Source organism: Streptopelia decaocto (assembly GCF_964273445.1).
Source record: "Streptopelia decaocto genome assembly, chromosome: 8".
Taxonomy (NCBI): domain Eukaryota; kingdom Metazoa; phylum Chordata; class Aves; order Columbiformes; family Columbidae; genus Streptopelia; species Streptopelia decaocto.
This window is the reverse complement of record NC_138662.1, coordinates 9,519,296-9,663,474: the sequence shown is the minus strand read 5'-3', so window position 1 is coordinate 9,663,474 and position 144,179 is coordinate 9,519,296. Positions and strand designations below refer to the sequence as shown.

At 42.5% G+C, this 144,179-nt stretch overlaps 1 protein-coding gene and 1 long non-coding RNA gene across 4 annotated transcripts; one reads left to right on the top strand and one right to left on the bottom strand.

Moving 5' to 3' along the window:
- Nucleotides 1-44,016: 44,016 nt before the first annotated feature.
- On the bottom strand, nt 44,017-138,373 carry LOC309443258. The gene is made up of 5 exons (XR_014184772.1): nt 138,166-138,373; nt 131,886-131,941; nt 130,530-130,600; nt 102,569-102,716; nt 44,017-44,144 (listed from the first exon to the last, which is right to left on the bottom strand). It is a non-coding gene; the product is annotated as an uncharacterized lncRNA (long non-coding RNA).
- Nucleotides 62,972-87,299, top strand: LRRN1 (leucine rich repeat neuronal 1). 3 transcript variants are annotated; one of them, XR_014184795.1, is made up of 3 exons: nt 62,972-63,178; nt 78,856-85,820; nt 87,164-87,299. XR_014184795.1 is itself a non-coding variant. In XM_082060399.1 (3 exons), the coding sequence occupies exon 3, from the start codon at nt 79,074-79,076 to the stop codon at nt 81,222-81,224; it is 2,151 nt and encodes a 716-aa protein (XP_081916525.1). In that variant the 5' UTR covers nt 62,972-63,178; nt 77,057-77,210; nt 78,856-79,073; the 3' UTR covers nt 81,225-86,721. The 3 variants fall into 3 exon arrangements, 2 of the variants coding, with proteins under 2 accessions (XP_081916525.1, XP_081916524.1); XM_082060399.1 differs by lacking the exon at nt 87,164-87,299 and adding an exon at nt 77,057-77,210 and having other exon boundaries at nt 78,856-86,721; XM_082060398.1 differs by lacking the exon at nt 87,164-87,299 and having other exon boundaries at nt 78,856-86,721.
- Nucleotides 138,374-144,179: the final 5,806 nt, after the last annotated feature.

Here is a 144,179-nt window from a genome sequence, read left to right as displayed (position 1 = left end):
ATATGCAGGAAACAAGTTTTTTCATCTCTTTTACAGCATTACTTGGTTTCTACCTACAAAATTGCTTTCTCATTAAACCAACTGCTGTTTATTTAAAAAAAAAGTAATACAGAATTTTACCTGCTACAAGAGATTTTTAAAAAAAGAGAGAAATTGCAGAGAAGAGGAAGCTTTAACCCAGCTCTTTCCTTGGCACCTGCAGCCTGTTTTGTGTACCCCTGTACTGCATATCTTTGTAATTATTTTTCCCACAATCCCCATTAGCATCATTTTTATTCCCACACTATTGTTATTATATATTATATCTATTATTACTATTACTCACAACATCCCCATTTCTCACAGTAATTTCCCTTCCCAGCTGAGGTACAGTCAAAAAGGTCTTCCTTTCCATAAGAGAGTGCCAGGAAAGCTTTTCAACATAACCCTCATATGGAACTTGCTGCCTCTCATAAGCTCTTACCACTCTCGGTTTTTAAGGACAATTCCAAGGTTCACAGCCTCTTGCTCTGAAAGCCAGGCAGACAAACAAGGATCTCCCTGCGATCATCCCAGGCACAGTTCACTCAGGGGATGCAAAACTAAATGTGGGTGAGAGTCAGAACGGTGGTAGCTATAATTGTAACCTAAAGTGATATGCAGAGACTGCAAAATGTAATGCAGGATATAAACCAGCACTGATTCCCTGACAATCTGAGGAAATAAAGGAAAGCTAAAATACATGAGGTAATTAATTTTAAAGCTGAGGGCTTTTTTTTTTTTGACACCCACTGAATTTGGTGGTAAACTCCTTGCAAAATTATTGCTTAAAAATATCTTTTCAGCCAAAGGCAAGTTTTTTATAGCCTCTTATGGATATTACTTGTGTGTCACACACGGTAGTAAAATAAAGCTGCACTCCACAGCATCAGTAGTTACTTGATTATTCACTATTTTTCCCTAAAATGTCTTAAGTAGCACTTTCTCAAAAATCTTCCTCTGACTAATAATATCATAGATTTGCCTTCTGCTTTCCAGAGAAATGAAATGCTGCACTACATCTCACTGGGTACCAGCAGAAAGTGCTGCTTCTCTGTGAGCCAGTTTTCTGGCTTTTCTCTGGCACTTCAGCATCAATTTCAGCAGGCCCAGAGGACAGCAGGTTTCTCAGACCAACGGATCGCCCTCAAACCCACACTCAGAAAAAACACCAGAACCCCAGACACAACCCTGTGTGGAACCAAACTCAATCACCTACTGGGCAAGAAGAAAAGAACATTGAATGATGGAACTGCCTTTTCTAGCAGATAAATGCTGGTCCCAGCGTGTTGGGTGATGCCTGGCTCCAGCTACGGTCCCAGCAGATGCAGGGGTGGGGAAAAGCCCCAACACACACCCTGAGCACATTAAACTCAGATTCCAGCACAAACAGGACATCAAAGTCCTTAATTTCCAGTGCATTTTAAGATTAGGTATTTCCAGCCACTGGAGCTTATTCCTCAGTCTTACTCCTTCATATCAACACTCCCAAGGATATAGTTAAAACACTAAAATGTAATTTTGAACAAGTCGATATTACACTGGAATCCTAAATGACCTTGGCCTGGCTGCCTGAACCCAACCAGCTAAAAAGCTCTTCTGGCACGATTTTCAGGCTATTCATCTTTTATCCAGGTGTATGCAAGTAGCACTGAGTCATGCACCACAAACAGATGGAAAGTATCTTATATTTATGACCTGCCATTTTTTTTCTAGAAATTAATTATTCATCAAATCACTTTAAAAATCTTTGAATTAACTTAGTAACTTCATCCAGGGCGGCAAAATAACCTAGAAGGGGCAGTTTCTAAGAAAACTACAACAGGGTTGACTACCTGTGCTCAACCAATTAGCAAATTTACCCTTCCAGATAATAAACACCACATGATAGCCAAAGAGTGTAAAAACCACCCAGGGCAGATGTGGCATTACCACTTTTTGTCAACTTAGTTCTCCTTGTCTCCGCTTCTTTCCGTGGCAAGCATTGCCCCCCTGCCTCATTTCATGTGATGAATTGCTACGGAGAGTTTAAAAGCACAAATGTTAAGAAAAAAAACAGACACTGGCTGTCACAGGGAAGGCACGTCAGCATAAAGGTGAATACCCCGTGGAATGTGACCCCCTGAGGTATATTGCCAAGAAATTGGTTGTTCTTGCCTTGGCTGGAGGAAGCAAACCCTGCTCGTGCTCACAGAGCCCAGGGAAGCTCCTGACCCCAGGAGAGGGGTCTGTTCCAGCCGTGACACCAGTGCTGCTGCACCCCAAGAGATCTTGCAAGTTACAGATGAACATATAATACTGCAGAGCACAAAATCCAAGTTTGTGGTGGGTGTTTTGTTAAAAGGTTTATAGGGTTTGAGTGTTTCAGGTGTTTAAGTGCACGCAAGTGCACTTGATGTGAACTTCAATTGCCTCAGAGTAGCTGGGAGCGCAGCACAAGCCCTAATTGTTTGCGAGGGACTGCTGGGAGAAATCCTGTTGTACAGTTATATTAAAAACATAAAACATCCATTAAAAAGAACTAAGATAGTTCAAAGGAGATTGCTGAGTCCCACGCACACAACACCCGGCCCGCAGAGCGGTGCCGTCCCTGGGCTCGCTCGGGTGCAGCAGAATCACGGCAGCAGCACCGGCCCCTGCGCGGGGTACAAAACACCCGGGAGATAAACCAAGCACATTCCTGCCATTGCACACGGGAAACTGTTCTTGTCCGAGCCTTCAGGAAAGAAATTGTGCACACAAAAGGCACGGCTAAAAGTACATTATTTACACAGCAAAGTTGGTAACCTCATAAATGAAAACATACCAGAAATAAAATAACTTCTGCTCGGTCTCAAAGGCATTTTAATTGCATGGCCACATGTGAGATTTTCTTCTTTATTATTTCTCATTCAGTGAGTAAGATGAAAGGGTAAAATTAAGGCTGTTCAGGCAACCTGGATTCTCACATTTAGAGGTAAACTTTTCAGATCAGAAAACACTTACTGTGTGATCTTTGTGGGTAATATACGCACAAATTATGCATGAGGATAAGCATATGAATACCTGACGGTACATCTACATATACTGTATATAAAGGCCAAATCTGGCATTTAACAAAACAGATCAGGTCTCTTAGCTCCACTGAGATGGGTAGAAAGGGGCCAGAGGAAACAACTTAGTCCTAAATATTTTCCCTGTTGGTTTTACACACTTGCTGGAGCCCTGCTATTTATGTGCATGAATGATTTATTTCTCTATTACCAGTTACCTCCTTTGATTAAATATATTAGCGCCTTTTAAGTTATTTCCAGGCTACAATCATTTTAAAATTAAATGATCCTTCGAATACCCTTCAGGAACTGTACACTAAACTGACATTTCCATAATGCAAAAAAACTGCAGTTGTGCTCATTTTATTTAATTAAACTGTATACTTTATCAAGTAATCCAAATGGGGGAATATTAACCATATTTTTTACTTCTAGAAAACTAATAAAATAGAATACTGGAGGCCCTTCATTGTCATGGTCAAATTTTGTCTGCATTCAAACAGCTGACAGCTTAAACTGTTGCATTACACCAGCTGTAATGTCATTTGGCTGCAGCAAAGGTCTCCAAAAGAACATTTCCATGGTTTACCCTGCTAATGATCGATCACATCCAAGAAGGAAACTTTTAAAATACTTTTCTCCCTTTAAGCTTTAGAAAAGATCTGAATTTAAATGGCACATTTAAGGCATTCAGTTTTCTGTCTCTTTGGAGCCTGAGTAACAACAGCAGCCCCGCTTTTGAAGAGCACACAAAAATACTTCTGGCCAGAAAGAAAGGAATGAAGTTACAAAAAAGAGGAAGACAAAAGCAATTTCAAGTCCCAAACCTACAGAATCCCCTTCGTCTTGGGCTATTCTTTAGAACTAAACCTCATTTTGCAAATCAAAGGACCAGCTGCTAAACTTGCCTTAAAAAGAAGAGGTAGGTGGTGAATGCGAGGCTAAGAAACTCCAAGGGACGCTGGCCCCGCTATCAATCAGCCCCTCGTGTCCTCGCTCAGACCAAGAGTCGCCCCGTCTCTGGATGGACCCGGAACTCTGACACCCCCAGACAGTCTCCCATCACTGGGAGGAGATGGATGACCCAGTGATCGAAACCTAAATGTCCCCAGGAGGCACAAGCGCTGCTGCTGGCCCTCCTGCTCCGCTCACAAACCTGCTCTTCGCCCTTGAGGAGACGCTTCAGCCTTCCCAGAGGATTCTCTGGAGGAAGCTCACGGCAGCTTGCAACTCCGCGGAGCTGCCATGCAGCGCTACTGATGTCTGATAGACACAGGAGAGCTTTTAAAAACCCAAAATTTCACATGCAGCTCTCAAAAGTGGATTAAAAATAATTCTCAAAGCATTTTTATTTTTCACTAGTTCTTAACAACATGTTTTCCTATGTGAAAAGACAACTTTAAATTGTATTTGTAACTGTATCTGTATGTTTTACTTCCCTTTGTGATATAAATGATTTCTGCTTTGTAAAATTTATCCTGGGCAATTAACATATCAAGCAGAGAATCACATGAGTTGTTTCCCCAAAAGAGCTTCTGGCAGCTCTGGGTTGCAGAGGGAGCTGCTGCCACAGCCTGAGCCAGGAGGTCTCAGCCCTCTGAAAGTTATCAAATAGCCCTCCCCAAGGATGCCACAATACTAAAGTAAAAGTAATTTAGTTGAAATGAACATGTCACTTTATCTACCCAAAACCAACATACATTACACCTGATAAAAATCCCAGAATAACAGGTGTTTTGGTGATAAAAGTCAAGACAAAAGTGCTAAAGCCTTTCACATACTTTCTCCAATTTCTACAGCAACAGAGCTTTGACAGAGGGCTTCTGACTGCTCAATTTGATGGCCAGGCAAACTTATAAAAGCTGAAGCACTGAGTTTCCCAGGGGAAGACATAATGAAATAAATGCACTCATGAATATGTATGGCAGGAGGCGGCCATCTGTTCTCCACCAACATCTTTTCTTGAAACACGTTTCAAATATTTCAGCAGAGAAGTTGTATCTCTATTTCCATGTATAAAATTAGACCTTGAATTTTCAGCATCTCTGGTTGTTGAGTGCTATTGTTATGGAAATGCATTTTCCCCCCCAATAGTAATCAAAAGATTGAATGATAATATAGTTTTACAAAGTTCAGGTGGAGATTTCAGCACATCTGTGTAGAAGCTTCAAAATATTGATAGTCAGGGCACATGTCACATAATGTAAACATAACTTGCTCTGTCCTCCTTCAGAGAAAAGAGCCTATGATGTGCTGCACTCATTTGTATCCTACATCCATCTGATTTCCCTTTCATTTCAAGAGGAAAACATCATAAGGCATTTTTATTCAGTATCCATGAAGCTGGTGACAGCCTGGACCCTGATTTACATGGGGGGGGTGGCATGACAGGAGAGGAGGAGCCACTTCCCAGAAGCCCTGGGCAGAGGTGGGAGGGATCCAGGAGCTCACCTGCCCCCCAGGATGCTCCTGAGCTCTGCCAGGAAAGCCAAGCCGATCCCAGGCTGTGTTTATCTGGGCTCAGGTGTCCTCCTCAGTACTGCACTGTGGGGAAGCCAAGTCAAGGACAAAGCCTGTTTTCCCTTAACATCAAACATTCCCCTTCATTATATTTATTCTTGTGGACAATGCAACAAACCTCCCTCATGTACGAACTTCCACAAGTGCAGAGCCCATGTGTGTGTTTTATACCAACTGCTTGTCTCAGAGCCCAGCACCAGGTCTTGGGCAGTGGTTGGTCCACGGGCTGCCAGAGTCCCCGCACACCACAGCAGGGAGCGAGGGGGACACGGGGTCACCTTGGCCAACCAGTGACCAAGCTGGGCCCAGCAATTCATCCCTCCTTGGGACATTTCAGCCAGACATCTGATTTTGGGAGATATCACAGGTTTCCCTGGCTATTTCAGACACGGCCCTTGTGAGAGCTGAAAATTCTCCTTCCAGCCCAGCCACGCCACTCTTGGTGCTCTGCTTTGAGTACAGAGACCCAGACAAACCCAAGACAGTCCCCAAAATCAGGGCAGCACAGCATGAGAGCCCCCATGATCTTTTAGCCCCTCAGAGTAGGGCCACTAATTAGCTAAGCTGCCCAGAATGAGCATGCCCTGCAAGTCGCTACCACAGCCCATGGTAGGTATGATCCATTCATTGCCCCATCCATGCTCTTAAATTAAAAAGTGGGAGTCAAGCTCTGCGGCAGAGCCTGCAGCTGTTAAAGCTGTGCAGTACAGCTCATTAGAGCTGGTCTCTAATTACACAGAACATTAACCCTGATAGTGTCAGCATCTCCCCCAGCAGTGGGGGCTGCTCAGTGGTCCCTGCGCAATGGCCATGGCCGGGCTCGCCCGCCCCCCAGCCCCTTGACCCCACACACAGCAACACCTGGAGATGAGGAACAGGTTGGGCTGACGTCTGGGCTTGATTTCCTAAATTTATCCCTGCAGCTGATCTTAAGCATGGGCAACCTAGGCAGGTTACACCGTAACAGCATTTGCATCCAAAATTTGGGCGTTATGCTCAACCTGCTCATCCACTTCCATTCAAAGGTGCAGATTACTAGATTTGCATAATAACTATCTGCAACTAATTATCCACATTTGTTCACGGAAACAGACACTTTCTGTAGGGCTTAAAATTACCATAAACCGTGCATAAGAATCAAGAAAACACCAATGTATCTGATTAATGGTGGCAAGGAGTTTACACATTAATTAGCAGTGTATTACTTTGAAAATGCATTAAAGTGCTCCAAGGACCCGTTCACTTGACAACCCCTGAGTATTTTTCAGGATGCCGCTGGGCAGCACCCATGCAGAAGGAAATCAGAGCGTCTGAGAGCAACCGGTGACATGAAGGACACGCGTGGGCAATGGCCATCTGGGAAATTTCTGTTTGGCCCAAAAAGCACATAATGTATGGACACTGCAAAGCCGCATAAACCCATGTAAAAGTTAATTAAATGGACAGCTGAAGACAAGCAAAAGTAACTGCTTACAAAAAAACACCACCAAAAAAACCCCAAACCTACCAAACAACACAACAGCAGCAGTGTGTATGTGTTCATACAAAATTGGCAGCAAGACCTTTTTCTGCATTTTTAACATACTTTTGGACATATTTCCATCAAGGTGCAAAACTAAGGTCCTGCCTCCTAGGGATCTTATATTGCTTGATGTTATTCTCAGTACTCCGATTGCTCAGTAAGCCGCTGCTGAAAAGCCTTCCCCCACTAGAAGCTGTCACAGAGCAACTCCCATAATTCTCATAGATGCTTCATTTTTTTCAGCAGCAGGTGGTAAAATTTCTGTATCTGCAAACAATAAACATTCAAATCAAGATGTTTCTGGTTAATAGCTATTACACAAATGCAAAGTGTTATGACTCCTACACATTTTTAATATCATCAGTAAAACATGAAGTAAGAACTTGTGTTTGAGAAAAAGATGTTCCCGTGAACCTTTAAGTAAGGTTTTTGACTCTGGGAAAAGATGATAATAACACAGCCTCTAAAATATAGAGCTGTTTATTCTCAGTGTTTCCCCTACGCTCCAGATACATCCTCCTTAATTTTTACTAATATGATTGCTGAAGGCACATAGGCTACATGGATGCTCAGAGTTGGACAAACTCCTTTTGAAGCTTAGAAACTTCCAGCTAAAAATAGGAATTTGAGCGAGACTTGGTTGCCCCTCGTGCCACTGGCAGTGCCTGGCACTTTAGTACCAAACTGCTGAGCTCAGGGGCTGCTGGAGTGGGTTGGAGGGATGTGACAGGAGCCAAGGGCTGCAGAGGGGGACACGGGAATGTCCCACTCTCTGCTGGTTTGTGCCAGTGCAGATGGGACCACAACCAGCTTCGCTTTCAGAAAGGCAAGAATCAGGCTCCGCGGCTCCGCATCAGGAGGCAGAAAGGGAAAGTCAGTGATCTACACATATCACGGACTCATCTGGTGTCTGTTCCTCATTCTCACACAGCAAATATTCCCTATTTCCAAGAACAACTGCAAGAATACAAAGAACAAATGAGAAATAGATTGCACTAAACAGTCATTTCCATTTAAAAGACCCCAAACCCTTTACTTTGTACTGATACAAAGAACAGAAATGTGAAACCCAAACTAAATTAATTATTTGCTTTTTTTGCAATAAAGCAGACAATAACATTTCATTGAAACAGTCTTCTTTCAAACACACACTCATGTACTACACCTAATTTTCACAGAAAATAGGGCCACTATATATCCCCTTCTGCTACGGATTTTGAACACAATGCTTTCTCTAGTAAAGCCATGAAAGCATGGGAATCTGGTTCACATCGCATCAAATGCATGACTATAAATCTTTATTTCATGGTGGAGTGACGGATTTCACAAGAGGATGGATTTTAGAATTCCTTTTTGTCAACCATTTAATTAATTTCCTAGTAAAGAAATTTCTGTGTTTGAAGCATGTTTTAAGGAACTAATTTCGCCTTAGCAATCCTGAAGAGAGCTATAGTATTATTGCCAGGTAGTTGTTCTAGTCATTGTGCATATTTTTGTTCTTCATTATCCCAAGCACACTTTGAATCTTCCAGAAAGAGACCAACAAAACAAAAAAAGGAATAATAAAGGCATCTCTTAAGAGCCCAACAGGTGAGACTCGCACCACACACCCACCCCATGCAGCTAAAAATTAAATCATGAAACCTGTATCGGCTGCTCTCCAAAACCATTTTCCATGTCAATAAAGTCGCAAGTTGCAAATAATTCATAATGCACAATGGCCAGAAGTGTCCCTGCTTTTCTGCAATCTGCTGGAACTGTTGCCCTGGCTGAATGTGAGGCCATAACCCTCACATTCCATTCTATTGCCTCCCTCTCCTTCCATCACCTGCTTTCTGAAAATGACATCCTCCAATTTGTCCCATGCAGCACCCCTGCCCAGGCACACACTCTGCCATCATCATCATTTACAACCTCATTTTCTCCTGAGGGCTCCTAAAACACAGGCAGGTTGCACACACAGCTGATGGCAACACACTCGTGTACAGGCTCCCTTATCTTCGCTACGGAGCTACCTAAATGCCTGCACGCCAATGAGAAAAATGGAGCAACAGCTGCTTGGTCTTCATGCAAAAAAGGGATATTTAAAATGCAAGCCAGGTATCCATCGCATCCTTGTTTGGGCAGTGTTTTTAACAGGGAGAGGTGGTGACACAGGATGCCTGGTTTGGGGGTGGCTGAGCACCCGCGATGCAAGTTAGAGAAATCCAACTATTTTTCACAGATGGCCAAGTACTTTTGCAAAGAATGTTTTCAGCCACAAGGTTGATTTTGATCTTGAAGACTAAAGAAAGATCAAAGGGAAATACCTGTGGGTATATGCTAGCGCTCTTAGACCAAGCACGGGCTCACGAATACCACTTTATAAATATTCAGTACAAATATTGTACCGTCTCCATGCAAGGTGATGCTAATAGTTCACCTTCCCCCTGCTCATCCCACCTCACAGCCCCACAGACACTTGCTGCCAGAGCTGGGGCTCCAGCACCCCCAGATGAAGCCAGCATTCAATGAGCTGCTCCAGGTCGCGTCTCAGCTCGTGGCTCCTTTCCCTGTGTACCTGTAATTTTGCTGCTGAGTTAAAACTCGGCTGTGAAATCACATTTATATGTGATTTTAGAATGTGCGAGGCAGAGGGAGACTGAGGCTGTGAGCAAGAGCAAGATACCTGCAGCAGGAATCATCAAGTAAGACAGGACAAAGCCAAAAGGACAGTTATTGAAAATGGCTATTATCACTTAATTTCTCAACAAAATGTGAAAAAAAAAACCAACAACAACCTGGAAGACCGAATCTTGAATGCACAGGGCTTTATACAAGCTTCCCATTAAGAAGTTCCCAGGGTGCAGAAAATTTCTTTTTATTTATCTTCTACATTGTTGTTTTTAGAACCAGCTGAAGAACTGAGGGGGGGTGTATAATTTCATTTTAAAATGCACTGTTCCAGGCTAGCATTCACCAACTTTGAAAAGCTGTTTACAGTCATGTTCTCCAAGCTCACCTTTAAAGACCAGCATTATTTCTAATCTCACCCTGAGAAAGTGTTTGCAAATCTGCTCAAATGACTCAAATATGAATTTGCAGACTTCTCACTCTCAGCTTGCAGAATCACTACATAAAACAGTTTCTCTGCCCAGTTAGATTTTAAAAGCAAGTTTATAAAATGAGAGCCCACTGACCATCTAGTTAGTCTATAAAGAAAACATTTAGAAGTTTTGAGATATTTCCAGCATTGTGAGGAAAAAAGAAACAAGTAAAAGACGTGACAGCAGCAGGTGGTCTCTTAACAGCTGAATACAAAGGAAGGAACACATTAGTAGAAAAACTGTATCCGTGCATATATAATATAGTTTTTGTAGTCAGTAGCTTTCATGAGATGCAGAAGTTTGACTCACTGTTGTAATTAAAATGTTCTGTAACAGTAGTAATTACCACATCAGGTAAGGTACAATGGATTGCAGCGCATACCTACAATATGACTGTTATTTAAAAGTTTCATTTCAATTTTTGTAGCTTTTGCAGATTTTAAGCAACTTCCTACTGCCCGCGGGGCATGAATTTTTAAAGCGGTACGAGACGCACAGCCCAAGTACCAAGCAGGATATATTGGAATTTTTGTTACCTTTTCTGCTCCTACACTCCAGAGCACTTAACAATGAACCACAAAGAATAAACAAACAGTACTTTAATGAAATCATTACTTTGAAGAGAACTAGCTGTAATAAACAGAGTAACACCTGTCTGGGCACACCATGATGCCGGCAGCACCTACGGATGTTTCAGCCAGGGTGAAGAGAGAGGTGCTGGGCAGGGGGCCCCGAGAGACCCCGGCGCTGAGCAGCACCGCCTGCAGACACACCGACCTCCAGACACTTCTGGAAACCAACCCAGAACATCCCAACCGCTACTGAAACAACAAAACCCCGTCCCTTTGCAAATGGTTTTGAGGCACCATGACCTTAGGGGTGCTAAAATTAACATTTTTGGGGAGGAGTGGGTTCTTAAAACCTGTATTAAACCAAAGTAATAAAGATTATTCCTGCAATTTGAAGAATTCTGTGTTTTGGAAACTTGGCAGAGCATTTTCAGTACTACAGGAACATGAATTCTCTCTCATTTCTTGTATCAAACCCTGACATCATGTTTGGGAAAACATTAAACCCTGTCAATTCTCTCCATCTTCTCCAGTTTCAATCAATTGTTTCGAAAAATCTTCCAGCAACAAAATAAACCCTTTCACTTTGGAGAGGTGCAATAAGGATGATGGATGCTTTTTGGAGTTTATTTTCGATGTGTCCATAAACATTCCCCTAACAGCTTATCACAGCTGATGAGGAGTTTTGCAAAGCCAACTGCTGTTGACTGAAAATATCAAGTATGCTGTACAGAAGGAAGTATTTATATTTGAATAGCACTTTCCCATGATCACGAAATACACATATTTATCATAGTTAACGCCTAGACCAGTGGTGCAGGCACCCTTAATGAGCTTTTATTAAGAAATCCTAATTTAGTCCCTCTCGGTTCTAGCCCGTTCCTCCAGGGAGGCAATGTGCAGCTCTAGATGCTTATCTGGAACAGTTTATTTTCCCCTCCACACAAAGATAATCAAATCACTGTACCAAATTCAAGGCAAGAGCTGAAGTATCACTCAACTCACTCAATTTTCTCTCTCTAGACCCAAGGACCACACTGTGACCAGGATGTTCCTAAAGGCAAAACAATTCAGCCCTGAATTCCTCCAAGAGACCACAGAATAAAATGGCACATTGTTTTAAACAAGGCCTGATTTGAAATCTGCCTTTGGATTTATTATTATTACTTTTTTATTTTTAATTGTTTGCTCCTATCTTTCTAAACTATACTAGAGAAATAAAATAAACACACCTAGATGTTGATGTTCAAGAGGCACGTGAGAGGGAGAAATAGGTGCATCATGTAGAAATACCCTCGTTTATAGCGATATCTGGTTTTCTGGGAAAGAAGAAAAAGTGAAAAACAGCAACAGGACATTGAAGAAAAAAAAAAATGAGCAACTTCCAGCACAGGCTGTTTATTTTCCAAAGGAAAAGACAAGTGCACAGCCTGTCACTAGTGTGATTAGCCCAGCTCTCCCCTCCGGAGCATCCCCTCGCCACAAGGGACATGATCGACACAGCAGCTTTGAAGGGTGATGGAGCTCTGGCCTTTCTGTGAGCTGAAATGTGTCTTTCTTTCCTCTGAGTAACAAGAATGTATTTAGTACCTGGCACTCTTAATTTTATCATGCCCTTAACTATTCGTTTCCTTGCTTTTAGGAGTTGGGTTTAGTAAGCAGTGTGAAAGCCAAGCACGCCGCTGTCACTTAGCAACCTAAAATGGGTTTTGGAACAAAGATCTTTATTTCTGGAACCATTTAACGGCGGTGGCTGACAAGGGCTGAGGTGTCTGGGGATGGCACAAGCCCCGACCCCTCTTGCTGCTGATCCCCTCTGAGGCCACGTGCAGAGCTGCCTCCTGTCTGTGGCTCTTAGTTCTCACTTAAATCTCCTCAACCTTGTGGTGAAGAGCAGGAAGGACCAAAAGAAAATTTTAATTAAAAAACCCCAGCCACTTGGCATTATTTGATGACTGTGTTTTAGCTAATTTGCTATATATTTTGCTTAAAACCAGGAGACTGGTAAACCACAAAACAGCTCACTTCATGCCTCTACATGTGAATCCTTTAAGTTCTTTTTACTCTTACAGAACATCCTCAAATCTCCTGTTTCTACTTTTGCAGCAGTGCCCAAGTACAGAGTGGAAAACCCCGCAGAGTGTTTGCAGGTGGAGGAGCCCAAAGCACGGTGTGAAGGCTGCTGCGGGCTGCCCTGGCTCAGGGCTTTGCTGTTCTGTCAGGCTTCCCCATCTATAATCCAAATTTATGTACGAAAACTTAAAATACCCAAGAATAAAAACCAGCAGAAAGGTACAACTGCTGTGTGCCTCAAACAGAGCCCAGCTTTGCTTCAGCCTCTTCCTCCACTAGAAGAAGGGAGATCTTGCATCTACACATGAACACCGTCTCCCTCCGGGTCCCATCCTGCATTACCCACCAGGTGGGAGAGCCAAGTGCCTCTGCTGATTGCAGTGGATCTTCCTCTTGCCTGAGCTAGGACATGCTTAATTACTGCCACCTTTAATTACTGTACCAGTTTCCCAATGGGCTTTCAACCTATTTCAGTTTTCATGTCTCATCCCTAGTAGTTCATCGCTGCTCTGTCGTGAGCCGTGACGGCTGCAGAAGCTCCCTGACACCTCCGGGCTGGAGCAGAGAGAACAGAGAAGTCACATAAAAGTGAATGAAGTTGAACCTTGTTAAACTGGAAATTTGTGTGTGCTGTCTGCTCATCACTGTGGACAAATACCTCTTTAATGGGCATCATAAAACCAAGCATCCTCCATAAATTTCTTGTTGATCACATGCTGGAAACAAACGCTGCTGCACACTACTTGTCCTTTCTCTGCTTCTGTCCTCTTGTCACTATATACATGAGGTCAACTTGTTGAACCACATCCCTGGTAAATCAAGATACCATAGTTAAAAAAAAATTAACCCAGGCAGGAGTGCATGAAATACAAAGAAAAAAAAAATAATGAAAAAGGGAACTAAAGAATCTGCAGCGTTTATAACAGCTAAAAAGACAAATTTACCTTCTGAATATTCTTCAAGGAAACAGATTGAAGATGCCTTTTATCTCTTAAGGCCCTTTTACCAAACTGAACTGTTTGAAAAGCAATGAGAAAACAAAATAAATGCCATAATGTGATAGAGCAAAACACTGAATCCTAACCACAAGGCACTGCCTCTAATCAAAGCCTACTATTCCAATTCAAAGTATTATTATTACAGCCAAGTTTCTCCCACCGTTTTCGAAAAATAATTTTTGCTTATGCATCTTTAACAATTTAAGGACAATCAAAGATATGCCATATATTATCAATGATATTTATAAAAAATAAGCCTATGTTTAAGAGTTTGTATTTAAAATCATTTCAACAGTAAGCATTAGTTCACTGCATTTTGTAGAGTCATTATAAAGGCAAATTTTAAGATAAAGTTTTCCTACACATATCTAGATGCATTTCATTTGGAACCCAATATTTAATGTTGGACTCATTTTATAATGAAACAGTGTCAGATATACACCACTGCCCAGAACACCGAGAGCTCTAACATCAATTTATACGCTTTATAAGCAAGTCTAGTTAATTCTTCAAGACAACTTCTGATTTCCTGCAGCAGACAGGATACAGGTAGCACTTGACTTCATATGAGAAATTTGGAATTGTCTGGTTTCACTATGAACAAGAGTAGAAAGCTTAGGGTGAGGTACCCGAGGTGCGTTAAGTGCCTCACTGCTGAATCTGACTGTGACATCAAGTCCAGCAGCTTTTATGGTGGCTAAATCATGTCAACACCATATTCATCAGCCAACAGAGCGCTACAACCTACCTGTATTTCATCTCCACAACACAAGTTCATAGCCAAATGGCTAATGTTCATCAGTGATCCACCTTTCTCTAGCAGTCAAGACAGAGCACTATGGAGAATGAAGATTTCTACCAGTTCATCTGAACCAATGCCCTTTCAAGGTTTTAGCTTTGTCTACAGTGTGACAGGAAAACAGATTTGTTAGATTTTGGATTCAGACCACTTCAATTCAAGAATCAAATAGGAAAAAGGTTACAAGTCAAGTGCTTAGACCAGAACCTGGAAAGAGGCACCAAAGCAGGACAATGCAACCAAAACCCAATCTGGAGCACAACACGAGAGTGAGCAAACTCGTTAGAAACGTTAAGAAGTCCATTCTCAAATGTTATTTTATTTTTCCAATCATATACTTTTATTAGTGGTGCTTTGCATGTCAATTAATTCCTGTAATTGACAGACAATCTGGCAACCCTTTGAGATGAAGCACCCTGCCTGCGCATAGAGATGACCCAGCACAAGGACAGCTTTCCTGGGCATCAGCATTAATCATGAAAGTGACCCATTTTTAAATGCACAGCAGGAAGCAGTTTCCCTTACAACAACATTAGTCAGGACAATGTGCAAGTTGTCTTCAGTGAAGTTTGCATTAAATAAGATTCAAGCCTCTCTGAAATCAATAGGAGTCTTGCTATTGACTTTGCTGGGCGTTGGATGAGGCTCATGCTGCTGCTGCCACACCAAAGGAGGGTGAAAATGTAGTTGCAAACCAATTTATATTGCTTAAATTAATATGCCACACCATAACTACGAAGATCTGCAGAGAACTCCACTCATTGCTGTCCCCTTTAAGCCTCATACACCTTTTCCTTGGTTAAAATGTGTAAATGCTACAGCATTCCACAGGCTGAGCCAAAACACAGGCTGGCACACCTTACAGGTTTGACCAATGGTCTCCTGATGCCACTGTTTGAAAACTCCCAAAATATAATGTCTGAAAGAAATCACAGGTCAAAAATTAGACAGCTTACAATTTATTCTTACCTCCCATTCACTTCTGCCCTTCAAAAGAACTCAGCCCTGGGGAGCTGACAAATAAAGATAAATTACCCTTCTGCAGCGTTCTCTCTAACTAAGCCATTGTAATGATTAAATGAACCTTAGAAGCCAAATTCAGCTTTGATAGCTAAAATTAGGAGGAATTTTTTGCCTTTTTACAAATAAAAAGCTCATAACTTCCTGGTACAAAGGGCTGAATTCAAGAAATGTCCCTGTTTTAGCATTTTTCCCTCGAGGACAGGCAGCACAGGGAGCAGAGAGGGATCCATACATACCACTAAGGACATCAATACCACAACAGCATAGCATTCATTCATTTTCCTCATTGTTTAAGAAAAACCTGAAGAAGAACAATTGCAAACACCAAAAAAGGTATACAGGGTTGGCAGAAAGAAATTGGAAAAAAAAAAGTTCAACCTAATTTAGCAAGAAGATGACTGAGATATAGCTTGATTACAGCATATTACCCTGACTATTTTCAGGAAAACAGCACTAGAATGTTCTTCACTCTTGCACTGAAAGGTGCAACAGGAATAAGTGACTGAATGCTGAAAAATTAAAATGAAAATGTCCAAACAAACTTAATCAGTGAAGATAGGACCAAGCTGGAAGCAGTGAGTCCACCATCACTACATGTTTCAGAATCAAGAATGGATGCCTCTCAGGAAAAAATGTATTTGTATGTACAGGTATTTAAATATACAGGTAAATGAGGAAAGAAAGCACCAATAGTTCCTGCATTTGCTGGCAAGAACAGGACGAAGCCGAGCGGTGTCTCCAAATGCTTGTTCCACCTCCAACAGCCACAACAGGAGATGCTCTTCTGGGGGAGCTCACACTCCTCTTTTCTAGCGGGCAGTTCAGCCCTGGGGAAAACTGTCAGTAAAAAGAATAAAACTGCTTCAGCCCAAACTCTGATTTTTCCATCCTTTGCCCTCAGATAACCAACTGGCTACTGGAGTAGACGACTGCATCAGCCAGCAAATGACAAATAAGCTGCCAATAGCCAGATATTTATCGTACCTGGATCTGACCACGAAGACAAAATACGCACAAACTTGTGTTTGCTGTTCTCCTCAAATACATGACTTAAATATACTGAAGAATGCTAGAACAGACAACACAGCCATAAGTAAAATATCTCTAAAAAGAAATAAAACCACCTAATGTTCACGAAACAGTTATCAGAATGTGAACTACCAGATATATTCAAGTTAGAGCATCCTTCTGTCCTGAGAACATACACACCTGCCCAAAATGTCCCAAGAGGGCAGATCATTCACCCTGAGGATCCAGACGGGGCCATTCTTACTTCTGACACTTGATGTGGATGGATGTTAAACCTGATCCAAAGCCCACAGCAGGCAATGGATTTCAAGGTTTCCATAGAATGGGACACAGGAAGTTTTAATTCTGAAATTTGCAGATTCCAGCAGCACAAATTCACTTTAATGGAAAAAAAAATTACACAGACAGAACCATCTGAAGGAGTTAAAATATATATAGAGAGAGTAAATCTGCATACTTCATTGAGCATGAAATGCAGCAAGGGTTAGGAGCCAAGCTAGTAGAACAAGGGGGCTTCTTGTATTCCAGAAAATCAGAATTTCATCCAAGCAGTGAAAAACAGATGCTGTGCTTGCAGTCTGAGGTTTGATAAAAGACAAGTCTCATTACCCTCCTTTTTTGCCTGAATTATGTTGCACTCAAGAGATCAGGGTATATAGAGAAAAATATATTTAAAAAAAAAGAATATTAACCCCAAACACTTTTGCCTATTCCAATAATTCTTATAGCTCATTAGGGAAGCTCTACTGTGCTGTTGCTGTTAATTAGGTTCAGAGTTTGTGTCCTATTGTAATGGGTTATTGATCACTGAAGTTCACAAAGAACTTCACAGTTCTGGGTGTGTGGAAAAAAACCTAAACCCCACGTAATGAGTATTAGTCTTGATAAATTTGATTTTAATTACATATTCAAGTCTTGTTACACTTCTCAACGCTAAGCTTTCATTTCGTCCCAGCAACAGTTTTATTTTAAGCTTTCCTTCAGCAGACATCTTTGTTGGCCACCATTTGGTGTGAGGATTATATTTTTCACCTGTCCCAGGATTCTTGGGAAGAGCTCTCTTTTTTTTCCCCTCCCAAGAGACAGAACACATGCCTGAGGATGCAAAAATAGGCTGTACAACGCTGTCAGCTGCCAGAGCCACAGGGGTGGTCTGCAGATGCAGGAGACCACCCCGTTTCTGCTGTCTCATCTTCACTAAACTTGTCTGCTCCTTTCTTCTGTCCGTGGTTTAGTTATACTAATTTTAGACCGGAGCAGCTCCTTGGATGCCAGCAGCATGAACCCTTCATTTCTGTCTACAGGAGGACACACTCTGCTGAGCACGGAGGACTCAAGGTCTCCAAGACTGACGGACACCGATGGGCACACGGCATGATGGTGCTGGAGAGCCAGTGATGAAATCCCCCCACATCATGTGAAAACCCCCTGGGATGTGGCCTGGCCTCATCCCCCTCCTCCAGAGCAGGGACTTGTACCAAGGGATGCGAGCTCAGCACCCACCCCTTGAGCTAAATCCATTTCAAAGACTGAAAATTAAAACCAGAAGGAGCTGGTCTGGCTCCCCAGACACACACACACCCATCAATCCACCAATTTCTCACCAGCCAAAACCTTGTGATCACTCTCCTGAGTCAAATCCCAGGAATTTAATGCACTCAAGAAAGGGTCTGTGGTCCTTTCCACAGCAAACATAAATTTCTGCCAACCAAGGCACAGAATTATAGAATCATGGAGTTGTTTTGGTTGGAAAAGACCTTTAAGATAATAGAGTCCAACTATTAACCCAACATTGCCAAGTCCACCTCTAAACCACATCTCCAAGAACCTCATCTACACATCTTTTAAACGTGTTATTATTACAGTTTGCAATAGTGTGAAAAGACCACTACAATTAACTAACACATTATGAACCACCAGTTAATTATTCTTCACATCTTTCAAGACACAGTTCTGCCACCATTTAAGCTGAACTGTTCTCGCCTATTAGGACTTGATCTAAGCCACAGAAGAGGGGGAAGGTGTCACCCAGATGCCCTTCAGGCCTGGAAGAAGATGCTGCAAGGATGCAGAAATCAATTAAGTGCTGGGGGAAGGCAGGAATAAGCAAAATTAAGGGGAAGCAAAATACCCAACAAGCTTTAAAAGCTGCTCCTTGCTCCCTGGCAGACCACAATGGATACCTCCTGTCAGGGCTGGCCGAGGAGGGCAGCAGGAGCTCCTTGTGAAGGGAGAGGTTTCTCCTTAAGTGAAGGACTTTGGTTTCCCACTACAACAATTCAATATTGCTTTATTCTAATTGCATCCAAATATTTATGCCAAACCTTCAAGCTGCCAATACACTAACAATTCAAGGAAAGATGAAAGCTCTCTAACTGTTACCAGAACGTGCCCAGCTGGGCAGACATGAGTGTCTGGCGGGTGGTAACTGCACATTAAGCAAATCGAAATTTATTATTTTCTTCTGTCAGCTTAATGGAAAAGTCAAAGGGCTTTTTGCTCATTAATGCTGCTATGACTCTTCCTATATTTTAAAATGCTTTATAATTACCTAAGTAAGCACACTCAATCTTGCAGTTTGAACTGGGCCCAAGCTGGCACAAAGCAGGCAGGTAATAGGTGTCCAAACCACCCCAGGAGCTTCAAGCAGGGCTGCGATTCCCTTCTCCCAAAGCAGATCTCCTCCGGCAGAAACCAGCAGGCCAAGAGGAACCACCTGCGCACAGCACATCAGGTACCTGTGCTGATCCTGCAAAAACCCAAGCTTCAGGAAGATTAAAGCCACGTTATACTTTTCTATTCACTGATAGTGAAAGCAGATGGATGCTCCTGCAAAGGACGGCAGCTCCTGGCCATGGCCACGTCTCCTCCCACTGCAGCACCACGAGCAGCGAGTACCTGAGGAGATGGGTAAGATCTCAGCTGAAGGTTCATCCCTTCAGATCTGCAATACCACAAAATCAGGATATTATTTTCAAGGCACAAGGCCGTAACAGCAGCCATAAATATCAAGCTGTGCTTTTATAGCTGGGGCTACGAATGTTCGACCAGCCAGAAATAGTGCAGGAAAATCCTTCTCCCGGTTTGTTCCCTCCATGTCTCTCTGGTGTCCGTACAGAACCATCCCAGAGCCCAAGGGCTCCTCAGCAGGACCGAGCAGCGACCGGCTGTATGGACACATGGCAAAACCACAAATACCGAATATCGACTTGTTCAAACTCAACAAAACCTCTGACGAGATTCATTTTGGCTTGTTTCAGGCAGCAGTCACGCTTTAACTTTTGTGAACATAGCTATCCAGCTCAGCAATCGCTGAGACCCTTACCCATCACATTTGTAAGATATAAGGAATGAATTTTCTAAAAATAATTAACAACATTTGAGAGCTTTTTTAATAAGATAACTCTTCAGTACAATTCAAGTCAATGGTCATACAAATATATTTAGAGTTAGACACATCTTTAAATAATAAACCAAAACTGGGCCTTACCACCACAGTAAAAATATTTTAGTTCAAACAAAATATTTTATACATTTATTGCAATGCTAAAAAGATCATCAAATTGCAGATCTGCTCTAGGAATATCTATATGTAAGAAGTCAGAAATCACTTCTCTGAAGTTATCTGGGTAAGTATTTAAGAAGTGTGATTTAAAACACTAATTTACATTTGTTAATTCAAGGTTGTTCAAACTATTATAAAGATTTCGAAGAGGAAAAATAATCAAATAGCTTAAAAACATCCTTTGAAAAGTAAGATATTACTTGCTTGCAGGATTTTCTTCCCCTAATCAGCCCACATAGAAGACTTGTCATTTCTATCTAGTTCACTAGCAGATATGCTTTAGTTATTAAATATTAAATCATAGAGAACAGAGATTCAATTCAGAAAAATATAGTTCAATCTGCCAAATTGCTACTTTCATAAATTATATTGTGAACATGTTTTGATAAAAAGGGGGTTAAAGATGCTACCAAGTCTGATGATAAATGAGGCCCTGTTTCCATTCAAGTCTGCAAGTTTTAACTCAATAAATATAAAAGAAATCATTCTTTATGATGCATCTTCCTTTCCTTTTTTTTTTAACTTTTGCTTTCAAGATAAATGCCTGCAATAAGAAATGGTGTTTACTGTACATAAAGATTTTAATACAATATCCATAGAGGAAACAACTATCTGTCTGAACAGAGTAGTATAGGAAAAGAGAGAAGAAATTACTGTAAATCTTCTACTAACTAGGACTGACGAAGTAATTCATCATGAATAATTCGGTCAACAAATGTAGCCTCTTTTTGTGCTCAAGTCATTTATAAACAAGCCGCGATTTCCTTTTTTTCCTTTTAGCTATTTGACTTAATTCAGTATTTTCATTTTTTAAAAACAACAGCTCCAGCAATGAGCTGGACTCTAAGTGCTATCCAGTGAAACCACGTTTCTTGGTTTAATTTGACCACGAAAAAAACCCCAGTGCTACTGTCCAAATAACATCTCTCCCAATGGGACAGACCAAAGCAGAAGGAGGTTAGTGTGGACATGGGCTCACATGCCATGGGATTACCCTGACACAGGGATATTTCTGGTCTTTTTTTGCCATTTTCCATGTTGAGTCATATCTTGGAGAGAACAAAGCTTATCAGGGTTCTGAAGTTGTTCCGTGGGTCATTTATCCTCTCATTAGCCTTTGATTTTGCTTTAAGCATGATGGTGACTTTGCTAAGTAAAAGGCTTGGAAATGACTGTATTTGGGCTAAAAGCTTTCAGTCGGGGAAGGCAGCAGAGGACACCATGGAGCCAGCTCTGTGCTGGACGCACGGGGAGGGTCTTGAGTGGGAGCACCAAGGAGAGATCTGGCTGTCACTCACACGGCTGAGGGGACCATGGGCGATGGAGCATCCCCATGAGCAGCTCTGGGTACTCACTGCCCGGTCTACAAGTGTTGAAGTCACGTCTCCAGTGGGTGTGGAACACGAACATATGGGCGACTTCCCGCAAGAAAGTCTCCTGCAGCTTGGAGATGCATCTTCAGTGACAGCACAGCCCAAGCAAACATGGTTCTTGGTGCGCTGCTCTGAGAACAGACATCCAAAGAGGCACCGCGACCTCCCCCATGAGAAGCATGAGAGTTGCTCCTGCTTTTCCATGCACCCTCTGGCAGCATGACCCAATGAAGCGCCCAACCAGACACGGCACCAAGTCTATGCAGCACGTATGACCGGCTCACATTCTGTCTCCAATGATGCCGCTGCCCCACTAAAAAGCCAACCAAATGAAAGGCCACCTCTCTTCCCCACCAACTGATATCTCTATTTTTGTCTTCTGTGAGAGCCCAGCAGCCTCTCACACAAACCAGCCCATCCTCATGCTCTGGGCACCCCGCACAGCCCTCTCTGGACAGACATATGTACCCCAAGGCAGCCAGGGCCCAACAGTCCCATTGTGACGGTGCTGGGCTTGGCCCATAACTGATGGGGTCAGTCACCCCAAGGGCACCACAGGGAGTGGATGGAACAAAACTGCAGCTACTGACCCAGAAAAAAATACACAACATAGCACCCTGTAAAAAAACAACTTTTACCCACCCCACTTTTCTGTGGCATTTTGCAATTCCTTCCACAGAACAGATCTCACCCCAGTCAAAGGCCATGTAACTTTTGGTTTTACACAGGTTTTTTTATGCTCGTTATTGCAATCAAATTTAATTCACTCCCTGCTAGTTGAACTGGCACTCATTTCAGGTTCAAGTGATATCAAATAATAGCCACTTTTCAACTGAATTGCTGAATAAAAATCCAAATCAATTCCTGTTTAAAGCAGCTTTGCATTTGGACCACAGTACACTGGCAGTGGAGAGTGTGCACACTCAGCCACGCTAATGACATCGTTAAACTCTATATTGGTTGATCCATTTCACAAGTTCATCACTGGAATGAAAACATCAGTTTCTCATAATATTGTTTTAAGTATCATCATTACCCCATGACTTACAGCTATATTGAATATTAAAACTTAAACTACAAATGTCTTCTCTTAATTAGCCAACGCACTGATCATTTCATTTTAATTTCAGGCCACAAGTTAAAAGAGACATCTCTGTAATGTTTCCAGGTTATTCCAATAAACCGTATCAAAACATTCTTCCAGAAGTCACATAAATATCTAGTTTTAGTCTATTTGCTACAATATATAAATAAGTGAAATGTTAATATAACCAGGCAAAATAAATTAATTCTGCTTTAATTCCACATTTACCAAAATGCTTGGTTTCCAAAGCTTTGACCTGAGAATATGACAGCATTCAGATTATGCTTTGCAGAAAGGAAAGGAGCAGAGAAAGGGCTGTGAGAATAAATTCAGTGGGAATGGAAGGTGAAAAATGATCAGGAACTGGCAAAGAGACAGATACAAATCCCACAAATCTGAAGATGCGATGCTATCAAAGCTCATGCTCCCAACTGCCCAGGATGTCTGTGATGCTCCCTTTTCCCATCTTCTAGTTTGAAAAACCCTTTACTCCTTGAATGGATAGCAGTCACCTGATCATTTGCTAATTTTCCACCCAAACTCATTTATTTTCAATTTATAGCTCATTTAACAGTGAACCTATATTATCTTTTAATTTAAGAAAATCTTCTTCCTCCTTGAATGTTACTCCCAGACACACTTATACAGAGTCAGCCTATCCCCATCAACTTCCATGTTATTGGGCTGAACCAGAGAAACTCCCATAATACACTTTTACAAGAAAGATCCTACGCTCTTCCTATCACCCCAGAAGGCTTCTTCTGCACCCGATCCCAACAGTTTCATCTGTTAGAACACAGTTCCTGGAACTGCACAAAAATATCCCGCTTAAGGTCACAGCAAGGCCCTGCACAGCAGCTGTAACCTTGTCAAGTCTTTACTAGAGGATGTCTTAACTAATGCATCCTAAAACATAAATCAATGACATAGTCTTTTCACAAGTGGCTCAGATACCTCACTCATTCTACAAAAAAGAAAAAAAAAAAAAAGTAAGTCAGATGTTTTCCCCTCCCCATCATTCTAGATGACAAGTCCCCAGGTGATAGCAAAGTGTTGCTATAAAAGCATTATTTTGCATTTTCTGCTATCCAGCTTCCTTTCACCAGAAGTGAAATCACCCCAATCAATATTGTCATCTGATTCTCCCCATATCACACCTAGACCCCCTTACTATTGCTAATTTTACTTTTGCAAACTTAATGAGCACATACACTAACCCCACCACTGCCACCCCCCCCAGTAACTCCCAGTACACGTAACACAGCAGTCACCCCTTCAACCTGCTCCTTCTCTCCTTCAGTTTTAATATTCACTATTGTATCAACTTCAAATAATTTCCTGTGTGTCAGATGCTCTGCTGAAACCTAGACAGACCACATCCAACCATTATCCTTGTCTATTAAAAATAGATATTTATGTTATGGAAAAAAACAGACACCAAATTAGATTGCAATGCAATAGTAATAACGTATTTCAGTGTCCATTTACCTCTGTGACCACATCTATTCCTTCAGCCTCTCTAACACTTTGCACAGCACTGACCTGAAGCTGGCACTTCTTCCTTTTAAAAAGGAAAGTATTACCTGCGGTAACTCTCTGGTTACAGAGTAGCACCTCCGACAGACGTGCATTCATTAAAAATCCCTGGAATTACACTTAAAATTCATGGAGCTACTCTCAATAATCCACAGCTGGGATTGCCTGGGCTGCCTGACGATGTCCTATTAAATACTCAAAGTCCTTCTCCTACCCTGGGTATTGTAATTTCCAGTGCCTTGTGATCGTTTCCATTGAAAAGTCCATTATCACCCTCATGTGAATCTTCGGCCTCATTAAGGACCGAGAAGCTACTCTCACTCCCTGGGCTGGGGAGTAAGAACACATGTATAGGACAAAGTACAACTATGATTATCTCCAAACAGACTGTCTATCTTGGCCTTCAAATTCAGGTGGAAGCGCGTCTCTAGAGAAGCACAAAGGATGCGGACACCCAGGTACCAAGTAACGGGGGGAACCCCTCAACCCAAAGCCTCAGCAGAGGCTGCTGCAAGGCAGCCGCACATCCAACGGGCTGGAACCCTCCTGCCGACCAGAAATCATCTGTATGCAGAAACAAAAAGCCAAGGCTGCATCTCATGCTTGAGAACACTTCAGCTGCCTCCCTAATAGACCCAAATGAATAGAAACGCATCAGCTGCAAACCTGATGAATAACCAGAAATGCATTCAAGAAAATCTGGAAAACTCTTGACTTGAGTATGCCACAGGTCAAAAACAAGTGCTATTTAATATGTCTACTTTGCGACCATTTTTCACTAAAGCATTAATCTATCACATAAAACGCACAAGTAAAGAGGATTTGTAAAGGTCATACAATGGAATATTTCTGACCCACTATTGTACCCATTTGATTTTTCTGTAATAGTACCACAAGTCTCTGAATGCACAGAAAAAAAAAGTGGAAGTCAGCACAACAGCTGATAGCTGCAGAGAAAAGAAGAAAAATAGTCAATAAAATTATTCACTGGGGTCACAATGATGTTGGAAAAAGCCTCAGACTGAGATCCCTGCACCTGTGAGCAATTTCTTGAAGAGGTAGCTGTGGAGGAAATGCCATATGGTGAAAATTCGGTCTATAATATCCTGCTATGTTGAAAGCAAAGCCTTGTGCACAGATTCATGTACTGCAAGTTCAACTAAGGTAAGAAAGGCTTAAAGGTCAACCTGGAGGGCATAAATTGGGGTTTTGTAAATTATGTTGGGAGATCACAGGAAGCAGAGATTTAGAGAAGCCTGAGGAAGTTAATCTGCAGCAGATGGCTCAGATGTTTCAAGCACAGGCAATATCTCCAGTGCTGAAGTACTGGCGGCATCTCTGCGAAATGGGATCCTGATGGGAAGTTCACTTGGAAGCAGCCGGTGCTCGCGTGCACACCCAGCACCCAAAACAGGGCATGCAAAGCCCACAGCCCTCTGCCACTTGGAAAAATAATCTGGCACCTAGTGCAAAAAACACCAAACAACACCCAAAACATTTAAGCAGCAATAGGCCTGCTACGGTACTATTTGCTCTTAAATTTCTCTGGCTGTTCACAAATGAACCAAGACTGGTATATTTTTAGTGGATTAAACTTATTTCATGTTTTCCACCCCAGAGCATCCTCCCCTCCGCGCAGGGACGGCAGGGGCCCGGGTGAGCCGTCTGTCAGGTCTGTGTCATGTCAGGGCACGTGCATTTTGTTCTGGAGCAGAATGGACTGTCCTGGGACAGGAATAACTCCGGTTGTGACTTATTACTGTGGAACAGTGCAGAAATGAATACTGAAAGGCAACCTACAGAATTGATACTATAATTTATTATAATAATCTGATTCTTATCATCAGCTGCAATAAGCTGATGCTCTGTCCCTCAAATACAGACTGCAAAGAGTCTAAGGGAACACATAGTTCCTAAAGACAGGGATAAGGCATAAGAGAGAGAAAACCCAAGCAGTAAAGCAATCACACAGTGTGCCAGTGCTCATCCCACCACTGCTCTAATTAAGCTCCAAGCTGGTAAATGACCTGCCCAGGCTGAATCCACACCTCAAAGAATCGTTTTCAAACAGCCTCTCCTTTACTCGCTCCTCTCCCTACAAGACAAATTACAGCAGAAGACCTGAGCTGCATATTCACACCACGACTCGGTGTTTTTGCAGAACCGAAGATGCCAAGGGACCAGAAACATCAGTGCCCACATCTCAAAGGGATGCTCACCACTGAGACAGGCTGGTCCCAGACCCCTCTGCTTGCACAGACCAACGGATCCCTGTTTTTTTAAACGCACAGTTGAAAACTCTGTGCATATTCAGAAACTTAAAAATACTAAGTCTCAGCCACAAGGCAGTAGAATCCCTCTCACTCCCAACAATATTTGCAGTCTGTCCTCAACCACTGCTTCAGCTCAGCATCTTCCAGTGTCGCTGTCAGCAGGGAGTGAGCATAGTGGAATCAATAACTGAACTTTCCCTGCTGCAGAGACTTATACGCTTTAAGAACTTTAAACAAATAAATATTTGAGAAGCTTGCTCTCACAGAGGGGGGGCATATATTAGAAACAATTCTTCTTGGTAGGCCAGGTTTGCAGGGGGCATTGCTCCCATCAAACACCTTAGTGCTAAAGTAATTTGTTGTTTGACCTACCAAGGACTGTACATTCCATGCTGAGAAACACAGAGGAGCTGGGAGATGACAGAGCTGCTTGGTTTCCTGGCAGCCAAACACAGGTGTCACATATCTTGGGCTTTTTCCTTGCTGAGGAGAAAGAGAACTGGGAAGCTGCTGCCCAGAACCAGCACACAGAAGTGCACGGGGCATCCAAGGATAAACAGCCAGGCTAAGGACAGGGAAGAGGGTTTTTCCCTTCACTTTCCTCTATCTAAATATTTCAGCTGAATTCATGGCACCCAAGATGTAAATCTCCAAGAGTATTCACATTAGTTCTTGTTTAGAGAGCTGCTATCAAAGGGCATCAGACACAGTTTGCAAGCGGATCAGTGGGACTGAGCAGTTACAAGGCAGCCAGAAAGTAGGAAAAAGATGTAGAAAACACAATCAAGATATTAGGAATTCAAACAGCTGGAGGGCAGACCACATAGTGGAACTACTCAAATATGACAGTAGCCATAATACCAAAAGATCACACTGAGTTAAAGGCCTAAATAATAACAAAAAAACCCTCTATACAAAGCACATAGCTAAATGCAATAGAAATTACCACAGTGAAATTCATTCAATTATTCTTATTCATTAGTCAAATTCATATCAACTTTGAAAGGACTCACAGGAAGGTGTCAGTCACAGGCTGGGCCACTCAGCTGCCCTTTAGAACATGCAACAGCATTCACAGGCCTTAGAGCCTTCGGAAAGTTTGTTAGCTTTAGTAAACTTGTTCAAAATAATCACAACCAGCCAAAAATCTCAACAGCTCCTGGAGAGTTCCTTAACGGAGGAGCCAAAAGTGGTTTATTTTGCTTCCCTTTACCATATTTGCAAGTTTTGAATTTGTATCAATGTTTATGTTTTCTTTTCCCCCTTATTTTTATATCTAATAATGGCCTTTTTCATGCTCTGAGCTAGAGAAGATTTGCAGCAAAAGCTGCCATGTTTCTGGCTTGTGGAATCACAATCTTTTAAATTTAATAAGACTCTCATTCATATGTCTCTCTCTATGTTTTTTCTATTGGTCAAATTTGCTTGCAATTTTCCTCATCTTTGGAAAATTAGCCATTTTGAAGCACTAAAATATATATAAGACTGCATGGGACTACTCACTGTACATGACTTACTGTAGCTCCTTAAGAGATTTGCGCTTTCCCCGCACACCAGGACATGGAACTTTCAAATCACGATAGGAGGAAAAGCGAGAGGGATGGCAGAGACCCAGCAAATAATAAACGGTATCTACCACTCACTTAACAGCTATGGGTGCAGTTGTTCTGGTCTAATCTCCAGGCAGCCAGCTGAACAATGAAGTATCTGGGTAAGGCATTTCTCGCTGACCTTCTTAAGCAATCAGCTTGTGGCTTGAATGATGAGTTTCATTACTGTGATTGTATAATTGCCTTTCTTAATGCTACCAACTAATTCATCCCAATTTCCAATGCAGTCTCTGCCTCACAGCCTCTCTGGATCTTGTGCTGCTCTGGTTTTGGGGGCACAGAGCCACAACCCCTCCACCTTTTGCAGCCGGAGCAATTTAATGGAAGAAACGTCTAAGGGAGGCAGCCATGTGTCTGAGTGGGATCAGATGTACCTAGCCACCTCATAAGAAAACCCAGGGCATTCCTAAAGCTCACAGAAACTCCTTGTGCCATTTCAAAACTTCTCTTTAAGAAAAAATGGCTGGAAACATAAATAATTACAAGTGCTGTTCTGCTAGAGAGCAAAACACAGCACCCAGTGAACACCTTCTACATAAGCCATTTTTCAGCTGTAACCTGTCCTGCCTTCTGTGCTGCAGAGATCTGCTTTGTACATTCTATTTTTCAGCATCACATATACTTAGGCAAACTTCTGCTCTTCTATTAGCTTGAGCCTCTGTCTTGTAAGGGATGCAGATGGGGACTTAGGACTTCAAACATGTGCTGCAAGTCTGTGTTGCAGCTGGATCCAGACCCACACCTGTGAGCCCGTCTCCAGAAGAACGGCAGAAGCATTCCCCACAGTGCTGAAACGGCCACACTACATAATTATTAACATTTCAGACCTTGGCAATGATGAGGTGTGGGGGGGAACCCAAACAAAAAAACAACCAACAAAAACCAAATAAACCACTACAAAACAACACCAAAACACAACAAACACCACCACACACAAACCCATGTTATATAAACATAAATGTAAAGCTATACCCATCAGAAAGCATTAAACTCCAAACTACACTTGCAACTCACAATTAAACTTAATAACATCACACGACTGTAAACTGTCATCTGGAAATGGATGGGACAATGAGCAGGTCCTGCATCAGCAGGACTGGTGGGATCTAAGCCTCTGTGTCATGTCCAAGGTTATATTGCACGTAGAAGCAATGGGATTTATCTGTTGGGGTATGGGTTTGTTTTTTTTTTTTTTGTTAGTGGTTTTCTTTTGTTTGTTTGGTGTGAGTTCCTTGGAGTCGTGTTTGTTTCCACCCCCCCCTTCCTCCATTTACCAGGCTGTGAACATTGTTTCAACAGGTGAGCAACAGTACTGAACATAGAGCGTGATCATAAGGTCTGTGTAACCCAAACACAGGAGGAAGCACGGAGACACGAGGGATCTGTCATCTCTGCAAACCTCATTTAAAACAACATCCATCCTACCCTTGCATCTCTCCCACCCACAGAGAAGCAATGGGCCGCTCCTGCCTCACGGGCGATGAGGACAGGACTTGTTGTGCCCATCACACGGGCAGTCCCAGCACCACCAACACTGACCCATGGCCGCTGCGAATGTATCGCACAAGGGAATTTGACATGTGTGTTTCCAGAAATGGCGTGTCAATACAAACGCTGCTTCAGATTCCCTCCAAGTCACATTACGACTGCAAAATGCAGTCAAATAAATGAAAAAAAAAAAAATAAATCAAGACAGTCTTGGAGAGAGTGAAAAAGAGGGGGAAAAAAAGCCTTAATGGGAGAGAAATTAAGTAATGGTCACTTAATTCCTCAACTTCAGTGTTCCCAGAGCTTTAATTAGGAACTGGGGAAAATCAAATGTTTTAAGCCCATCTGCTTACAGGCTCCAGAAAGATGAAGACCTTCAAAACTTACTTAAAAAATAAATCCCCAGGCTGCTGGCATTTTATAGAATTCCTCTCCATAGATTTCAGTATATGCCAGTATTGTAGGCATAAAATTTGTTATAAAACACATTTTGCAGAAAGTTAGGTAAGTTCATTTAACAATTTAAGACATTTGGGAAGTAAAATTATTTATTAAAAACAGCATTCCTTGTGGTCATGGCTGAGCTACCATCCCTGGAGGTGGTTAAAAGACGCGTAGATGAGATTATTATGGACGTGGTTTAGAGGTGGACTTGGCCATGCTGGGTTACTGGTTGGAGTTGATGATCTGAAAGGTCTTTTTCAACCAAAATGCTTCTGTGATTCTATGGTCCTCCAGGCCCTGGCCCCAGGGTGACTTTATTTCTGCACAATCTTAGCTCTCTCTTCACACAAACACATATTTAAAGCTTTTACAGCGGAAGAAAGAAGCTTCAAAGCACTACCTAGATATACACCAGAGATTCATCCCCACCTTTTCCTGGAAAAAATGTAATTAAATTCTAAAATCTTGAGACTTAACTTAATCCTATGTTTTGTTAGGTCCTGAGAAATTATTTTCAAAAGACTCACCATTGGTAATATTTCTTCCTTTTTTTAAATTAATTTTATTTTAATTTAGGACTTTCAATTGAAAAAGGAATAAGAAAAATAATTCATTCAATATTATATATTTCACTGTTTAAACACTCTGAGAAGTGCGTTGTGATACGATAAAACCAACACATTTCATTTCTTTTTCAATCTTGTGTTCGATCTACCACAAAAAGTCTGACCTTATTCTGTGAGATGAAAGCTCAGCCTACGATGGTGAGCACTTATCACGATCATTCTAAAGCTGCCATTTGTCTCTCCACAGCCCCACACACACCCTCACACCAACGCTGCATTTCTGAAGCATCGGTTGGATTATCTGTTGGAAGACACTAAACGTTACACCTCGATGCTGTTTTATGGTCTATGTAAAAGCCACCCAACGTCATTTCTACACTCGTGCTGAGCAGACGTCCACAAGGAACGCACAGTAAATAGCTCTGTTACCAGCACACCATCTGCATCATGCTCTATTCAAATCACAGTGTGCAGTGGGAGAGAACTTGTACTGTGATGCTTCAGGTGATGAGAAGAGTCTTCCTCACCCTTTCAGCTACCTGGCACTTCATTAGGACAACCCAATGACCACCCAAGCCCCCCAGCTCTATCCCCTTGGCAGAATACAAGCTCTGCCTACAAATGGCCATCTCCAGAGCGAGACACTACTGCACATATCAACATCTGCAAGTATGGGGCTCTTCTTGGCTTACCAAGGAAGACACTGGGAAGAAGGCACATCTACCAGCAGTGTCAAAGAACCATTTAGATTGGAAAAAGACCTTTTGCATCACCAGGTCCAACAATTAACCTCACACTGCGAAGTCCACCTCTAAACCATGTCCCTAAGAATCTCACCTACACATCTTTTAAGCCCCCACCAAGGATGGTGACTGAGCCACGGCCACTACCAAAACACTCACCGCACACACAATGCAAAGGAGAGGATGGCAAGAGTGGCAAACTTTCTATTACAAGTGCAGGTCCTGTTACTTCACCTTTCTCTAAATGTACTACACTCGCTGAAGCTTCATTGGAATTCTGCATTTTCTCTAGAAGGGTCATTTTTCAGCCTACACTGAAAAAAAAAAAAAAAAAGAAAAATTAAAGGAAAATTTAAGGCGCGTTAGAGCTGCAGCACAAGACATGCTTTCACGATTTCCTTTAAACGCTAGGAAAAAACATCTTTTCCTTCCTTCTGAAAGACTCTGTGTTCAGCAAACCTCCCGCTGAGAGAGGCTGGGGCTTCCCGGCTGGTTGAGGGAATCACCGCAGGGAAGCCTGAAGCCTCCATCGCATGCCAAGTGCCAGCCCAGAAAACAAGGGCTGTGCCAGTGCTAATGAGCACTTGCAATCAAAGCAATGTTAATGCATTCTTTAAGATCCAGACTTGTTAATTTTGACAATATGCTTTTACTGTTTATAGGTAGCTTTGTTGTTTGTTTTTTTTTTGTTGTTTTTTTTTTTTTTAATGCCATGGTCTCTAAATATTGATGCATTTCCTAACTATCTTTCCTAATAGCCTGTGTTAGCCACACTCCACAGAGCATCCTTGGAGAAACTGCTTGCTGCTCTTAAACCAACTGCAGGTTTGAATTTCTTGGGTTCCTCATATGTCAGAATGAGTTTTTCCTCAACTTTTTTTTTTTTTTTTAACTGAATTTAATTAAATATTGAGTAAAGTGCCACAGCAATCTATTCTGTGCTTTTGAAGGAGAAATTCGGTGATGCACAATTATTTTGTTCACTGACACAAGGAAGAGTCAATTTTTAATGTGCCATGAAGGATTTATAAAGAATATATCTTGCAGGAGAAATAAATACAAGTAGACATCTTTTTCTCTCTGGGTTGGTTTGGTGTCCATCTTTGCAGATTTCAACATCTTTAATTATGTAGATAGAACAGAAAGAGCAGAGAAAAAGCTAAAAGTATTTCAAGGCTCTGTATGAATATGTCGTGCCAGGACGAATGGTAGGAAGCCCCAATGCTTCCAACTAACAAAGATGCACAAACTGTCACAGGGACCAAGAAAGAACTGAAGGAGTCAGGCAGATGGTGATGAATGTCACAAATCCCACACATGTGATTAAATGGTTATATTCTACGAGAATCAGGAATGAGAAAGGAAGAGTAGGATTTCTCAGCATAAGTGAAACCAGACCCATCCAGAACCACAACCAGAACTGAAGTTAATTAGTGCCATTTAATACTCTCTATATATATTGAAGAGTTTTTATAATAAAACAAAACGATTAACAACTGTGTGCTTATATACGAAATTACAGGGAATTAATGCAAGTCTGTAATTTGCTCAAGGGGCTCTAAATACATCATAAGCTTGGAGAGTACAATTCAAAAGATTTACGGATGGCTGCAAAGCCTCATGAGGGAGTTTAGCTGCAGGTTCCCCAGTCATCTCTTGTGCTGGTAATTTACACAATAAACTCTAATATTAAAGAGTAATTCCACCGGTGGTAAGAAAACATGCTCACTTGCAAGTTTCTAATGATTTTTTCTCTCCCTTCTAACACAGAAATAAATGCAAGAAAATACCCTTTACATTTCTATCACATTTCCCAGGGCTTTGGCAGGCCTGAAAAAGCTCTCTGGAAACCACTTCCTGAAGAGAAATAGTCTTAGTCCACCAAAACTCTTCCCCATATCTTCATGAGTAGATCTGCTCTGGACAGAGAAGAAAACGGCCTTCCTCTGGACTACAGAGTTGAATCACCATCATCAGGAGAAATCCCCTGTACTAATGAATATATTGCAACTGTATAGATGCAGTTGTGAGCTGTAGATTAAGTGGTACCCAGTGCCCATAGCCTGCCACAGCAGAGCATCATGTCCTACAAGACCAACACAGGGGCAGAAGCCCTGAACCCAGCGGTGCTGAGGAAGGACAGTGTCACAAGCAGGACAGATGCCCCAAGCCCAGGGCAGGTGGGACAGTGTTCTCCAGCCCATGGCCAATACTAACATATTGCTCTTGTGATTGCACCCTCTGGGCACTCAGCCCATTACCCTTCCATCACTGCTGTCCTCCCGACCGCTCCATGTCAGTGACATTCACCAGCCAGTTTGATTACCTGATAAATCTGGCAATAACAAAAAGCCATTTTTAAACATCCCATTGTCCATCTGCCTTGGGTTTGCACAAGCACACACACAAATTATACCCACATTACCAACTCCAAGTGCCATTCCTGCCTCTACATCTCATCCCGGCCCTCAGAATGGACCCAGTTCACACATGGAAGAGCTGAAGTTGAAGCATTTGCTGAAGGCAAACAAGACTCCTGTGCCACATCCCCCATCGAGCACACCTCAGGCTTGAGCCCCTTGGCAATTAAGTGCCCATGTCAGAGAAAGTCCTGGCAAAATACTACCACTAGGTTCCCATTGCAGACTCAAGATCAAAAAACTGCTTTGCAGGTGACCATCCACCTGTACTAATCTGTGTTCTCCTGAAGGGGCAGGTAGAATGTACTACATAAGGAACACTGTTCCACAGAGTCAGAAGGTTTTGAACCATTAGTAGCTTCCAGCTGACATTGGCAGGACATGATTATCAAAGATGTTTACTATGGACTTGCAGTTTAATGAATTGGGTCTCACAGCTCTAACCAGAATGGAGAAATAAGAGGGGTGGGCAGGGGGACAGCTCAGAGGCAACAAATGAACAACAACATAAGAATTTTAACAGCTATTATTTTTCTTTTTCTTAGTATGTTGTTTTTTTGTTTTTTGTTTGTTTGTGGTTTTTTTTTTGTTTGCTTACATTATTATTATTTTTGCTATGAGAAAAATTAGCACAGCTCTTACAGTCATCATGGCATGGGATCTCATTTGCAGGGTGTCACCAAGAGGAGCTGATCTGCACCCTCACAGAGCCAGGAAGGCTGACGGGGCTGGATTCTGCACACCAGGTTCATGCAAGTCTCCTATTAAAAAACTGTAGGTTTTTTTACCCTGAGTAAGCCCAGAAACACAGAACCTCCAGCGTGTCACAAAGACGGCTTTGACGCTGTCTTTATGTAGGTCATGTTATGAAGGAAGGTACGTACCACTCTGTACGCTATGAAAAAATACCTTTTTTTGACACACTGCAATAACTTCTAAAGAAATTAATAGCATGTCTCCTTCACTCCTCTCAGCCTGTGAGGAGCTGATTCCAGATCAGCTGTCAGAAAGAAACCACATTTCTGTAAAGTAACAATGCTTTCTCATATTATCTACATAGGTAAGCAGCTCTGAAATGTAGGATTGTAAAACCGTAACCAAAAATTACAAGCCTAAGCACAAAAACTATTTACCAGACTACAGAATATGGTTTAGTTGCATTTGTTTCTACTCCTTCCTCTCAATGACTAAAACTAACAAAAAGTGTCTGTTGAGCACGGTAAGAGGGTCAGGAGGGTTTCGCAGGGGCTGTGGTGACCAGGGGTCCTGGGCTGCTCTGCGAGTGGAAAACCTGCATTTTCCCAAGATGAAATGTACAGAAGCACGAACATTTCCATTGCCCAAAAGGTAGGTCACCACAAGGCACTGTAGATACTAACACATCTACAGTGCCCTACTAAATTAGGGTGCCCAGTTACAATGTTCACTGAAATTCTAAATTTCTATTTTTCTGCCAAGTAGTTTAATTACATTTAAAGGGAGCTTCTTAACACAGCAGAAACTAAGTTTGATCTAATCAGCTTAGTCACACCAGGTGAAAGCTGTTTCAGGTAATTCCAGACTTAAGCACACTTTGTATTTAAATGAACACAGCCTTGCCCATCACTAGCTAAAGCCTAGTATAGGTACTCAAACCAAAAATGAACACAAAACAAAATGCCCCAAAAAACAACGCAAACAGCAGCACAGCAGGCATGTGCTTTGCAGTACAGTGCTTAGTACAAAACTGCAGTTGCTGGGATTACAAATATATATGTATTATTAAATAAATGTAACACCTATGGACCAGTCCAGGTTCTGTTATCTCAGATATTTCAAATAATTTCACAGCAGTATCCACAGACAGGTACATGGCTTTTGGAAGTGAAAAGCAGAAAAATAGCCAAGTATATTTTTTTTAAAAAAAGACAGACAAAAAACCCAAAAAAGACACCAAACCAACCAAAAAACAGCCAACACAGAATGCTTGCCTTAGTACAGACAGCTCTGTTGAAACCCAACCTGAAACACCCCCACGCCCCCGAGGAGATGGTCCCTGATGCTGCTCATGCTTGTTGAAGGCAACCACGTTACCCTTTGGCAATCACTGGCAGGCTAAATGCTCCCAAAGAGAGTCAACCAACACCTGCAGAAAAGTAATTGCTGGATCATCTGCAAAGCAGGATTTGAACCTCACAGAGCATCACAGGATGCAGCTTCACAAGGACAAGCTTGAAATCAGACCCATGTGAAAGGGTTGTAATAGATCAGGATGCAAACCCTCATACTTGCTGCCACATTTCACCATTAAATGCCATACCCTGCAACTCTCTGAGCTTCTCCTGGTGCTTCATCCACAAGCTTCAACAAAGCTTTAAGAGCAATGCAGAACCACAGTGCTTTATTGCCTACAAGTTCACTGAGGGTTAAACTTTTATAAGCCAAGCTCCAGTGACATTATCAGCTACAAAAGTAATGACTAAGCGTGCAAATAATTTACACAAGGAAATCAATCAGTTCTGTCCTACAGAATAATGCTCAGACCTCAGCTGGCAGCACCCAGTCCAAAAATTTGCTACTCCAAATCACCCATCACTGGAGACCCATCAGCCAAAAGAAGTTGATTAATTTTACTGGCATTTACTAGATACTTTTTTTATGCAAACCTGGGCCACAGAAGAGCATTCTTGGCCTTCTCAAAAGCCGTAAGGATTGGGTTTTTAATGCTATTTTGCCTTGCATGTTAGGGACGCAGGCTTCAGGAGGCCGCTGCCTCTGGCATGCCCAGCTCATGAGGCAGGGAGGCCGGACGCCCTGCTTGCGGCCTGCCAGGTTTCCATGTTCCACATGCAGTTTCAACTCACAGCTGAACAAAAACAACAGCATTTCAGTCTGTGTTTTCAGCTGCATTTGTGCTGTTTGGCAAGTCCTGAGAGGCCAGCAGCAGGACATCACTGGAGGACCTAAACCATGGGAAAGTGCCTGTTGTGCTACACACGTACCTACATACTAAAAGGGATTTCTGTCCCCCAGCATCCCTTGTTAGCACAGGAGAACTGCACATGAAAATAAATATACTATTCTGTGCATCTCAGTAATGAAAAATGGAAGCACAACGAGCCTCAGCAACTCACTCGAAGTCTCACTGGGAAACTAGGGAAGAGCTGTAAGCTAAGCTCAGCTCTACAGCCCAGGAGCAGCCCTTGTTCTGGTCCTCCTCACCCCACCAGCAATGCCTTGGGCTATTCAAAGACATCTGTCTTTGTCTCCAATTAACATTCAAGCAATTTCAGAGCATGCAAGCTCACATCACCCAGACCACAACATGTATCCTGCTAGACACAGGGAATGAAGAACACAGAAACTCAACAAAAATCCAGTTTTTTAGGCTAAAAATGCAACATCTGAGCACTCCCACAACTGCTCTATGGGAAATCTGAGCTCTCTGATGCTGCACAGGGCCTCTCAATCGCACAGTATTGCCTCTGCACACTGCCTGTATGCTAAGCAGTGCTGATAAGGGGATCTATTTTCACATCTTGGGAGAATATCAATATCTGTCCTTCATGAAAAAAGGAGTGAATGATAACTCTTTGCCTGATGCCTGTATGATGAATTTGCAATGGAAAAAGCCCTTCGAGTAGAAGAATTGGCCTCAAGTGAGCCATTAATATCAGAGCGTTGCAGCTATGTCAGATGTTACAATATTTAAATGAATAGAATATTACTTTTTTCTACTTAACCAAAATGATTACATACACACAGACGAAGAACAGCTCTGCACAGAGTACACTGCGATTTTACACTTGGGGCCAGGTTGCCAAAGCATCTCCAAAGCGATTGCTGAGCCTGTACAAGCACAGCCTGGCAGGGCACAACCCACCCTCCCCAGCAGCAGTTTGTTGGCTGAGGGGTGGGGGCAAATACAGACCACAAAAGAACAGGTACCTGTAACACAGGGGTTTCACCTAAAATACAGCTTAGGATTTAAAAACCCCTTTAAGGAGTTACTAAAACAGAAAATTCTAATGATCTGTCAACGTTACAGCAGAATAACCCTTCATTTGCATGAAATGCTTGGTAGTAAAATGCTTAGCTGTTTGCACATAGACATGCAGGTCTCTATTAAACTTTTGCATGGCAGTAGAAATTTGATGACACTGGATTATCTATTGCTTTTTAGCACCTGCTGAAGAAAGGAGAAGCTCTATAGATGCCTGAAGCACATTATTAATAGAATAACAATACAGAAGCTGCAAGGAGCACAGCAGATTCCCTGTACCTATTTTTAACACCACGCTCTTGTTTTTCTAGGTACCCTCTTCACTGTCAGAAAAAAAACCCCACAACTTGTTTTGCTTATTATCAGCAAGATCACACAATGAAATTACAGTAACCTTCAGCTGCTTCAAGTCTTACCTGAAGTGCACCATCAGCTAGCTGCTGCTTTTGAAGAGCCAGCACCTCAGCACACAGGAGGGAGAACAAAGCAGCTCCACAACTTCTCTCAACCGCATCATCACTTAGCCAGACACCAGCAGATGTACGGGTCAAGCACCCTGCAGCACCCAGCTGAAGCTGAGGATGAAGAAAAAGCTGCTGGGGCTATAACTCACCCCAGCTGGGGGGCTGCTCTGTGTTTGTGAGCAGGTGCTGCCCGTGGGCAGTGCTGAGGGTTTGCTTACCATGAACCAGGTGTGACAAGTAAAGAATCCAGCCCAGCCCTCAGACAGCTGTGGGTTTCAGGCTGAATTATGAGAGCCTGGGAGGAAACCCCATAGACATCACAACTAGATGCCAGCAGGACCATTTTTACAAATTTCATTTAAACACACCTAGGCTTGATATCACCTAAAAATAATTTGGGAACAGTGAGGAAAAAAAGGTTACTTTTCCCAGGAAACATGGCCATTGAAAAACCCCTGATAATGCTGCATGTCCGACTCGCTCAAGGATGCCATTACATTCCCAGGCAAAGTCACTCCCATGTCCCTCCCGTGTGTGAGTTGTTTCCATGTGCAGCCCAAGAAGAGGCTGCATCAGTGGCAGAAGAAGATGCCAACTGCCCAGCTGATGGATGTTCACCCTGCAAAGCTGTGTGGCAGAGAACCAGATATGCTCAGAAACAAATGCAAATGCATTACGCTTTTTGCTACGTGACTGGCTGTGACGCCAGCTTCCAGATGTGATGTTGCCCACATAGTCTTCAGGTACACAAATGGACAATGTCCAAGTGACACTGACCACCAGTGTCCTCGCTGGACATGGGCATCTCACCTATCCAGTGCAGAGGGAAAGCCCTGGTGACCCTCAGACTGACACGGACCTTGGGGACAGGACGTGGGGCTGATTCCTCAGGAACACAGACACTGCCTGGGTGGAAGAAGAGCATGAGCTGGGTCAGACATAAAACAGACAGCTGGGATTTAATTTCACGCTAAAAAGGACACACTAACACACACATGCACATTGCATTAAAAACTGTCACAACTGCGTTCTCTGAATTGATACTTTTAATTGATGCGGCATCAGGATTTCTGCATGTGTGGCAGTCTGTCCGTGGGGATTACAGGGCAACCCAGGTTATCCCCGGGGTACCATTCACATGGATGATATTCTTGCTCATGGTAGAGAACTGCTTAATGACATGTTACAGTATCATTTCTTGAGAAACCTTAAAGCATAAAATATCCCATTCTGAACTGCACAGCGAGAGGTATAAGACTTTATTTATTTTCTAAAAGGGAGGATGATTTTTAACGTGCGGGTAATCTTTAAATCCTTTTGTTTAAAGGACAGAATGTAAGAGATATTTTGCTGCTCTATAATAATCACTGGTATTAAGCATGACATAAAGAACAGTGATACAAAATAGATGATTTCCCATGATGATTTCCTTTGAAGCAGAACTCAGGATATGAACTCAGCTCTGCTTGAACACTGGCAGGGGTGTATATGCTTTTAATTAAGTGCAGTGCTACATTGTGCTTGACGAAAGGCAGAATGCAAAGCAACCATTAAGCAAGCCCAGCCACAATGAACGTCGTAGTCCTTGGGCAACCTGGAACAAGCTGCTGTGGGGGAGCGGTAGTACTTCATGAAGAGTCACTGGAAAGTTATTAGAATACAAGTTTTAGATCCTAAAATAAGAATGTAAGAAAAAGTCTTCTGGATTAGACCAGTGGTCCATCCAGCACACTATTCTGCCTTTGATGGTGGCAACAGAAGAGGCTGCTTAAGGATGGCATGTGGGCCAGGCCCTTTTTTATCATCCATACCTGATGCAGAAACCAACTTTCCAGATCATTAAAACATCACCACCCCCCAAAAAAATATTGATGAGAGTATTTTGCTTTGAGTCAAATCAAACTGGCTTGGGATAAACCAAATTAAGGAAAATTAGTGCTTGCTGGGTGAAAAAAAATCTCATTAACTTTAAAAGATACTTTAAAAGAGTGACTGTCCCCCCAGCAGGGTCCCAGCATAAACCCTGGCAGCACTGACCCCATCTCACCTCCGGCTGCAGCACTGGCATGTTCTCCATGGCTCTGCTATCCACGTGTTTCAAAATGAACAATAAAACCAGAGAAAGGGCAGAAATCTGGCTACAAGTGAAAGAGAATGGATATGTCATTCAGCTATTTGACATTTCTGAAGACATAGCTATACAATGAAAATTTGTAAAAACCTATTCTAACTCAGCAAAGAGACAAGGGTCAAGGAAGCAACACATGAATGCAATAAAATAGAGTAAAAATTACATCACTGAAATGAATTTCTACTTCTCAAGAATTGATGTAATGACAAAATCATAGGCATGCACCAATATTACACAGAAGCTAAAGACTCTGATAATACATTTTCACTGATAATTTCTCTTAGATTTACTAAATGAGTAAATGCTTGGAATTTGGCCCAGATCAGAAGTGCAAGCCAAGAAAACCTCAGGCTGTGGAGGCCAGTGGCTCCCAGCTGTGAAGTGTGCGACCCCGGGGAGACGTGGAGCTACCGCAGGAGGTCGGAACATGAGAAACCCTGCAGGAACTGCTTCCAGCCTTCATCCTCACACCTTTCCTGTTTCTCATTCTTTGTCTCTTCCCCAGGTCCTGCACCCAACTGCCTCTCCTGGAACAAATGCAAAGCCTGTAATGACCCTGAGGCAGCGATGAGGAGGAGGAGCAAAGCTGCAGCACAGGATTGGGCAGAAGGATGTTCTTGATGGGGAACTTGGTAGGTTTGAACTGCAGAGACCTTGGGCTTGGCTTAGGGCTCCACTTCAGAAAGGGGCAACACAGGCAGGACTATCACCTGGCCTGACAAAGCTCCTGGGGCTAGGATGGCTTCCAGGAGAAGAGGTGAACTCTAAGGAGAACACGGACTTAAAATGAGGTTTGCAGTTTCAAGAGGAAAGAGAGGATGAGCTTCTTTTATTGGGTAATAGCTGAAAGCCTGCAGGGCTGTAGGGCTAAAATATGTGCTGCTACTTTCCTTGACAAATGGTTCATATTTCCTTCTGAGTGGAGTTTATGCCAACAGTTCATGTACCATAGGGTTAGGCTTCAAAACAAAGAGCAGGAAAAAATGGCTTTCTGGTGGTGCCTTGAAGACCTATAAAACATGGGCTGAGATCCACCCATGAATCAAGTTCTTGAGTACTTTGTTCCTCTGAAAATTCATCTACCATCTGCACCAAACCTGGGCTTAAAAACAGCCAAGGGAGCTATCACCATCATTTGATAACTAACTCTAAGCTTTTTATCCCTGGCAGGGATTTAGAGGATCAAGAATAAAATGGTTTCCTGATGATGCTGGTCTGAACCCTAACCCAAACCCTAACCTTAGCCCTAACGATAACCTGGTGATTTACAGCTCACATAAAATTCAGTATAAGCCTTTTGTCCTTAGGGACACAAGATTTAATCTTAACCGAAGGCTTCCCATGGTCAGCCAAGAATCCGGTTTCTTAGCCCAGAGCTGTGATGATAATATTGTCTCTAACAGAACTGAGCATAACCCGCTCACGCATGTGGGCACCAGCCCTCGTCCTGCATTGCTGAACCTGCACCCAAAATCCTCCGTCTGCAGCTGCCCCATTTCGTAAGCAGAAGTCCCGTCCCCACAGCACTGGAGGGTGCCCTTGCCGCGGAGGGCTCTCCACCGCAGTCGGTGTGTGCAGCCCTGGCCGTGCCCCTGCCAGGCCCCGCTGGCAGCTGGAGGTGCCCACCTCCTCCTGGCACCTCACCCTGACCTCACCGCCGCCCAGTGAGCCCGGCACCACCGCACAACCGATTATAGACCTTCGCCTTTGGACAGCCCGGGCTTATTTAGCTAAGCTCTGGGGTCCCCAAGGAATGATGCTTTCCTGCTCTCCATTTTCTGAACCCAGGCCCCCAAAGCTGTCATCCTCTGACCCACAAACAGCTCCCAGCAACTGCTCCCTTTGCGGCCATTCCCTGCTTAATCCCTGTGGCCCTGGAAAGAAGTAATAATAAACATTACCATCTTTATGTGATTTTTTTCTAAAAGAAATGCATACAAATTCATAGAGCACTCTTCCAACAAATACCTTCTGTGCCTTTGTGGTAACCTGTGTCTCCAGTGCCTTTCTAGTGCATCATCCCATATATAATGAAGAAATACCAGAAAGGATATAATGCTGAAACAGATGCTTCTGCTACCCAAAGGAATAATTTCAACATTAATTCAAAAATCTTTAAAGCAGTCATGAGACTAACATGCAGAGGATTATCAGCCAAGGGAAGAAAGATTTAATGTATGCAGGTAAAAGCAATTCTTTTCATGCACAGTACATACTAAACCAAGTTTCTATAGGTCTACTATATAGGAGGTATTTCTTATTACAGGCATGGTGGAGACTTTATGTCATACTTATATTTTGATATCTAAACCTAATTCATATAAATGTCATTGGTTTTGGTATCCCTAACTAAATTAATCTGAGTTCAAATTCAGTAATCAAACCTTTTTAATCAGATGCTGAAAGCTAAGCAGATAATCAAGTGTTATAGCTAACTTAACTTATAGAGGCAGCAAAACATGAAGGATGGAGCCCTTGCAGCCAGTCTGGTGGCTCACGGAGGAGCTTTCCTGGCTGCTCCCGAAACCTCTCGGCCAATGCATCTGGGAAGCCCAGGCCTGATCTCCTTCCAGCACTCTGCTTCCACCCCACTCAGATCTTCACAGGATTAACACACTCAAATTTCATTTAAGTCAGCTCCTTTTCCTTCCCCAGATCAGATAAAAAGCCTTGACAGAGATCCAGGATAAGGATGTGCTGCTTCTCCACAAGATGCACTTTTTTCCTCTCCTTATCACTGTTCCCCAGCCAAGCTCAAAACTATCATTAACTGCCCATTATCTCAATACAAAGTCAGGGGAAGAATTTCTGTCAGGTGCTTCAGTGGGCTCACGTTAGACTCCAGGGAGGAAGGACTGCATTAACACCGAAGGGATGGTTTTCTGGGTGGAGAAGGAGGCTCGGCCGAGGCGACGCTCTGGCACCTCACAGCCCTCCCGCTGCCGCCCCGGCTGCTTCCCCACTCAGGGCCAGGCGAGTTTCTCCATCAAAGCAAACCAGACAACGGCTCTAGGGAATCGTCCCAGCACCAGGGAAGAGCATTCAGCACAAGGACACCCCCTGCCCTCTGTATTTTGATGAGGGATCAGAATTACAAAAATGCTTTTGATTATTGGCTGCTGTCAATCAACAACAGACACAGTTATAATGATACCAAAGATAGCATGCGGTCACCAATAAAAATCACAAGGATTGATTTTTACATACCAGCACAGCAATAATATGGACTCCATATTCAAGGATACCTTATTAACCAGCTAGTCTATGCAGCAGTAAAACATGAAATTGCACTGAAATAGAACTGTAATCTCCACAGATCTTCTCCTTCCCTACAAAATTCTAGTTCAACATTGATTTTTCCATGTTGAACAAACATATCATGAGGCTGAAATGAGATGCGTGGATTCATTTTGAGCCTTTTTTCAGCTTAAAAAAAAAATCTAGAAACAAAGTGATCAAGCCCTACAATTACAGAGCCAGGATTAAGCCAGAACATTTGCAGGAGTTTCATTCATTTGCAAGGCAGCTCCCTCCTGACCTTCCTCCAAATATCTGTGTTCACAGATGTGCTGCAGAAAGAGGTTTGGTTCCTCCATCTCTGATGGGGCAGCAAGTGTCAACACAGACATGAAATGGAACTTGAGTATCTGCATTATTTTTCATGGTGTTACCTGTAAGCCATCATATGAACATGAGGACATGGTTTTTCTCAGTACCTCTTGCTTCCCCACCTTTCCTCACCATCAACTCATCCTCATGGCACAGAGAACAGCCCTTGGTACAGCAGAAGAGGGAGCTGGATGAAGGGACCCGGTTAACTCCACGAAATCCCATGCAAAAGATGTAACACCACATTTGACAGCGTTTTTACACTATTCTGCAGTCAGCACTGAGAACGTGCCAAGTGATGTAACCTCATGGCTACTGTCAACACAGGGGCAATGATACACCTACGTAAGTTTGTGCAAAGTTATTTCTAAGAGATGATAACATACACCGTACTGCTCAGTTCCTGTTTTGCTTTTGCACTGCCCAAATATCAGCAGTTACTGAAGGAAGATGACAAGGGAGAGTGAGGCACAAAGAGTCACAAATAGTCTCCCCAATGCTGCAGCTCCAGATGCTGTAAATCTTCCACCAGCCAGAAGCAATCACAGACTTAATTTCAGTGAGATAGGTCCAGAGGCTTTTTTTATTATTTTTTATACTCCACTGAGTAAATTCATCAGGAAAAAAAAACAAGCAAACCCTAGAAGGAACCACACATGTCTAACCTGAGGAGGGACAAACGCTGAGTGCTGTGAATGCTGGAACAGAGCCAGCGAGCAAAGGGTGCAAGGACAAGACGCAGACGAGCGGGTGGCCTGGGAGCAGCTTTAATATCACTGAAGGGTCTTCTTGCTGTTTCAGAAACTGGCTGGATTTCAAACCATGTTTATCTAATTTTGCAGTTTCAATTACTGCAAATTCTAGAGCAGGCAAAGCCCTTGTTATTATTCACCCACAAACATATATGCAGCTCACTGATATACTGCACTTACAGTTGAACCAACAGAGCCAGCTGGGTAGGAAACACAGCCAGGACTGCGATCTCACTCTCCCAGCTGGGTTTCAACCACTGACCAAGACATGACTGATCCCATCCCGCTGAGAAGTCCAAGCACCATCCAATCACCCTGCCTGTGTTAAGCGTGAAGGCTCCAGCAAGAAGCAGAGGCATTCCTCACCCGCTCCGGGGTGCAGGGCAGCCTGCTTGGGGGTGCAGTCGGGGATTCTTCTCCGCCTCAAGAAAACGACCTGCAAAATGCAGCCAAGCCATGTATCCATCAGAACATACCAGTGTAGCATCCCTCTTCACCCAAATGAGCAGGCTTTAAGTAGAGCAATCCTTCCTTTTGTCACTGAATTGGAGTTTTAACATGTCTCTCTTGTAAATGTGCCAAAAATAAGAGCATAATTTATTAATTTCCTCTACATGCATTTTGTTCCCAGTTATCTTTCTAACTACTTGACTGCTTTAAAAAGTTAAAGAAGAAAAAAAAAAAAGAAAAGAAAAAGCACCTCTAAAGGTTAAAACTTTGAGCCAATTTCAACTTCAACATACGTTAGAGTAGTGTATTTTTCATTCATTCCTCCTGGTGACATTTCAAGCTTTGTTACGAATCAATCAGCATTTCCAAAAGCATTTGGAGAAGCAGGAAACAACACTGGCTACAAATCCTATAGCATCTATTATTCTTGCCATTTCACTCGTTTTGATGAAAAACATTTCAAAGGTTATTTTAAAAGAAGCAAAGATTTATTTGAAGTTTCAGGACAGATAAAGGATTTCTGTACAACATTTCAACAGCAGAATAAACTTTAGCAATATACATGGAATTTATTTCATAAGGAATTTGGTCAAGCATTTAAAAGGACAGAGCTTGTAGTAACCTGGTAAGATACACATGTAATGCTACACAACACTGTTCAGCATTATGCAGAAATATTGGAAAATATGAAAAGTACCTAAAAGTCACTAAAGACAGACTTAAGATGTTGGGTTTGGAAGCTTCCTCCAGTATGATATTTATCACTCAAGGCCACAATGTTCTGCTGAGGCAAGTTAAAAAGTGCTGCTCTTTTGATGGGAGGCAACTGCTCTGGTTTGAATACCAGGGAACCACAACTGCCTCTGGACCCATGCTGGCATACAGCCCAAACACCTCGGGTGTTATAACCTCAAAGTGATGGATCAAACTGTGAAAGACCTAGACACAGACAGCACAGTCTTATAGATGACTCTATAAGATCCCAGAAGGTGTGAAGAAGTGGTAGAGTTTGTCAGACACTCATTTTGTCCTTCCCAGAGGCTCAGCAGCAGCATCACTTCTCCAGACAGGAGGAAGATGAAAGCAGCAAGCAAACTGCCCTCCGCCATGCAGAACAACACCGTGCTGCCCTTGGGATGGGGCATCGATGGCACATTCTCTGCTGGGTTCCTGCTACAAACCCTTGAGGTTCACCTCCAAGAGCTCGGTCCTGCTTGAGAACAGATAGTTTTCATATTCTGACCCATTCAGTCTTGCACTTTATACTAACCAAGGACATCTTTCCTGAGGCATGTAAATGCTATTAAGTATATATGCGAGTTAAACAAATACACTCTACCTTCCAAACCTTCCTGCAGGGCCAGAGGAGAGCAACATTTTTTAAGGGTGATATTGAAGATACTTTTCTTCTAGTCAAGCGTGCCTGTTAATTTATCATAGTGCCCAAGCAAAGAGTACTTCACCTTCTGATAGCAACTTTGATGGCCCCAGCAGTACTATGTTAAGAGTGCTCCCCTTGAAATAAAACACTTGCATCTGTTTTATCCTTCCAGAGCGATGGGGAGCGGTGGCAGGTGGCCTTGGGACGGGACACAGGGAAGGGCAGGCCAGTACACAGGCTGCCCTCAGCCTGAAGCCAAACAAAGCACCAAAGAGAAATGGTTGTCACCGTTAACCAACGCTCTGCAAAAGCACGTGATGCGCAGGTGACAGCACTGCAGCTCTCCCTCCTGGTGCCACAGCCCTTATCTCCCGCCGCAGACCCACAGCCACCCCCTCGCCCCCTTCACCACCCCACGCTGCTGCAATCACAGCAAAAGCAAATAGTCTGCAACCTGAGCAGAGGCTGAGCCTCAGCCCCCACGGGCAGACAGGGAAGGGCTGCACATAAATGGTTATCTTGATTTGCACACACGGTGCTGCCCAGGCTTTTTAATCAGAAGCTGTAATTGCTCTTCTTTGTTTGGGAAACTCACAGGGATCAAGTATCTGTGGAAACCGTGCCAGGGAGATGACAAGGAGAAAGAAACCCTCAAACCTGCACATCACCAGCCTGGCAAAGCGGCACTTGCTTCCACGTACCCCCCTGTACCCTCATGTACTCCCCCATGCACTCCCCACGTACCCGCCCACGCGGTGTGGGCACGGAGAGCTGCCCCACAGCCAGGCTGGCGCTGGGCGGGCAGAACAAACCCGGCAGTCCTGGAGGATGAGTGAGCCCTTCCAAAACAACACACCTCCCGATTTTCCCCGCTTCCAGGCAGGCAGGAACCAGTCCCACAGCAACGGGAATCACAGACTGCCCAGCGGTGCACTGGGAGCGGGATGGAGACACCACATGATGGATAACTTCCAGCCCACAGCTTGTCGCTCCTGGTCACCATTATTCCAAATGACTATGAAAATATGAGCCACTGAGTAACACTACTTTCTATCTGGGCTTACGCACGGAGTCTGGGGAGCACAGCGGAGGTTTCAAAGTAGAGTATTTCCCATGAACGATAAGCAACCTTTTCTAATTTTCCATTTGCTGCCATTCTTCTCAAGCCGTGCCGCAGATAAAGCTTTCCTCAGCCCTCCGATGATGATTGATAATGAAGCATAAAGTGACACAAGGTCATACATAATGATGCTTTAAGTTGGAAAATAGGAAAGCTATGTTCATATTATTTTACATGGCCTTCCTAGCCCTATGTCAGCTCCTTCAACCACTGTCCCATGAATGGTTTTAAAAAACAGCATCAGAAGGGACTGCAGAGAGATATTGCTGTGGAAATCAAAAAGATCCAGTTCTGCTGCAAGCTTTCTTTAACCTGTCTCTATGTGTGCCCTCATTTCCTCAGCTACTTTTTCCCCTTATTCAAACTCAAATGAGAAAGAAATTCAGAGTTGAGGCAGGGAAGCTCTCATTAATATTCTTGGCGATGCCAGATCATTTAGAATTGGTATAATGTTAATATGGAATGAATTTGACATTTAAATGGTTTTGTAAATATACCTTTTTTGAAGAGATGTAAGACTATAGCATACTTTTTACGAGGGTATGAATGTTAAAGCCACTACCCTAGCCTAATTTGCCTAATTACCTACCTCCCAAAAATTCTCTTTATAATTTCAACTGCATACGATAATTCCTTCCTATCCTCTCCTTAAAAATGCTGTTAATTGTCCTTATGTGACGTTAATCAGCTGCAGCATCCAAGCCCAGGCCTAATTTGGAGCAATCGTTTACTCATCTCAGAGAGGTGTTAACACTGCTAGATTGAGAATTTAAGATGAAATTCAAATTTTTAATGTAAATTAAGCTACATGGCAGAGATTAAAAAGCTCAATAATTATTAAAAGCTCATTTTCGAAAAACCCAATACCTGAATTCAGCTATTTGAAATTTAGATTCAGTGACATCATACATACATTCAGTTAAAGGAGATGTAGAACAAATATCTCATATTCTATTTTGAACACTTTGTCTGGTTTCATTTTCAATAAATACGGAAAGGAAGGGATGCTCTCTGCTCTGGTAAGGAGAATGAGCTGCAGTCAACAAAGAGAAGGGCAGAAGTGGGTTTCCAGCTTCCCATGGCTGTATCTTGGAATAACCCAGCACTTCTGACAGGGCAGGGTCAAGGTCTGACCATGTGTACAAGCAGCTCCGCCACCAGCACCGGGTCATAATTCATGGTTTGGAGTTAAGCAGGTTCCGAGGCTCTTTGCCAGGAGTGAACCCACATTTAAAACCTGCGCAGATATCTCTAGCAAGTTCCTGCTTGTCTTTATGGTTTCACCAGAGCTATTTCTGTTCCAGGATGTTATGCACGTAATATTTTTTGTATTATGTAGGAAACAGCTTATCTGATCAATTTGCCCCATTTTTCTGCTCATGAATTTAGTGAGAGGTTTACAATTTTCCTTATTTTAATAGGAATGACCTGCCAGATATAACTGCAGTAAATAAAACTTGCTCTGGAGCTCAGGCTTGTGTGGTTCAAAACAAATGCTTGCAATTACCTCACTTGTGGAGCATGAGCTCAAAAGAGCAAGAACACAGTGCAGGGGATTAGTCTGGGGTCTAGAAAGCACCTGAGGGCTGCAAGTGCCTGTGTTCCCTGGGAGCTGGTCACCCAGTTCCCTAAGGACGTTTTGGTACATGCTGCCTCACTCTACCCTGGTCTGTCACAGAGAGCTGGGGCGATGCCGGGCAGGGGGCGTCTCGGCCAGCCTGTGCCCCTGCCTGCAGAGCCCAGCGCTCCGCAAAGCGCTCGGCACCTGCGGACCCGCTTAATGCTCTTTGACGCTTCTCCCGTACAGCAAAGCTGTGATATTTTCCTTTTAATTTGCTATTTTCTGTAAAAGCTTGAACGTGTCTTTGGCCTCTTGTTAAATCAGGTACCTGCAGCTGGAAGTGTAACACCCTTTCTACCTGCTGACACTTTTGTTTGAGATCGATAGGCTTGAAAACATTCAGGTTTTGTGTCTGCGCAGGGCTGCGAGGCAGAGGCCAGGCTCGGAGCACAGCTGGCATCGCATGGAGGCCAGAAATCACAGGAGAGAGCTGAATTTGTGTCTGAAGCACGGGGCAGGCTGCGGTGGGACCCATCCTGCATGGGTGAGGCTATAGGGGTGAGGGGAAGGACGGGATTTGTGAGGGTCCCCTGCTCGGGGAAGGTGTGGAGTGTGATTCAAGGGCACAGCCCGGCTCCCTGCCCGGGAGAAAACACGCAGGGCTGAGCACACCTGGCAACCAGAGATAAAACCAGAAAGCTCATGTGCCATTTCTCCAGTTATTCTGTGAACTGCTGCGACAATGCATTCATTATTAACACAGTATTGAAAATAGGGGCCATACAAGTGTGCAAAACCAAGGAATGGTTTCTGTATAGTCACAGCCAGCGGTGAAAATCCAGCTTTTCTGGTTAATAAACACATACAAACTGTCTTCCTTCTTAAACCTCCTCACTCCTGCCTGTTTCTGTATTTGTTTTGCAGCACTACTGTAATACAGCAGACAGAAACACCGCAGGAGCACCACACAGAAGAGCACAGGCCCTCACAGGCATATTGGAGCTGCCCCTACCAACAATTCTTTGTACAAGTCCACGCGATGAACCTGCTGCACAGTCACCCGCAGTGACCCCAGGAATCGGACACGTCCCGTCTGCAGGACGTGGGGACAGCAGTGCTGGCAGCACGGACGTCCCGCGGGGAGGAGGAGGGTATGGGTTTCTTTTGGTGTCACATATTGTAACTGTGGGTGCACTAAGCAGATTTAATGTCTTTTTTCGCAGCTCTCTCACTGCTTGGTTTTCCTCCCAAGGTGCTACATCCCATCTCCCCAGGCAGAGACCCCCACTCCCAGACAGCCAAACACACACAAACACCCGTCACTGTTAGGGCAGGGCCACGGCTTGACACGCAGTAACATGATCCTATAAAGTAAATCCTAATTTACCAAGGGAAAAATTAACAAGGGATTACTTGATTATCAGACTTTGCTTTGCCTTAGGACTGTGGGACCAACTCTTGCGTGTGGAGACAGGAGTGGATAATAATGAATCTTCTCTTATTAAGGAGAAGCTTTATTTAGAAAATGTGCCCCTGCACTTAACACTGTGATGTAAAATGCACACAAAGAGGAGAGCGATTTCCTGCAAGTCACGGTCTGCAATTAAAAAAAAAAATCCCCTTTAGTGTTATTTCTATTAAATACTACTTTTATATGCTGAACAGAATGACTGGAAAATACTACACGTACTTTACTGGCTTTGTAAAGCAGAAACCTCAATATATACCCACAGCAAGAGACGCATCTGAGGTTACATATCCTTGCACTAAGATCGCAATAATCCTTTTTGCATTAAAAAATAATGAGCTTCATCACATTTGCAGATTCTGAAGAGCACAGAATCCTATGGTCACTTGGCAATATGAATGCACATCTCATAAATAGTAAATGACACCAGAGCTCTCTCACCTCCCCACAGAAGCAGGACTGAAAGCTGGGTAGTCCCACGGGGAAATATCTTTCTTTCAGGAAGCTTTCATTACAGAACAGCTAAAAATCCTGCCCATACAGGCTTGTTTGGGGGGAGAAGATTAAACTGGACATTTATAAGGTTTGTTTCACTATTCCCATAATGATAAAACTCCCTACTAATGTAATCTTTTCTTATAATGGAGAAGTGACAGAGTTCTCGGTAAAACCCAAATCAGTCACTTTCATGGGGAACCTGCACAAATGCCTGTTTGACCAAAGAGCAAATTTGGGAAGCATCTCCAGTTAAGCATAATAGAGCAGCTCACTGAAACTGGTGCCTAAAGGCAGCTGCGACCAGAGAAATTAGATTGGTAACACAAAGCATTGCCAAAAAAGTAGTCTTCTCTATTTTCCCCTTTTCTTCCTAAGATACTTGTTCATTTTCTTTTGTAATAAAAACTCCTCAGAACACGTAGTCCCTGATTATGGATGTGTGTGTTCTGCCAAAGCTGTGGTCCAAGGATGAGGTTACTGCAATAATGTGCCCAAGACATCAAGAATAAATCTATTATTTGATTTTTAAAAACCTCCTACAGCTTTAAAGAAAGGCCTTTAGAATTTAATAGATATGAAACCAATTAGATTTTATAGGAGCAGGGTCTATAGAAGCCATCTTATCACTCCTTAGTGAGAGAGATAATGCTCTGTTAAGTTCTATTAAATGCTTAAAAAAATCCACAGGAAAGTCAGAGTTTTCAGTCATATTTTACTATTCTACTGGATTTCACCTTAGAGTGTGCTCTGGCATTCCTCAGGGGTGAGCAGGAGGCTGTCAGCGCTCTTGCATGGATTTTCAAAGCAAAAGGATGGTCTGTTGGTGCAGCATTTGGGTAGATTTTGACAAGTACCCAAAGTGCAGGTGCCCGATGGCTCTCCCTGGGGTGACAGACACACGGCATGAACTGTGGGGTTGTCCTGTGCAGGGACAGGAGTTGGACTCAATGATCCTTGTGGGTCCCTTCCAGCTCAGGACATTCTATGATTCTAAGGCAGTCTAGAGGGATGAAGCTCTGTTCATCTGCCACCACGAGCACTAACAGCATCCTTCCACAGTACCATCTTAGACCTAAAAACACATTTTAATGTATTTTTAAGAGTAGCAGGTGATTAACCAGTCCTGGATTGGCACTCAAAAACTTCAAATTCAACTCTCAGCCCTGCCACAAACCTCTTATCTGAGGCTGGCCAAATATGTGCTCTGATCTGGATGTGTGTGTTCTCCATTAACAAAACAGAAGTAATAGCACAGCTTCTATCTCCAACGTGCATGCTGGGATGCTGAAAGGCAAACAGTAAAGTCACCAATGGAGTCTAAACTGTCTCTATCCCTTTAAATAAAAGAATAAAAAGTTAAATAACACTTCAAGAACTGCAGCAGGCAGAGGTGCTGCGGGAGCAGCAAGCGGCAGCTCGGGGGGCTCCTCCTGTGCCGGGTCTCAGCATCGTAGCTCTTCAGCTCCGCTCTTTGCAGTTATTCCTGGAACACTTATCTAAAAGCAGCACATTCTCTTTGATTGACTTTACCTTATGGAAAAATATCTTTAAGAGTCACAGTTCCCTTTACAGAATGCTTGTATTTATTTAGTAAAATAATTGGAAAACTGCTCATAGGTTAGGTACAAAGTCATTTCCTAAGGCAGATGTTTTTAAAGTTAGATGAGAACAGCCCAAGAACCTGCCACTCTCCCGCAATTTCTACTGAATGTCAGGAACAGCAGAAAAATGAACCATTGTTTTAAATTATTATCGCTGAAACAACCCATATTTTTGTTGTCAAAATCTTAAATTCACCCTGCCTTGATTCTTTATATGTTCTCTTGCCCTAGATTAAACGATCACATATTCTAATTTATTCATTTGGGGTCATGTCCCTACAGTTGGCATTTTGGGAGAGCTGTGCTCCAGCCTGCAACCAGCCTGTGAGCTGCGCCGGCAAAGCTGCCATGACAATCACACAGTGTTTCAGCAGGGCCAGAAAGGAGGAAGGAGGTTCTGAAGGCTTCATTCCTCCACAGTTAATAACACAGGGAAGAGTGTTGTGCATGCACTAATTAGCTACAGTTTGCAGCCTTGAACTGTGTAAATAAATAGCAACAACCTTGTTTTGGGGAGGAGGAGCGGTGGGGAGCAGGAGGGCTGGGTGTCCACAGCATCCTGAGCAGCGAGGATGGAGCTGGGGGTGCTGGGGCAAGCGCCCAAGGACCAGGATGTCCCACCGCATGAGGTGCCACGTCCAGCAAAGCTCAGGCCTCGTGGTACTTGTATTGAGTAGACAACAAAACTTCTGATTCCAACAGGAACCAAATTAGACTCAGCTTGTCAGAAAATCCCATCAGTCCAATTTCTACCGTTGTGAGAGAGCAATAGAGAAGAACAATTTTTGATCTTTATAACTCAACACTTCATAATTCAAAGGCTTGGAGGTGCCTCTAATTACATCCTAAAGCAAGGAGAAAGTTCAGTGTTTTGCAGAGGTTCTGTCCTTGCCCAGTATCAGCCAGGTGGGATGACTTGAAATCAGTACAGTTTCCTTTGGGAAAAAACTGTTGCTGTTCTTACTCATGCAAATCTTTCACAGACAGCACTGCACCTACTGCCAAGTTCATCTTTAAATGTTCCCTTTGAAAACACACATGTAAGATACGTATAAGGAATTTTTATAAAGTATTCCCCCCCTTCCCCAAACACTCAGCATATTGCAATGTCTCCTTTCACTACCGCCACTGTAAGCCCTTCTCCTGCACTTTAACTAAATCCATTCTCACCCTTGTCATACAAATATTCTTAAACAGAATCCTGATCAGCCGGACTTTTCAGCATGAGAGGATGTAGCTCAGCTGATCAAATTTGTACTACAGACAGGAGGATGCTTTAATGTGAAGATCAAGGGAGCAATCAAGCACCTGAAAAATTTCTAGATGCCCTCTGGACATTCAAGCTCAATTCTACCTTCTGAGCATCTTTTCAGTGTTTGTGCAGGGGGAAAAATAAATAAATAATTAAATATATAAATATATTAAAGGCTTGAGATCAAGTCCTATATAACATGGAGTACACAACTCATTTTTATAGCCAGGTAGCCACTTGGGTGGTACCTGCTTTCCATAAACTAGTCCAGTTCAACTTTTCTAGCCAACTCTAACTAGAAGATTAGTCATTGATATCAGGACAGCATGTATAATGAGGTCAGCCCAAAGATGTATAATACTTGGTTGAGTATTGATAAGTTATTTTTATTTATGTAGGACATGGAGCACTACCATTGACATTTATAATGTGTTTGGAGTATTATACAAACAGAAGGATTTTTGCCTGCTTAGCATTACACATTATGCATCTGCCTTACACTGTGCCAGCTTTCCCCGCCACTGGATTTTCACAGTGGTAGGAAATAACAGGGATAAAGGGATTAAAAAGCAATGATTTTCTGTAAAGCCTTATAGGACATGTCTGCTATGATCTCAGCTTACTTGCCTCATCTACACCAGTAAAACACTATCATAGTAGACAGATTTATGGATTAAATGCAGAAAAGTGTGTAAAATAAATATTTTGCTTATAGCTTCTACACACTTCAAAATATTGGCTGTGATTATAATAGCTTCTGAAGTCTCTTTCCAACGGGGTGATTTGGAGTTCAGAAGTTAAAATCGGGGACCTCCTCTGGCTTCGGTGCAATCTAAAGGTCACGATTGAAGTGTGGTGTTTAGCAATTCCAAATAATTGTACCCAGACCTCAAACATGCCATGTGTTGTCACTGCTGCCACTTAAGGTCAAATTGAATTTAAACTATATTTATCTTAATATTAATAGAGCCACAGTTCAAGCTAAGCCATGGAATATATAGTTCGCAGAGTACTCCGTGTTTCCTCCCAGTCTGCGGGGATGACAGCCACAGTGGGCGAGAGAGGGACACGTGAAGTTTGGGAATCCCCACTTCACAGGAGAGAACAGCTGAGCAGCTCGGCCGAGGCCATGCCGATGCTCCTAACAGACCCAGCGACTGAACCGATGCCTCCTGAACCAGAACTCCGGAGGTGGCCCCAAAGTCCCCCCTCTGCCCTCAGCACTGCCCGGTTACCAACCCCGGGAGCTCGGACACCAGCTCTGGCTCTGGCCGAGCAGCAGGCGACACGGGACCCTCAGTGCCGCCCCCACCGCTGCTCCTGCAGCGCCTGCAGCTGCCGCCCCTTTGTGTTCCCAGGGGAGAAACTCTCTGCTAGACATGGAATCAGCACAGCAATGGCAATCTGTCACCCACACAAGAGTAGATTCTCTATGAAATGCTGTTACTGGCCTTTCTTATACCTTATACACATTATGCTTCATCCCTATACACCTTTCTTGTGCATCTTTCCAGCGTCATCTCAGGAGCGCTCTTCATTTTGAAATGCAAGGTTGAAACGTAAGTCATCTTCTCTGCAGGTGCCTGAGACTCAATTTGGCTTTGGGGGAAGCTGAATCTCCAGGATCTAGTTAGTTTAGACAACATATGCCTAACCAAAACCAATATAGCATCTTCATTTCTACCTATCTTTCTCCTCTCCCTTCATCATAAAGAATTTCACAGCATACTTTTTGATCAGCTTTTTTAACATTAAAACTAAATGATATTTGCATTTTAAAATATTTCTATCAAAAACAGAAGTATAATTGTACCTGCTATAAAAGAATGCTGCCCACCTCCCCAACACACACACACATAGGAGGTCAATTTGTTATTACAGTGTATAGCTCCCAAAATTCCCATTGTATCCACTGACCATGAGTACAAGATTTTTGTCGTGGATCACTGATCCATCGAGTAAAACGCAGCCTGTAATTTACAACAGCCTTTCCGACACGTGGGAAGGACAAAGCGACCTGCTTTACCTTCACGCTTTCCAAGCAGACTGAGTGCTCGGCCTTACTCAAAAGTATCAGACGGACACGTGCAACTTCTCCCCACGGGATGCAAAGGCGGCACTGGCTCCAGCCCTGGGCACCAGTTAACCAGCACAACCAGTTAACCAGCACAACCAGTTAACCAGCCACCACCCCAGCACAACCACCTGCCCAGGGCACCAGTCTGAGCACCAACCACAAGTAACTGCTTTTTGCTGAACAGAAACCCTTGTCTCAGAGCTAGACAGAGAGCTTTTTTACTTGTTTTTCTTCATTAAATACACTACTCCATAGCACATCTACCGTCAAGGTTTTATATTACTACTCACTTGCAAGGTAAATAGTTCCCCTACAGTTTATGTACTGTGGAGTGTTTTCATTTATTTCACACAGAATCAGAACATGCTCCCCCCACCAATAACTGAGATGCTACATTCAGATATTAATACACAGAAATATTGAGCAAAAAAGATCTTAGTTTTGGACAAGTAACATCCCATTGGGGATTTCTCTTTAATAGGGCAGGTCTTTAGATCTAGAGATCTCAGTTCAATACCTCATCAGATTTATGAGTTTCAAAGTTAATTTCACACTAAGAAGATTTTCAACAAACAAGCCACAGGAAAAAAATATACTTAAAAAGATATATTGAATTATTTGACATGGCCAGAATATGCTCGGTAGGTAAAGAGGCAGGGAGAAAAGGGGGAAAGAAGATGATTTTAAGCTGCGTGTACTGAAAGCAGCAGCTGAAGTAGGTGGAAAGGAATATTTAATTATGTCACTTGGCATTGCTAACGGCTCTGAATTGAACCCAGACGTTATTTCCGCTGTGGTGCTGCTGCAGACAGACCTGCAAACCCCAGCCCATGGCAGCGATGGGAGCTGGAACCAGCGCAGGGTTGCGTGTCTTCTCAGGCGTGTAAACCAGACGCAACTCAGACTCGGTTGCAGCAACTGGACTCAAAGAGTAACATCGGCCCAGTGTGTATGTACAGCGCAGGCTGTATTACTAGTCATTTAATGCTACTAGTCGGGGACTCTGTCCCGTCCCCGAGCCTGGTCACTGCCACCCACCCCCTGGAGATGAGTCCCCAGCCCCTGCAGCTGTCCAGCTGTGCCCCAAACACCACTGGGTGCTCCTCCTCCACACCATAAAGTCTAAGGCAGCTCTTCTTTGTGCTATTTCTGCAGCGTGCCATAATAGCTTTTCCTATGTAAGTCCTTTTGTAATAATTTTATTATTCCGGTAAAGGAGAACCATATCTCAAACCTGCTTGAGGCTGCATAAGATGAAATGTTGAGCTATTCAGGTCCAACCTTTCTCCCAGAGACAGAAACAACTGCTTCACATCCTGTTCATAAGGAATTGCAAATTAAACTATTAAGACCCAAGTTAAGCCGCCTTCTCCAAGACCTGCACACACAGCCCTGTCTATACAGGAGCTCTGCACCAGGAGAGTTGAGGACAGCAGGTTTTTGACTGACTGAATACAGTGCAGCCCTTCTTGTATGAGAAATGAAAAGTCTTCATGGATGTTAATTCATCAGCACATGATGGGAACCCAGTGGAAAGGGGGTTTGTGCTCAACATGTTATCACTTTACTCTAGCACTAAATACAAATTATATGCTCACAATGAAACTCTTCAAGCGTCTTTAAGGCGCTCTGGCTTTCTAAGAAGCTTTGGGGGGTTCCTAGCAAAGTGTTGAGATTGGAGTCCCTCCTCATGAAACATTCACATGACAGATCATCTGGGGAAGGACACATCAACCAGAAGGAAAAGCTTCACAATTAATAATACATAAGGGAAGTGAGATGGAATAGTGTGTGAAACGACTGACCTGCTTTGAAAACGCTGCCTGGTGTCATTTTAGCTCCTTATTATAGAATTCCCTACATAAAGACATCCAGATGTTCTCATCTGCCTGCATACAGACAACTGCCCATAAACAGAGGGGTGAACAACAATAATCCTTGCTGCTGAAGGGACAGTTTATTTCTCTTGAAAAAAATGCAATTCCAGTCAGCAGGTGAAAGGATCCTTCGAGGTCAAAACAAAGACTTTAATTCTCGGGTTTTGTACAGCAGCACCATGGTGACTGGTGCAATTGCTGTTCACACCGAGTTGGGTTTTGTAGTCCCTGTGCACGTGATCACATCCACACTTTTGCACCTGCAATCACTTACACCATTTGTGCATGCAGTTATTACATCTGCATGCGTAATTGGGAATGCATTATGCAAATAACCAGTTATTGATGTAATTGGTCATTGGCTTACACAATTACTCACTGGTAATTTGCATGTGCAGTGCTGGTACCTTTCTGAATAAATCCAGCACACTCATGCAATTTCAAAAATAAATGCACAGCATCTGAAACAGTGGCTGAAAAGAAAACCTAGCAGTGTTTCACCTCGATAACAAAACATGTCACCTAAGCTAAGAAACCTGTTGGCACAAAATGCAAACAGTAATACTTCTTTCTCTACTTAACTCAAAAGTAAGTCTCCAGCAATAATCATATCTCTCTTCCAAAAATTCCAACTAAATGCTGCCTATGTTTATGGACTTCTTTCAACCTCATAGGAGCTATTACTGTTGTGACACACCACAACAGATTTTCACCTGTCCAGTAGCCAGTTTCTTTTCTTTTTGGTGGTGCCCCGCTACCTGTCATTCCCATTTGTTGTCACTTCCCAGTCAATACTTCTTTATAAAAAGGCACATTAGAGTCCCACAGCATGGTTCAGGGTAATGGATTATGCACAGACTCTGGACGTTAAGCAGCTTAATGGTAGGTTGTCTGCTTCAGAGAAAAAAGGCAGTGACACGCATGACAGGTCACAGAGAGCTGTATTGTTTTATTATTATCCAACGTAAGTTATTTAGACCCTTTTAAAGGTTTAAAGGCCTGGTCCCCAAAATGGTAGGCACTGTACAGATACAAACCAGCAGACAGGTCTTTGTCCCAGCGCTGCCAGGGGTATGGGGCAGTGAGCAGGGCGAGTGAACACGGTGACGGCAGCAAACATCATACTCGTTTCACAGCACTTTTGGAGATGGAGATGAACCAAGGAAGCAGCTGAATGCAAAGAAAGACGAGGAACAGGAGGATGAAGCCAGAGAGCGTGGAAGAAGAGGAGATAAGAAAAAAGAGGCAATCGAACAGGGCCATGTTCAGCCCAAACAGTGGGAAATTTCGTATTTTTCCTAGGACCTTCTTTTATAAGGCCACTTGAGCAGGAGTGTTTGGGAGGATACTCAGTTCTGCCTGAATACCGCTGATGGGGAAGTATGTGCAGAGATTGTACCTCGAGCAATTAATGGGAGATGGCACAGAGAGGAAAATCTGCTCCGCTGATCCTTCAGTGTAAACCTTCCCCTCAGTCCATGAGGTCCTGCAGCAGCTACTCCGGAGCTGCTGCTGCCTTACAGATCCCAGGCTGGGGAAAGAAACAACTTCTGCTGCTCTTTACTGCACAAAAATATTCGTTTGTAGTCTACAGAATGAAAGATTTTTTAATTTCCATCTCAACATCATTCTCATTCCCAATGTTTTAATGCTGTGAAAACTGCCTAGAAATGAAGACACCAGATTAAGACTGTAAAATTTTAATGCTTACTATATTTTGCCTTCGTTTTGTTTGCATGTAGGTTTTAGGTCCATCAGGTTTATGCCTTTCAAGCTTTTCTACGCAATCAGAAGGAATGAAACTTTTGTTTTTTAATGAAGCTGGCATTTTCTAGTAAGCATCATTCTAGAAGCCTGAATTTTAAGGAATACATGAACCACCAGTCAGTATCCCTACAAAACTATGTAGTTTTGCAGCATGCTCATGCAGCCTGATGAGGGGTCCATGCAGTGGGGAGTTTGTAACGTGGCTGTACAGGCCTTCTGTCCCTCACATCCCAAACCAGCCTCCCGAGATGCAGAAGAGCTGGGCACGCTCCAGGACTGCACAGTCCCATGTGGCTTCTACAAATCCTGCCCCGAGTGTCCCAGAAAGAAAAACATCAGAGGTCAAAGATGGGAATCAGGATTTAACTACTAACAAACAACCCTCATAACAAGACAAACTTCTCAGGACCCAGTATGGGAGCTCAGCACTTGCCTTGCGTGCAATGGGTACCTGATACATTCCTTGGCCCCGGTGCTCTTCCAAACTGCCCAGGTGCAGCTGCACATCCCGGTGCTGCAGAGCTGCTCTCCGCGGGGCTGCGCGGCTGCTCCCGCTGTGTCTGACATCCCACAGCCAAGCGCCAGCAGCTGGAGAGGTAAGAGCAGCAAAGGGTTCCCAATCCTCTGCCCACCATGGATGCTCCACACCGAGCCAGGGGAACTGTTTGCTGTGGCACAGCCATAACAGCTTTTCAGCACTTTAAATCCACCTACAGAACCTGCCTCACTTAGAAAAAAAATGAGTGTTTCAGAGAGTGTAACTCTCTAAGACATAATTTCCCCTTGACTTCTCATCACACTAAATCCCAGCCCTGGTCCCTCGCACACTGCAGCCGCCCCAGGGTCACCCCTGTCCCTGCACAGCAGACCCTGCAGACCCTGCCCCGCCACCAAACCGCAGCTCCTTGACTCTGCACTGCACCAGACAGTTCAGCAACCTCAGCTCCCCAATCCACCCAGCAGGGACACCCTGAATCCCCTGCTTGTCCCCACAGCCCTGGGAAAAGGGTCCACGAGGGATCCTCAACCACCAAGCACATGTGGCAACCATTCCTGCTTGCTGTGGGCTCAAAGATGCGAGCTCTGGTTTAAAAGCTTATTTGTGATCATTTCACACATCCCTTACGAATCTTGGCAGAGAGAGGGGCCTGTTGTGCATGCAATTTAAAATAGTGAAGGCCTGGAACAGAGACAGCATTGCCTGCAATGGCATGAAAATTAAATACAGAAAAACACTTTTTCCCTTGCAAGCCTCTTCCAAACCCTGGCTCTCTTCTGCGGTTGTACGTATACAGGACAGGGTCAGCGGCCTCCTAAAAACCCAGACAAGCCTCAGGATCAACAATGCTGTTAGTGTGTGTGAAAAATAAGGTACAGACCATTCCCTCAAAACACTAACGCCCGTTCAAAGGCCATGAGGGACACGGCTGCGTGGGGGCTGCCCATCCTTCTGTGTGGCAAAAGAAATATTTGCAGAGGAGCAAGATGATTGCATGTAACTAGTACTGTGTGAAAGGATGGATCTGCTCCACTGAGAAAGGGAAAATAAATCCCCTGCCCTGAACAGTAAAGAACTGAAGCCATTCACAACACAGCAGATTTTCCAAGCAGCATCCGCTATTACATTACTTCCCCATCAGGAATAAGTGATAGATGGGAAAAGTAACATCTGGACTGATGGGAACAGACTCTGTGGAACGAAAAGCGGCTTTTTGGATGACACTGATGAGTTCTTTCTGGAAATTCAATTTCCTTAAATATGAAAAACTTCACTTTTAATGTCATCCAAATGACCATTTGGACTTTCAGAAAACATTCAGTGCCTCAAGAGGAAATCCAAAGCATTAACTAAAAACTGTATTTGCTACATATTTAACTTATCATTAAAGGCCTTCCTGACTATAAATTCACAAACCAATTTTTAAAATAATTTCCTGAGAAAGCATCACTTTGGTACGTTCCAGGAGGAGGCGCTGGGCTCAGCCTGCCTGGGACTCCAGCATCTTCTTCCTAGGCTGAGCTCACCAGATTTGCTTATGTGATTGCAACAGCTTTGTGCAGGGCACAGGGGTTGAAAATGATCCCCTGTACTTGTAGGCTGTTTGCTTTGTTGGGGTGTTTGTCAAGAAAAGCAATAGGGCTGTCTGTTGAGGTATGCAGAATCCTCGTGGTCTTATGCTAATAAAGGGCACAAAAAATGGGTACAGCATCCTCCCACGACACCCTTCCCTTCAGTAAATAATAAAAAAAGAGAAAACAAAGATTTAAAGGTTATGAAAAAATGCTGACTTATACCACTGCCAAAACTTCAGCGGGCCACTGGCATCAAGTCCAGCCAGAAACCCCTTTGTCTAACACAGAGTAATTGTTCTTAAGATCTGACACGAGGCTTCAGACACAGGATATGTACTTGGAGCACTCACATTTCCACAGGCATCACACCCCTGTGTGACTGTGCGTGCGCTGTACTGCGGTACCTGAGGGAAGCCCCTGGAGGCGGCACTGGCGGCTTTAGGCTGGAGAAACTCTGATGCTCACCTGCAGAAACCCCCCACTCAGCGCACCCGGGGAACCTGGCCAGGAAAGCGGGTAAAGACCGAGGTCAGGACAAGAAAACATAGGGAAATGTGCAAGTCAATAACTCCAGACTAAGATAACTGAAAAAAGAGACAAGACAGAAAACCAGGAGTGAATAGGAAGCTGAACACATCCAAGTGCTTACATGGACAGCTTTAAATCCTTGCGTTTGGGGTTTAAATGACTCTGAGAGTTGAAGTCAAGTAATTCAGCAAGCTCTCATTCAATGAGCCATAGTGGATACACAAATGTAATTTCAGCAAGTAATGCCGCTTTACTCACCTATGGGAAAAATTCCCCTCTCTGTAAACGTCTCAGTTGGCAATACCCTGCGCTTTAGCCTCAGGGCACAGCGAGCGACCGCAGTACAGCAGTCACCGTTTGCCAAAAACTGCGCTGTTAACTCTGAAACCTAACGATGATTAATTAGCAACACAGGAGCCCACACTCACAGAGCCGCCACCGCCCCGCGGGGCACGACCGAGACCCCGCCCCCATGCCCCGCCCCCGCCACGCCCCGCGCAGATGGTGGCGGGGCGGCCAATGGGGGCGCAGCCCGTCAGCTGACCGGCGGCGCCTACCCAGGTGCGCGCCGGCGGCGGCACAGAGCGGGCGGCGGACACCGGCGGACAGCGGCACCGCATCCCCCCGCCGCTCCTCCTTTCCTAGAGGAGGGAGGGATCGATCCCGCCCCCCCCCACACCCCTTTTTCAAGCCGCCGCAGCCCGGCGCGGTGGAACCGCGGCAGCAGTAACGGATGTGCCGCCCCCCGCGCAGCGGCCGCCGCGGGCAGCCCCGGGGGAGAGCGGCGGGTGCGCGGGCAGCGAGCCCCGGCCGCCGGTAAGTGCCGCCGCCGAGCTGGGGGAGGGAAGGAGCCGCACCTGCGGGTGGCCCGCGGGGCGCTCCGGTCCGGGCCGCCGCGGTTCGGTGCGGTCCGGCGGGGGTCCCCGGGGGCCCGGCCCGCCCCGACCGGGGCCGTGAGGGAGGAAAGTTTGCGGTAGCGGTCGCGCCCCCGGGGGAGCCGGCGCCCCCCGGCCGCTGCCAGGGAAGTTCCAGTGGGCAGCGGCGGTTCCCGTGCGGACGGAGAACCACCACCCCGGGGCAGGGGCCGTGTCGCCTCGCCGAGCGATGGGGACGGTGGATTCGGTGTTTGCGCGGCACAGCGGAAGCTACAGCATCGCTCCCGCTTTCCCCTCGTGCAGTTTTGCTGTTAATTATTGGTGCTTTTTTTGCGGACCGCGGGGCCCGGTGTCCCGGGGGGCGGCCGTTACCTGCGGCGGGGGCAGCGCGGGCGGGGAGCGGAGCCGGTGCCGCCTGTGCGGCAGAGCTGCCGGTGTCCCCGACCGCCGATTTGCATGCGAATGGGAGCGTATCCTGGCAGATGTCTTGCCTCATCCATTCACACGGGGGAATGGGAAAAGACAAGGAGTCTTCAGTGTAACAATAGCCCTTAAGAAAACGGCATAAAGGCGCAGTGTGAGCGGGGCTGCCCGGGACCGGCGGCTTCGCCACCTTCTTCCCGGGGCCAAAGCTATTGTTGGCGGGGCGATGCTGGGGGAGCGGCCGCTTCGCACCTCTGCTCCTGCCGTTTGGTGGCATTTAGAACTCGGCGTGTGGCAGGGATGCTGTGCGGCAGAGGGGCTCTCGCGGCTCCCCTCTGCACCGGCGGCTGGATTTGGGTTTATCTTTTTAGAAGTCGGTTGCCCCAAAAGATAACGCGGGGCCGCGGTCCGGCCCGCCCGGGCGGACAAAGGGCGACCGGCCCCACTCGCCTCCCCTTCGCCGGGGGCTGCTGCTGTCAAAGGGGCCATTGAGCGGCCCCCCCGCCTCGTAAAGCCCCTTTGAGAGAGGGGAGAGAGCGCCCATTGTGCTGGGGGCTCGGGCTTACCGGGGGGAACACAACAGATGTTGGCCTGCTATTTCACATCTTTCCGTAAGTTATTTAGCGCTGGTTCGGTGCGTTTTTCCCACTAGGCGATGGAAGGAAAAGTAACAGAATCAAAGTGGAAAATAATGTTGTCCAAAGGCGAGAGATCACACACAGGGTGCTTGTATTTTTGTCCTGGAGCTCTGTGATAGCTCTCAAGTAATGAATTTCTGCAATAAAAACTAGTTTGTAAACGTTTAAGTCTTTTCCCTACAGACTTACAGGATCCGTATAAAACAAACTTGATATTTCTGAACAAGACTATAAACCTTTCATTGAGAATAATGCAGATGTCCATGAGGGGATCTCACAGACGCTTCAAATGACCCAAGTCACATTGTACATCAGTCCCGACTGCTGTCTGAGGGTCCTACCCAAGTATGTCCCAAAGTCCTGCAAGCTGGAATTTAATTTAATCTAAAAGACAGACATGCTGAGAGAAAGAAAACCAATGCACAAAGCTTCCAGGGCAATAAAGCAGTTCAGAGTAGAGGATTTGTTATATTCAGTCAGGCTTTGGTTTCTTCACCTGCTCTGCCTCTGCAGCCAGGGCAAACAGACGGTACCCGAGCATCTTCCTCATCCTCCTCATCCTTTCTATCCTCTTGTCCCACCGTGGTGTCACACCATGGCCCAAAAAGAGTGAGACCTGGGCTTTGTGAAAGCTAAAGTGTAACTTCTGCCTCGACAGTTAAAAAGTTATCTGAATAAAATCTTAAGTAGTCCCTATAAAATTATATATTCTATTAGGCATTTTGGACTTTAATAGACCAGTTACCATGATGACTGTGAAGTATTCTCCATTTACCTAGAACAGATATGAATAAACTACTGATTATTAAAGGAAATAGATCTTTGTGTCAAGTTGCATAGATTATGATAAGCTAAAAACTTTTAAATGTTTACTGTGAAAGGCCTTTCTTTATTTATGTGAATAATGCTGAGTACATCCAACTCAGACAGCGGTGTAGGCACAGATCCAGCGTGGAGGCTAGGAAGCCCTGCTCTAAAACCAGTCATATGTGCCTTTGATTCCAGCTCACGGAGAAAATGTGATCATTTAAATAAGCATTAGTTAAACCTTTCATCGTCGTATCATAAATAAACGTGAAGCACCCCATGGTACTTAAGGAGTACTACCTGCGCTGGGATTGGCAGCGCGGAGGCGCAGCCCACGCGGAGCTGGTGCTGCAGCCTTTTGTCTGACTCCGACACGGCACCGTGGCACTGCAGAGCCCAGCGAAAACTTTTGCTAATCGGCGTGCTGGGCTCCTGCTGCATCCGTCTGTCAGCGGCTCCGGCTGCCAAGGCAGGCGCAGCCACCCGCTCAGGATTATTATTATTTTTTGTAGGGACACTTAAAGCACCTTGGATGAATCATAGCCCCCGTCAAGTATTACTGGTACTGCAGCTTGCATAGTTTAATATTCACTGAAAATGTAATTTATTTGCATTATGAAGTCTGCAGACTTTTTGTTGTTAGGGATGATATAAATTCCAAGTTCATTTAAATTATTATTGTTTTAAATTTCCTGTATGAATTGTTTTGAAGCTTTTATTTCCGTTAATGATATTAAGGAGTAAAAAAAAAAAGGTGTTTTCACTTTGGTAGAAGGTTTACAGCTCTGTACCACACCACCTTTTGGAACTGCTGCCTCCTCTGGCAAACGCCTTGGCGCACGCCTGGTCCCAGGTCGGGCTTTGTGTCAGGCTCAGACTAGGATCAGGCATCAGAAAAAGACAAAGTAAAAAGGTTAAGTGAAATATATAGAAGAGCACTGGTTGTTAACATTTCTGTGTGTGTTTTGTTTTGTTTTTTCCAACCAGCAAAGTAGCAAGATGCTGAAAATGTTTACTGAAGAGCCAAACATTTTCAGAAATAAAAATCACTTGCTTTTACTGTGCACTTTGTAACTACAGAGGTGTCTGTTCTTTGAAGCCCTGATTAATATAAATGAGTTGTAATTTTCTGACCAAGCCATCCTAGTTCACATATATTATTCCATTGGCAGACATGTGGTCGCCACAGCTGTCCCCTCATTTGTGTATGAAATGGAAACACTGGTGGCATTTGTAGGTTACCATAGTTACATGAACAATACACGTGTGAGGCTTCATCCTGCCAAGCTCCAGATTTTTTCCTGGCAGACATTTTGTAGACACTGAACTGAAGAAAATCTATGTAAAGTTTTTGGAAGTACATAAATCCATTTTTCCTCCTATCTCTTTATATAATGCTAATTGACAGGGAACCTGCATTTCAGCCTTGCGCCAACTGATTTTTACATCTCCTCCCCTCTGGAAATACCATCCTGGGAGACATGTGGTGCTCCCAGGAATCGTGAATGACAGGTTCCAGTCAAGAGGGAATTTGCAGGATCAGGCCTTAAATGCTATGGCAGACACAAAACGCATCTTTCTTAAAAATAACCTGTGGCACAGCAAGGTCTACGCACAACACAACTTTGGAGCTGAAAAGGTTCCTCCCCAGCTGTGTGAGGTGGGTTGGCAATGCCTGTCGGGTCCCTGGGGAGCAGAGGCAGGACGGGACCAGCCCCCCCACGCCTGCTCCGTCAGGGGCTTCTGCAGAAACCCAAGAAATCCCACTGAAAAATATTCCCATGCTCAGGTCTGTCTCTTAATATGCACCCGCTATGGGAAGAAAGACAGGCAAGAGTAAAGAAAATCATGGAGTTGTCTTAGAAACCAATTTTGTTGGTATGTCATAAACCATACCAGTAAATAATGGTGTGTTTTTAATGGAGTGCTTAAATTCTGCAAAGAGAAATCAAAGGACTACTTTGATAAGAAGCGCTCTACTGAGGATGTGCTTGAGTTAGGCAGTGGATTTTCCTGGTCTCAATCTTTTCCTCTAGCTGAGTATTTCAGTCCTCCACTAACAGACTTCAGAAGGTCAGGAAGAGAACATGTCAGCATACATGTTTAAAAGTACCCAGATTAAAAGTTCTTCTAAAGCACGTTCTCTTATTCGTTGCTGCTTAAAGCTCTGCAACTTTATACAAATTTTGTTTTTTATGATCTGGAAGGTGTCTTTCGTTTTTCCACATATGGCACTGAAGGAAAATACTGGATTGGCCTATTTTGTATTGGCCTAATTCTCCTCCCATTGAAGACGGCAGAAGTCTTTGGCATCAGTGGGAAGAGAATTAAGTCTCTGCTCTTAAATTCTACTGCAAAATGTTTTTATAACTTCACCTTGTGATTCATAAGATCTTAATTTGGTGATACAAGCCAGCATTTTCTTGACTTTCCAGACAGCTGAATTATCAAAGGAAGAGGACTATGTTTTTACCTGGAGCACAGTTTCTAAAGATCAAGTATTTGAAATAGTGTAGGTATCTATTGCTTTTTTCTTTTTTTTTAACTTAAAGAAAGGGCAAAGCAATTGTAAGTAACAGTCTTGAAATATTTAACAGGATGCTGTATTGAGAATGCACAGAAGTTATAACAGTGCCGTAGAGAAACAGTGCTTTCCCTTATTTTATTAGGTGCAGTGCTCTCGCGACATAATTCTCTCCTCTAAGGTGCCGCCCTTTAGTCCTCTGTGGTAACACAGGACAGTATTTTCCCCGGCCGCTTTGCAAACTGAAGCGGTCCATGTTACACTGGAGGCAAAGATTACTTATGGGTTTTATTTAGAAACTTCAGAGATTGTCAGCTTCTAATTTCCAGGTATTTAATTTAACAAACTCTGGTGAATCTAGCAATTTATGCATCTGCCAACTTTGATTAGAGCAGGAGTCCCAACCGCTTTCCGAAGCAAACCCCTGGCCGTATTTGGCAGGGTTTGCCTCTGGCCAGGTACGATGCTCGGGTAACCCCCCCAGCCCCGCACCGTGTCCCGCAGAGCCGGGAAGGAGGTGGGTGGGTTGTGCTGAGGGGGCTCTTCTTGCATGGGAAGGGAGCAAAACCCCAGGCAGGGGGGAGGGCAGGTGCTGCTCTTCACACCCTGACACTCCGGGAGCAGGGTTAGAGCAGGATCTACCCACCAGCTTGTTTCTCCACTGCGGTGGGTGGGAGCCATCGCTGCCCCATCCTGCAGGCAGTCTGAGTCCCAGCCGGACAGTGCTGGTGTCCCTGCAGGGGGGAGGTCCCAGTGGCCCTCCACGCCTGGCTGGGCATGTCCCACTTCTGAGACCAGCACTGTCAGCTGGGAGTCACTCGCTTCATCTCAGGAGTTGCTTTTGTAGACAAGCAGGAGGTCTGAAAGGCAAGTGCAGGACTGAAATGTGGCAGAGCTGATACTGGGACAGGGGACACTTTTGTAGGGATGTGGCTGGCGCATCCATTTGACGCTCCTTGTGCGTGTATTAAATATTGTCCGCCAGAAATACCAAGTTCTGTTTTCTTATACACATGTTCAACACCAAAGGCACGATAAGGTTAAGGCTGAGACCAAAAGCAGATTCTCCTGTGTTCAACAAACACCTTCCAAACCTGCAGAAACTCCACTGCTGACAATGCAGTTAACCCAGATCTCCGTCTCTGTCAGTGCTGTCTTTGTCTCTTCCACTGTATTTCACCAGAGGTCACTAGTCCTTATTTTATCAGTCAAGTTTTAAAGATAACACTAATGGTTTGGAGAAGACAAGAGGCTGTTTCAGTTCACAGGAAATATTCCCTGGGTTTCTCCTCCGTATTGCCGCCTGATATATAGTCCTCAATGCTTAATTTTATTTAATTTATAACTACTTCTGTATAGTCAATGTAACTTGAGTCACCAAGCAAAATGCAATCTTGGGAGTTTGTCTTTATGTGCCATTGGATTCACACTGAAATCCGCAGCAGCACGACCGGCGCTGCACGGGGTCCTGTCCTGGGCCGGCGAACCCCTCAGACCCAGCCCAGCTTTGCTGTAGTTCCAGGCTCAGGAACATCTCAGAAACTCACACAAGTTGTTCAGAGAGAATTACTGAGCGTGTTCAAGATTTGGTAGAATAGCATTTTATTTTCTCAAAAGAGATCAATCAAAGCTTGGGTTGTCTTTTTGTAATTTGAAGGTGTTTATCACTGATATAATGAATCCTACATTTTCTGTTGTTTCATGCATCATGTGATTTATTTGATTACGTGAGTCCAAAAATGCCTAATAAATGCATGCCTTGTTAATGTGCTGCATATAATTACTAGGATGCAGATGAGCTGCTCACTGGCCTTGCTAAATTTTTAAATTACAAATGATCAATCACTCTAACAGAAATAGAGTAAATATTGATAGTTATGCAGATCCACCACTCATAATAGGCATTGCGATGACTGATAAATGCATTGCAAAAATAACTTATCTTACCCATAGATGAACAACCAGTTAAGTGAACCAGTTACAAAAAGAAGAGTTTTTAAATAGCTGTGTGAAAACAGGACTTTTAAATGGTTTCATCATTGTATAAGGCACCGAGTAAAACCAGATAAGTGTTCTTTATAAGTTCATTGGCAAATATGTTTTCCTTTATCTTCCCCCCTTAAGTAAAACATGTCTAGCGTATATACAAATTAAATATTATTGTGCCTGAATTAATTAGGCAAAGACTTCACTTACAAAGCATCAATAACTTAAAATTTTGAGAGAAATAACTTATATGTTTTTTGCAATAGGCAGCACTTTTAGTACCTCTATATTTTGCAAGCACTTGTGAAATAAACCCATCTGTGGAAAAGCTGCTGACTTTGCCATGACAAGACTGAGGACTAAAGCTAAAGCAACAATTTATAGGTCTATTCTTAAACATACAAATACATTAAATATGAGGTATTTTCTCCCTCTCTTCATCTTGCAAACTTCTCAAAGCAAGATTGTGATCCGTTTTCTGCATGAAACAGGAGCCCATTCGAAAGGGTGGCAAGACTTGTGAAAAGGGCTGGAGGAGGGACATGTAATACAGCTAATGAGAGAGAAAACAGCTTTTTTCTGAGATCAGAGTAAAGTCTTGGCTCACAGAAGTACAAACCCAAATCTGGGGCCACTTAAAGAAATTATTTCTATCCCCTCTCAAATCAGTTGAGTTCCAAATCTTTGTCTTGGTGCTAACAGCCTTTACATCAGATCTCAGCACCTCCCATGGTAAGTCAATGTATTTTCTCAACAGTGTGTTCACAGTCTTGAGTGAACAGTAAGGTGTCTCCACATCAGTCAATTCAATGTATGGTTTTATTTTATATGTAAATATAGCTCAGAAAGAGAGAATTTGATCTTGCAAGCGTATGACTCCTTGAAAAAAAAATCAGTAAAAGTCTATTTTATTCTAAGGCCTGAAGTCTGTGTAAGCACACTACATGTATAAACTGCGTAGATATAGATGTAGGCTAACAGTAAAATACAGTTTAATACTAAATCACTAATAATTGAAAACTAAACATAGTACAGCCACAGGAAATTGAATCATCAACACAGTGTTAACAAGCACTTGCTTGAAGATAAACAACTGATGCTATAGATGGCTGGCGTATTTCATTCACATACAGAGGTACATATATTTTTTAGTAACAAGTCTTATGCATTTCTTACAGCCTGCACTATTATGTTGATTTTATAAACATATACTCAGATACTGACTCAGTTTGTATTTATTGGCTACCATTTCTAGCACAGGATTTTTTGGCATCCTTTTTTGTAGTAACAACTACTTACACGCTGGGGTCTTTCCCAACTGTGGGGGATCCTGAATGACTCATAAAACTGGAGTTTGATCTAGAACTGTGTAGGAAGCAAAATAATCACACTGCCAAAAACCCAGTCAGCAAAAAGAGAGGATTTTGTTGTTTCATCAAAATCCTGTGGACTTCTGGCATCCACATTTCTCATGGTTAAAAATATTTCTCACGTACTCCTTACTTCATGATTATTAAAACCATTTCTACTAGCCAAGGTGCCTTGGCTTTCAAAGTAGACAAAAAAACCCCCACCCAAATAGAAATTCTACTCAAAAATCCAACCCAATCTCTTAATGCCCTTGTTCCTCTTTTATTTTTAAATGTATTTGAACTATACTGATTTTGATAGATAGTAAGAAGCAGAGATTATCTGAGTTCTAGTATGAAATCCTCATGGGGCAGGTGCCCCCACAGGTAACAAGATGCTCAGATCCTTCCATGTGGTTCTGAGATCCCAAGTATGCCAAGACTGAATCCCATTTCTGTTCTTTAAATATGATTAGAAGATGAAGCAGTATTTCTCTAGTCTTGGTCCTCTTTCATTCCTCTGCCAGCACATAACACTAAATGCAAAAAGTAGTTGAAACAGGTCTTCCGAAATTAGTTATGCTCTGTAAATTTTAGACACTGTACAAGCTAAAAGCAATTAGGTTTAAATTCTCCCTTGCATTTTAAAATATTCGTGTGTTACAGCATGTACAGGTGGAAATGGACGAATTTCGCCGGGGGTTTGTCCTGCACCGCGGTGCAGAGGGAAGGGCTGGCAGGAAGGTGCTCAAAGTGGCTCCGAACCTGGCAGTGGAAGTTACTGGGCTGGCTGTCAGGAAAGCTGATCTAGTCAAATAATTTTATCCGGTAATTATATGGAATGAAGTTAATAATCACAGACACAGTTCTTCTCCATTGAATGAAATAAAAGCTTTACTACTGTCTTCATCTTGAACAGGGCAGACCCTGTGTAGCGGGACATGAAAACTAGAGTCATGGGCAATAAAAGAACAGCCCATATTGTCCTAAGATGAATCTCTTTTAGGAAAACAGATATAGTAAGGAAGCAGTTAAGTTGGGTTTCTAATGTAAGAATATTACTACTGTACAAACCTTTCAGGTTTTCAAGGCTTTTAAATCATTTTGAGTTTTTTCTTTCCTAAAGAAATATTTCTTTTAGAATAAAAAAAACAGACTGTGTAATTTGACAACCCGCTGTTTGGAAAGCACTTATTATTCCTGATGTTTCTAATATGACTTGTTAATGGTAATTTGCAAGAGATTTTCAAACAGATGACAGAAGCTGGGTTGCAATTCCATGGTTGATTTGATGGGCCGTCAATACACAGTACATATACCCTGCAGGGTATCCAGTGCCTTGTACTCAAGATTGGGGTGTGAATGAAAATAATTTTTCTCTCTCCTCCAATTTACTTTAATATTTTAATGAAAAACATTGTATCAGATGCAAGTCTGAAGAATAAACCCCAATAAATTACAAATTTTAAAGATATAATATGCTGTTTCTGCAGTGCAGGCGTTATGAATAGGATGTTCTTCGCATTTCTTCAGTGGAGATAAGACTAGTATTTTTCAAAAGAACACAGATAAAGCATGCTAAGGTTGTCTTGAAATACAGCAAATCGCCTTCTCACCAGAGCTTTCCTAAAATTAAACACTGACTTTGTTTTGATTGAAAGTGTGTACCAACAAAAAGAAGTAGGCATTATTTGCAGGGGGAAAAAAAAACCCCAAACATTAAATATTATAAAACCCTGAGGATGTGTTTTGAAGCTTTATAGCATTATTGCATGTCCTACAGGCCCTTGCTTTTGTCTTTGCTTTTAATAGCAAGCTCCAATTTTCAGATTCTGGTATGTTCTTTCAACTGACTCACGTCATTTTCATCTTGACTTTTCTGTATTTTACACAATTCAGTTTGTAAATAGCTTATTTCCTGATGACATTGAAGACTTTAAAAACCTCAGTATAAAAGGCTTACTATCAGCCATGATTCCTCAATATTTTTCTAAATAGACAGGATTGCACTGGTAAATCTGATTCCTGGGAAAGGAGCCCATTCCGTACGTTTGCTGTAAATATCCTGGTTATTAAACTCAAAGTCCAAGTCCAGCCTCTTTCTCTAGGGTGTATGAGGTCACTGATGCTCTTGCCTGGAGTAAGCCCTGCTTTTATTAACACAACATTTTAGACCAGGTTTTGTGTTGTGCTCACTTGCGTGAGGCAGCGGGTGCACATCCATATTCAGGCGGCAGTACTGAAATGCCTCTCTCTCCTGAAGCACTAGCAAAGGTTCTTGTTGGAACCAATGGCTCCGTTTTTCTCTACAGAAGATGGGTGGCTATAGCACTGCAAAGGCCCTGCTGAAGCTCAAAGCCAGGCACGTCCCTTGTTACCTCCATCACACACACAATATTTGATCCTTAAGCTTGTCAAACTGTCTTAACCTGAGCGTAACGAACTCAACCTCTGCTCACAACAGGCCAGTTCATCTCCAGTCTCGTTTGTAGCACCAGTGGCTACGCAGGCTCCATCTCTGTCAGATCAGCCAAGCCGATGTCCTTTGGTGTCCCCTGTCCGAACAAGCTCTTCCTTTCCCTGACTACACACGAACGCTTTGTATTGATCGCCGTGTCCCAGCTGCGGCCTCGCTGGTTCTTAGGCCTTGGCACTCACGCTCGGTCACTGCCGCACGCTCCAGGTCCCTGGGCTGGGTCTGTCTAACGTGCGTTTTCCTGAAACCCACCAGAATCCAGGATGCAGAAGCTCAGGCCAAGTTTTCCCGAACTGGCTGACAACAGAGCATGTTTATATGGCAGTAGTTTCACAAACGATGATGGGGAAACAAGAAAGCTGCACGAGTCATTAGCAGAACATTAGCACAACATGCAATTTTCCGAAAGACTAGCTCCACTGCTTAGGCGCAATATAGGAAAATGTTTCTGTGGAGAGATGGGGAGGTACCGGGGATCAGTGTGTGCTTCTGGCTCACAGCAAGCGCAAAATAAATTGCTTGTCTTAGCTAGAGGTAATTTTCTTCATGTATCTGATCCCTCAAACTCTTACCTAGGCACATTTAGTATGTACAGCTGCCAACCAAAATCTGTGCTGATACAACTTGCAAAATAAAAGAAATTTTGCAAGAATGAACCACTTAACTGTGGAGAGAGAAGATTTTCTGTGGTAGTATCACTCTTTCAAAACAGACATCCAAATAGTGGCCATCAATACAGTTGGCAAGGAAGTGACAACACTTTATCTTCTTATTACCATGAAAAAATGTTTAACACCTCTTTTTTTTTTCTAGTTGGCAAGTTAACTATGAAAACTTTTAATGAACAGATTATTTCCCAATTGTCCTTTCATATTCTCCTCTTACTGCATTGTGGACTTAAATGTACTTGTTCCTTGGATCACCTGAACAACCAGACAGACACTTAACAAGCAAGAGCAAGGCTGCGGCTGCCAGCACAAACCTCTGTCCACCCCGCAGGAAAGCTGAAATGAAAGATCTTCTGCTCCATAACCAAACACTCACCATCACTATTTCTTGGACCAAACAAATCCTCAATATTTAAGAGTGTTCAAAATCTAGCCAGAAAGGGAAGGCTCGTACAAACCTTCCTGCTGCATTTCCAGAATGGGAGACACAGGAACGATAATCCCATTTTCTGCCCACAAGAAAGATGAACAAGCTGGTATCCCAGACAGCCGCTGTGTTCTGCTTGTGCACAGAAATGTGGTTTCTTCACACAGTGGGTACTGAGAGGTGCTATGGAAAATGCATTTATTTAAGCCCTAGTAAAGTTATTCCCTCCATGTCTCTCCTATAGAGTTAACCATTATTTCTGTTGATATCAAGTTAACAGCTATTATAACTGTTCTAGTGGTTTGATACACTAGAAAATAGGAATTTAATAAATGAGTGGGAAGGCAGAGAATGCTAAAAGCTCTCCTTTCCAAACTCAGTATCTCCCCAAAGAAGGTATAATACCCCCCCTTTACTGTTTAGGGGAAGTTTCCTCAAACAGTATTTGTAACACGAATTAAAAGTGCCATCAATCACATGACCCATATTAAATACCATTGCTGGGGGGAAAAAAAAGGTTTTGTGATATGACTCCGTCCTAACAGAGGTTTTGAGAAAGCACTTCTGCCTTAATCAAAAAGGCCCACGGCTACTGCTCTGACCGTGTTCTGGACCTGGAGTTTCTCTAAGCAACATTCCCTGGCCTTGTCTTTTGCTTGGACAGCACTCAGCTAACCAGGGACATACTGCATTAGGTTTATATTAGAAAAAAAGATATTTAAAAACCAAAACAACCACCTTATTTACAGAGAGGATCTCACTGGGCAAAATGCTGAGACGTCTAGCAGGAAAGGGGCACACACACACTCTTCTCAATTCAGTCTCACTGATTCCAGTGAGAGTTGGGAACTTTCCCAGGAGCCACCCCTGGTTTATCCACATGGGCTTGGTGATTATTCATGGGTGGCAATTTGGAACTGCATACTGTCACAAATTTTCTTTTCAAAACCTATTCATCCACCACAAAAAAACATTCCTACATGCAAATCTTGCCTAGTTTTTATTTGGAAAGATGTGATTATAATTCTAGGTAGGACTTCAGATCCTGAGTCTAACATTCAAGAAACATAGTCTTTCAGTGAAAAACATTGTGTTATTTTATTCCTTTGGACACTAAACATCACAGAGGAGTCTGGGACCAGTCCTGCCGATGCTGCAAAGACTGGAAAGCTGAGACGTCCAGGGGCAAAGGGGCAGTCGGTGACTACCCAGGGCTGGCAGCTGCTTAGAAATGGGAGAGCTGAGATGGTCAAGCATATCATATACAGATAGAAATGGCAGAACAAAAGCAGCTATTGCTATTTAGTTACATAAAAAACTGCAGTGCACTTTTTCACCAATAACAGCTGCCTGTGGTTTTTATCAGAACGATGGATGGGGGTTCAGAGCATCAGCAGCAGCAAAAGCAAAAGTCCATGACTTTTCCCTCCTGCTGTGGCCTCTAGGCTGCCATTCCAATAAGCACCACACTAAAATGGACCGGGGCACGTGGAACCGATCAGAATTTACTTTTTGATTACACTGGATTTTCATTTATAGCTTCATCCAAGCTGCCCTGGGCTGGAGGAGATTGGAGATAGTAATGTGCAGGTCATTTCTAAAGAACATTTTTCAGTTAAAGAAAATTAAATCCATTTGCAGTAGAAAATAGCTAGAGAAGGGAAAGTGTCACTAGTAACTTGTAAAATCATACAGCTAGAGAGATCATAAACCCAGAACTCCATTCAATAAAAACAGAAATGCCTTCTTACCAAGGATGAACAATAAACGTAATGTGCAAGTAAGAGGATATAAATATTCAGCAAAGGAAGGATCAAATTCAATTTTTTTTTTCAAAATCTAGATATGCTCCGATATATTTTAAAAGAAGCTTTGAAGTCTTTTTCGGGCAGTTTAATTTTTACAGTATTACATGATCCGTGTAACTACATCAGAGCTAAATCAGTACTAAAACACCATTAGGGCCCATGGCGTTAAAAGGCATGGACTTCTTTCTCTCCATCTACTTAGAAAAAGAGGAGGGACTGTGAAGGCAGGAATGTTTGGAGCGATATTGCCTCCTGTAGTGGCGTCTGGTTCGGTGCCGGCAGCTGCCCCCAGTGCCGCGGCTCCGTTTGGTGCCTCGCGGGACCAGAGACACGGCCTGGGGGGAATGGCCCACGTGGAGGGGCAGCTCCAGCTCCTGTCCAGAATTGCCACTGCCTGAAATCACTGCCTCCATTATTAACTGGCAAATACTATAATGTGAAAAATCTGGAATTAAATCAATTAAACTTCAGATGTCATCAATATTCCTAGAACTGTGTAGTTTGGGTCAGCTACAAATGGATTTTTATTGAGAGAAGCATCCATTAAAGTCAGGATAACTCAGCTCCTCATCACTCTGTTAATATATCTCTTACTATTATGGGGCTGTTTGGATTTTTTGTTAATGCAGTTAATGTATTATTTAATTCTTCCACCAGCTGAAAGTTATTTGAGAAGGAATGTTTGTTCTACATCTGTTTTTATCCCCCTCCAGCACCGTCTTCTCAGCTCTCATTCAAGTCTCAGCTACCAGAGTGAAAATCTAACTCAACAGGGTCAAATGCTTTCTGGCTGACATTCCTGTTTCCCTTCTACCAAAACACAACCACAGAACAAATAACAGCATGCCAAAAGAAAAATGCTATTAGGTGTGTTCTACTTACAGCATTACATCATCATCTAGAATAAAATACTGTAATTTCATTATTTAATATACTGATGAGATTTTGAAATAAAAGCATTGTATAAATGGCATTTCTGTCACCACTATCTAGATAACTATTTTAGAACTATTTTTAAAAGCTGTATTTAGTTTTATTACTTTATATAGTAATACCTTTTGTGGGCTTTGACTAGGTTGAGGCTTCACTATGCTCTAATTGAAAAAGATGCTCTTTCCTGCTTTCTGCTATTACAGTTTATCATTGTTATGTACTCTGTCTCAGATACAGCACGACTTGATTGTTTTAGTTACATAGAAAGACAAAACTTCTATTTGAGAAGTCTCAATGGCAGTCATTAAAGCATGAGGCTTCATGTCACCCCAGATTTCAAGAGGTCTGCTCTTTAAATCCTGATTTGGGTTTGTCACATGCCTTGCTCGCTTATGCTTTCTATTTTATTTAATTCAAGGCTTGTTGAGCACATGCACTAACCTGTTTAACCTCCACAGTGAAATACTGTAAAGGTGGACTTGATCTGCCAATGTCAATGTGCACGACGAGCCAAGAGGAACAGAGCCAGGCATGAGGAGCCACCACCACAAGTGCTAGTGGGAGAAAATCGGTTCATGCAGCATCATCAGCAAAATGTGTTTCTGAGCTGGCAGACCCACAGCTGTGCTATTTAACAGCAGACGCCCCAAATTGCACATTTTTACACATATGCATAAACTCTAAAATGTGTATCCTTGTTTTTTACAGCAGCAGTGATAGGTTTGAAGACAACAAAACGTTTCCCAGAGTTTACTTTTTCAATAAAGTAACAATGAGAAAAATTTTACTAAGCTCTTAGATTTTCCTTGGATATGTATTTAAAGACCCAAGACAGAACAGATTTTCTGAGGTACGCTAGACACTGTTGGGTTAATTTAAATACACTATTGCATGACTAACTTCAGGCTAAGAAGATATAAATTGTGTGGTTTACACAGTAATTTGCAGTTTTGGTAAACGATTCACGTATGATGCAGAATGCAGTACAAACAGCTAAAATAGAGACAGTATATTCACTTGATCAAATTTACTGTTATTGTTTGGTGCTTAGCTGGATTAAATCTAAGCTGTTATCTGGAACCAATTTGATTACCTCAGAAGAATTTTGGCAAAGTTCGTATGCATTTGGCTTGAACCTTATAAACCAACATCATCTTCCTGAGCCTTAATCCCCCCGACCTGAGGCCTGGGCCCCGGGGACAGCTCTGGCCCCGGCTCCCATCGGGATTTCTCTCTGAACACCCGTTTCAGACCTCGCTGCATTCACAAGCACATCCTCGGTCTTCAGCACTTCTCAAGCCATTCAACCAAATACTGCAAAGTAAAATTGAAACGTATCCCAAAGTTTTATTTTCAGGTGATTGCATACGTGGTTACAGTCACTCACCTGGGAACTATCGTGTAGACCAGAGTTCCAAGCCCTACATGACTTAACTACACCAGATCAGGATATTCGTAAGAGAGATGAATGTCAAAATAATGATTGTTTTCACATATTTTTCTTTAAAGGATGAAGAACTTAAATAATGTATGAACCGTATATGAGATGAGCATAACATATACCCTAATCTGTTTTCAGGAACGTCTTCAGACACTGATTTGCAGAAGATTCTGGAACACAGAGGAGCAGCTGAGAGTCTTCAGACTTCTCTAAACTCCAAAAATCATCCTTAACCTTCTGGATGTCCAAGCCTTTCACCTTAAACTTTAAGCTTTACGTTTTCTGCCTGATAACGAACTACACTTTCAATCTGTTGCTTTAAGGGGCCGAGGAGCTGAACTCACTGGCTGACCAGCATGGCGAAGCTTACAGTTCTTTTAACTGTTTGCCAGTTGGTGCTAGAGTTGTTAATGAATTCATTAACTGAGTCTTCCGTACAGAATAACGAATGTCCACAGCTTTGTGTATGTGAAATCAGGCCTTGGTTTACACCACAGTCAACATACAGGGAAGCCACAACAGTTGACTGCAATGACCTTCGATTAACAAAAATCCCCAGCAATCTTTCCAGTGACACTCAAGTCCTTCTGTTACAGAGCAACAACATTGCAAAGACCACAGATGAACTCCAACAGCTGTTTAATTTAACAGAATTGGATTTTTCACAAAATAACTTCACCAGTATCAAAGATGTGGGGCTCTCTAATCTCACTCAACTTACTACTTTGCATCTGGAGGAAAACCAGATAACAGAGATGACCGACTACTGCTTGCAAGACCTTTGCAATCTTCAGGAGCTGTATATAAATCACAACCAGATCAGCAGCATTTCTGCAAATGCATTCACTGGCCTGAAGAATCTTTTGAGATTACATCTCAACTCCAACAAATTAAAGGTTATTGACAGCCGTTGGTTTGATTCTACTCCTAACTTAGAGATTCTCATGATTGGAGAAAATCCAGTGATTGGAATATTAGATATGAACTTCAAACCACTCTCAAATTTAAGGAGTCTAGTTTTGGCAGGTATGTATCTCACAGACATTCCTGGCAATGCCTTGGTAGGCTTGGATAGTCTTGAAAGTCTTTCCTTCTATGACAACAAACTGGTAAAAGTTCCTCAGCTTGCACTTGAGAAAGTTCCAAATTTAAAATTCCTGGATCTCAACAAAAATCCGATTCACAAAATACAAGAAGGTGATTTTAAAAACATGCTCAGATTGAAAGAGCTTGGAATCAATAATATGGGAGAACTCGTTTCTGTTGATAGGTATGCGCTGGACAACCTGCCTGAACTTACCAAGCTTGAAGCCACCAACAATCCAAAGCTGTCTTACATACATCGCTTGGCATTTCGCAACGTTCCTGCCCTGGAGAGTCTGATGCTGAACAACAACGCCTTGAATGCAGTCTACCAAAAGACAGTGGAATCCCTTCCAAACCTGCGCGAGATCAGTATCCACAGTAACCCGCTCAGGTGCGACTGTGTCATTCACTGGATCAACTCAAACAAAACCAATATCCGTTTCATGGAACCTCTATCCATGTTTTGTGCTATGCCTCCAGAATATAGAGGCCAGCAGGTGAAGGAAGTGTTGACACAGGATTCAAACGAACAGTGTCTTCCAATGATCTCTCATGAGACCTTTCCAAATCACTTAAACTTGGACATCGGCATGACGGTGTTTTTAGATTGTCGGGCCATGGCAGAACCGGAGCCAGAAATTTACTGGGTCACTCCTCTGGGTAATAAAGTGACTGTCGAAAGTCTGTCTGACAAGTACAAGCTAAGTAGCGAAGGCACCTTGGAAATCTCCAACATCCAGGTTGAAGACTCCGGGAGATACACCTGTGTTGCTCAAAATGTAGAAGGGGCTGACACGAGGGTTGCTACTATCCGGGTGAATGGAACGCTTTTGGATGGTACCCAGGTTCTGAAAATCTATGTTAAGCAAGCTGAATCTCATTCAATCTTAGTTTCTTGGAAAGTTAATTCCAATGTCATGACTTCCAATTTAAAGTGGTCATCGGCCACTATGAAGATTGACAACCCACACATTACGTACACTGCAAGGGTCCCAGTTGATGTACACGAATATAACCTCACGCATTTACAACCATCTACGGATTATGAAGTGTGTCTAACCGTGTCAAATATCCATCAGCAAACACAGAAATCCTGCGTTAATGTTACAACAAAAAATGCAGCTTTTGCACTAGATATTTCAGACCAAGATACCAGCACTGCTCTCGCGGCAGTAATGGGATCCATGTTTGCTGTCATCAGCCTTGCCTCCATTTCTGTTTATATTGCAAAAAGATTTAAGAGAAAAAACTACCACCACTCATTGAAAAAATATATGCAAAAGACCTCTTCAATCCCACTGAACGAGCTCTACCCACCACTCATTAATCTCTGGGAAGGTGACAGTGAAAAGGACAAGGATGGTTCTGCAGAGACCAAGCCGACCCAAGTTGACACATCCAGAAGCTATTACATGTGGTAATTCAGAGGATATTTTGCTTCTGGTAGTAAGGAGCACAAAGACTTTTTTGCTTTATTCTGCAAAAATGAGAAGTTGAAGACTTCTGTATTTTTGACTTTGCTAGTTTGTGGCAGAGTGGTGAGGACAGGTGGATATTTCAGAATTTTTTAGTATAGCGTATCGCAATTGTTTGACACAAATGGCAGCTTCACCTAGCTTCCGATTTTTTCCCCCCTTTTCTTTTTTTTAGTTATTGTGCTAAACTTACTGCTGTTCTAACTACAGTGCTGAATAAGATTAACCAGAGGCTGGGGTGACCCTGGGATCCCACAGTAGCACAACCCCATTCTTCTGAAGCCATCGGTGGAGCACGGGATCTCCCAACGCAAACACGGTTCTGAAACTGCATCGACCTCGGGCTGGAACCTCCGGACTCATACACTGAGCACAGGAGACCTTGGATGACGTTAGCTGACTGTACTGTAATGTTGTATCAACTGATTTGAATGTTTTTGACTTTGAACAATGAGTTTTCTTTTCTTTCTTTTTATTTTTGTAGTAGTTGAAAAGGCTTAGGTAAAGCTAACAGGCAATAGAAATAGGTACATCCAATTTTTTAATGTAACAGACTAAATGTTAATTGTTCTTTTATTCTTTTTATTATATTTAGTAGACACTTTTGAAGAATACTAGAGTTTTGTTGTGTTTAAATCACCAACACATGGTGTTCAATGAAGGCAGAGCTATAATAAATTTAGTTTGGTTCCAATTTTTTATTTTAGAAGTCACAATAATGTATTCGGTTTAGATGTCACTAGTTTGACTGGTGATCATGTTTTGACATAGAATATATCCAAAATGTTATATAAAAATATCGTGTTTTTTTTCTTGATGGAATTACGTTTCAACAAAGTTCCAATTTTTTTTTGTATGCATATATTTTAACAGCAGTGCTTTCTCTGCACTAGATGCAAAATATTGACAATAATTTAATCAGAAAAATGTACCGGTATGGCTTTTGGACTGTAAGTCACATGCAGAATCAAAACTGTTTGGCATAAGGCACACAGCAAGAATAACTCACAGAGTATGTAACAAAACATTTTGCTTTTTGTATACTTTTGTGTTTATAGCTAAGATATAAATGAAGCTGACATTTAGCTGTCATTATGAGCATTAGGTCAAAGAAAACAACTCAGTGCTATGAAACTGAAATAAAACAGTTGAATCTGGTATATACTTAAAACAAACAAACAAAAGTGAATTGGATTAACATTCCTTCAAAAGCAGAGATTTAAGATAGCTACAACTAACAAAGTCATATGTTTGGTTCCAATGAGAAGCTGTACTTTTTACAGGCTTAAAATTAACGCCTACTCTAAGTATTTTACCGAATTAATATGGTAAAAGTGCAAAACCTCAGAAAGCAGCGGTGTCTCTCTGTGTGCACTGGGTATAATATAAATGCGTAGTTTACACTTGAACCTACAGAAGCTTTGTACGTCGTCTTTTCTGAATCCATGCAAGCTCTCGGCAGGGACTGCACAGAGTCACGAGCAGGGCGGGTTCTGGTGCAGGACGTGGTTCCACCCACACTAGAGCCCTCAGCAGAAAGCACAGAATTTTCTACTCTTTATGACCACTATCAATGTGCAACTTTTTAAATGTTTTTACATACCAAATATGTTCTTGGTAAGTAAAAGTTAATTGTTAAAATAATGGATGTGCCTGGGTTTTGGGATTGTTTGAAGTTTTCTGACTCGCTACCTTCTCAAATACATCAAAGACCCCTCCAAATTTACAGATAGCTTCAAACTTCTTTTTCCCTTTCAGCCAACTGTCTAACAGTGAAAACGTTATCAGCATAGTTTAATAAGCTGCTTTGGTGCAAAAACTTCAGTACATCTCTTGGATACATGCCTTGTTGGTCTTGCATTTCAACATAAAGCTGAGTGAAGCTATTAATTATGCATTTAAATCAAGTACTTATGCTGCTATACACAATCTTTTATATTTTCATGAGATCTCATACATTTTTAATCAGGTGACAATTAGATGTTAGGATTAGGCAAGTGTCTTTTGATCATGGAGAAATACCACAGTGGAAGCATTTATTCATCACCTTCTGTATTTGTTTCTAATGTTAATGGAAAATTTCTTCTTGCCTTTTTCTCCAAAATACCTTCAGAGCAATAATTATCATCTTGTCTCTACACCATTCTAACCTTAAAACTGCCTCTATTATTATAGCAGACATGATGAATTAAAACTGAGATCTCTTTCGCAGTGAAGATTCACTCTCCTTTTTCCAGAGAAAAGGACACAGGACAAGGCTGACAGCAAAATTATGGCTTCCAACTTGCATGACATCATTAAATTGCCTTTAGAAAACAATTAACTGAGCAGGTGTCGGATGGTGCAGAGCAAAGCCCTTGATCCACGATCCCCTCAGCTTCCTGCAGCACCTGTACAGCTATACCATAACTAAGTGAAGAAGATCATGCAAAGCCCATGGTGCTCTGAGCCTCCATTGAACTTGTGGAAGAACATATCACTTCGGGTTCAAGGTGCTGGTTCATCTAACGCCATCAGCCAACCTAAGCACGGGGCTACACTCCAAAACAGCGATCCTGCTCTTCCTCCTCCCTGTGCCCACCTCCCATCCTGGGTTACACACAACATGGGGATCTACTTGCCTTCCGAACGTGCTCATATCGACCAGTCCTGCCTGGTGGAGACAGGCCACACTGAGAACTTTGCTCTATGTGTGTGTGTGCGTGGCTGAATCTGTTTTCTCCTGGTTATCTTCTGCAGTTTGGGCCGTTTCAGATACACAGTGACTGGCAAAAAGGAAGGTGGCAGGGACAGCAGGACAAAGCAGCACCCGACAGTCCCATCAGCAATCGCCACCAGTGGCTGGGGGGACGGGAAGTAAAGCAATGTTCATTGTGTTCCTTTCCACTGGGGAAATAACAGGCCTTTTGTTCCCTGCAGACCTATTTGGCAGTTTTATGTCATTTGTTATCTTTTTAGAGCAATGCTGCTGAAGAACAGCAGGAGCAATGGCCTTGTGACAGGCACACGCTTCTCCAGGATGTGCTGAGCCGCAGGGACCAGGGTACGGATGGCGCGGGGACTCCAGGAGAGACGCGGGTTACCTGAGAGCACCTAATGAATGCAGGACATCCTGCACACACAGCCACCAGGGAGAACTATTTCCAGCCTTGTAATCTGACCCCTTAGAATTCTGTACAGATCCCATGGAAATTTAAAATTTTGCTAATAAAAGAAAAAAAGTGTGTAAGAGATTAATCACATGTGGCATATAATCTTAGTAAATAACCTTCAACCTCGTGCTAGCAGTTTTCTGCTTGCAGTTTATTGTAAGCAAAAATAAAAATACTCTGCCTAATTGCCTTCAAAATGTATTTGCATCTTCTATTCACTGAAGACTAAAAAAACCCCACCCCCAGATTGCTCAGAATCAGAGATTGAGGCTGGCCACTTTAAAAACTGTACGGGAAAAAACGTCGTTATCTTTCATTTGGATAACGGTTTAGAAATGCTGTGTAAGAGTGGGTATTTCATACCCAACTAAACTTCTGCAGTGTTATTTCTACTTGATTGCCCAATAATAAAATATTTCAGTCTCCCGAAGAGTAAATAGCTCACTCAAATGTAGTATGCAGTATTCCAGCTAAATCCACTTTTCATTTCCTCACCCGAATCATAATATCCTGTTGGACTGAGAGGGGATATTTTCACCCATGAACCAAGACTGATACTGGACGTGGTCTTGGAATGCAGCACACAAATACACCAATACTTCCACAGAGCCACGATCTGCCCTCCGGCCCTGCCTCATAAATATGTACTCATTTAGTTCCTAAAACAAGGTTATGAAGAGAAAAGGACAACAGGTTGGACCACTGGTTTCATACACAGGTTAAAACTGGAAATAGGTCAGCAAATCTGAAATCCAGGGAGAAACACATAAACTTGCCATATTGGCATTGACCATCTGGGACAGAAGTGATAAAAAGGAGCATCTTCTTGTGGTTTTTTGAGTTTAAATTGGGAAGCTCCTTTTGCTTTGTGCTGGCAACCTCGAAAACAAGACAAACCACTGCAATGAAATTCCTGAACTTAAGTGGGATAGGCAGCTGGGGGCTGCTGCACCATCTCCACCACAGCCCGTGCACCCTGTACGGAACAGGACAATCCAGCTGGCACACTTGTCATCATCTCGCCATCCTACGATGAATGTGTGCACAATGCGTGAGTTGTGGTGGAAAAGCAGACAGGCATAGGGTTCTGGAGGAGCTGTGTCACAATCCACCTACCACGCTAGGAACAGCTGTTTGCTACACCATGATCCTACTCTACGACCCACCGCGGAAACGAGGGCCAGAAACTGCTGCTGCAATTTTCCTTCTCACGCTGTGCAACGGCACAACTGCTGCAGCCCCAGCGCCCACAGCTGCGGACACACCGACATGTGAACATCAAACTTCTTTCTCCAGGAAAACCCAGAGTGCCTGAGCTGAGATACCAAACGCTGTTACACATAGCCCTTGTCCCTGCAAAAAAAGATTCTACCGCTACCAAAAGCCCGAGGTAACATTTCTTCACAGCATCATACAGAAATTAATGTTTTGTGTTCCCCCTGAACTGTCAACCATTTAATCTTCTTTTCTGCTGTAATTACTGCAAGTTTTCACACTTGGGAACTTTTATCCACCCTGCAGTCAGCCTTCCCCCGCTCTCATCCTGCCTCGCGCTCTTCTGCCGCTCAAGGGCAAATCCTCCACAGCTTTGGTCATCACAAGATCTCAAGAGATTACAGTAAAGGACTTATAATTCATATTTAACTTTGCAGATGCCTGTTTTCTCCACCAAACTTTCTCCCTTCACCTGATTCTTGTGGTTTTTAGCAGTCTCCCCTGGGAGACCTCGCTGGCCGCTGTCAGTCCAAGTCAGGTGAAGGATGCGCTGCCTGTCACCTCCCCGCTCCCCGCCAATGCACACAACCTTAGCAAAACCCCAAACGTCTTCCCACGGCCCTCCGCTCCAGTTCTTTATCCACCCTTACTCCTGAGCACATTACGACCCTCTGTTTATGTTTTCCACTGGTACAAAAGCAACAAAAGACTTAATTTTTCTTTCTGGTAAGGTAAAAAAGGTTTACTGTGAAATTTGTACTATTGTATATTTATGTGAAGTAGACCAAAGGAATGCTGAATCACAACAGAAGAGTCAGAACAACAGTTTTTGAAATAAGTGAAAATAAATACTTTGGAAAAGCTGGAACTGGTCATTAAGTAAAATGTTCAAAAGCAACTAAATGACTTGAGAGCTTACATCTCATTAAGTTCAGTGGAACGTTAGGTGCAAAATCAGGTAAATGAGATTTTTCTCAAGTGCAGCTGGAAATGTTAACTTTCCTTTAATTCTGAGCAGCTGTGAAGCATTTTCTGTGGAATTTTTTAACATGGATTTTTTTCAGAAATCACTTGGAAACCATAATTTTGATCTCATTTATGGGGGGAGGGGGGATTTAAATCCTGTCATCCTCAGTGGAGTTACTGATTTGCTGTGATCTATACAAGGTCTACAACTTTAAAAACTGCAGTTCCAGGCTTCTGCTCACAATGGAGTCAAAGCTCTTGGCAGACTCTTTAAACATTAGCTTTTTCTGCTGCAGCCTGTTCTGCTGGACTTGATTTCAAGCAAGAATTAATGTATCAGAAAAGATCAGGGTGGGGAACAAACAAGAAAGATCACTGAAGTATTGACTACTTTCAGGTTTGAACAAGGTCATTAAACGTGAACAACCCCACAGACTACGCAGTGTGTTCATGGGCTGTGCAACCCAATAATACAGGTCATTTACAAACCTATTGCTCTAAAACATGAACAAGAGAAGTGCTCATAACTAATTTTTTTTTTTTTTGTTTCAGGTATGAAATTACCCTTTTATCCTTCATATTCCATTTGAAGAGTTCTCTATAATAATAATAATAAAAAGGACTACACATCCTATACTCAATTACATGTTTGTCTTTCACTGCAAATCAACGCAGGCCCAGAGAATACAGATGTGCAGGCAGCTGCTGCAGCCTGGCACAAACGCTTTCAGCCGGGCTAAAACAAACCACCCCAGTCCCCATATCTGAGGATTACATGGTGACACGTGGTTCACATGGCGGTGTATCGAGGCTGCCACGCCATGCACCTCTGAAAGTCACAGTCCACAACCAGTAAGAGATTATGGATGTGCGTTAGCCTTTTGCTGAAAAATAAACATGTTGTCAGCTCTTCCTGTCAACAACTAGCGCAGCTTTTGTTGGGGTGGCTCTTGGAGATCTGTGCTGTGCCCAGATGCCAAAAACTCTGGTAACTGCTAAAAATCACAGTGGCTTAATTTTAAGCAGCTGCACAAACTGGGCCTCAACTCAGACCATTTCCACGTGAGGAAAGAGACCTTGCTCCTAACAGAGCAACATAAACAGCCTCAGCCTTAGCCTTTGTTGTCGTATCACCAAAACAGAAGACAGACCAAATTTCCTCTGAATTTGATCAGGAGCACAGTAATAGAGCCAGACAATGGATGCAGCCAGGCCACTGACAGCAAAGGCAGAGCAGCCTCTCTCTCCACACGCGACACGATGTTGAGTGGTGGTGGGGACTCTGGTCACATTATGTCCTTGGTGACATCCCTTGGCCTTCAATAAACCTGGAGGTACCTGCTGCAGCCATGTGCCTGCACAGCCCTGAGGTGACATTTTCCTGGGGACAAGCACTGGGGAGCTGCAGGTCACTTGCTCTTCTCTCCTGGCTGCTCCAGATTGCTGCCCAGGGCCTCGCTCACAGCAACCACCCCTCGGGGGCTGGTGCTCTCCAGTGTACATGAGTAAAACTCTGTAAACATGCAACTGAATTCGCTTCAAAATATTACTGCAGGAAAAGGACAACTACATAAGCAGATGAAGGCCAAGAGATTTGGGTACCTGATTTCATTTCTCTGGACCCTGAGTTTTCCAGCATCTCGTATTAATATGTCCAAAAGCAGCTGTCATGACAGCTCTGTGTAGCCAATGAGGAGGGTATAATTCATATTGTTCATAAAATTTCTGACTTGCCTCACATCCCAGAGGAGCTCTTGTCGGTGGGAGGCTGGGATCCATATTTAGAGAGCAGCATTCACCCACCTGAAAATTCAAAACACCCTTGTCCTGCCAGCCTTGCTCCCTGCACCCCTTTCAGCTCTGAGACATGGAAGCAGCCCCCTTCTCCATGCAGACTTGATTTATACCTTGGGAACATCTACTGGGAATGGACCCACACACAACACATACTAGCAAATAGTGGAGAAATGACGCTTAGAGATTGCCACCAGCACTTTCTTCCAGTGCAACTTCAATAATTGTCCCTTTTTGTTTGATTTCTGTGTACTACATGGTTTGTATGTAATAGACACACAACGGCTTATAAAAAATTTCAAAACAGACTTTCCACCCATATCAGTACTGGCAGGAATCACAGCAGAACTGAGACACCCACACATACGTAAAAGCTGATGCAGTACCTGCTAACACCAGACGAGTGCTGAAGAGACATGGGGCACTGGCCAGCAGGTTTCACAGGCAGAAGTGGCAGAAACCAGCAAGCTGCAGCAATGCTACCTTCTGGACCTCACAAATATGCTTTAGGGAGCACTTTTACATGCTCTCCTGCCCTGGCCACAGCCCACTCCTGTCCCTTCTGAGCCCTTCTTGTGCTCTCATAGCACCCCAGGTCACAGGCCACCACACCCAGCCGCCAGGTCCAGCCTCCTTACCCAGCCCACTGCTTTTTGTCCAAATCTTCTCAGGCCACCATTCATGGTTTCCCCTTCTCTGTCCTCCCTCCTGTGCAGTAGGAACTCTCTCTAGGTCAGTGTGTACCAACAGAAACACTTTTTTTGTTTAAAAGAGGGAGGGATGGGAGTACTGCTAATGTGACCCTGCTGACGAGCTAGCCAGAAGGATGTAGCTTCTGCACCATAAGCTAGCAAGTCTGGGAATTAGCTGAAGATTAAGGTCACAAAACATGGACATAATATTTAATGTTCCATAAACAGAATAAAAAAATGCTCCCGATCTCTAGGAAGAAGATGTCTCTAGAAGAAATCTTCCCCAATTTTTATAAATATACTCTAGATATTCCCAGTGGGTTTGTTAAAGGAAAGAATGAAATTCTGTTTAAGGAGCTGGTCCTAACCTGAAACAGTATCTACAGCAATACCTTGGTACATCACAGCCATCTGTGACACAGCGGAGTTAACATTGGGTTGTTACTATTTAATAAAGCCCCTCAGGATTCCTGAGGATATCTCTGCGTGTGTAAGCAAGAATCTATTCTGATGGAAATAAGCAGGCAGTAAAAAAAATGTACTAAATTGGAAACAGAGATGTCTTCCACATGTAGTCGCTGGCAGGAAAAACAAAAAGCAAGTGGGGATACACCTTGACTTCCACCCTGCCTGACCTGTTGCTATGTCCCCAGAATGGATTACACACATACAACGGATCAACAGCAATTCTACTGCTTCCTTCTCCTTCGCTGAAACAAAAACATTGTTGTTTAGACATGGCTTTGTAGAAAAAGGCATTAATAAATTTATTACTGACAATATCACCTCACTGGTTTGACTCACATCACCAGTCTAGCAAACTTCTGCCGCTTTTTGAAGGAAGCAGAGCTGAACCCCAGTACTACGTTCCAGGAGGCTGTATCATAATCTGTATAAGCCACAGACTAAACCACAGCCTAATATTCTGCTGATCAAAATACATCAGAAAAGAGGAAAATCAAAGCCTGAGCATCTGCACGGCCTCGCACCTGCACAACTCCTGCGGGCGGCCGGGGCCGCGGGCGAAGCGGGGAGGGCACAGCTGCTCTCCGCTCCCCCCCGGCTGCTGGAGGCGCGAGCAGAACCACCCGACACAGCAACTTCTCCCACTGACCTGAGCGTATCTTGGCGAACAATTAAACGAAGGTGCAGATGTTTAAGTGCTGTGCTGAACAGCACTTCCAATGAGCTTCTTCAATGGCAAGAGCTATTTAAGGCCATTTGCAAGTCCCCAAACAGCAGATTAAAATTGGTTCTGTGGAAAATGATGTCGTTAGCAGTTATTGTACCGCTCCCTATCCTCCCCCAGTGAGAAGTTTTGCTGTCACACATCACATGGGAGTAACATCAGAAAAGTAGTTTCTGTGGCTTCCAAATTCTTTCATGTGAAGGCCGAAGCTGATAGTAGAACTGTGAACATTCAAGGTTATCAACTGCAATGAACTTTTTCTGAACTAAGTTATCAGGAAAGACTGGGAGAGTTATGCTCCAACTTCAGTTATATTTTAATTTCCTTTGGAACAACTTGAAAATGCCATCTTGAAAGAGTTTTCAGTTAGTTTGCTCTCCCCGGTGATTCATTCTCCTTCACGTAATTGTATGAACTGAACTTACACAAGGTCTCAGATGCTTATCTTCCTAAAGTCAATAAGAACTGTCCTGTTTCTATAGGTAATAGTTCATTCCCACAGCTGCCTTGAACTGTCTTCGAGAATTTATATAGGAAACTGCCTTGACAGACAGAGACTAGGAAAAAAGCAGCAGAAAATGTAACAACAACCAAAAAAAGACATTACAAACCATGCACAAGTGCACATTATTTCTTTCTAATCCTTTCTGTTCTCCTCTCCTGTTTCTTTCTTCCCTTTTCAAAATTTTAAAAAAACTTTGTTCTTCTGTTTTTCCCAGGGTGAACCACTGCCTATTTATGTCTGTACTTCACTCACACCAATAGCCTTTTTTATTAATGTAATTACAATAAAAATTCATAGCCTGAGCAAAGAAATCCTATAAATGCATTCTGAATATATGTCTCGGACAAAGGCTGTATGAACAAATTTTTTATATCACTCCCTAATCCTGTTCATTGCCCCGTCTCCTGTGTTTGATCAAAATACATTCTCACTACCGGACAGCTGCTGCACGTTGATTCCCTGTAAAAGGCAGCACATAATTGTGCTTCAAAGCAAACCTGGCACTGGTGAGCGTGAGGCCGAAGGCTCCGCTCTGTCCTTCCTCACCCTCTGTGGTAAAAGGACCGGGACCCCGACTCTATTAAAGATGCACAGCAAGACAAACACTCTCATTATCCTGGCATAAAGGACACGGCCTTATGTCAATAAAGGCGAGGAGCCTTCTCTTCTGACACACTGAAAACCGAGCAGCTTCACAATTCTTTCATTGGATTCTACACCCGCATTTATCCAGTACACAAACAGAAGCCTAATAGCACAGGTCAAATGATCATCACAGATGAAATACACACTTTAACTACTTTGCCTACAGTAAATCATTGAAAAGGCATTTAGTAATTAAAATCATATGCAAAACAAGACTACTGTAGTATTTAATATCAAGTTTCTTACCTCTATATTGAAGTCTGCATAGAAACTATCAGCACTGTGTGGCAGAAACTTCTGAATAAATGGTGCTAAAGGACTAATAATATTTCAGGTCTCCATATTTGAAGAGCCCTAATCTTCTCCAAAACCTTTAAGCCAAAGTGTTTCTTTACTTTTTTCTGCTGCACACACTTTTTTGCAACCCCAGAGCCAAGTGCGCAACCTTCTTGTCCTTCTGAAGCTCCTAAACCACAACCATTTACAGCTCTCAGGGCATAAATTGATTCAGACCCACAGCTCTCCTGGAAACCATCCCCATTCTTCTTTTGAAGAGAGACAGGTAAGACCTCTGAGGTCTCATTCCCTCAAGGAGAAGAGCTTCTCCATTTTCTTATCCCTTAATGTTCTACGTGGGGAAAAATAGTTTACACGTAAAATCATTAATCTTAATATTTTTCAAATAGTTCTGTGCAATTGTTCTAACCTCTGCCATGAATGAAAGCATTAGCTGTCAAGAAATACACGGGCAAATAAATCCTCAACAATTCATCCATCCAGAAGATGAAGTCTGGAAAACCTCCAGCCTCCCAATCTTCAGCAAGTGCATACTTGTCCCTGATTTACTCCGACATTGAGCTAAACAGATTTCTTATCATTTTATTTGAAAAGCTAAGTGATTGATAGATGTGGGACACGAGCTTACATTATGAAGGATGTAAAGTTCTGTTGGTGAAGAACCACAGCTGTCTCGCAACAACAACTGCCTCTCCATTTAGTAGAAATAGTCTTCCAAGCACACAAAGCATACAGGCTCAGCGTGAAGGAAAAGACATTTTTTCCAATGAGGGTGGTAAAACACTGTCCCAGGTTGGCCAGAGAGGTGGTGGATGCCCCATCCCTGGAGACAGCCCAGGCCAGGCTGGACGGGGCTCTGAGCAACCTGAGCTGGTTGAAGATGTCCCTGCTCATGGCAGGGGGGGCACTGGATGAGCTTTGAAGGTCCCTTCAACCCAAACTGTGAGTCAAGTTGCTATTCAGGATCAAAGTTGCATCTTCTTATGAAAAATTAGCGACAACTTCCAGGTGAATTAAATATAGGAGGGTCAGAGTGATCAACAAAAATGACAGTGCTTTTGTTTAAGCATCTGACAATGGGCTTTGTCCCTGTCCCTGCAGATACGAAGCGATTGCATCACTGCTCCCCTGTGCCTGAAATCCCAAAGCAGGCTCTGGTGTGCCCTTTTCTTCCATCTTACACCACTTGCACAAAATCCCAGGGTGTGTGACAAGCTCTTTCAGCGTCTTAGTCCCTTGTCCTGTGACCCACAGCCCCAGCTCAGGCTGCCGGGCAGGAGACACGTGGCTGTTTGTCAATGTGTGTCGTGTGGGAGGACATGGCAGCATCACACTTCACCTTCCACTCATCTCCTCTCCATCAATTCATTTTTGTTTGAACCCTGCCATTGAAAGTATCCAGGCTTGACAAGAAGGTATCAAGAAATGAAGAATTTCCCACATTCCTTGGTAATTTGTTTCAGTTAATAATCATTCCATCATTAAAACTTGTGTCTTGGTTCAATTACAGTGGCTTTAATTGCAGCCACTCTGTATACTGATTTATACCGTTCTTCTCTAGATTAAAGAGCCCTTTAGTATCCCAGACGCTCTCCTGTGCACAGTCATATACTGCAATCAAATCACATCTTGATCATTTTGTTAAATTAAGACAGACTGTGTTCCTCAACAGTTTTGCCTCCCCAGTGCTCACCTCTTTCTTTCGTTTAATCTCTCCAGATAAGCACACAAACAAAATGACAAAGCTGATACCAGTTGTTTTCTACTGAGAGTTTTGGAAAAAACACTGTCTTTTCACGGCAAGGCTTACACGACGTGACACGCTCTACAGCAAAACCAATTAATACTGACCCAGGCTTTGACAATGCTTCCCAAACTGGTCAATACACAAGGAAAACAAAATCCTTGTTTATCTTCCAATGAATATGTAAACAGGGGGGTATTCCTGTCTGAACCATTTACCATTCAAGAATAATTTGAGTATTGATGAGACAGTAGCATTTCCTGTCACTAAATTCTGAAGGAAAAGAAACTACATATCTAAACAGCATAATTCTTTGAAGATTCAGTACATGCCACATTTATTAGAGATGGGATCAAAAAGATACTTAAATACAGACACTGGCTCAAATCTTGACACTTGCCTACAGACACCTGCCTATAAAAAGTACAAGGGGAAGAAGACACGTTTCTGTGACTGAGGTATGTAATAAAGAGAAGCTGCACTGGTGGTTTGGCATGTCACAGTAAGGGCTATGAAGACAAAGGAAACAATAAAAAACTCAGGAGTTATTAAAAATGTGCTTACTGATCCTGTCTCCTGGAATTTATCACATGTGAGGATTATGGGGTGTCTTACAGGAGTGGTCTCAAGAACAAACCACTGGCCTGATACCTGTCCCTTTGCATTCATAGCCAACAGAATTTAAACCTCTAAAAGCTTTTCAAATCCCACTCATATATTAGTATTACTTAATATAAGACAAAACATAATGTTCTGTATGGTACAATTCTCAGACACCCTGATATATCTGGAAAATACTAGTGCATTTAGGAAAGACTGCTGCAAAATGCTGTGTATTTGACACAAGGAACTTCAGAGACAAAAGCAGTCATGGAAAAAGAACTGCGGGTGATGGTGAATAAAAAACTCAGCATGAGCTCTCAGGAGGATGTTCAATTTCAGCAACTCATATCTACCCCTGCATATGTACCTGAGTCCTCTGTGGTTCTGACCCCCCCAAGCAAAAAATACATAAGCCAATTTGAACCTCTTTCTTATAAAGAAACCAAATCAAAAGAAGCAAAGAGAAGCAAAGGAGGCAAGATACCATTCGTCAGAAAGACTAAGGAAAGGGAACGTGTTCAGGCCAAAAACATTCACATGGGGTTGTATTACCTATAGTTCAGTACTAAGGGAGGAACAGTTATCATTTATTCTGGACATAAACAGCAAACTGAAGAACAGATAAATATATATTGATGGAAGTTAGAGCCAGAAGGGCTGGGACCTTCCTGCTTGTCTTCCCGCACAGCAGCAACCAGAAATTTCAGCCACTCCTTCCTGTATTAGGTTCAAGTAAGTGCAACTAAGCAAGGCATGAAGAAAGAGAGAAAACCTGAATTAGAAAGCACGTGTGACAGACGAATGCTGTTGTTCTTGGGGAAGCAGCTCCAGTCATGTATTTTTTTTTAATGTCCATGTCCATTAAATGTCCATAAATCTCATTTGCACTTTGAATTCTCCTCAGTTTTTCCAATGTTCACATTTTATTAACAGCAATTCACCGTGACAAACCCATGGTGGAATGGGCTGCTTATCTGTATGTGAAGAATAACAACACGTTTGTTATGACTTAAACAAAGACCCCCCAAAACGTACAATCATGCTGATGCCAGTCTTACTGTCACAGCTTCTACCCTAATATGGCACCTCATTAGAATTAGCAGCTGTGCAATTAACTCCTTACTCATACACAATTTGCACTTTGACAAAGAGGAATTTTGCTTAAATAAAGATTTCAGTGTTTGACTTGCAAGTTGTACATGTCATGGGAACATGGCTGGATGACTGATGAGATCTCTTCTGCTTTAATTGCAATTCTACACAGGAAGATGGTGTTCTTCTGGGCAAAATAGCAATAAATCACATACACGTAATTCCTGTCATGTGGGGTGGGAGGAAAAGTGCTCTCAGTACAATAATACTGGCTTGACTTTGTGTCTGCTCGTTCCTCTCCTCTCTTGTATGTGCCACTTACACTGTGACAGAATGGAAGAGAAAAATGGAGAAAGTTAGCACGGTTCACTTATTAAACAGTGCTTGCAGAAATGAGAATGACAGCATTAGCCACCAGCTGATATAAAGAAATTAATAAGCATTCATCCTTCACATTGGTAGACTTATTCATCCATCTTTTTTATTCACAGAATGACTGAAACCTCAGTGAAGGAGCACAGCTCTGTTTTTGCCATATGCCGAGCACGGCCCCATCTATGCCCTGAACAGCTCACTCCCCTTTTAGACGCAGCAGAAGAGGGAAATCACGGCACAGACAGACAAGGCAGAAACAAAACTGGAAACCAACAGCGCAAGACATAGTTGAATTCAAAGTTCCTCAAAAAATTATTAACAAAATAATTGCAACTGATTAGCTGAATTAATTTCTAACAATGTCAGTTCTGTATACTAAAGTACACAAATATGGAGGATGAGGAAGACATAATAATGACATCAGAGAAGCGGGGGTACCGAGTGTCACCAGTCACTCCCAGCTGTCCCTGGAGTTCTCTGGCCTCTCAGGGCCACCCAAACCCGCACATCACAGAAGCAGCTGCTCCATCAGGACCACCCTGACAGACAAGACGCTGGATGGATCACAAGCCAATTCTCCCACAGCAAAGTCATTTGTTCCTATGAGCTATAAAGTGTTTTAGAAATACTGAGAGCCACATTTCTCTGTGAGGCCCTGACAGAACTATTTACAGGTGTTCCATAACATTTTGTAAAGACATCCACTGACATTATCCACACATCTTCCATAAAGTTTCTTCCCTTTTAAATCTTGCTCTGGAGAAAAAAAAAATTACCTTTGTCATAGCCTTTTTTATCAGCTACAAAGGTCTCAGCCAAATCTATGCAGAAGGAATCTCTACGCCCTGTGATACACTCTGGGTTGTTGTCTTCAGTCCGTTACCTCATTTTAATCCACATGATCGTATCATCTGCAGTCTCGGAGCTGCAAGGTTGTGAAGGGGCTCGGGCAGATTCCCTGCTCAGTGCACTTTTATCTGTGTGTGTGTGCAGAGTGACAAGAGAGCAGGACATTATTGAAGTTTATGGTATATATACTGCAGAACATAGTAATACAGATGATATACCATGTGTATTTTTTGTTTCTAATATATATTGCTTAGCACTATATACACACACTATCTATGGCACTATATATTTATAGTGGGCATAGAACACAGTGCTACAGAATATATAATCATTATATATATCACTAAAGTCTAATTTAATAGATAGCTTGGGCATAGACAAAGCAGTCACCAAAGGAGAGGGACATACCAGGAGAAAAACGGAGGAAGTGATGTCTACAAATGTTTAATGAGCAATGTGTAAGAAAATCCAGAATCTGGGAGGACAAACAACTCTTCATATATGTGTATATAACTGTGTGTATATACATTATCATACACACAAAAATTCAAAACATATTGCTGCTTCTACACAAGCTTTCTGTGCAATATTTTTGTCGGATTTGTTATTGAGTAACATCTAAAAATCACAAAAAGAACTAAACATTATATATCGAGTTGGCATTTTAAAAAAACAAAAAGAGCTGGAATGTATAAATACCATTAAGCTTCAGTGCCCTAGGTACAAAATGCCTTTTATGAAGAAAAGTCCATTACAGGGACATAGGAAAACAGGTAACAAAAATAAGCCTACACTGAACTGAGACACGTAATAGACAGAATCATTCTCAGCTAAAAATCACATCAGCAATTAACATCTCCTGGAGGCAAATGATCAGTAAGCCCCCCAGCTGAAGGCAGTTTTAAAGTTTAATTACACCACTTGCAAGACATTTAACTGTGCCATAAATAAAAAACATTTTCATCCCCATAATTGTATAAGTAGAAAAAAAAAAAAAAAAACAACAAAAAACCCCAGCCTGGATGTAAACTAAAAATGTACAAAAATTCCTGTTGGACACCAGGATTAGGAATCCCACAGTTCCACAACGGAATTCCTGGAGCTGCACAGTTCTGGAAACACAGCCTGAAGTGGGATTTATACACACCACCGATGGTAAGGTTTTCCAACTGACTGACGTACGAACTTGGTTCATTCTAATCGTGATGGATCTTCAAGGAAAATTTCACCGACAGATCTGCAATCTGGTGGACTTCTTGCATTTACAAAAGTTGGACAATAACTCAACCTGCCATCAGGCACAAGCGCTACGGTGCCTGGCTACCAAAATAACAGACACAATTCAAGGGCACCCTGTGCCTAATGAGCCTGAGTGTTGATTTGCAAAGCTGTCCGCTACCTCGGCCACAGTCTTGCAGAAATCAGCCCTTGCCATTTCCAAGAAAATGTCATTCTAGTGATACAGAAAAAATATTCACTAGAGGCTAGGTTAATGCCAGCAAAGCAGTCGCTGCCTGAAATGGCATTTGTCCGCAGATCTGCAGACAAAGCAAAGCAAATAATTGTATGAAATGCATTGGAGCAGATCCACTCCGATTTCCTCAGATCACTTCCACAGCACCCCTGTCCCTGCAGCACGTTCCTCTCACCTTTCATGTCCCATTGACAAAAGCAAAATCATCGTACTTCTGGCTGCTAAAAATATTAACTCTACGAGACACTGAATTAGAAATGTGCCAGATGGCAAAAAACTCCTAATTCAATAACTGCAACCAGAAAGGAGGAGACCAGTCTAAAATTAACACAGCTGGGAAGAGGGGGCGACTGTTGTGATGCAGTCCAGTGACAAAGTCAGGATATTCAATCCTGTCCTGTACAACTGGTCCATGTGCCCAGGGAGAGTGGGTCTTGCCAGCGACTGAGGCTCCAGCAGCTCTTGAGTCACTCCAGATCTCAACTTTTTTAAATTTTTTTTTTTTTAAATCAATTTTTGGTGAAATCCAATGCTCCTGTTCAGAATATAGAGAATAAGCTTTCATCCTGCATGCAGTCTGGGCTGTCACAGGCAATAATACACAAAATTAGTAAGCAACTAGGAGTACATTTAAATTTATACCAAATTTATACTAAAACCTCTATCAAATGCCTATCAGCTCACACAAGAGGTGGACAGGACCCAGCTTTAATGTACTTTTGCATATTGCTCTTCTACAGTTTTTACATCACTTCAAGACAGAAACAGTCATTACCTTTTCAAAAAATATAAAATGACATAAAAGTTTCTGAGTGGTTCCAATATGTCCAGTTATTGCCTCCTGGGGAGAGTCTCAGTGAAAAGGTGTCTGCTGTCACTAGAACCAGTCACCCTGTCAGGAGCCATTCAACAAAACAATTTTTGCTTTTGAATGACAAATCACCCCGATTTTCCCTGCGCTTTCTGCCGAGGTGCTGGCGCTGCCCCGGTGCACAGCTGAGCTCCGGTCAGGCTGGAGCCCGCCCAGGGCCACAGCTGCCACAGGCACCGCAGGGCCATGGACGGGACTTCAGGTAGATACACTCAACGGCAACAGATGTTACACTGAGTTGTGAGTGAGGCAGTGCAACCCCCAGTGTGCACTGGTGAGGGTGCAGTGATCCACCGCATCCCGTGCTCCTGGATGTGCCGCCCGAGGAAGCCCATACGGGAGGCACTGGGGGCAGAGGGGATGTAAAAAACAAATCAGGGAAGGAGGAAGGCAGGGAATGCCAATGGATGCCGTCTGAGCGCCAACAGCACTGCTCAGCACCTGCAGAAACACAGATTGTGCTTTGCGGTGTCGACAGAACAGGCTTTGTGTTTCAGATAGCAATTAATTATCCTCATGTAGCTGAGGGACAAGCCCTGCTGACCTATAAAACCCAAAGCTCATGAGTATATGCTACAGGAATTACTTCAAAAAAAAAGGATAATAACCCTTCAAAATGAAATAAGAAGGTCTTGTCCTTCAGGTTGATTGTGGTTTTAGTCCAGATATTACAAAATGCTATTGAATGCTCTTGACTTTTTTGTTGTTTGTTTTTATATTGCAGGTGATTGCATCGTAACATTGTAAAACATTATGCTGTTTTTCTGACATGGTACCACACAAACCAGCAGAATTATTTTTGGAAACTGGTTAGAGCATGAACAAAACCACTTGCATTTACTACAATCACCCACTTAGCAATTCTGTGATTATAAACACGCAGAATCTGAAGGCAACGTACCCGCGCCAGAAGTCACGTTGCCCTGCTCTGAAAGATTTTAAACTAAACAAGAATTTCCATATGCCTCCAGAGTTATCAAAACTACATCAATTAGATTTAAAAAAATTAAAGATGTTAGAGATTAATTAGAAAAATGCAGTTGCTGCATGTCAACATGCAGGAGGAGGAAAGGGAGGAAACCAAAACAACGCTGTAAAAACTCAGGGGGGCGGATTTATACCCTTTATCTCATTTTCCTGAGCTAACGGTGGCACTCGGGTCAACCAGGCTTACAGCAGGTTATTATTACTGCTCCACATACGTTGAGATAAAAGCTTTCATCTCCTCCATAAAAAACAAAGGTACAACACAGGACACAAACAACTGACATTAAGCATTACGGTTTTAGGTCTCCCTAGGTGTGACTGCAATTTAACGTGCAAATGTCAAGTTTCTTTTGTACAGAAGACACAAATCCCTAGAGCTGCACAGGGGGAGGACACTGGTGGCAGGGAGGGGGACGCAGCCCCCACATGTCCCCAGTGGTGAGCAGGTCCCTGCCCACCTGCTCTACAGGGGACAGCTGGCTCTTCGCTCCCACCACGCTGCGGCACTTCGGAGACCTTCAGCATGCTGGCCTCAACCCTGCAAACATTTGGACCTGATTTAAGTCATACACGCTGATGTTAAGCCAAAGGCAAACAGCAACTAAACCCACAGCATTCAGAGAGCACTGTACACTGACAGTCACTGGTTTCAGTGATAACACACGGGAACAGACAAGGCCACTTAATCTGCTTTTCCCACTATAAAAGAAACATATATTCAGAGCCAGCAGTGTGCCCAGGTGGCCAAGAAGGCCACCAGCATCCTGGTTGTATCAGCACTAGTGTGGCCAGCAGGCCCCGGGCAGTGACCGTCCTGCAGAGTGCCGGGGGCTGGACTGCACCAGCCTGCTCTGACACAGGACAGCTTTTTTGGGTACCCAACACAAACACCGAATTCTGCCAGATATCAGCTACTCCCGCTTAGCAAAGGGAAGAGGGTTACCATGCTGCACCCATATGAGAAATCGCTGGCTGGTATTGCACAAGCTTCGCTTTTCTGATGCTGCCCTTGAATGGAAGGAGTTTCTGTAAGGTAGGAGAACTTGTACATGTTCTACATTAAGTATTACAGGAAATACAAGCTGAAAGTCATACATAAAATGTGGGTGTCTATGTGACCTGATTCAGCAGGGAGGGAAGCGAGGAAACAATGACCCCAGCACACTACAAGCCTTGGTGAAATTGTAAAACAAAAAAACCCAAAACTACATGGAAACTTACGAGTACCAAATCACCAAAGATATCCAGGTAAGTCTAAATGAAAGAGAATATTTACTTTCTCCCCCTGTTTCATTTAATGTATGTTGTTCATGCAAAGCCGGTGTCATGCCCGCGTGCACACTGATGTGCCAGGGAAGGAGATTCACACAACGCACCCACCACAGCAGACATGGAAGAGATTTGCTTCTGGAGACAAGAATGATCATGGGTTGGGGGGTGCTGGGTTTTGTTTTAATGCAGAGGAAGAAAACCAGCAAGCGAAACAGGGTGCAATTTACTGCTCTTTCACTGAGCCGCTCTTGGGACAACACAATAAAATCCTGCTGCTCTCCGCAGTCAAGCTGACACATTTTCAATCTCCCTTGAAGCATTTCTGAACATATAAACAAAACTTCTTATTGAATATAAATGGGAAAGAATATTTGCTTAGCTCAAATATGTATTTTTACTTAAACTTGGGGATGGGGGTTGGTATGGAAAAAACGTTTTCAGGACAACGCAAGTGAGCAAGGTGGTATCCTGCAAATTGAGGTTCTGCAAAACAGTCTCCAGACTTCAGGCTATTCAAATTACTCATCAGTTTCCAATAAAAGACAGTGAACCTAACAGGTCTATGAGAATCACGAGCAAATGGCACAGACCTTCCTCATTTCTTGCAAATAACTAAACCGTCAGGAAACTTCTCAGTGCCAGGATAAAACCACAGAGAAACCATCAACAATGTTATTTGCCTCTTTTTGTCCAATTAAATATGCCTCATAATACTGTAGCCTACGTTGCAAGTTGTACATAATATAAAATATACATCGTGTTCAGCTCCACCAAGTCAATACTGGTTTTGGTGTGTAAGAAATCGCATTTCCTTATTTTGTGCACTTTAATCTGCAGAAACTTAGTGTTATATTCTCTTTTTCACAGTTAATGATATGATAAAGCTTATGCCAACGAGTTGAGCAGTCTCTATGATAGCAAACTTTTACGGTACTTTCACAAGACATATATTGTAATAAAAGCCTGAACATATGTGGGACAATCTTTGTACAATCTTGCTTTAAAAAAAGTCACTGCAAAATGACATTTGCTTCTGCTTTGTAGTTAAAATCAGTATATAGTACACATATTTGCTAAATTTGTTGAAAGGCAGTTGACTGAATGAGAATATCATGCAAAGTGAATTGCTTTCCCTTCAGGCATTAATTATCAGTGTATCTTGACTGCTCTCCTCCACTCTTTACATCCTCTGATATTCCATCTCTTCCCTTGATTGGAAGCAACCAACCTATAAATAGATTTTTTTTGGCAGTAATTGGGAATAAAACTGACTAGCCTGGACGGTAATCATTTGGAAAATTTAGCCTCCAACTAAGTAATTGTGCAGGTTTTGGATGCCTGATATACTCCCTTACTGCCTCTAAAGGTTATTTTGTGTTTAATGAGTCTTTGTGGGTTTAAGGTAAGGCAAAAAAATATTCAAAAGCTTCAAAACAGAGTAGCCAGACTCTGTACATGATACACTGGTTCACTGATCCGATATTCTGGAGCACATATGACTGCCACAGAAATGAACCAAGCGTTAAGAGAGTGTGACCGGGATGTATCTGTGTGGGGTAAACACTCACCCGGGATGCAGCCAGGAGTGGGGTCCTGTGCTGAGCAGGAGGAGGAGGATGCTGAGCTCCCCTCTCGCTCAGCTGCGCCTGAGGCAAGGGCTGAGCTGCTTGCGCTGCTCCCCGGGGTACCCGTGGAACTGCAACCCTCGGAAGGGCTCTGCAAGACATAAAAATATATGAGGGGTTATAACAATCAGCTGTAAGGTAACATGCATTACATGAGTATCTGAGGAGACATTGCTCACTTCTGCAATGCAGCATTCCCGAACACACAGTAAATTCTTCCCTCTGGTGTGCCAATAAAATCCAGGAACAACTTTATACCTCCTGAACTCAGGTTACCATCCACATACCCATTTACCCAAATTAAGTTTGACACACGCACCAGTTCCTTTTAAAGAAGTATCTTTGAGTAAGAATCTTATTTTATATATAAAATTTATTTAAATTATTATAATGAAAGCATACAATAGTTATTTTAAGTCCAAATAAATTAAGTTTTAACTTAAATACAAACTTTTTTTTTGTAACAGGGGGCTTCAATATAGCAAAAGATGCAACCCATGTAATTAATATTGCACAGTTTCTCATTTATTTGGAACAAAAAGCCAGTTACTGAGAAATTAAGCACAGTCCAATCAAACAAAACAATTTACATTAACACCTCTAGCAGCAGCGTCCACAGATCACGTATCACTTGGTTCTCTAACTGCTGAAATAGTTTCTTGTAGAACGCTGCAAGAAATTTACAGGCTGGAAGTTTATTCTGCTAAAGGACAGACCCTGTGCATGCCAATGAACCTCTGGCGGCATGGTATCAGGTGAAAATCACTCAGAAACTGGCCTGGATACTCTTACTGGATGGGTCCCAGACACATTAGACCTACCCAGCAAATCCACACTGATCTGTGCAGGCACAGCACCCTCTCCCTTTCTATTTTCTACTTGTAAAGACAGCAGCCTGACATGGCCCATTCTGCCTCCAAACAGCGCACAAACACGTAGCTACGAACTTCAGTGCTGGCGCTTGCACCACCACGAGTCCATCTCTTCCAGCACGGGCTGCACCAGCCAACGCAGGATGATCACATCTCCTGGAGGGTGCTCTTCCCTCCGGTGTTCTTCTTCCCCACCAGTGACGTCCAGCAAAGGAAGAGGAAAAATGAGACAGAAAACGAAGTGAAAGCAAACAGTGAGCAGACAGAGGAGAAAACCAGGAAAAGGAAAGATAGCTAAAAGAACTGATTTAGACTCAGCTCAAAAGAGAGACTAGATGGTGCAATCGAAGCCATGTGGTGAAAGGCAAGGAACAGAGGGGTCAGCAAGAGCCACATCTACTGACCAGGCCCTTCTGTACAAACATGCTGGGAAAACTCAGCAAGATCAGTTAAGATTTGTGTGAGCAGAGAAACGCCACAGCTGAGGCACTGAGGCCCTGGTTAGGACAGGCGTAATTTGCATTTCAGCATTTGCCTGCATAAAAAGCTCCAGGAACAAGGGGGATGATAAGAATAGTTATTAGCCAACATTTTCTAAAAAAAATTTTTCAGTATCTAAATAATTGTTCAGATTCCTTTTTCAAAGCCAACTCAAGATCCCAAGTTTCAAAAATCATTGGAAAGGTGCTGGTAAGTCATTGGACACTTTTGCCTAAAGCAACATCATCTCTCTGACAAAAATTTACCAGAAGCACAACCTACCACAAAGAAAACAACCTTCTAGTTACACGACAAATTCTTTTTCAGACAAAGCAAGCATGTCTTGTCCATGCAAACCAACCACTAAGAGTATATTTTTGAAAGTCCCATTACATTTTGCATTTTAAGGTCGATAATTTTATTGTTCTGAGACTAGAACAGGATTATCTCCCTTTCAAGCCCCATTTGAAGACAAGTGGTGATTAATCCTGAAAAAACAGGAATTTGTTGAATTGTTTTCTTAGAAAAAGATAAATACTACAGCAAAATCCATCAGGACTTCCATATCTCACCTCCTCCTTCATTCCCCATCTGTACCACAGCTATTCTGTACATTGCTCTTCATGAAATAAAAGGATTTACAGATAGCATTTTCTTAGTCTAGTGAAGCAATAATCCAAGCAGGGAAAAAGTGCAAATCCCAGCATATGTTGGCCTCAATTTTTCAAGACATTTTAAAGTCAGGAACAACACTGCAGAAACCATCCAGACCTATCCCAGCAAAAGATCATCTGCACAGGAAAAGCCTTTTGGAACATTCTTAAATAGTAAATACTACATATGACTCCTGAAAGGGCTTAATCCACTACGGCATTATAGCAAGACCTGAAAAAAACAATGCAAGGCCTTGACACAACTAACCCACTGCTCAGGTATGAGTATTATGAAGCCTCTCCTATGGAAAGAGCTGCAAAAACACGTACTTTACAGCCTACGGTATGGGAAAGGGAAGAATAAAATCAAAATGCTCAGGCATCTAACATTTCACTTGTTTATTTTGAAGATACAGCCTAGGCACATTTTTAGCAAAACCTCTAGAAAACCCAATACACACCCCCACATTTTGATTATTAAGATGTACAGCGTCACTTCTGTGCCACATTCCTGCAACATTTAGTATCCAAACTAATAAAAAATTCTTTCTAAAGGAGCCAATCAAATTCAGACATGTTATTTCTTGTAGCCCTGAGCAATACATATTTTGCCCCAAAAACTATTCCAAATCACATTGTTTTGAATAATCAGTTCATTGACATTCCTGTGCTAAACAAAACATCATTAGTAATTTATAGAAGCTGCACCAAGAGTAACAGTTCAGAAAAGCCCAGTGTGAGATAAATTAAGCCTAGACCTTCATGAAAATCATTAAAAGGTTGCCATAATGATACGCCCAAGAATTAGCATTCAGATAGGCTGAGCAGGAACCCTGCCAGATGTCAAGCCACCCTTATCTCAAATGCTTAATACCATAATGCTGTATCGGGCTTGTGCACTGGTTTTGGAGAGACGCAGCCAGTGTGCTGGGAGGACTGGTTTTGAGAGGCTGCTGGAATCCGGAGCAAGGGGGAAAATCGACTGCCAGAACTCCTGCAGTGCAGGAACACCCTGATTCCCTTTACCAGGGCACCTCTGTGCTCCCCCTGTCAGGCTGTTTTCCATCACCATTTGCAGAGCCATATAACTGTCCTTAAATCACCCAGCGTGGGTGACCCACCGCAGGGACAGCAGCACAGCCCAGTCTGCTCCATCTTCACCACCACTTTGTCTACAGGGTATTTTTTTGCCCACCTTCCATCTCCCCAGGTGAGCACATGTTCCCCCTCCTTTCATGTCCAGATTACAAATATATCCACACAAGCTTTTTGTTCCCATGCTCGAGGTCTGTACATTAGCAAGGGCTGATGCTTTCTCCCTCCTTCAGCCTCCGAATTCTTCTGTATTTCAGATCTTTCCACATTATCTTACACCTCAGAGACATGACCTTGCACCATGATGCCATCATTTACTTCATCCGTTTGCTTTCATCACTGTTTGCATATCTTTATCGTATTATTCATTATTCTCCACATGGTTTTACAGCCAAGAAATGTATGAATTAAGCAACATACATGAAAGAGCACTATGAAATTAAGGCACATCATCCTCAGTTGTCCATATTAGCCATAGAAATGATGGAGGGAAGTGGTCTATGGCAGCCTAATTAATTTCCTGTTACCCTTCAACCAATTACTAGGGGTTTGGGGATGTTTTTTTTAAGCATAATAACAGGAAGGAATATTCTTTGTAGATTTACTTAGTGAGGAAAAAAAGAAACAGTGTAACTCTGAGTGAAGAACTTAAAATTTTACACATTTTACAAACAACTTCATCTACCTGAAAGAGTATTTATTAAACAGACTCATAACTTCCAAATTAAGTCTCTTTCCAAAATACTTAAATATAAAAATGAAATAGGCCTCCACAATGTGTAGCAGTCTATATACTCATACCCAAGTGGGTTTCATTTTGAAAACCACTGAACTAACACTCCAGTATGAAGATGAGGATTCCAGAAAACAGCTACTGCCTTATGTCCTTTTTCCAAAATAGAAAGATGACAACTCGTTTTGTTTAGGAGAACGATGATTTCAGTCATAAAATATTCAAGTTTATTTTTAATCTTCACGATAGTAAACGTGAAAGGATTGGTGAAAACAAGCTCCAGCAACCAGCTATTTTTACACAAGTTTTGTGCCACGTGGTAACGCTATTTGGCTGTGGTTTACTATCAAATTGACAGCCACCTCCTGAGGATCTTCGCTAGTGCTGGGAAGGTTCCTGTTCTTCCTGTTGGTTTGATTAACTCAAATCCAAAACCAAGACAATTTTTTTAACGTCATCTGATTGTTGCATTGCTTTGTTCTTACTTTACAGTGACAACAAATGAACGCTGAGGATATTTTTCTCAACTTGTTTTTGTGTGTGACTATAATCTATGAAAAATATTCCAAGGCACAGCCCAGGTAACTGGGAATCTCACCACACAGGAAGGGGTTGCAGAGGGATATTGAAACACAGACGGGACATCAATCAAGAAAGTTCTTTGAAGATCCTTTCCTTGGTGCTTAATATCAAGCTGTTTCTACTCACTGCTGAATATAGGAGTCGGAAGAGCACACACAGAGATCCCAGCAAAGCTCCTCTCCCTCCAGGCAGCGTATGGGGGAGAGCGGAGCAGAGGCAGCGCCGGAGCCCCAGCACAGCCCGCCAGCCCCAGCCATGAGGGCAGAGCTGCCTTCAAATTCGGCTGCTCCTCGCCATTCCAACTGTGCCTGCCCCGCAAAGCCTGGACGCTCTGGAGAGAAGAATGACCAGTTCACCCACACACATCACTGGCTTTTGTCTACAGCAGCCAGGAGTGCAGCCCAGAGCAGACCTGCAGTGGTAGTTGGTGCTGAGCTCCTGCCATCCCTACACACACATTTCAAAGAGACTTTTCTTTAAACTAGTGTCACCCCTGACCTGCAGACTGAATGGCCGTAGTGGTTACAGCACATGGGTACAGGTCCTGGAGCACAGATGCCGTTCAGCTCCATCCATGCACTCCCGCTCTCCCACTGCAGCGACAGCGAGGACTGAGATTCACTCCAGAAGCGCAACTCCTGCTCCAAACTGCGACGCTAATGCAGATGCATCAACTCAGAAATACACCCATGTTGGAACTGGTTTTAATTAACAAAATAAACGTATTCAGTCCTGAACAGCAAAACGTCAGCACTCAGTGCTTTTGCAGCCAGGCTGCAGGGTGAGGTTTGAGGTTTAACTGCGGCGGTTCGAGCGAGGCCAGGAGCAGCACCCGGAGCATCTCCTGCCTCTTGCCCCCCAGCAGCTGCCAGACCCAGCGCTGCCCCCTCCTCCCTGCCCACTGTCCTGAGGCCAACGTTAATCCCTTCGCTTGCCAAAATCTCTGCAGTTCCCAGCACTCATATATGTACAGCGTCTTTTGAGTTTTCCTTTCCCCATCTGAAACAGGTTAGTGTTTATCTCCTTTACACAAAAAAATGGATGCTGCAGATATTTGGTAAAAGAGTGAGAAAACCCACTTAAAATTCATTTGCTTTACCTGGATGCATATGCAGCAGCAAATAGCTGGATTTTTGTCTTCATCCTGTTTTCAATAAGCTTTTTTTGCATACTTGTTGGAACTTTTTATCAGATCAATAAAACAACAGTTAACCGGTTGGAGATTTGGAACTACTGTTGCTCAGCTTTTCCTGCCAACGCTCTTTTAGTTACCAACAAACTAAAAGAACAACAAACTAAATGGGGAGAAAGACTCGCGCTTGCTGTTCTGGAGAACTGCCAAGCTGCCAACAAAACCTCGCACGTGCTCCTGAATTCCACATCTCTCTCGCTGCTGTGCAGGCAGTTGGCCACGCTCTGCTATATTTAAGTGGTACAGAGCTCAAAAGAGTCTGAAAGAGGAGATGTAGAAAAGGAATTCTGCCTTGCACAGCCCCCAACATTACGTAACTCCCAAAAACCCTAACTGAAAGTTGAGCAGAGAAAGCCCTTTTCCTTTCTTCTATCTGTGAATGTATCCTTCAAAGCATCACAATGCTATAGTGACATAAACAAATAAACCTTCACATATATTAAGGATTTATATGTCCTATCCATGAAGAATCAAGTGTTTTTTGCCGAAGGAGAAAATAATTAATAGCCTCAGTGCACAAATACACAATACACATGCAACGCAGCGGCATGCAGATGCACAGGCGTCACATACACAATCCATATGATGCACAAACACAAGTACTGCCCCTTACCTGTCCTTGGCACTGAAGGCACAGGCTCAGGTAACCCCCAAACTAAACCACCACTTGTTACAGGATGAGGGTTTGAGGACCAGCAGTTAACAGAGGCAGCTGCTTCAAAATCACCGAATTCCAAAGCGATCACACCGACCCCCCTGGCCGCTGCTTACAAACTTGCGAATGACAGTGAAGATGGTGGTGTATAGATACCATATGTCACCAAGTCACGCAGAAGACAGTAATTATAATGTATGCAATTTCTGTCCTGCAAACACACTACGACAAAGCTACGCCCTTACAGATTGGAGTGATATCACTCGCAGCAGCATCAACAAGAGCTGCCCATCCACTGTCTTCCCAGCCAGCTAAGGGGACCAGTAACCCAGCTCTGTCATTAATAGCAACCCAATAATAAAGCCAAAATGTGATGGGTCAAAACCAGGCAGAATCTAATACTTGCAAAGTATGTAATTTTCACAAAATCATGATTTTATGTTTTTTTCCATAATCTTGCTGTGCCTTGGATAGAGAATTTCTGTCTCCGCTGTCCTTGAGCAGGCACAGCCACCGCAGCCTCTGGGTCCAGGTGCGGAGCCTCCCCTGTAACGTTACTGCGGCAAAACGAATACATAGCATTTCTGGCTGTACGCTGCCATATTCTCACTATGCAGGACCCAACAGGAGGCCACGTACACACGGCAGATACGGACCTGCCAAGGGGCAGCCAGAGATCTGAACAAGAACTTCTTTCCCAGCAGGAGCTGGGACTGGCTCCCGGTGCTGGGGACAGCGTGGCCGGAGCCCATCACGTTCAGCTGCCCAGATGCTCAGGCACAGAAGATGTGGCACATTTTTGGTATTTGTTATTATTTATTATTTTGGTATTTATTATTATTTTTTATTATTTTATTATTATATTTTTTATTATTTTCTATTTATTTTTTATTTTATTATTTTATTACCTTCTCTTTAGCTCACCACCTTACAGGGCCAGGCTACTGGGGAAGGAAACCCAGACTCCAAGACACCTGTTTTCAGATCAAGTGACAATTATGCTCAAATAAATTGATATTTAGTGATTAAAGGCCTAGAGGAAATAGAAGATATGGAACTTGAATGACTCACTGAGTTTGGGCCTCAGTAACACAGGCCCAATGTAAATGAATGCAAAGCTTCATTAAACATGTGGCTTCCTAAGGAAGGAGCAGCAACCTTCTGTTTGTCCACTGGATCTGTGGCTTAATGAAACAGCAGATTGGAAATGTGCTGAAAACACCAGAAATTCCCACAGGGAATTCTTTTTAGTCTGAACTGTTCTATAAATAATTCAGTATAATTGACAAGAATCCCATTAAAAAAATAGTGAAGTCATCTTCAACTTTTAGTTAGAATTTAAAGTAAAAATTTCACCTAATCTGATGCAATCAATACGAAAGTCACTCCCAATACAGAGCAAATACAGAACAAAAGAAAAAGGCAGATGAAAAGGAGCAGCTGGTTGCCTGAGATCAGTGAGCTGTGAAACTAAGCATTTAAATGTTTACAACTGTAATGGTTTTTGCTCTGAAGTTTTCTGCATTGTCTACAACATGCTGAAGGCTGACTGGAGCTACAAGCAAATGAGCTACAGAAATAGCTGAAAGTCAATCATCAAAACGAGGTACCTCACACCCAGCAATACATACGGCAAGTTTTTAGCCTCTCCTGGTCATAACAAAGCTCGGAACACTGGGAGCATCTGGCCATCATTAAAATGAAAGCCTAGGGAAGGGTCTGCGTAAATTTAATCCTACTCATTACGAGAGAAGGATACTGCAGACAACACAACTGCTTCATTTTTCTGTTTGACTTCAGAGCCTGTTCGTGATTTTGAAATCTTTTTACTTTTACTTGAAACAATCGGATAAATCGAACCCTGGAAAATAAACAGCCCTTTATCTCCAGCATCCCCAGAGATCACAGCCAGCTCTGTGTCCTTGGGGGAACATGAGCAGCTAACGGTTCACTATTCCTAGGGTGCAAAGCAGCTTAATTAACAAAAAGCAATGGTTTTACAGAAGTTGTTTCTTGGTGCAAGTTAATGGTGCACAATATTGCTAGATGAGCCCCCACACCAGCCCCCCAGCCCAGCCCTGCACTGAACTCCCCCATGTTCTTGCCCATCTCAGCAGAGCAACCGAATCCACTGTAAAATGCATCAATTCTGGCTTTCTACACTTTGTTCCTACCCCATCTCTCACTGATCTTATACAAAACATCCACTCATTTACCATTCCTCTGTGGGGTTGAACAGGAACGCTTCCATCTTTTAATAATCTTGTAAATTTATAACAAAACTCTTAATGTATTTACACATATAAAGAAAGAACCAGGAAATATGAGACATACTTTCATTATAATATCCTTGGGTCTCACCTAGAATTTCAGTTGTATTTTATCTATTCAAGCCACTTTGATAGCGTAGAAATACATTTAACAGCAAAAAGTTTCCACATCTATGGCAAGTGAAATCCTGTGGCATACATGAATTATTACAATGTAAAGTTTAGCAGAATAAAGTTAATTGAAGGTCATCCATTATTTTCCTTTTCTTTCCTTTTTTCCTCTTTTTTAATAATTTGAAGTACCTCCAACTGTCTATCAGCATGAGGGAAAATAATTTTATTAAAGCGGATGGAATTAGCATGAGATAAGTAAAGGTTAAATGTCAGGATGGAGACTGGAGGCTTAATCTTCCTTCAACATATAGCAGACCAGCAAAAAGAAGTGAAAAAGGTACATTTAATCAAAAGGAGGAAAAAAGAACTTTTGCATCAAAAATATGCTTGCAAATTCAAACAGATTGAGATCTGGATCAAAGATAAGGTTTCCAGTTAATTATGACTATTCAGAGCTTAGACTTTCTTGCAATGGGTTAAGCCAACGAGATGAAGCAGAATCAGCTGCTCTAGACAGAGGCGAGTTGTGCTGCGTAAACACGCGGGTGCAGAGGAGCCGGCCTGTGTAACTGGAGCCTGTGCCACTGGAGAACACCCCAAACCAGCCATTAAATCACACAAACATAGAACGGTTTGGGCTGGAAGGGACCTTAAAGACCATCCTGTTCACGGGCAGGGATCTTTTTCACTAGATCAGGCTGTTCACAGCCCTGTCCAACCTGACATGGAATTTAACTTCAGCATCATCCTCATAAAAGAGCAGACAAAACAGGCTAGAAAAGAATACAGCTATTTTGAATGGCATCTTTTACACAAAGCAATCTACAATTATTTTAGATTATAATAAGTTATAGTTAATATAAAGTATGACGAATACATGGAAGAAACCGAAATACAAAACAAGATAATAATTTAGATAAGATCCTAAGTGAAACATAGTTAATGAAGCTGAGAAACGTAAGTGGGTTACTCTAGATCACAGAGAAATAGAGCTCTTGAAAAAGCAGACAGAAAACATTAGAAAAGAGTACAATGTAACATTTCTAAATAAATACAAGTGGAATATAAGTTTAGCTATTGCATTTATTTTGACAATAAAAATGGGTTGTGAAGAGAAAGAATAGCCTCATCATTATACTGGCTGCTGTTATCTCCAAGAGTAGGCACCAAGATTGGATCATACGCATTTAATATTTTTCATAATTTCAGTATTATCTGTACGAGCAGCCGCTCATCCTCTCATTGTCACTCCCTGGAGGCACCTGCAATTGTGCGAGCAGAATAATTTACCATCACATACAATAAGCTAAAAACTTGGGGATGCGGCGTTTGTAGGAACGGCATCACAACACAGGCTCAGCTCAGAGACAGGGATGTGATTTGCATGTTACTTCTCCCAATGACAATACTCAATTTAACTATTAACTAATATTTACTTATTATTTAAGAAATGTAAGAGACTGAAAGAGCGATCACAAAAGCCCAAACCAGGGCTGACATAAGTTAGTAAAGACAGTGCTTGTGCCCTACACAGGAGTGACTGTGAAATCATAATGCAAGAGAGACCAAGGTCTTTATTTTTAATACTTTCAACAATCCTATAGTGGAGAACTTTTCTATTATCAAGTTTCATTAAGAATGATTAGAAACACAAGTATAGATAGAATGTAATATGGTATTATAAACTGACTAAAGTTTTCAAGAAGTAAAAATATTTTAAATGGAAGTGTTTCCATTCCATCAATATATCTCTTCTGAACTAGTGCTGACCCCCTGCACTTCTTGGCCAACACTGGGTAAGACACGCAAATATTCTACCAACCCATATTTTTGTATTCAATAAAAGTCATTTGCATGTGCTAATTATATATAAAAATATGCACAAAAAAATCTGTGTCATAAACTTTTTTAGATTCTTCTAAAAGGCAAGGTTTTTATAGAATTTCCAATACAGAGAATTGCTACAATCCCAGGACAACTGTCTGTTTCAGACGAACTCTAAATAGTATTAAATTCAGTATACCATATGCTTCACTCTGTCTGCCACCTTCAGCTTTTAGTTTCTGAGCTGCAGAAAATAGTATGCTAAATCGCAAGATGTCTGGTGGTAAAATCACGTCAGATTTCTCTCTCCAGAGCAGAGCGATGTCGGGTTAAAAGCACACCTCAAAGAGTCTTCATTTTAAAGGTTATTAAAGAAACCCTCCCATCAAAGCGTGAACACATTAAGCCTCATTACACTGATGTTCTTCAAAGCAAAAGGGATGTAAATGCAGCTAAAACACACACAGTCGTTACTGCCCCTGTGCTCCTGGGGCCGGGCAGGCTGCGGCTCAGTGCTGGCCAGGACACGTCATGCTGCGGGGAGCGGGTCCAGCGGGGTGTCCCATTCACCCACAGCCGGCCCGTCCACCCGGCCGTGACACTGGTTGGACCGAGGCCAAGGGAGCTCGGGTTTCATTCTGCAAAACTGTTAGTGTCTGGAAATTCATCTTCTAACGCCAAAGATGGATTGGGTTGAATTTTTCCAGACTACCGAGTCCCAAAAGAGAAGGTGATGAGCAGGCTTTGCTAAGGGAATGTGTATAAGAAACACAGCAAGAGGAAAACATTCCTATCGCCAAACTGGACATCAACTCTCAAGTATTTCACCTGCAGCAATGGAAAGCCTGACATCCTCAATACCTCACCTTGTATTCCTCCCTAGTATCCCTGGCAAGACAAAACAACTTCAATGTTAGGAAAATTGTATTCCTTTAGATGCTCTGATTATGAAAAGGCTTCTACCTCCCAGCTCCAGGCCCTCTCTCAAGCACCCTGCATTTCTCCACATTGTTATTAGGGCTCTGGTATTGAACACAGTAATTCTATTCTTCTGTTGGAATGACTTGAATTGCATCAGTGATGCATTGCTGCCTTCAGAGAAGGTGACTGTGACTCAGAGACGGTCACCAGACCAACACCATCTTCACAATGGTCTTGCAGCAAGAGCACTGTTTAAATTGCTGTGTAATTGGGAAAACATGATTAAACTTAGCACTGCCTCTTCCTCAGTAATACAGTATAAACCTCTCCAAAATAAGGTAACTTTTTTGAAAAAGCTTTATCAGGAGAAAAAGGATTTACCTTACATCCAGCTCCCTTAAAATCTTATCTGCCTCTGGAAAGCACAGATTAGGTGGCTACATTTCCAATACCACATGCAGCTTCTGTGCAGCTGTGTTTCTGCAGGAGTCAGGACCCTGTGGACTCACCACAACATGACCCCAGGACAAAGACTAAGCCTGGCCACTAACCACCATTCACAGAAGGGTCAGACACTGTTCCATTGCCGGCTGGTTTTCCAGGTTTGCAGCAACCACCAGTACTGATCATGCACAGGAGCATGTCCAGGAATCATGCTTGCTCTAACATCTCCAGATGCTGTAGCTTGACACAAAACACCCTGAGGCCAATAAAAGCCTTTTCATTTCATCACTGGAATTGGCATCAAGTTTGGTATCAGGTTTCACCTCCAAAAATAGTTCTTGCAGCTCAGGCAGTTCATTTTCTTCCCAAGCTGTTTGGCAGCAAGGAAGCACTTGGTGATGGATGATCTAAAAAGCTGGTTAATTAGACAGGGAAATACTTTGAACACCATATTAGGATGCACTGAAAACTTGCGCTTTCACATCTTTTGTCATCTGCGAACGCATGGGATGGGCTCAGCCCATGAGGTGAGCACCCCCAGCTCAAAAGCACCGGCCCCCCCGGCACAGCGAGGGGCTCCCGGCATCTCCCACAGAGCCGCTGGGAGTGACTGTGCCCCTCACGGCACCTGAGGACACTGATGGGACCCTGTGGGGAAGCCCAAATCCCTCAGCGCTGATGCATTTATTTTATAAATATATAGAGACCCTCAGCCCTCTGGGCTGTCACAAACTCATCACCCACACAGTAACTGACTCTGTTTGAACAAAAGCCCAGGATATGAATAACTGCTCTTTCATATTCTATGAAAATGAGAAATACTCTCTTTGTAAATTATTCATGACATTATTATTAAAAGTATCATTTAAAGAAATAACATTTTAAAAATATGATTGCATTAAAAACAGAATGCCAGTTTTATAAAAACATCTGTCTCTTTTTGTCTATCTTGAATTACAAGAGAAATTATTCTGAAATCATGCTTGTAACTCAAGACAAAACTCAAATCAATACATGATTTAATCATGTTTTATTCCTTCTACTGCTTCAGCCTGGGGTCAGGAAAGACCCTGAGAACATCCTGCTTGCTATTTTCCCAAGTCGTATTCACTCAACACGCACCTGTTTTTTAATTGCAACCTTCCAGCTTTCCCCAGCTGCAGGTCACAGCCAGGCTGCAGGAGCCAGCACGCAACCAGAACAAGCCATTCATTGGGGGCCGGCTGCAAACTGGACTGCAGCTTGTTGAAAGGCTTTTCCTCTAAGATCCTCTTCTGAAAATGCCAACAACATTATGATGGAAAAGGCAGAGTTAAATCTTTACGATACTCATCTTCTGTACCATCAAGGCAGCTCGGATACCGCACAGCCCAGCACACCTTCCTGCTAGAAATGCTGCTCTGTGTACAGCATCATGGCTTTGGACCATTCTTGTATGTTTTAGGGGAAAAACAGAATACTAGAAAATGTGGTATTTCACCAATACTAGATTAAGATTGTTGGTTTTTTTAAAAATTTTCTTTATTCAAGATGCTTCGAGATGTATCAAACATCATTTCAGGGTTGAGCAGTTGTTTTTCCTCACAGACCAATAACAGACTGATTTCCAAATACATGATACTGGTCGATGTCTAAAGTTACATGCACTAATCCCAGTGGATAAATTCTCATGCAGTATGTATGGAACCTTTTAATCCCTCAGCTTTTTCTAACAGTGGAAGAATTTCTGCAAATTCTTATTCTCAAGACAGAAATCTAGGTTCATGCTCTCTATCTAATCCCTATATTCTGCTCTACCATTTTAACCTCTCTCTGCTATCAATAGATGAAGCTGATGGCTTTGTTTTGACTTGTACTCCGGAAAACAGCTATAGTTCAATTAAAATCAGTAAGAATTTTAAAACTACATGCTAACATATTGTTGGAAAACAAACCGCTGATTTTTACTTTCCATGGGTCTCTATTGAGACATTCCATTTTCAGAGTATTTAATTAAACTTTTTAAAAAGCTGAAATGGATTTTATCTTGTAGGTTGGAAATGTAGTTTAAAGTTCAACTGAAGGAACTAATGGAAAACTGTGTTTTAGCTTGAGATTACGCATTTATCCAGCCATCCTTCCCTAAAAGGTCTGGAGGCAGGGCCCTGAACGCAGGCCCTCGCTGGGCCCTCGCTCACCGCTGCTCCCGCCTGCTCTGCAGGCCCAGGCCCACTGCCCTGTGCTGCCTTCACTCAGCCCCTCCTCCTGACTCTGCTCAAAACACACACTAATTTGCCATTTCTTACCACTTTTCACTGGTGATTAAATCTGTCCATTGCAGAGCATGTAGAGAGGCGTTTGTTTTTCAGGATACATAGAAGATTTCAGAAATTAAGTAAAGATAACAGAAGATGCCAGTTATATGAAAAAAATGGCACCTGGAGGATTGTATGGCAAGATAAACCTAGCCAGAAGTGTTTATTATTTCTTAGTAAACAGACATGCTGGAAGCTAAAACAGTGCTTTCTGCAAACAACCTAAGGATTTGTTTAGTAAGCTGAAAGCAAAATAGACAAATTTGCCTCAGTTACATTTATATGAAAGTTTACTTGAGTCCTAGTGCAAATCGCACAAAGGCAAATCACAGTTTATTTGCACAGCCAGAGTAACAGGTTCTCTTGACAATGTGCTTTGGTCCTACCAAAAGCCATGTTCTTGAACTGAACTAAAGATCTATCCCCAAGGCATAAAAATTGCCTTTTGCACTTTCTTTTCTTGCTTAATGGCCATTAAAAAAAAAAAATCCCTGCACTTGAAGAAGCATTTTACTCCATTATGCAGTAACAGTTAATTTACCACACTGAGAAAAGCACTATTTAAAGATCAATTTTACAGCTGGGACTGAAAAGAGAATGAAGACATTGAATGAACAATCATTCTGTTCAAGGAATTATGGCAGAATGAGGAGCTTGGTTTAGGGAAGTCCCACATTTAAAAGACTATACTGTCCACCCGAAAAAAAACCTGCCCTTCTATATGTTCAAGAAATGCTATACTGCAAATATACAGATTTGAATAAATAGTCATTGCTAACACTATCATCAAAACACCTCCCTCTAAGAGGCTTCGTTACCAGTGCTGCCAATCATACCTTGAAGTAAACCCACCACAAGTTAGTGGGGTCCAGATGTAAAGATAGGAAAACGGCGCAGAGCACCCCGCTGGTTGCTATCTGGATGTACGCTCCCTTGCTGTTTGGTTTTGCTTGTTCATGTTTTGTTGTTGTTGGGTTTTGTTTGTTTGGGGTTTGTTTGGTTTTGGGGTGTGTTTTCAGTTGGTGACTTTTTGGTTGGTTGTTTTTGTTTGTTTTCCACCTTCCCTGTGCTGACACCTCCCTTGCCACAAGTACCTTCCGATTCCTCATTTTCTAAGAAAATCTGAACCTAGAAGTAAATTTTGCAGCTTCATCTCTGCTCATCAAGTACTACAGAGAAGTTAAATATACCCCTTTTTCCTAGAAATATGACAAGTCTGAATCCGTCTGTAATCTAATTACTGCTCCAATATGTACTGTTCTCATACATATAATATAAATATACATTAAAAAAATAATAAATCAATGGTATTAACTAATACCTGCTTTGCTCCATTTTGAACAACTAACTTTCTGAGTGAGTCAAGGGTACAATAAATCTTTACAGTGATTCTCATGAATATGTAACCAAGCACACATCAATACACTCGCTCCAACGTGCATCCCTGGAGGGATTCTGTACATTGCTGTGATGATGGGAAGAGCACACTGACATCCACATTAGGGTTCTCATGTACACAGCTCTCCCAAAAATAACACATCTCGTGCCCTCTCGTTTCTTGTGCTGCCACACGGGAGAGCTCCTGCGCTCGCTGGGTGCCAGGTGCCCCGTCCTGTCCCCGCAGAGCCCCGCGCCACAGCCACCCAGCAACCCACACAGCCGCAGGTTATACAGCCAACCACAGAAACAGACAGGAAAGCACAGGTTGTCAGGAAGAGATGGAGTCTGAGAAACGCATCTGATGAGCTCTAACCATCCATCGTGGGAATATCACCAAATCACTCAGTTTATTTTTTTCTATCAGTACTGCGATGAATAAGAGAAAATACCAACAAAGTGAAATGTTCTTGCAGAGCCACACATCATTGGTCCTAGTTTGTATCTTGGCAGATGAGCTGCAGAAGCCTTAATAAAGTATACCCACCCAGGAAAAGTCAGAGAGTATCTGGAGTTCCTTCTAGCTTTATTTCAAATATTTGCTCTTTTCACATTCCCCAAATTAGTTATTTCTTCTGACATATCTCAATATGCAGTATTTTCATACAGGATAAAGAATTTCCTTTGCCTGTTCAGTAAACACTGTTTGGATTTTACCCTCAGACATGAGCATGAAGTCACAGAAGCTGCCTAGAAAGTTACTGTATTCACAAGCAAATACAGTGAACTGCGGATACCCACTATTTTTCTAACAATAACTCAACAGAAAATAAGACCACTGCAAAGCATCACCAGTAATGCACCAGTTTATTATAAACTGTGCACTTTTTCACTGCTGCTTTCACAGAATCAAGCTTTGAAGCAGAAAGAAGAACTCAGAACAACTACCAGTCCCATTCCGAGAGCCGGGCAGTTCTCATGGTGCTCCCACTGCAGTATCTGAGATACCGATCCCATCCTCAGCAGCTGCTGTCACACACAAGTGCAGAATGTGCTGCCATGGGGATCTGTAAAATAAGGTGAAAAATAAAAGTACCGATGTCTGTCAGGTGGAATAGGATGAGAACAGAAAGGGACTAATGAAGTATTTCCAAGATGCAACAACAGAATTATTAACAAAGAGACTGAACACCACAAGTGACAAGGGAGTGAATTGCTCCAATAGTTTCCTTCAGCTTTTACTAGAACGTATTTCCACGGGCACATTTATTCCATATTTTTCTCTGAACAAAATAGCCTTACTAAGGGCGTGTGACAAGGAAGCCTTAGTAAAAGAACCCAACAGTGGACCTTGAGAATCGTAATATTCTGAGTGGAAGCTTCACCTTTTAGCCAAAGCACAGGGACAGGCGTCCAGAAACCAAAATCCTACTCCTGGCTCCTCCACAGATTTTCACAAAACTCCTTCCATTTTTCCGCTCCAGATTTTCAGCTGTATGAAAGCATCGAACCTTCTTCCCCAGCCATCCGAGCCCCGGGTTGCTGCAGCAGAAAGTGCCGAGCGCGAGGTACCGATCACCAAACCCCTGCAGGCACCACTGCCCAAGCCGAGCCCCCCGCTCCGGCACGGAACAGACGGCAGGACCAGCACCACATCACACAAACCTGAAAACATCCCAGGCAAAGTATTTTCTTGCTGTTTTCTTTCAGGGCAACTGACTAACAATTCCCAGCCCAGCCAATGACTTGCACCTCATTGATGATTATAAACCAGAGCAGACCTGTAACATACACAGGATGTTATCTCAGCAGACATTGCACTGAATGTTGCATGGAAATTTATTCTGGAGATCACTAATTTCTCCTAAATTGCTTCCCAGAAGGTTACAGTCTACAACCATCCCGGCCCAATTAACTGAAGAGAAAATTAATTGACGCAGAAGTCAGCTCAACACTGGCCACTGGGTTGTTTTTTTCCTCAAGTCTCACCAACCTACCTGTAATAATCCTTCACATATATCACTGCATCTAAGGCTTATTTTCCGTGAACAGGTGGTTCAAGCACTGCACTCAACAGACATGCAGAGTGTTTTAATAGCTAGTTTCTGAGGTCTTCAGTTGTGGTTACAATCTGCTACCATATTAATCTTGCCCCATAATTAGCTGCCTGGGGAAAATGTGTGTTATTCAGACGATGCAGGTGAAAGAAAGAATAGCTCCACAGGTATGAAACTCATGATTTATCTCTCAAAACAGAAAGGTGAAGCAAGGCACTTCCCTCGCACCATTATACACATTTGACAATTTTGCTCTGCATGTTGCAAAGTGCAATACTGAAAGATGAACAAAAATAGTGCTGCAGAAAATCAAAACTGCCTATTTCTGATACAAGAGAACAGCATGACAAACCTTGCACTTAAAGATCTCCACCAGCAAGTTATAAAGAGGCTACAAGGTACTGTACAATATTTATGAGTATGAGATATATACTATAGATTAATTCATAAATTCTCCATACATAATTTATAGTCTATTTACAGAGTAAAACAGTCATCACACAGCAACCACCAAAAAATGCATCCACTTAAACGTAAGGGCATTTGTAATGACTGCTCAGAAATAAGAGAGCCATAATAAACCAGTCACAATGACGAGCTGACTAAAACGCACAGGAGCAGAAAGAAAGGAAACACATTTTTAAGGCAGCTGATGTGCTATCAATTTTTAATGCTCTGTAAAATCTTTCATTTAGTTAGAAATGTTTATATAGTATTAAGTAGGTTATTCCAATTCAGAGTAAGAAATTAATCTTAACTTGTTTTACAGAGCACTTAGACTTCCTTTTCTAAATTTTATCCTCACATTAACATGCTACAAATTGCGGCTCAGAAAATTTGTACCAAAGCAGCACAATTTCTCCATTTCCTCAACAATCCTCCTTAAACATGACTACTTTTTCTCTAGGTAACAATACGAAGCAGTTGTACATTAGTTTTTTAGGTATTGTGCAATAAATGTGATGACCCAAGTCTGAACAGTTAGGTGACAATGCAGGTGTAAGGCACAGTTCACACACTTGGATATGACTTGAGACCTCTAGGAAGTAACGTACTTAAGTATGTGTTTGCAGCCTTGAAATACAGGCAGAATTCTCTGCACTAGCAGCAGGAAGGCAGCTCACTGGGACTGCTACAGTTCTTACAGACTGGAGGGAGACAGAATTTATCTGGCTCTAGCTCGAGGCTTCACTGCTGTGGAGCAATTAAAACAATCAGTCCTTTAGTTACACGTCGTTCCACTGTTTCCCCATAAATTAGCCGTGAGATCAAAGCCTTAAATGCTATGCTATCAGATATACATACATATTTATTTACCTACATACATCCTAAATTTCCATGAAAGGAACAGGGCACATCTCTTAAGGAATGCGTATGATGTGCTCTCTCCTTCATTAGCTGGTTTAATGAACAAACTGTGGAAGGATCTTGTCACCAGACAGCGGGTTTCCCGTTAGAAAAAGAACACGTTAAAAAGCAGGAGTGTTCCCGTGAATCACAAGGCCCAAGATACACAACTAGCTTTCTGGGGTTTGGGTTGAATTACTGCAATAAGTGATGCTGTATGGCTTGGCACAAAGCCAACAGATCTCGTTCCTTAACTGAACAAGCCTGCTGATACAAAATACACTGTCCTCTTTTTTATTAGGTTTTTTGTTCTTTAAATGTCTTCATGATGTTCCTCTGCATACATACAAAGATTTTTAATTGCTATTTAATATTAATGTAGTTTTCAGAATTGGAGAAAAGGTTATATTGGTTTTCTTTTTTTTTTTTTTTGAAGTCCACATCAGCTCCAAAGTTGCAGCTCTAAATATGAATGTCAGAGATGGACAAACCCAGGGGCTGTTCAAGGGTGTAGTTTATCCTTTACACAAGACTGTAAATTACTGAACACCTAAGATCCCCCATTTTTAGCACAGGCTCCTCAGAAATCTGTCATGACCCCACAAAACCTGCCACAGCTGCCTGGTTCTATCGATGATACTGTCACTTCCTTGACAAGCTCCATTATTTAGGCTTTGTGTTATGAAATTACAGTTAATTAGTAGGCTAAAACTTATTTAACTCATCTATGTTTCAATCATTTTGCACGTTTGATAGCAGATCAATTGCTCATGTTTCTAATACTAGATTTGTTGAGATAAATCTTTCAGCATGGCATTTTTGTTTCGCCTTGTGACAACTTAATTGACTTCTATGGACAAAGCTCATTTTATGTATTTCAGCTTCTTTAATTGCTGGTCACTTTCCCACTTTCCCTTAACACAATCCTACTAGGTTATTTAAGAAGATTAGTGAGTCTTACCATTGAGAACCACGCTCACAGTTACAATCGAAAAACACTGTGTGTTAGAAATTGGATGAGCCCAGAACTGTGAAACTCATTTTGAATGTGTTCCCTAAGTCTGTTTCACGCAGTTTCATAGATGGGAGCCTAAGGATTATGTTAAAGAGTAAATCTGGCACTGCTTAATGTTATCAAAAGGACTAGTCTCTACCTATAAAATACATAATTATGTGTGATTTGCATGAATCCTTAAAAAGAAATAGACATTTCTAAATGAAACAGAAAAAAACAGATTAGGAGTAATATTTCGTTGACAGTATCTCAAATGATTTATGTCAATTAAGATTATTCCAATGCTCTCATGAAACCACCTTTCACTCCATCACTTAGGAAGAGGCAGACAGTGACTGCTCGGACCTCTCCACACTAACACAAAGCAGTATAATTCCATTTCTCAGAGAAAGAATGACCTGTCTTAAAGTATATCCAGTGAAAAGTCTATTAGATTCAACACAGCTTCAAAATGCAAGCTTCAAAGCTATCAAACAGCAACAAGAGAAAAGTCATTTTTCATTATACTTCCAGGATGTTGCTGAGATAAAGCTATTAAACTGAGTGTCTGATATATGCAAAAGGTTGAACTACTCCAAAGCGAAACCAGGCGCACCTCTTACACCGCTGCTGCAACGACCAAAGGTCACTGATGACAACAGGAGCCAGAAATTGTGCTGTTTTCTTTCAAGAGAGGCTGGGAGCAGGTGTGCTGATACAACTTCGAGCCACATTCTTAATCTAACAGGAACATCTCCAGGAATATTTCTGGCAATTGATGAATCACTTTGCAAGTCAAGGCAGAAAAGCTATCATTAAAACCACCTTACCGGTACTTCAACAGGCTGCCTCGTTAAGAAAGCTGCTTCAGCTCTCATTTTCCAATTCACTGTTGGTGACTTTGGAGAAAAAAATACCCCACCTTTTAGAGGCTTCAATTTGCCCCTAGATATCAGCAGGGCTTAATGCTCATCTACAAAACGCGTTAGAAGAAATATCTGTGCCATCTGAAAATATCCTGTATCTGGATAGGCTAAAAGATGGGATAACTTCTCCAAAAGCAAGAACAGACTCACCAAGACTCATTGGCAAAAACACAGATGATGAATCAAAGGCATCCAGCAGCTGGGTTAACATTTCTGGAAAGGAAAAGACCATGCACAGGCATGTAATTTAATGTTTGCAAACGAACACACTGGGTGATGTAGTGGGCCCTATGCAGTTTCCCCTGTGAATTATCAATATTCACCTTCCAAAAGCTGTTTCCACCAACCACCCCAGGGAGCAAATACTAACTTTCATAAACGAACCTCACCCTGATTACATGTGTGCTTGTGAAAACTGCATTGTAACGCTTATCTTCAAGGAAAACTAAGATAAATTAATAATGAAATGCAAGAATATTTAACTGGCATATTGTTAAGAGAAGAACATTAATTGCCAAATATAATACACTGAATAAATTAACATAGCCAACAAGCTGAGGACCGACATGCGTTATCATGTACTTCACATGGACTCTTTAATTATTCAGGAAGCAAATAAATTATTTTCAAGCTCTCATTTTCTTCTGTTTCATGTTGTCCTTTTGGCTTTTAAATATATTTCAAAATTTTTTCCTTTTAAATTCAGGTCCACCAAGCACTGGTAACTCAGCTTTTTTTTATCATCTACAGAAGTATATAGATGGGAAAGGAAATCATTGTCTCACGTGTAAGATCCGCAAGACTTTAGTCATAGTTGTAAAACGCACAACTTTGAAGCCTTCAGCAACACAAACAAGACTTCTCCAGAGGATGTGGAAGACCTTGCTATATGCCAGGTTAAGGCCTATTGATAGATTTAAATATGGTATATTCACTGGCTTTGAGCTCCTCTACCCAAACAAGGTGTTAGACATATTTAAATCTAAATAACCATAATGTGGCTTGGACCAGTTTAATTATATTTTCAAATGCGCTTTTTTTTGAACCACCAACACTCTGAAGTTAACAGAAAGGCCCATCACTTCAGGCAGCTTTGTCTGTGAGACAGGTATCTCCACTCTTCCATTACCTATAATTCACTAGCTTGTACATATCCATCTCCAGCTCTCCCTTTCAGTCGCATTTATAAAGACTATTTTTAGCCAGAGCAAATGTCGGTGTACAAATAAAATTAAAAATGCAATTAACATTACCAGATATAATGAGATGCTTAATTACCCTTGAAACTAGGCCTTGTGAAGATCCAATAAACTTTGAAGTGCTTTTGTTACAAATCAAATCGAGCATCATAAAGAATATCAGACTGTTTGCATTACTCATGTACAAGGGTCTAACAGTGAGGACACCTGAGCAAGGAAAAGATTTTGTCATTAACCTAGTAGAGAAAGCCAAAGAAACCTCAGTTCTCCTGCCATCGCCCCGTCCCCAGCAGAAGCAAAGCCCTTCCGAGGGGACACTGTCTCCAGTGGGACTGGCAGCCCCGAGCACCCACGTCCCTCTCTGCCAGACCTGCTGTCCACAACCATGCTCCTCCAACACATATGGAGAACCTGTTCCCTAAGGATCCCAGGGGTTTTTTTGTAGAGAAAACATTCTATGTTTACTAAAACTCTGAAGCTGCCATGTCAGGAGGGAACCGTATGCCAACCCACTCACCTCATTTCAAAATGCAAAAAGCTCTGAAAACTCTGCAAGTTCCTCAATATCCCACCAAAACAACACTATTGCAACCAAACCAGAAAGCAGTGAAGTAATTCACCACATGCCCCACCGCAAAGCAAGATATCAAGCCAAGTCAGGAATCCATTTCTCTAACCTCCAGGCTGCGACCTTGCAGTCCTGTCCCCTGCCCGGGGAGCCGTGCCACCGCCCATGGAGACACCACTACTCCCTCCCCAAAATGCCCCCAGTTCCCCCTCCAGGCTGATGGAGATGGGATCCAACCAACCTGCCTCCCATGTCCTCCTACTCTGTGGCTCCCAGCTGGGCAGGAGATGCTCTCACACTCCAGGGCTCCTCGCTTAGCACCTCAAACCAAACAGCAGTGGGAAGTGTTGAAAACGTTGTTACTGAATCTGTTCTCAGTCCTAACTCTAAAAACAGACGAACAAAAGCTTGATAAACTGTTAAATATATCAAACAGTTCTTCTCTACTGCTCTTGTGTCCCAAACAAAATGCTTCGTACTGAACCCTAAAACACCAAGGTACAACACAGCAGAAGCAATTCCACCAGATCCATGAACTTTCATCATCCTCCAGAACCAAAATTACAATTCACAGACAAACCTCTGGTACCAACTGACAGTGATCAGGAAAATAAGTTTGCCTTTAAAAAAAATGGATTGTACAATATTATCTTTAATAAATGCCATTATATTGGTATTGGAGCAAAATCTTTAAGCCTTAGGACCAGCAAGTGCCAACCATCAAGAGATTTTTTAATTTTGTGCACAGTTGGAAAAGAATCAGATTTAACACGGGCTGAAATCTAAATTGTTCTTAAAAAATAACACTTCGAAAAGGAGATGAAAGAGCACATCTGGCCAACAGATGAAAAATACGTAACAGCTGAGAAAGGCAGGTTTGGGTATGCTGAGTGCCTGCTGGCCCCCAGCCTTTCCCCCCTTGCGTGCACACAGCACATGCACCGTCCGTCCTTCTGTCCCATGTAGGTTCTCTTCCTATACCTCTGGTACAGTATCTGCATAAAGGATCAAAGGATTAAACCAACGAGTTTGTCAGCCACACTGACCCTTAATAAACATACAAAATGCAGTAGGACGCTGTGGATAGAACATTTTTCTTTTTTGAATCAAAAGCTATCTTCTTCAAGATAAATGTTGAGTAGTTGAGAGTTTTTTAACACTTCCTAAATATTGAGACACTTACATTGACAGACTGGAGAAGGAAACTCTGCACCGCACGGTGGTTACACTACCAGGAATGTCCTCTGTGAGCAAGGAAGTATTTCAGCACCATGTGCATTTAGCACACAGCTTGTCAGCTGGACCGCTGACAACAGAGTACGGTAATTGCAGCTACAGCAGTGACTCTTGTGACATAAATACATGCCTTTTTAAGAGAGCTTCTAACAGAGCTATGACGCACCCATCTAGCACTAACTTCTGTAATTTCTGTCATTCTGGGTCACATTTTGCTTAAGTGGCCTGAACCAAGTTCATATAAAAATATCAATGAAAGGCTCAAGAGCTTACCCATTCACCAAAATAAAACATAAAGGTTAACCAGAATACAAAATGAAACAAAAAAGCATTGTAATGCTCTACCAGATCTTAATTCCAAGCAAATAACTGTCATGTAAGGTTAGATTACCCTTTGTGACCATGTTTGCTGTAATGGAGATCCTGACAGGCCCTTGACTACAGTGGCAAAAAATGGCAGCACAATCACCACTTTTCATGTTTGGTAGCATAATCTTCCCGCAATTGTGAAGCTTTTAGCACAGGATAAAATGATAGCCTTGAGTAATTCTCTGTTACAACATAACCTAGCATCTATCTGTTGTTTCACTGGGCATTTCCAGTTTATTATTTGACAGCATCATTGAATCACTGAGATGGGGAGGGAGGGTGACCTCTGGAGATCACCCCGTCTGCCCAAAGCCGGGTCAGAAGCAGAAGGCGGCTCAGGAGCACATTCAGTCAGGTTTTGAATCTCTTTCCTGGCAGACATGGAAGCTCTCACCAAAATCAGTTCTTCTTCTTTTTGTTCTTCACAGAGAGGAGAGCAGACTGAGAAGGACCAAACCTGCTCACGAGGCGGAGATGTGACACTCGGGCCACAAGAACTGCCCTGCTCAGGCAGCGGGTCTGGCAAAGCTCAGAACTCAACCCAAATTTGCTGAGTTAAAGCCAGTGCATTAATCGCTTACTTATATTCTTTAATTCACAGCAAATACTTTAAAAAGCAACCAGCAGATCTCAGGCTAAATCTCCTGATGGGTCTTAATTAAATGCCCTGTTAATGAGTAACTTCCCATCGTGGCACACATTTCAAACACAGCCTTTCAGTGGGCAATTGTTCGGACAAGAGGCCAGGCTGGCACCCAGGACCCCTGCAGCAGATCTCCTGTGCCATCGTCAGGGCAGCGCTGTGCCCAAAGTTTAGTTAACACATAATTATAAAGCAAACTGATTAATGACATACAAAACAATCCTTATTGAATTAGGAAAAGTGATGTTTCTGACTGACATATCAACTTAATTGAACTGCCCATCTAGCCACATAGGAAAAGTAAAAAGCAAACCGTTAGATTGCCGGTGTAGCAGTTGTTAGTAATCCTTTAAAGCCCCAAATGCCAATCATCACTTGCTTTTCTGACACTCTTAATGATTTTATAAATTGCAGTGGTAACAAAGTTGGTTTTATCTAGTTTAACAAACTCCCACTATACCAAAGATGATATTTCCAAATAATATTTGTCTCTTTAAGCATACGTTGGAATGAACTACCACACATTTCCTTGACACAGTATGTCAGCTGCACATCACTTTTTTAAATTCTGCGGGTTTTTTTTAACATTCCACAGATCAATGTGCCATCAGACACTATGTAAAATCCTGCAAAACATTTGTCAAAACGTGGTACTTATCTCTCATTAGAACCAGTGTGGCCAGGGAGCACACAGGTTATTGTACAGCTCTTGTTCCCTGCTCTGCCACAGCCCTCCAGCTCCAACCAAAACATCAACAGTAACAAAACACAAAAAGCAACCCTGAACTGCAAAGGTGCTCCAGTAAACAGCAGCTAATTCAGAACCACGCTGACCCATAGAGTATATATTGAACAGCACCAAACACTGCACTTGTAGAACAAAATGGGTCATTTGTCACTGGGATCAGCAGGAGCAGAGTTTGTTCCATTAAACTTACATGCTGGAAACAGACCACAGCTCAACACAGTCAGTACATTTGTCATTTACCTCTACATGCACTTCCAGATTAAAGCCCTTGCATCAGGTTTAGTTTTATTTACATTGATGAAAACTCTAACAAACTCAAGGGAGCTGTTCTGAATTCACGGATTAACTTGACAGAAAATTTTGGTGTTCAACCCGTTGTTTTTTTTATATTTTGAAGGTTAAAGACAGTGAAAACTCTCTTTCTTGCAGCTGGACTTTCAGATAGATACTTAATTAAAACAACAAACAGCCTGTATGGAATTTTTGCCCAAGTTCACATGATGATTTTCCATAAGGGGAATCTATTTATGTCATTTATTACTTTTTTTCCAGACAAAATCAACCCCCAGAAATTTTTTATTAATTTGCAGCTTGATGCGTAAAAAGTGAGCTTGTGAAATTACCAGAAGAGGTAAATAAATGATTCATGCCGGTTGGTTTTGCATGAATAAATTATTTGTTCCTTCTCCGTGTTTCACTTGATAGAAGAATGCAAAATTAATGCTACTCTATGCAAATAGAAAGCCTTTTATAAAATTCTGACCTAATTATAGGTGTTTGCTAAGAAACACATGCTTGAGTTTTCAGGAAAAAAATTCTTGGTGCCATATTAGTGTCAAGGAAGGAAAGATTCAAGCAATAATGTATGCCATTTGAGGATATTTAATAGAGAGAAATACACATTATTAATACTTCTCTCTTCCTAAACCATTTTCACCCTTTTGGAGAGGTGATTAGATTGGTACCCAAAATACTACATCCCTACAGCTGAAATCACTGCATATCAAAGATGTGTATCCCAGAAGATTTTCATTAATGCCAATAGAATAGATGGTATTTAAATTAACTTGTAGCCAAGGAAACAGAGAAGCACCTGACAAGTATTATCCCTCATCCTTCTCCTTCAGAGGCAGCCGATACGAGCAGTTCGGTCCAATCCTGCAACAGGTGATGGCCAAATTAATTCTTAAAACATTAGGCCTTCAATCACAGTGGTGCCTGCTGACTTGCAATGAGCTTTTAACAAGAACTGTTCATAAAAATGCCGAATTATTTCTGGATAACTGCCATTTGAAACAATGGAAAACATCTTTTGGAGCTGTCTCCGGCAGAGCCAGAGCGAGAAGAATTCAGCCTTTTATCCCCAAGCGCAGCAGAAATCTTCCAGAGGAGGGTAATGATCTGGAACTGGGATGGGTTGTTATCAGAGAGCAACAGGCCGTCCCCAATACCCACTGACGGGCTTGCTCTCCTCTAAGTCCCACAGCCCCTGTTCTATGGAGAACTTTGATTTCAACAATGTTTGGCTTTTAGGTTTTCTGAACAGACAACGAAGTTTTCATTCATGCCCTGGCTTACTGCCTTCTAGCACCTGCCCACGTGTAGGTAACGCTCCCAGCCCTCAGGGTTCATCATTTAAATGTGAATTTATACTATTGCCAACAAGAGCAGAAGTTATTTAGATTTTACAGTTTTCCATCTTTAACCGCTAACCACTAAGAAATTCCGTTAACAGGATCTGATCAGAATAACCATCCATCAAACCTCTCAAAGATTTAGACATAAGTAGAAATCAAACTGAAGATTACTCATCTGTGAATATGAAGATACAAAACATTCCAAATCTTAAGATTACCTTTAATCTGCATGTTAGCAAAGTGAAAGGAAACATTACTACATAATGCTGACGAGAAGATGGGTAGGAGCTACAACAACTGAAGAAAATTTGTATCAGCCATCACAATATTTTCTACAGCAGTATTTCTTCAGGCATTCTAATCAAAACACACAGAGCCTGTCAAGAATGTTCTTAAAGACGTATTTTAAATAATTCAGAATGAATGAGTATGTCTTGTTTGACCAGCAGTGCATATCTAAGGCATGCTCATGCCGCTACGTCGACATATTTGTAGAGATTTCCCCCCAGGCAGCTCCACTGCTCTCACGCTAACTCCGGACATTGTTTGCGTCCATGATGGACAGAGAGATTAATTGACTGAATGATTGATTCAATCAATCCAAAGGTTGCCAAGTGGTGTTTTGCAACAGAACCGCACAAGAAGTTTCCATTAACTGACGCGTCTGCTCCTACCTCTGCAGCTGCTGGTTCTTCAAGTACCGTCTGTCCTCTTCAGTCACGGCCGTCACTCCATCTCCTTTCTGCTGAATTACAACACGCATCACTGAATGATCCCAGGCTACCAAATGATTACTCTACATACTAAATATGGACGAGGATGTAATAATTACTCTATCAGACTTTCCATCAATCACAAATCTAAATAGTAATAACTCGTGTTTGTTACCAGATCACTGACTAAGACCTAGACACCATTCCCCAGCAGTGGGGACAAGAGCTTGGACAAGAGCTTTTACGTACCTACAAGTGAAGGATGAAATTCCAATGTTAAGTGTGTGATACATATTTAATTTAACTTTGTGGGAAATAAGTATTTGAAAGGCCTGTCCACAAAGCAATGAGACATTTCTCAAGCTCCAGTCTGTGGCTGGCCGCACGCTCCTTACCAGCAGTACAGGCACAACCCTGCAGCATCTCATCCCCCAGGAACAAGCAGTTAAACCACAGCTGACTTACATCTAGGTAAATCTGGTAGATTTTACAAGTCATGTGTGTAATTAGCAAGCTAGAGGTTAAACAATCACAGTACTCAGGTACTTTATTCTGAGCTTGAATGCCCTTGATAGAAATCAGTGAGGTATCTACTCCAAACATTTTTGTTTCTGTACACAATGTGGCTGCTACAATTCAAAACAGACAATTTAGTGGGTGGATCTGTAATTAAATTATTATGGCTCATATCTAATTAAAGCAGATTTCAAGGCACATTTCAAGCTGTGGTTGGATGGCAGCTTTAAGTTGCCTCACGCGGCTTGGCAAGCAATCGCGCAGGAGGAGGGCAGAGAGAAACAGCATCCAAGACTAAGAAAAGGAGGATCTAAAAATAAAAGTGTTTTGGAATGACTGCCTTTCATTTTGAACCCAGCATTTCATTATTGGCATGATACCCTCCCACACCACACATCTCTCAAACAGGCCTGGAGACTCACAGGAAGAAATAAGAAACAACTGAAAATGCACCCACCATGGTTGTATCTGGGTTCTACAGACAGTTTAACAAATCACAGCTGAATAAAAGCCTTCCTGCTTCATGGGAAAACAGTTTCAGAGTGAATACGTAATTACAAGCCAGAAAGGTATAGCCTAGTAAGACACACTACACCATCCATTATATAATAACAAAGTAGTACCAGGCTTGACCTGGACACAGATCACGCGGCTGGTTCTGCTGGCGGGCAGGAGAAGCTCAGGGACACCCCACTGCACCGAGACCACCACCTCGGCACCCACGGCCACCAGTGCCACTGCACGCTGCCAGCAACCAGCTATGGCAAACCACTTCAGCTCTTTGCAGACAGACAGACTTACCCTGTGGCAGGGAACTGAACACGTCTCGTTGCTCTGCGCCTTGCCGTCTTGCAGCTCTGAAAGGGAAAAACACAACAATTTAAATTTAAGATCAGAATTCTGTGCTCCACTAAGATTTTGGGTCAACAAGTGCACTAAGATTTTGGGTCAACGAGTAACTTGTCTGAACAGCAGCAGTCTTTTTATATTGCCACAAAAGATAAGTTTGAATTTTAAAAGTATTCAAAAATTTACTTTGCCCTTACCAAAATGTTACTCCAAAATGTGGATTATTTTCTATTGACCCAAGCCTTTGAAATGATGAGGGGAAAATGGAGGGCCTGACTCAACAAACAAGTACTAATCTTGCAAGTGTAACATGATAATTCATGTTTACATACAATGCAGCATAGTTGTTACATCTCTAAACAATGCAAAACACTCCAGAACAAAACCAGCAACAAGAAAACATTCACTTTCCTCCATAAACCATGAAAATGCTTTTGTTGCCTTTGAAAGAGTTTCCTAGGATTTTCTGCTCATTTTGCATACAAAAGTGTGAGATGGTTAATTCATTCATCAATCTTTGTCTACCCTATAGATCCTTACTATAAATTTTCTGGCTCGAATGTTTGCATTGCCTGATTCTATGTGTGCTTCCCTCTGGGTTATATATTTTAGTCCCTGTTAGATCTCAAAATTGATCATGTTTCAAATAGCAGAACACAAAAAAACATTTACGCAGAAAAACATATTGTATACACAGTCATATATACATTTATAGAATTAATGCAATTAGGTAATGTAGCCAGCTAGTAAAATACCATAATACCAACAACAAAACCCAGCCATGAAGACATCTTTAGTGCAGTGTTATTGCTCAGAGTCTTGCACTGTCTGTCATGGCATCTTATTGCCTGGAGTAGATGTTTTACTCCAAGGAGAATAAACATGCTGTCACCAGAAAGGGAATATTTCAGACGCTGCAGAATTAGCAGTTAGTCCAAGTGCACTTTACTATCAAGTTAAAAAGGTGTCCGCAGCCCTGAATGCAGGGCACACACCATCACCTGCCTGATAGCTCCAGATGGGCTGTGCACACACACAGATTTATACGGATTCAAACATATGAAATGCCTTTTCGTATTACAAGCGGTTTCGAGCCAAACTCAGAAAGCACGTTACTAAACCACGCTAATGTGGAGCCTGTCAGCTGCTCCCTCCACAGCAGAGAGCTGCCACAGAAGTGGAATTTCTCCAGGAGAGCTGTTTGTGCTGAGCTGTGCGGTCCCTGTGACAGGCCGTGCGGTACATGTGACAAGCGGTGCAGTGCGGCTGTCACGAACCATGCGGTCCCTGTGACACTGACCACTAAGGCTACAGAGCCTTCTTCAATTGTTGTTCTGCATTTAAATTCATTTTTCTCCATACAACTGTAAATCTAGCAAAGGCAAAACTATTTGTTAAGTTGAAAATACACCTTGATTTTTTAGATTGAAATTTAGAGAATCCAGCCAAGAAACAAGAGCAGGAGTTTCATTACCATCTTTCACAAACTACACAGAAAGGGTTTGAAACGACAGAGTTTCAAAACATTGCTAAATTATCTTTTTTCTTTCATTTTCTTCCATTCACTCGAATGGGATTTTATTTCTATTTAATGCTAAATAAGTAGATATCTTTTCAGAAGTCCTCAAGGTGCTGAAGTCAGGGTGGGACAGAGCCATGAGAGGAACAAGCAGAACTGAAACCAGCTCTGGCCTCCTTTGCGACCAGCCCCAGCACACCCATCCTGCTCACTAATTACTTCACCTCACTGTTTTTTCTGTACTTTTCCTTGTGCGCTTAAATACATTTGAAATGTAATTGCATAAAAAATTGCCTGGTTCACCCAAGGACTAATAAGTCCATGTAACTGCTATTACAAAACTCAAATCAAAGCCACTAAATACTGCCATTGCAAAGTAATTAAGCCAGTAAAACTATCAACGACTTGAAGTGCTCTTTCATTAGTAAAGAGAATGCAATTATTTTTCTGCCACCTTCTCTTATTCCATTAGTCTGACGTGCAGGAGCAGACGCACTAAGCAGGCTGATTTCTCACCAGGCTCCCTGCCTCTCAAAGCACATTTACGTCCCCGGCTGTCTCCTTCTTCATGCCCAACTGAGCAACCGATGGTCGACACGTTGCCTCCACTGCCAGGACTTCACACCCGGCTACCGAGCTCAAACACCTCCTGCCAGCTCAACGGAGCAGCGCCCTTAAAACGTTTCGCTTTCAGCAGACAGTAAATAAAATTCCAAATTGTTAGGAAAGAAGCACACACAGCACAAGGTACTTGGGGGGAAAAACTCATATAGTATTTTTTGCTTGATCTGTTTTTTACTAAAGGCTTGCTATCTTCAGCAAGAAGAATAAATGTATTGCTGAAACACAGCTGCTCACAGCAACGATACGCTTACATAATACAATTTTAGGAATTCTTTCTGAAACCATGTGTTCCTATATAGTATATTTCTATCTCAGTTTTCTCTTTTTTAACTTAGTTCTGAATATATTTTTATGACAATAGTCATATTGTAATTTCTACATATAATTTAGGCTCTTGCCTCATCGCAGATCCTAAGCTAAATTGTATCAATTGGCAGCACAATTTGTACAGATAACCTTCAAAAGAAAACCTAGACCCTACACAAAGTGACAGAAATAATTAATTAAGCCAGCTGAACGCTACTGTAGCACAAGAAAGTTTGAACCTAGTGTGAGAGGTCTCTAAATAAATTGCTGAGGTGCTTTTTAAATGATTCAAAAAGCTGAAATCTCACTGCTCACAAGCCTTTCCAGAGCAGGTTTGGCCACTGCACACAGCCCAGCTCCATGTCAGACTCCCGGTGTGAGCAGAAAGGAGACGGGTGGAACAGGCTGCCCAGGGAAGCAGTGGAATCATCATCCCTGGAAGGGCTTAAAAGGCACATAGATGAGGCTCTTAGGGACATGGTTTAGTGCTAGAGTTGTGGCTGGACTCAATGATCTTGAGGGTCTCTTCCACCCGGAATGATTCTACGGTGGCAGCTGAGGACTCTCGGCAGGGCCGGCCTAGATAGCCCCTCACACCCTTCCCCAGCCCTGGGGGGCAGCTGGAAACACAGACCTGCCCGCAGCACTAACGGCCTCACTCAAAGCCACAAACAGCACGTTTCTGACAATAATCCCAAGCTTGACTTGGTCCCGTTCATGTGTCAGACACCCTGGCAGACAGGGCCAGTCGATACTGGGAATCCGAGGCGTGTCAGGGTGCGAGGGGACAGGGGGAGCGCACAGCCAGAGCGCCGCAGGGCGCACAACCCAAACTCAACCACGGAATAACTCCATCCAAAATATTTGTTGATGTACGAGACTGGCAGGTGGCCAACTACAGAAGATAACTTTTGTATAGTATTCCCACCTACACTTGGGCTGGACTTAGCAAAGCAGGGAAGGCGCAGGACGGTCCCTCGCAGCCCGCAGACAGCAGTGCTGCTCCAGCACCCACAGCAGACAGGAGCTGCAGCTCTTTAAGGTTTGTTTTCCTGTCCTCACAGATGTCTTGTGGGCATCCTGACATACAGATTGTTGAAGATAATTCAACTCTAATGACAGGCTTCTGATCGACAGGGATGAAATTACAATATAATTAAGGATTTTCACTGAAGAAAAATTGACCAACGACTTAGCTAAAGGTTTGCTCTAACAAGCAGAAGCAGCACTTAAATGAAGACGGAAACACAGTTAATGCATTTTTCTTAATAAAAGCAGAAAGGATAATTCTCCTTGATTTCCAGTTGCAGTGAACCTCTCAGAGCAGTTTGCATGAAGTACCAGTAACCAGAGAACCCTGAAAACGAGGCTGATTTCTGCTGAACTCTAATTGTTCACCTATTAGTTCTGAAGCTGTATTTTAAATATTCTTGTCCTTTACAATAATAAATATTTGCAGTTCCACTGCTCTCACCTGGATCTTCCCCTGAGGCAAGCTGGCATGCTTCAGAATTTCATGAGCCTACTAATGAGGGTAAGAGGTTCCTTTCCCCCCTCACCCCCTATTTTCTTTTTTGGTAGCAACAGAAGTTAATGACCGCTAGCACGGAATGTTACTGCCCCATAACACGTATATGAGCAGCATGTAACAACTCAGACGAGCCGTCGCCCAGACTAGGACTGTAACTGGGACAGAGTCCAGGCTGAAACAACCCTGTGTCATTTTTGACATTTAAAAATGCCAAGGAGAGCTCCCTCCGAATCACGGGCTCCCGCTGCCAGCACCAGGGTTGCTGGAAGCCTTACAAGAGTTATGCAGCAGCGCATGATGGAAACACACGTAACTAGATTAGACAGTAGAATCCATTTGAGATTAATTGGTGAGTAATCAACCTGACAAAATTTATGATCCCTGATCTAAGAGTAACACAAAGGTACAATGTCAACAATGAAGTGGTAACAGCCGATGAGAGTTTCCTTCTGCGAGGAAAACGAAATCCTTTGTTCTTTGGCTGGAGGCAAAAGCAGCATCAGACAGTTTCAAAAGCAACAGGTGCGCTTTCTCTTGAATGGTCCTAAAACATTAAATTAAATAATGCTTTGTTCTTTGAGTAGCCTTTGGTAATTGTTGGGAGAAAAATATGCATGATGCTTTTTGACTTGACTGCAGCACGTATCAAAATTTATATCAAGACATTTAGGCAGTAATAGGAACATCCTGCAGGAGAAAATGTGTTTATTTACAAATGCACAGAAACTATACTTCAAGTAACATTAGGGAAGCAGAATAAGTAATGAAAAAATAGAGTAGAATATTTCCCCTAATTCCTTAGTCTTAAAAAAATAATCTTTCCCAAAAACAAAGAAAGAAAACCCCTCCACCTGAGAAGTATCAGACTTAAAATCCACAGCATTAGAAACTGATTCATTCTGATACAAATAAGAAGCAAAGCTTAACTCTGATCTAGGGTCACAGTTGCAATTTCCAATATAGAAATTAAGTTCTCCCCTACTTGGATGCATTCTGATTCAGGTAATCTCCTGTTATCTTATTTTTCATTTAATGAGCTTCATTTCACTGTATTACTTTAAAAAGAATTAACCTTTGAAATACTGTGGAGGACTAAGGTAACTGTCAATATTCCTCTACATCCAAGAATGGCAGAGCAGCTGTTGAAGTCCTTGAATTCAGCACTGACTTGAAGCTATTCAGGGTCTGGCTCATGGCATCAGATTTATTTTCTTGTAATTATTAATTTGGGACAAAAAAAATTAAAAGCCATAAAGGGCCACTGGAAATTACAAAGCAGAAATCTTCTACATGTGCCTTTAAAAACCCCACCTGCATTTCCCTGGCCCAACACCGAACACAGAACCCCTCTGAGCCTTTGTAGGAGTTAAGACAGGACCTGGAGAGGGTCTATTCAGGCACTTCAGAGATAAATTTGGGAATCTGTCCCATTATTATTCCAACAGTCACAGGAATTCCTAATTTACTTCTCCCTGATGTCCCAGTTTCCCTCTCCAACTTACAACTTGTCTGAACAAAACACCAGAACTCATCAAGATGATAGGCATTTCTTTAGGATCATCACTGCACTCAATGGTTTGCACATTCAGATTTTTCCAGATGCTCCCCAACCAATTTCTCCTCCTCTCCATGCTCTGTCTCACTGGGCGCTGAACTAATTTCCGTTAAAGCACTTTGTTATTTCATTGCCATCTTATCCAACATACACCTGACCTGGGCAAAAGCACAGCTACTATCTTTATAGGTTTGATCCTGTCTGGAAAAACAAACTTTTTAGTTTTTTAAAATAAGCACTATATGAAGAAATTAATCAGCCGAAAAAGTGCTTTCTATTATTGTTCCTTAAGTCTTCAGTACTGAAAATACTGATGGGCACCGTCCTACACAGAAGAACAGATCTCCCCTCACTGCACAGGATGGGGAAAAGATGGAGAATAATTTCTTTTCACTTCTTTCTTCCCTTACCGGTTATAGGAAAATGCATTGAATCATCTGGCTGTTCCCTACCAGTCACATGTCTTGTCCAGGGGAGAGAACATGCTAAGGAACAAATAAATTCAAAACACTCCAGAGACACACACTTCAATAAAAGCAAAAGAAAAACAGAAGCTACTGCAGGAAAGACATCTTTTGCTGGGGAATGAGGAAAATGCACTTTGCAGTGTCCATCATCAGCACAAATCTAGTAAAGCAAAATACAGAAGCAGAAGGTGTACAGCTTGGTGGGAGAAAAAAAATCAAGCACTTCTAACCATGGATTTGCAGACGGTGCTATTCACACATGAACTTTTCCTGCCATTTCCTAAGGAATGGCAGGAGGTGACACTTCTTACAAAATCTCTTTTCTTGGCTGCAGGTCTCAGGAAACCCTTTAAAGATCATCCTCTCCTCGTCAGCAATTCCACAGCAAACACAATTCAAGTCTGCCCTTCTCCTGCCACCAGTGCTGTGTCCCCACAACCTCCCTTCTCAGCACCACCCTCTCTTCAGTGCACGGCAGCAGATCCAACCCTCTTCACCTTGGATCTTTTCACCAGAATTGTGTCTTCTCAGCAAAAGTCCATCTCAAGACCCAATTACTGTTGATCCACAGTTTTAACTGGAATCTGTCTATGTGTAGACGCCTCTATCTGTGTTTCCCACATCAGCATCACGTACAGTGGCCCAGAAGTGCCCCAGAGTCTGAGAACACCAACAGGGACACCATCATGCCAGAGGTGAACCCTTCACCGGGGCTGCTACCTTGCCTCAAAATGACTCCTCTTTAACTTATCCTGAAATTATTGCAAACTTTTTATAAGTACTTTCTGTCTTTAAAGGGCGGGCACCGAGCTGGGTTCTCCTCTAACAAATTCCAGACATGGTTTCAACTCGGTTACAACAGGCCTTTGTCTATATTGTGCAAACTGTTTGAAATCAAGTGAAACAGCAAGAACTGAGTTACATTTGAATCAGAGTAGGTTAAAAAAATAGAAAACAAATATGCTACGTGTGTAACGACTCCAGCGGTGCATGCTGAGACTCTTTAGCATGTGTATTTATAATGAGGATATACTGCGAAACTGCCAGTGCATCTTAATACCACAGTAACTCAAAATGAATACTGAAAGAGACAAAGATTGCTTGAAATTCAGCTAAATGTGTGCTTCTGTCTGATATACCAGCAAACCAAAGGAAAAAAAGCTTTTCATTTCAGTGGGTGGTACAATTTTATGTCAGAGGGAAATAAATTTTCATCCAGTAAGACTGGCATTTCTGGAAATTGTGTTAGCTTTGTTTCCAATCATCACGGCAAAATAGATTTGGGTGTTTCTATTCAGATCAGCACCATAATCAAAAGACTAAAACCCATGTCCTTTCTACTACACTATTTTCAAGTCATGTCTTCATTTTGCATTAGGACTCCCCTCTGATCTTGAAATCCACAATATTTAATAACAAAAAATTTTCCAAAAGCCAGGGCTGGTTTTCTTCATCATCTTTCTAGTATTTCAGGTGTGACAAAACAACTTCTCTTCTGAAATGCTATAGTCTTACAAATATTCATTACTAAAAATAAATTCTGTCTCTCTCAAAACATCATGCAATTTTTGAACTGTGATTACTTGCAGAAAGTCATTTCCAACCCCAGCAAGCTATGGAAACACCACTTGTGATATCCATGCTGAAACCTGAGCGGCAGGCAGCGGGTAAGATGTATGAAGGCCACAAGGATGATTCGATACTAACATCACGGTTTCACAGGTTGTCCATCTATCACGAAAATTCCCTGTGGAGGCTCACAAACAGCTCCAACTAGACAAGAATTACTCTCCTCTCACATGTACCAGGACAACAGTCCTCCTTACACCCTCCTGTCATTGCCTGAAATCACAATATCCAAGATGCTGAGAACATCCTTTTTCTTATCCCTTACTTTCAGCAAATGCAGTTGTGCTCACAGATGCTTCCACAGAGGGAAACAGAAGATTGAGAAGCAAAGTGAGGAGACTCCAGAGCTCAGCCTGGGGGCAGCTGATCTGCAGAGGAGGAACAAGCAGCAGCGGGGGGTCACTTCTGTTCCTGCTCCAAGGGAGATGCTGCACCTGCCCGAGCCCGGGCACAGCGTGCTGGCCGGTAACCTCGTGCCTCTGGCTCTGGAGGCGATTTGATGTAAGCACATCCAGTTCATGAGCTGCTCAGAAGTTTCACCTCGCAGTTCTGAGGCTTCTGATGCTTATGATTTATCCCACTGGCCATTGATTTATATTGATGTAACCCAACCATACAGTTCGAATGTTTAAGTATCGGTACTAGATTTGTGGCTTCTTCAAAACATCTTCAACGATCTGTCATCTACACTACAAGAAGAAATTTTTTTTTTCATTTGTTTTCCCAGGTTTTAACTGACGTTTCTGAAAATAACTGCAGTGACTCAGCAGCAATGATTGGAGATAACCTTCGTTGGCCATTCTCTTGCACACCCCTGGCCACTTGCAGTATCAAGACCATAGTAAACACATTTTATTACAATGTCTCATACACAAGCAATCCTGAGTGGCCAGAGCATTCATAAGCAGAACACAAGTGCGGTCAGGTAAAACAGCACTTACTGGGTATGAAAAAACAATTTACAGGCAAGCTGCTTGCCATCCAAGAGAGCAGTAAAACAGTTTCTGAAGCACAAATATTTAAAGGCAGAACCAAGGTCTTTGAGCTGTGAGTTACAACCATGCTTTCCAAGAGCTTTCACCTTACCAGCTGCTCAGCAGCAGCAGTTGGAGCAACCGCTTCAGTTCCTACCTGTAAGAATTAATTCAAAAACTGGTTTTAAAACTGAGACAGTGCAGGCACTTCATCAGCTGTTCAGCTCTGTGAAGGCAAAGAGAAAACCAGACTAGGAGATCTGAAAAACATTCATATGAACTTATTTGATAATAAGGAACATACTATTAATGTGAAACACAAAGAAGTATTTCCCTCTAGCTAATTACCACTCAAACCTCAGAAGTCAAACACAGAAATGTAAAATAAATATTTTCTGGCATTTCCACAAGCTGCTAATTCAATCCATTTAACGATCACAAAGACTTTTGAACTATGCTACCACTGTATCCATTATATAAGAAGAGGGTAAACAGAAAACATCTGATACAACTTTGAACCACTGGAATGTTGTGAAAAGTCCCCAAAGCTGCTCTCCACAAGCACTGGATGAGTTTTTCCTTAAGAAGCTGAGGACACAGTAGGACTCCTGAAGACATCAGATGATGCGCAAGTGCATCAGGGTTGCATTGCATTGAGGTTTGCATTGAGATTTAGTCTAGAGTTCAGCTAGTTGAACAATAAAGGATGTCAAAAGAGAGTGAAAAGACCATGTCGCCTACACTTAATTGACCTACTCTAAGCATCAACTCAATGAAGCTGGGAATAAAGCCCCAAAGGTGGTAGGAATGCAGAAAATTAAAATAAATATTTGACAACATGCAACATCTTATTTCTGATTTGAATTAGAGCGGATGAGATTCTCATCCTCCTTTTTGGGATGGCAGCACTTTGAGAAAACTGGTAGTGGCCTGTATGTAAAAAAATTGTACCTGCAATCAAGCGGAGCAAAACCTCAAAATAGTGCAAGCGAGAGCTGCTCCTGTTGTGCAGCATTCTGGAACACAAGAGCTACAGCAGCACAGGCTGGCACGAAAATGAGCCATTTCTCTCAGCTCTTCTCTGCTTGCTGTGAAAAATAACGATCTGTTGATCTTGGTTTGTCATTCAAACTGTGTACCCGCTAAGTCAGCATCTGTCTCTGTACTGGATCTTCTGTGAAGTTTACCAATTGTCAAATCAGAACAGAAACAAAAACACAAGGACAAGACTTGTAGAAATGGTTTTAAAATCACATTTGTCAAAAAGCCCTGACAGTAACGGCCAGAGCTAAAAAACCCTTGTCCACAATGATACTGTGACCATTATCTGTACACAGAACAGTATGAATTCATATTGTACTTCCAATATCAGTATAACTTAAGAGTGGATGTTTTTCTTTGCACTTCCATTATAGAAAGTGAGTGTGAATGGTTTGTGCACAGTTATAAAATGGAAGGCAAGGCTTTGAAGGACAAATTTACAAAAATAAAGAACTTAAGTTTCAAAAACTATTATTTCATCAACTTCCCATTTCTTTCGAAGACTTCAGATTAGCAGATGTTCTTTCCCCTCCCAAACACGTCAGTGGATATTTCACCTTACACGATCTCATAACTTTTCCATAAGCACCTACCTAAGTGGCAAAGGTGAGGGTCAGAGATTTGAAAGCATCTCTACAAATGTCCATTCTCTGACTTCCTTAAAAGTCCTTGAGTGCAGCTAGAAAGTCACGGATCTAAACCATGAACTGAGGTCGTTCAGTGTTCTGGTCCAGGCCTCGCCCTGTGAAGCCGTCAGTGGTTTGACATGACAGTGTATTTGGAAAGTCAGAGTGGGTGTGCTCTGCAGTCTGCAGAGTGCCAGAGTGTGGCTGTGGAGCAGGAAATTTGGGTGATAAAACAGTGCAATTTACTCAGAATCAGTTAATTCTACATTTTGTTGGTACAAAGTGAAGAATATTGCAGAACGGGACCATGTATTCATACAAATAAGATCTTAAATTATTTGTCTCCTTATGCCACCTGTTCCAGCAACTAAAAATAATACAGAGTTTTGTATTGTATTATTACTTGAAAATGGAAACAAATGAAACAAATCTGCGTAGCAGTCACTTTCATTCTGCGCCATCCATTCCCATGTCAGGTCTCTATTAGTCATGATCAGGGCTGCTGCTGCTTGTGGGCAAACGCTGGCATTGTAGCTCATTGATTCTGGGAAAATGTGATGGAACTGAGACTGTGCTTACCCCTATGACTATTTGCTTACCTCAAGTTTGCAGAGACTGATTGAATCTAAAGACAAACAGCATATTTCCAGTAGCAGTATTGGATTTGTAAATCTTCCATTTGTCCCTCTCTTATAATTTCATGTTCTGTATAGAAACGATGGTAGATGGGGTAACCAAAATGTGGAACAGCTTGTTCAGTCATCCCTTCTGCTGATTTTTTCCTAGTACTGAATTATCCCTTCTTACAGTAGTGTACCGACCTCCACTGGATGTGATTCCCACTTACCAACTTGGGGATGTTACTGTTAAGGTGCAGAATTACTGTCAGAATATTTTTTGATAGAAATAAGATTTTTACTCTCCCTTAAAAAACTCAAAATAGTTCCTTGCACTCAGGGGTTATTGGAGGTTTTCAGTGTGGTTTATTTACCAATACGGCAATTCTCATGACTTGCTGTTACATTCTGGACTCAGCCTACTGGCAGTTGATGCCTGTTTTACTGGGTGTAAAGTTATTTAAGGTTGACGTTAGCATATTGGAAAAAACCCTCAAACATACAACTGTGTATAATTGCAGAGTACTGAAACACAACATTTTTACAAACCTATGTCACTGAGTGTCTTGTCCGTTAATGGTAAGGTAGATACAACCTTACAAAAGTTGGATAGCTGGGTACGAACTTACCTTACAGCTGGGACTAATGAGGGTAAGAACAAACAATTAATTCATGTACAATAGAAAACTAAGAGAAGAGAAAGATTAGGAAGCAGTTTTGTGTGAGATGCTGAATTTTGGTCACTGTTTCAGGCAAATGGCTTGTAGGGAAACTTGCAAGAACAAGCTGAGGAACCCCCACATTGGTGGAGAGTGAGGTTTGAGCTGCTGTACTGGCTTTTATATATAGGAAGAGCAATAAACCTGAAGGATTTAGAGAAGAATGGGACCAGAAACTTTATAATTCTGCCTTTTGAAAGGGAACTAGACCAACAGTCTTCAAAAATGATTTTATAACTTATCTAGTTTCATAGTTATTAATGATATACTTACTCATGGTGTGAATTATTTTCTTCTAGGTAGGTACAAGAAGGACTGGTTTTGTACAAATGTTTTGAAATTAGTGCAGTGAGTATGTGCTATAACAGAGGTTAGAAAAGTTTCGTGGTTGATCTAACATTCTTCAGTTCACACAGTGCAGTGCTAGGTATGAACCATGCCGTTCTTCTAGAAAAAAATGCAACATGCTCAACATCACTTTTTGTACCTTCTTAAATCACTGCAATATCTTGGCAATGTTTGTACTGGGTTCTGTGTAAAACTAGAGTTCTGTCAATGCTGTCTGAAGACTGACTTACACCTATTTGGTGTCTTAGTCTGAGAAGTTCTCTTGCAAAAGATAACAAGTTCGAGGCTAA

Bases quoted from the DNA above. Each gene is read 5' to 3' on its own strand.
- LRRN1 (XM_082060398.1), top strand. From the start codon at position 79,074: ATGGCGAAGCTTACAGTTCTTTTAACTGTTTGCCAGTTGGTGCTAGAG.